Source organism: Scyliorhinus torazame, chromosome 8, assembly GCF_047496885.1.
Source record: "Scyliorhinus torazame isolate Kashiwa2021f chromosome 8, sScyTor2.1, whole genome shotgun sequence".
Taxonomy (NCBI): Eukaryota; Metazoa; Chordata; class Chondrichthyes; order Carcharhiniformes; family Scyliorhinidae; genus Scyliorhinus; species Scyliorhinus torazame.
In genome coordinates, this window is record NC_092714.1 from 59234303 (window position 1) to 59377169 (window position 142867).

The 142867-nt window shown below is 48.6% G+C and overlaps 1 protein-coding gene across 3 annotated transcripts; it reads left to right on the plus strand.

The window, feature by feature from the left end:
- The first annotated feature begins 2330 nt into the window (after positions 1-2330).
- lrrc58b (leucine rich repeat containing 58b) lies at positions 2331-86476 on the plus strand. Of its 3 annotated transcripts, XM_072513689.1 has the most exons (5): positions 2340-3643; positions 75305-75433; positions 75853-76130; positions 82020-84839; positions 85957-86476. In XM_072513689.1, the coding sequence occupies exons 1-4, from the start codon at positions 3168-3170 to the stop codon at positions 82211-82213; spliced, it is 1077 nt and encodes a 358-aa protein (XP_072369790.1). In that variant the 5' UTR covers positions 2340-3167; the 3' UTR covers positions 82214-84839; positions 85957-86476. The 3 variants fall into 3 exon arrangements, with proteins under 3 accessions (XP_072369791.1, XP_072369792.1, XP_072369790.1); XM_072513690.1 differs by lacking the exons at positions 82020-84839; positions 85957-86476 and adding an exon at positions 80243-82009 and having other exon boundaries at positions 2331-3643; XM_072513691.1 differs by lacking the exon at positions 82020-84839 and having other exon boundaries at positions 2335-3643.
- The last annotated feature ends 56391 nt before the right edge of the window (positions 86477-142867 follow it).

The window sequence follows — 142867 nt, forward strand, 5'->3', positions numbered from 1 at the left end:
TCCTGCGCCCACTGCATCTACACTGCCTTGTCTCCACCCGCCGCCATCTTGGTCTTCCTCCCTCGCACCTTATTTTGCTTCACTGCCACTTTTTTGATCGCCCCACTCCTGGTCCAAGCCATACACTATTGGGGGAATGTTGCTATCTCCTTCCCACACCGGGAAACGTCGAGCAAGCGCCGTTACGGGCTCTAAAAAGAGCCCAAAAGTCAGTTTCTAGCGGGAGCTGCCGAACTTGCGACTTAGCTCTGCATAGCCGCAACCGGAAGTCGAGCTTCAAGTTTTTAGGTGTCCAGATCACCAACAACCTGTCCTGGTCCCCCCATGCCGACACTATAGTTAAGAAAGCCCACCAACAACTCTACTTTCTCAGAAGACTAAGGAAATTTGGCATGTCACCTACGACTCTCACCAACTTCGACAGATGCACCATAGAAAGCATTCTTTCTGGTTGTATTACAGCTTGGTATGGATCCTGCTCTGCCCAAGACCGCAGGAAATTACAAAAGGTCATGAATGTAGCCCAATCCATCACGCAAACCAGCCTCCCATCCATCGACTGTCTACAATTCCCGCTGCCTCGGAAAGGCAGCCAGCATAAGTAAGGACCCCATGCACCCCGGACATACTCTCTTCCACCTTCTTCCATCAGGAAAAAGATACCAAAGTTTGAGGTCACGTACCGACTCAGAACAGTTTCTTCCCTACGCCATCAGACTTTTGAATGGAGCTACCTCGTATTAAGTTGATCTTTTCTCTACACCTTGCTATAATTGTAACATTATATTCTGCAGTCTCTCCTTCCTTCCCTATGTACGGTAATGCATTGTTTGTACAGCATGCAAGAAACGATACTTTTCACTGTATACTAATACTTTTCCAGTGAGGGAATGATTGTCAAAAGGTGTAAATGAAAGAATAACCTGAAATCCAGTGTTTAAAGGAGTATTGTTGCAATGATGGATTCTCCTGTCACTTTAATGTATGTGTGTTCAGCAATGAGACAAGTTTTTCAATGTCTAGGTTGTTGTATTATTGCAATGAAGATACTAATTTGACTTCAATATTTCTGCAAGTCTTTGCTATTATTTTAAATTATATTTACAATAAAGTTGTGACTCATAGTGGCTGCGAACTGATTTCCTCCATTTGTAAGACTACATGTCAGGTTAAAACCGTTCACATAGAAACTGGGTATTCAGTCTTTCAAAAAATATTGAGTTTATAGAGATAGGATACCAGCCAGTAAGAAATGCAATAATTGATTTTGACCATTGTGCTGATATCAATTGTAACATTTTGAGCTGCAGTTGTGGAGGTAATGGTAATTAGTTATAGTCAGTCTACAAGGGACCAGATGCATCATTCTCTAAGAAAGGAGGTCATATAGACTCAGGAGGAAGCGAGTGATGACTCTGCATCAAGCCTTGGGTTAAAGGCAAGGAGGCAGCTCTCCATGAACTACCACAGCAGTTATGAGCATAAACATGTGTCTTTGCCATCATTCTGCACCACACTCTAGCCATCTAAGCCCCACGTGGAAAGGAAAAATAAGCAAGGGGACTGCATAATTAATGGTAGGATTCTGATAAGTACAGGAAAACTTTGGGGTGCGTGTCCACAAATCTGTGAAGATAGGACAAGCAGATAGAATATTTCCTTTTTTGAGGCATATCAGAGAGGTTATGCTAGTACGCTATTCAACACTAGTTCGGCCACAGCTGGAGTATTGCATATATAGCTCTGAGTCACTGTATTACAGGAATCATGTAATTGCAGTCGAGAGATTTATGAGGATGTTGCCAGGAATGGAGAATTTCAGTAAGATTGGATCTGATGGGGTTGTTTTCTTTGGTAAATAGAAGGCTGAGGGGAGATTTGAGGGATATAAAAATATGAATGAACTAGGGTAGATAGAAATAACGGAGGCATTGATTTGAAGTAATTAGTGGAAGCTAGGTGGTGAATAATGGATATATTTATGAGGGCAAGTATCCTTGATGCCTTTAAGCTGCAGCCCACATTAAAGTGGTGAACGGGTGAGGAAACTTGTGTCCTGTAACTCTCACTTATAACTCTAAGTAGCTGATTATGCACACCAGCCTCACAACCTGGGATCTCGCCTCGGCAGTTATACAAGAGCCCATCAGCTTCAGCCTGTGGGGCGTGTCACCGCTTTTGACGTGCACAAAGACTGGGAAGAGTTCAAACAAGTTTGTAGGACAATGGCTCAGAAGATGAAGAGCAGCAAATGTGTGTCACATCTAGGCACAGTCGTCACACTTAGTAAGACAAGGGGCCAGTCACCTGTGATTAGTCTGTGATCTCCCACAGTACAAGTGAGTCATGGGATACCAGATCTCTTGGTATAAGCAGCTACAAGCAGCAGTGAAAGTAGAGGGGAGTCGAGGACACAATTTTGAAAGCGACCAATTTCTGTCTCTGCCACCCTTGCCAGGCAGAATTCAAGACTGAAAAACAACTTGGGTTACGAGCTTGAGGTCTGTAGCCGACAAGACCAAGGGCTGGAAAGTGGAATGAGAAATGTTTCGGCTGGCACGGACACAATGGGCGGAATGGCCTTCTAGTGGAGCAATTCCTTCTCCAGGTTCTCATTCAGACTGTTCCTACACATGGGGGACAGTTTTGATCAGCCGTTCCTCGCAAGTATAAGCTTGCAGCCCATATTAACGATTGCCAGTTGTTCTCACAAGCCCTCAATTTCGTTCCTTTTTTGTTTCCCTCCGATTTTACTTCAGTTGCCGCGTAGTGCAGTTCACTTCACTCTCTGGCCTGGTTTATTCACAGTTTGTGCGTCACCGCGCAGAGTGCCCGTCATTGCGACCTTTCCACAGAGTGTGCGCAGCTCCTGTGTGATCGACAGCGCCGCCCCGGAACCTGGGCACTCACGCTCTTAGCCAGCCGCATTCGGGAGGCTGCTGTGAACAATCCAGATTCCGAAGCGGCCCCTCCGCTCCCACTTCCAGTCTGGGAAGTCAATGTTCCATTGAAATCTGGCGAGTTGAGTTGAGCTGTGGATTGCTGTGCTGCATTCGGCAGCAGACTGCATCTGATTCCACCACCGTTATCCCCTCCTTCTTCCCCCTCATCCCCCTTCCTCCCCCACATCCCCCTTCCTCTCCCCCTCCTTCCCAAGCAACTTTAAAATGTTCGCCTTGCCTGGCTCAGCCATGGACGTTTTGGAGAATATGGAAGGAGACAATGTGCTGAACTTGTCCAGAATGGATCTGGACACGGTGCCTCTTGAAGACATCAGCGAAGAAAAGCAGAACGAGACTCAACAGTTACTGTTGACACACAACAGATTTAGTGTTTTCCCTGGAAGTGTCGCCTGCTTCAGGAACCTGCTGTTCCTGGACATCAGCTCCAACAGGCTCACCTTCATCTGCGACGAAATTTTGGAACTGGGCAAGCTGAAGACTTTGATAGCCAAAAATAACAGAATGGACGAGTTCTCGCTGCCCAAAGACTTGGGAAAGATGGGGTTGGAAATTGTCAACTTCAGTGGCAATCGTTTTGAAGAGGTTCCTTCTCAGCTTCTCGAATTGCAAAGACTCAAATCTCTTTCACTTGGGGGAAACCGACTTAAAACGATTCCACCAAAGATAGAACATTTAATCAGGTAAAATATTGCAAGACTCTTTCCACCCCCCACCCCCCTCCCACACACACATTTAATAATAATAATCTTTATTATTGTCACATGTAGGCTTATATTAATACTGCAATGAAGTTACTGTGAAAATCCCCTAGTTGCCACATTCCAGTGCCTGTTCAGGTACACTGAGGAAGAATTCAGAATGTCCAATTCACCTAACAAGCACGTCTTTTGGGACTTGTGGGAGGAAACGGGAGCAACCGGAGGAAACCCACACAGACACGGGGAGAACATGCAGACTCCACACAGACAGTGACCCAAGCGGGAATTGAACCCGGTACTTTGGCGCTTTGAAGCAACGGTGCTAACCACTGTGCTACTGTGCTGCCTTTTGCAGAAATAACGTTAGATAGTTTGTGTCCAATCAACACTTTGAAAGCCATGATCTTTTTGAGAACTAATACACGTTTATACTTTGCTTTACACCCTAGAAGAGTATATAAAATTTGTGTTTTCGATCATTTATTTCACTGATCAAGACAGCTGTGATGAAACTGCAAGGTCACTCACCAGTTATATTTTGAAAGAAATACACTTAACAGTTATGAGGTGTACTGTGAGGTAGTATTAATTATTCTTCAGAAACATACCGTTATCTACAATGTCCAAAATAACAGTGCCTTGGAATAAATAGCATGTATTTTGCTGGCTGCATGTTATTGAGTAACAACTTGGGACAGCTTACAATTCTGTAACTTATCCTGCTTGCCCATTAGTCATGTTTAATACTGGTTACTACTAATTATTCTCTCAATAGTGACTTCATATAGAAATATATTAACCTCTTGTGACCATTGCAATGCTGCTGTGGATACTTATAACAATAAAAAGCTTCCATATAATGTGTGTACAATATGCAATGGAGATGTTGTGGTGCAGTGATGGCGCCCCTACCTCTGGGCCAGAAGTTCTGTGTTCAAGTCCCACCTCAAGACTTGGTGACCATGGAAGGCCCATTCATAACGTGACCAAACAGGTTGAATATTAAACCTGTGAATCTTTTTAATACGCCTCATGGCAGGTGGAAAGACAGGGAGAGTTTCTTGACCTGCCATATTGCAGAAGGCAGCGGCAAATCATTACAAGTACTTTACCAAGCATGATCATGGAGCAGTCCAATGGAAGTCCATGGTCGCCAACACCCTCTTTGGGCATGGTAGCTGAAGAAGGACGATAACTGTTTACATTCTGTAATTTTAATCCTTTAAAATTCAAATGTGTGACAGCTGAGTTAACTGTCTTTAAGCTACCGCCTTTTAACTTATTCCCATGTAGTTGGCATTGATCACATAATGCAAAGTGACCACATGAGACTACATTTCTCACTCCTGCACTCTTATCTCTGGTGCCCCCTTAAGGACATATCCTTAGCCACGTCCTATTTCTCACCTATATGCTGTCCTTGACAACATCATCCAAAACTACAGCATGGTCTTACAAAAGCATCTGCCTCACCCATTGTCCCCCAGTTGTCTGAATGCGTGTCCAACATTCAGTCTTGGATGAGCAGAAATTTCCTTCAACAATTGGAAAGACCAAAGCCATTGCCTTTCTTACTTCCACAAACTCCGGTCCCTAACAACCTATTTCATCTGTAACTGTAAGAGGGACTGGGAAAAAGCAGTCCGTGCAGGGATCCCCTGCGGTCGTTCCCCTGAGAAACAAGTATACCGCTTTGGATACTTGTGGGGGGGACGACTTACTAGGGGTAAGCCATGGGGTACGGGCCTCTGGCACGGAGTCTGTCCCTGTTGCTCAGAAGGGAAGGGGGGAGAGGAGCAGAGCATTAGTAATTGGGGACTCTATAGTCAGGGGCACAGATAGGAGATTTTGTTGGAGCGTGAGAGACTCGCGTTTGGTATGTTGCCTCCCAGGTGCAAGGGTACGTGATGTCTCGGATCGTGTTTTCCGGGTCCTTAGGGGGGAGGGGGAGCAGCCCCAAGTCGTGGTCCACATTGGCACTAACGACATAGGTAGGAAAGGGGACAAGGATATCAGGCAGGCTTTCAGGGAGCTAGGATGGAAGCTCAGAATTAGAACAAACAGAGTTGTTATCTCTGGGTTGTTGCCCGTGCCACGTGATAGTGAGATGAGGAATAGGGAGAGAGAGCATTTAAACACGTGGCTACAGGGATGGTGCAGGCGGGAGGGATTCAGATTTTTGGATAACTGGGGCTCTTTCTGGGGAAGGTGGGACCTCTACAGACAGGATGGTCTACATCTGAACCTGAGGGGCACAAATATCCTGGGGGGGAGATTTGTTAGTGCTCTTTGGGGGGGTTTAAACTAATGCAGCAGGGGCATGGGAACCTGGATTGTAGTTTTAGGGTAAGGGAGAATGAGAGTATAGAGGTCAGGAGCTCAGATTTGACGTCGCAGGAGGGGGCCAGTGTTCAGGTAGGTGGTTTGAAGTGTGTCTACTTCAATGCCAGGAGTATACGAAACAAGGTAGGGGAACTGGCAGCATGGGTTGGTACCTGGGACTTCGATGTTGTGGCCATTTCGGAGACATGGATAGAGCAGGGACAGGAATGGATGTTGCAGGTTCCGGGGTTTAGGTGTTTTAGTAAGCACAGAGAAGGAGGCAAAAGAGGGGGAGGTGTGGCGCTGCTAGTCAAGAGCAGTATTACGGTGGCGGAGAGGATGCTAGATGGGGACTCTTCTTCCGAGGTAGTATGGGCTGAAGTTAGAAACAGGAAAGGAGAGGTCACCCTGTTGGGAGTTTTTTATAGGCCTCCTAATAGTTCTAGGGATGTAGAGGAAAGGATGGCGAAGATGATTCTGGATATGAGCGAAAGTAACAGGGTAGTTATTATGGGAGACTTTAACTTTCCAAATATTGACTGGAAAAGATATAGTTCGAGTACAATAGATGGGTCGTTTTTTGTACAGTGTGTGCAGGAGGGTTTCCTGAAACAATATGTTGACAGGCCAACAAGAGGCGAGGCCACGTTGGATTTGGTTTTGGGTAATGAACCAGGCCAGTTGTTGGATTTGGAGGTAGGAGAGCACTTTGGGGACAGTGACCACAATTCGGTGACGTTTACGTTAATGATGGAAAGGGATAAGTATACACCGCAGGGCAAGAGTTATAGCTGGGGGAAGGGCAATTATGATGCCATTAGACGTGACTTGGGGGGGATAAGGTGGAGAAGTAGGCTGCAAGTGTTGGGCACACTGGATAAGTGGGGCTTGTTCAAGGATCAGCTACTGCGTGTTCTTGATAAGTATGTACCGGTCAGACAGGGAGGAAGGCGTCGAGCGAGGGAACCGTGGTTTACCAAGGAAGTGGAATCTCTTATTAAGAGGAAGAAGGAGGCCTATGTGAAGATGAAGTGTGAAGTTTCGATTGGGGCGATGGATAGTTACAAGGTAGCGAGGAAGGATCTAAAGAGAGAGCTAAGACGAGCAAGGAGGGGACATGAGAAGTATTTGGCAGGAAGGATCAAGGAAAACCCAAAAGCTTTCTATAGGTATGTCAGGAATAAGCGAATGACTAGGGAAAGAGTAGGACCAGTCAAGGACAGGGATGGGAAATTGTGTGTGGAGTCTGAAGAGATAGGCGAGATGCGAAATGAATATTTTTCGTCAGTATTCACTCAGGAAAAAGATAATGTTGTGGAGGAGAATGCTGAGCCCCAGGCTAATAGAATAGATGGCATTGAGGTACGTAGGGAAGAGGTGTTGGCAATTCTGGACAGGCTGAAAATAGATAAGTCCCCGGGACCTGATGGGATTTATCCTAGGATTCTCTGGGAGGCCAGGGAAGAGATTGCTGGACCTTTGGCTTTGATTTTTATGTCATCATTGGCTACAGGAATAGTGCCAGAGGACTGGAGGACAGCAAATGTGGTCCCTTTGTTCAAAAAGGGGAGCAGGGACAACCCCGGCAACTATAGACCGGTGAGCCTCACGTCTGTAGTGGGTAAAGTCTTGGAGGGGATTATAAGAGACAAGATTTATAATCATCTAGATAGGAATAATATGATCAGGGATAGTCAGCATGACTTTGTGAAGGGTAGGTCATGCCTCACAAACCTTATTGAGTTCTTTGAGAAGGTGACTGAACAGGTAGACGAGGGTAGAGCAGTTGATGTGGTGTATATGGATTTCAGCAAAGCGTTTGATAAGGTTCCCCACGGTAGGCTATTGCAAAAAATACGGAGGCTGGGGATTGAGGGTGATTTAGAGATGTGGATCAGAAATTGGCTAGCTGAAAGAAGACAGAGGGTGGTGGTTGATGGGATATGTTCAGAATGGAGTACAGTCACAAGTGGAGTACCACAAGGATCTGTTCTGGGGCCGTTGCTGTTTGTCATTTTTATCTATGACCTAGAGGAAGGCGCAAAAGGGTGGGTGAGTAAATTTGCAGACGATACTAAAGTCGGTGGTGTTGTCGATAGTGTGGAAGGATGTAGCAGGTTACAGAGGGATATAGATAAGCTGCAGAGCTGGGCTGAGAGGTGGCAAATGGAGTTTAATGTAGAGAAGTGTGAGGTGATTCACTTTGGAAGGAATAACAGGAATGCGGAATATTTGGCTAATGGTAAAGTTCTTGAAAGTGTGGATGAGCAGAGTGATCTAGGTGTCCATGTACATAGATCCCTGAAAGTTGCCACCCAGGTTGATAGGGTTGTGAAGAAGGCCTATGGAGTGTTGGCCTTTATTGGTAGAGGGATTGAGTTCCGGAGTCGGGAGGTCATGTTGCAGCTGTACAGAACTCTGGTACGGCCGCATTTGGAGTATTGCGTACAGTTCTGGTCACCGCATTATAGGAAGGACGTGGAGGCTTTGGAGCGGGTGCAGAGGAGATTTACCAGGATGTTGCCTGGTATGGAGGGAAAATCTTATGAGGAAAGGCTGATGGACTTGAGGTTGTTTTCGTTGGAGAGAAGAAGGTTAAGAGGAGACTTAATAGAGGCTTACAAAATGATCAGGGGGTTGGATAGGGTGGACAGTGAGAGCCTTCTCCCGCGGATGGATATGGCTGGCACGAGGGGACATAACTTTAAACTGAGGGGTAATAGATATAGGACAGAGGTCAGAGGTAGGTTCATTACGCAAAGAGTAGTGAGGCCGTGGAATGCCCTACCTGCTACAGTAGTGAACTCGCCAACATTGAGGGCATTTAAAAGTTTATTGGATAAACATATGGATGATAATGGCATAGTGTAGGTTAGATGGCTTTTGTTTCGGTGCAACATCGTGGGCCGAAGGGCCTGTACTGCGCTGTATTGTTCTATGTTCTATGTTCTATCTCTGTTCCTGGCAACTATGTGAAATTGCCAATTTGTTAATGTATTTAGCCGCAAGATGAGCTTCTAACCAGACCATCACTAAGCCACTTATTTCACTTCCATAACATTGCCTAACTCTGCCCCTGCCTCTGCTCAGCTGCTGCTGAAACTCTTATCCAAGCCGTTGTCACCTCTGGACTTGATTTTTCCAATGCTGTTCTGGCCTGTCTCCCATCCCCCACCCTCCATAAAGATACGGTTATCTTAAAACGGTGCTGCCTATATCCTAAATCTCACCTCTGAGCTCACTGTCCTACATTGACTTCTCGTTAAGCAAGGCCTCAATTTTAAAATCCCTTCAAGGTCTGTCTCCCTCTAACCATGTAACCTGCTCTAGTCCTCCAACCTTCCAAGACATCTGTACTTTTCCAATTCTGGCCTCTTCCACATTGCTAATTTTAATCGCTCTACCATTGAAGGCCGTGCTATCAGCTGCCTAGGCCATAAACTCTGGCATTCCCTCCCTGAACCTCTCCAACTCTATCTCCCTTTCCTCCTCCTAGAACACTCTCTGTCTTCACCCCAGCTTTTTGTCACCTTCACGAACAGCTTGCATGACTCGTGTCAAATCATGTTCGGTATAACACTCTTGTGAATTGCCTTGGGGTGTTTTAAAAATGGTATGTTAATGAAAGTTATTGCTATTCTGCATCTTTTGGAGCATATATTTCAAGAGTAACTGGTAACATTCTCCAGTGAAATGTGTGTTTAAAAGATCTTTAATCCAGTAAAGTAGGAGTTTAAAGGTCTTTAGTCTATTTATGAAGATAGTCAGTGTCGGCATTTATAGGTTGATAACGAAAATGCTGACAGGAAAGCCATGTTCAGAGGGGAACCATGTTTTATTTTCTGCTATGAGCCTTCAGTTCTCTATAATATAGCCATAAAATCAGATCAGTAAGTAGGTTACTTGTACCCTGGTTCTTGATAAGGCTTCAGTTTTAAAATTTTAATCAATGGGCGCGATCTTCTCAAAAGGGAACAAAGTCCGTGAGTGAGCGCATTTAGCCGTGTGTTTCCTGGCACCCGCAATGCCAAGAAACATATGGCTATTCAACGCGACTCGCTTTGAATAAGGGGCCTAAACGGGGGACATGCGGCCGAGGCTACACATAGCCCCGTTTTTTAGTTTTGTTGTACAGTTTTTTAAATGGCGTCCTGATTTCTGAGCCCCAAAAAGGATCGCCGACCCGCCCAGCCCGAACGCAACAAGGGAGGGTTCCCCCCACCACCCCTCAGCCCAAATGCAACATGGGAGGGTTCCCCCACCTCTCCCAACACCCAGCAGGTAATCCAATATGCAGATTTGCTAAAAAGTGACCCCGCCCATTGTGGACAGGATTTCCCTTGCAACATCTCGCGAGATTGCGTTGATACCGTTCCGGCACAGCATTTAAACATGATGGCAGATTAAAGCAAACTTATTTTTTAACTGTCACATTTGCTGCCTATCCATGTCAGTTTTGTTTTCAGAAGTAAGTTAAACTCCTATGTTCCATCGCTGATATATTTAAAGTGATGATGTGGAGATGCCGGCGTTGGACTGGGGTGAGCACAGTAAGAAGTCTTACAACACCAGGTTAAAGTCCAACAGGTTTGTTTCGATGTCACTAGCTTTCGGAGCGCTGCTCCTTCCTCAGGTGAATGAAGAGGTCTGTTCCAGAAACACATATATAGACAAATTCAAAGATACCAGACAATGTTTGGAATGCGAGCATTAGCAGGTGATTAAATCTTTACAGATCCAGAGATGGGGTAACCCCAGGTTAAAGAGGTGTGAATTGTCTCAAGCCAGGACAGTTGGTAGGATTTCGCAGGCCAGATGGTGGGGGATGAATGTAATGTGACATGAATCCCAGGTCCCGGTTGAGGCCGCACTCATGTGTGCGGAACTTGGCTATAAGTTTCTGCTCGGCGATTCTACGTTGTCGCGGGTCCTGAAGGCCGCCTTGGAGAACGCTTACCCGGAGATCAGAGGCTGAATACCCTTGACTGCTGAAGTGTTCCCCGACTGGAAGGGAACATTCCTGCCTGGTGATTGTTGCACGATGTCCGTTCATTCGTTGTCGCAGCGTCTGCATGGTCTCGCCAATGTACCACGCTTCGGGACATCCTTTCCTGCAGCGTATGAGGTAGACAACGTTGGCCGAGTCGCACGAGTATGTACCGCGTACCTGGCGGGTGGTGTTCTCACGTGTAATAGTGGTATCCATGTCGATGATCTGGCACGTCTTGCAGAGATTGCCATGACAGGGTTGTGTGGTGTCGTGGTCACTGTTCTGAAGACTGGGTAGTTTGCTGCAAACAATGGTTCGTTTGAGGTTGCGCGGTTGTTTGAAGGCAAGTAGTGGGGATGACCTTGGCAAGATGTTCATCGTCATCAATGACGTGTTGAAGGCTGTGAAGAAGATGACGTAGTTTCTCCGCTCCGGGGAAGTACTGGACGACGAAGGGTATTCTGTCGGTTGTGTCCCATGTTTGTCTTCCGAGGAGGTCGGTCCGGTTTTTCGCTGTGGCACGTTGGAACTGTCGATCGATGAGTCGAGTGCCATATCCCGTTCGTACGAGGGCATCTTTCAACGTCTGTAGATGTCTGTTACGCTCCTCCTCGTCTGAGCAGATCCTGTGTATACGGAGCGCTTGTCCATAGGGGATGGCTTCTTTAATGTGTTTAGGGTGGAAACTGGAGAAGTGGAGCATCATGAGGTTATCCGTGGGTTTGCGGTAAAGCGAAGTGCTGAGGTGACCGTCCTCGATGGAGACGAGTGTGTCCAAGAATGCAACTGATTTTGGAGAGTAGTCCATGGTGAGTCTGATGGTTGGATGGAACTTATTAATGTCATTGTGTAGTCGTTTCAGTGATTCTTCGCCGTGGGTCCAAAGGAACAAAATGTCATTGATGTATCTGGTGTATAACATCGGTTGAAGGTCCTGTGCGGTGAGTAGGTCCTGTTCAAACTTGTGCATGAAGATGTTGGCGTATTGGGGTGCGAATTTGGTCCCCATGGCTGTTCCGTGCGTCTGAATGAAGAACATGTTGTCGAAGGTGAAGACGTTGTGATCCAGAATGAAGAGGATGTGTTGCAGAATTGCGTCTGGAGATTGGCAGTTGTCGGTGTTGAGTACTGAGGCTGTTGCAGCAATGCCGTCGTCATGGGGGATGCTGGTGTAGAGTGCCGAGACGTCCATTGTGACGAGGAATGTTCCTGGTTCAACTGGTCAATGGGTGCTGAGTTTCTGTAGGAAGTCCGTCGTGTCGCGACAGAAGCTGGGTGTACCTTGTACGATGGGTTTCAAGATGCCCTCGATGTAGCCAGAGAGGTTCTCACACAGGGTCCCATTGCCTGAAACGATAGGGCGGCCTGGTTTGTTGGCCTTATGTATTTTTGGGAGGCACCTTCGAGGCGTCTTCACCTTCGACAACAAGTTCTTCATTCAGACGCACGGAACAGCCATGGGGACCAAATTCGCACCCCAATACGCCAACATCTTCATGCACAAGTTTGAACAGGACCTACTCACCGCACAGGACCTTCAACCGATGTTATACACCAGATACATCGATGACATTTTTTTCCTTTGGACCCACGGCGAAGAATCACTGAAACGACTACACAATGACATTAATAAGTTCCATCCAACCATCAGACTCACCATGGACTACTCTCCAAAATCAGTTGCATTCTTGGACACACTCGTCTCCATCAAGGACGGTCACCTCAGCACTTCGCTTTACCGCAAACCCACGGATAACCTCATGATGCTCCACTTCTCCAGCTTCCACCCTAAACACATTAAAGAAGCCATCCCCTATGGACAAGCGCTCCGTATACACAGGATCTGCTCAGACGAGGAGGAGCGTAACAGACATCTACAGACGTTGAAAGATGCCCTCGTACGAACGGGATATGGCACTCGACTCATCGATCGACAGTTCCAACGTGCCACAGCGAAAAACCGGACCGACCTCCTCAGAAGACAAACATGGGACACAACCGACAGAATACCCTTCGTCGTCCAGTACTTCCCCGGAGCGGAGAAACTACGTCATCTTCTTCACAGCCTTCAACACGTCATTGATGACAATGAACATCTTGCCAAGGTCATCCCCACATCCCCACTACTTGCCTTCAAACAACCGCGCAACCTCAAACGAACCATTGTTTGCAGCAAACTACCCAGTCTTCAGAACAGTGACCATGACACCACACAACCCTGTCATGGCAATCTCTGCAAGACGTGCCAGATCATCGACATGGATACCACTATTACACGTGAGAACACCACCCGCCAGGTACGCGGTACATACTCGTGCGACTCGGCCAACGTTGTCTACCTCATACGCTGCAGGAAAGGATGTCCCGAAGCGTGGTACATTGGCGAGGCCATGCAGACGCTGCGACAACGAATGAACGGACATCGCGCAACAATCACCAGGCAGGAATGTTCCCTTCCAGTCGGGGAACACTTCAGCAGTCAAGGGCATTCAGCCTCTGATCTCCGGGTAAGCGTTCTCCAAGGCGGCCTTCAGGACCCGCGACAACGCAGAATCGCCGAGCAGAAACTTATAGCCAAGTTCCGCACACATGAGTGCGGCCTCAACCGGGACCTGGGATTCATGTCACATTACATTCATCCCCCACCATCTGGCCTGCGAAATCCTACCAACTGTCCTGGCTTGAGACAATTCACACCTCTTTAACCTGGGGTTACCCCATCTCTGGATCTGTAAAGATTTAATCACCTGCTAATGCTCGCATTCCAAACATTGTCTGGCATCTTTGAATTTGTCTATATATGTGTTTCTGGAACAGACCTCTTCATTCACCTGAGGAAGGAGCAGCGCTCCGAAAGCTAGTGACATATTTAAAGTGGGCAGCGTATGTGGCATTTGGTATTGTCATTTTCTTCTGATTTGAAGTGAGTTTGTATAAATGATGTACATTTTGGAAAAAGAGGGAATGAGAAAGTTGAATTTCTTGTTGAAGCTGAAAAGCAATATATATTGTCTTCAGAATGATTGTTGTTCAGCATTGCTTGTGACTGTTCATTTGAAAATACAGGGACTATGTAAATAATGTTAATGATGCGAGGATACTAGATTTGCTTATACTAATGACCGCGCACTGAAGTTTTGAGATCTGTTCAGTTAAAGCCCCACAGTAAACCATAACAGAATTGTATTTTAATGAAAGAAAATCAAATTCTGAAATTGGCATTATTTGGATTAAAAGCACTGCCCCCCCCCCTCCCCGCCACTTCCCCTTTTCTTTGTCAAACAGGGCTTTTGTTAGGGTCAAGATGGCTCCAAGATAACATGCCTGTGAACAGTAGTTCAGAACCACGTCAACTCACTGTGACAGGTTCAAAAATCCAATACTTTAGCCGCACAGGGCTGCAATATGGGGAGGCAACCTTCCTGATTGATCAGTCAGCTTGGCACAAATAGATCCATTACTGAGGTTGGAATTCTTCCCACTCAGCCCCAGGTGACCAGCAAGCAAATGTCCTAACTTGTTTGATGGTTTTGGTTGAACAAGCAGCTGGGAACTTACCTGTGCTCTGTGCTGGTAAGTTGCATGGTTTAATGGTTAGATTCCAGCAGCAGTCTTCCGCACACTGGGAGCATTTTCTGAACATTTCGTCATGGTTACCCATCCCTAATTAATTGCACTAGAGAAGGTAGCAGACCACCTTCTTGAACCACTGCAGTCTATGCAGGTAACCTACAGTTGCTGCTAGGAAGGAACTTCCAGCATTTGAAGCAGTGGTGGTGAAGGAACAGTGATATATCCAAGTCAGGATGGTGTGTGACTTGGATGGGAACTTTCAAGTGGTGGTGTCCCTGCACATTGGCTGTCTTTGTTCTCCTAGGTGGAGACCATGGGTTTGGAAAGTGCTATTGATGGATTTCTTGGCCTAGGCTCTGCCAACAGCAAGTATGCTGTCTGGAGTTAAATTGTACATATACTACAAGGATACCATGCATTCAATATCAGACAACTAAAGTGCATTCCTTCAATCTTGTTTCCGAAACTCTTTAAGGATTATGGATTTCTGTCCACACTGACCAAAAAAATGTCAGTTGGCGTGACATGAAACCTAATTTCTCCCAAATTTACTGTGTGTTGTGCATTTGGAGGCAATTAATTGCACCAATTTTTTTTTTTGAAAGAAAGATTTATTTGTCTTGGGAGGAGAGAACAATCATGTAGACTTTTGTCTTATGAAATTCATGTAGTGATTTATGACTGTGTTTGCATGCTTCACCGTTTATTTGTTTGGAAATAATTTTGCAAGAAGACAGTCGTAGGTAAAGCTAAATGCAGGTTCATGAGAATATTGCAGCTAGCCGGCATGCTGACATGGACATCCTGTTTCACATAACTGGTGCAATCTCTGACATAATTCTGTTGTCAATAGATGAATCTACCAAAATTATGATTCAACTTAATTGTTTGACCATAATATATCAATTGCTGTTATTTGAAAGGTACATTTATCATTATTGTTGTTCTGTAGAAAGTGTAGGTCCTGATACTTCATTCACCTCTTGCAAAAAAATTCTTTAATCGTCCGAAGTTAACTATTTTTCTTAATCAGTATCTTTTTTTCCAGAAAGTTGTTTAATTGTAGAACCGGAAATTCAATTAGGGGAAAGTAAAGAGCGCAAGATACATAGTAATTAGTGAGCATGATAGTAACAGACTAACACAGGATTCAGGAAAACACATGGTAGATGGAGTGTATTGTGGATAATTGTGAAGTGATGCTCTTTGGGAGAAACAATATGGGGAGACAATATAATCCAAACATTACCATTTTGAGGGTGGTACAAGAATCCGAGGGGTGGGTGGTCTGTAGTCACAAATCTTTGAAGGTGGCCAAGTTGATAAGGTGTTTGAGAAAGGAATCTGTGGGGGGTACTTAACTTTGTAAATACAACCATTGAATACAAAATTAAGGAAGTCATTCTAATTCTTTATAAATCTCTGTTAAGCCTCAGATGGAATATTTGTATAATTCTGGGAACACACAAGCACACAAACATACAAATGAGGAGCAGGTGTAGGCCACTTGGCCCCTCAAACCTGCTCTGTCATTCAATAAATTCGTGGCCGGTCTGGTTTCTCCACATTTCCGCCAGACCCCTAACCACACTTTATGAAGGGCATCAAGTCTCTGCAGAGAGTACAGAGGAGATTTACTAGTATGATACCAGTGATGAGGAATTCAGTGATGTGGAGTGTTGTGAGAAGCTCTGATTGCTCTTCTTAAAGCAGAGATAGATGAGGGAAGACCGAAAAGAAACAATCAAAATGGGAGTTATTGAGGAATTAGGGAGAAATTATTTTCTCTGGAAAGTGGCCAGTAACCACAGGATTGAAAATAACTGGCAGAAGAAATAGAAGAAAAGTGAGGAGAAATGTTTTCATGCCAAGTGTTATTCAGGATTGGAACATTCTGCCCGAAAGGGTGGTGAAATCGGATTCCATAATAACCTTCAAAAGACAATTGGACATGTACTTGTAGTGGGTTGTGGGGGGCAAATCTGGGATGTGGGACAGTTCTTTCAAAGAGCCATCACTGACATGATGGACCAAATAATCACCTTCTGTGCTGTAAAATTCTGTGATGCATACTACAAAATTGCATCATTTCAAATGCCGCTTCTATTTTGAAGGGTTTTGACTGAGTGACTGGGGATAGACTGTTTCCTTTGGTTGAGAATCTGTGAGAAAGAGATTATCAGTTTAAAGTAGTCATTAAAAAGTGAGACATTAGGAGAAATTTCTTTTTGCGTGGGGTTGTTGGGCTCCTTTGCAGAAGGGAGCAGTTGAGACATCAAAAATTGGATACGTATTTGAAGCAGAGCTATGGAGCGAGAGAGAGAGATAACATGTTTTCCATTGTTGAATCGGAGTTGACAAAATGAGTAAAATGGCTTTGTACTGTGCTTTGTGACTCTGTGATTCTATGACTCTAAGAAGAAATAGATTCGGGAGTAAAGTATGCGTTTCATTTGACTTGTGCATGCAAAATATTCAAACCTACATTGTGAATGGAATAGTACAGGACGCCAGCTACAATACAGCATTGATGGATCAGTAAATAACAAAAGATGTGAACAGCGCCACCTCATTTTGTAGTCAAACACCCCCTTTTGCTTTACAAGAGTGTTAAAAATTGAATTTCACCGAGTAAATAAAGCATGTTAAAATTAGCATACAAGCTGATTGATACTAAAATCTCAGCACTCACTATTAACAAGTGATGTCAAGCAAACCTTCTGAATCTATGTGTTTGTTTTGAGATGATGCAGCCGTGTGATTGGATTGCATCATCCTTGTGGTAGCCCTTGTACTCCGAGCCCGTTCTGAATCCCTTCAAGGTCTGTGTTCATGTGCTGCTCATATTGGATTTGTTCTTCAGTAAAGGTCATAATGATCCTATAGAATGAAAGAAACTGTTCTCCTTGAACCGTGGGCAGCACGGTAGCACAAGTGGATAGCACTGTGGCTTCACAGCGCCAGGGTCCCAGGTTCGATTCCCTGCTGGGTCACTGTCTGTGCGGAGTCTGCACATTCTCCCCGTGTCTGCGTGAGTTTCCTCCGGGTGCTCCGGTTTCCTCCCACAGTCCAAAGACATGCAGGTTAGGTGGATCGGCCATGATAAATTGCCCTTAGTGACCAAAAAGGGTAGGAGGGGTTATTGGGTTACGGGGATAGGGTGGAAGTGAGGGCTTAAGTGTGTCGGTGCAGATCGATGGGCCGAATGACCTTCTTCTGCACTGTGTGTTCTATGTTGTGAAAGGCACATTTTAAAAAAAGCTTGGTGTATTACATGACACAATGTTAGTGAAAGCGTTCACAGTTTTTAGTTCCAGTTCCTTATTGTCAATACCTAGTGAGGCAGTCCATGCTGATTCAAGAGTCATAATTTGTACCCAAACACCTTTCCTGACCTGAACATCTGTATACTGTGTCTTTCACATCCCACCTTTGATGTGTTGGGTGCTCTGGATCCGTGGAACACATACAGGAGGGAGCCATTGGAAGTCTGTCGTCTTCCTGACCACGCTCCCGAGAGCCGTGGTATGAGAGGCGAGGTGAGGGATAAAATTCCCTAAAAAATTGACCATGCCCAGAAATCGGAGGACTGCCTTCTTGTCCTCTGGTGTTTTCATAGCTGTGATGGCAGCTACCTTATCCGCATCCCGCTGCACACCCAATTGGGAGATGTGGTCCCTGAGGAACTTGAGTTCTGTCTGACCAAAAGAGCATTTGGCCCTGTTGAGGCGGAGGCCCTGCTCACGTATACGTCTGAATATGCGCTGGAGGCGACTAACATGCTCCTGTGGGGTGGTGGACCAAATGATTATGTCATCGACATAGACGCGAACACCTTCAATGACTTCCATCATTTGTTCCATAATCCTATGGAACACTTCTGATGCAGATATGATTTTGAATGGCATCCTGTTGCAACAATATCTGCCAAAGGGGGTATTAAATGTGCACAGTTTCCTGCTGGATTTATCGAGCAGGATTTGCCAGAATCCTTTTGAGGTGTCGAGTTTGGTGAAGAGTTTGGCGCGAGCCATCTCACATGTGAGCGCTTCGCGCTTGGGAATTAGATAATGCTCCCTCATGATATTGCGATTTAGATCCTTGGGATCAATGCAAATTCTCAATTCGCCGGAAGGCTTTTTTACACATACCATGGAACTGACCTAGTCGGTTGGTTCTGTGACTTTGGAAATCACTCCTTGGTTCTGGAGGTCCTGCAGCTGCTGCTTGAGGCGGTCCTTAAGGGGTGCTGGGACCCTGCGAGGTGCGTGCACCACAGGCGTGGCATTCGGTTTTAATAAAATCTTGTAGGTGTACGGGAGTGTGCCCATGCTCTCGAAGACATCGTGGTACTGGTTGATAATGGCGTCGAGCTGCGCCCTGAAGTCGGTGTCCTGAAAGGCAGACGCGTCAGCAGGAGAGAGAGAGTGAACTCTCTGAACTAGGTTCAACAGCTTGCATGCCTGCGTGCCAAGCAGGGAGGCTTTCGAGGAGCCCACGATTTCAAAGGGAAGGATGGCTTTGCGTGACCTGTGCGTCACTTCAAGTTGACACGAGCCACTGGCAGCAATGGCATTGCCATTATACTCTAATAGCTGGCAGGCGGAATCGTATTTGGGACCGGTTGACCGTAAGGGTGGCACACCACTCATCGTCCGGATCGATGCTGTAAACCGACAGAGGCTGGATTCTTTGCTTCGGGGACACCCTGTTTTTTGTATCAATACCGACTCGAATAGGTGCCTTCGGGTCCTCGGTGTCAATATCGGGTAGTAGGTCTGACTCGGGCTCAGTGACCGTGGGTTGAATGGCCCGGACATTCCTGCGAGGCTGGCTGGAGCGATACGAATTGGCAGGCTGATCTGATCTGCATAAAGCAGCATAGTGGCCAAGTTTGCCACATTGCAGGCATTGTCGGGATTTGGCAGGGCATTGCCGCTTTAAGTGGTCGGAGCCACAGTTGCCACACGTTGTAGCGTCAATACGTTCGCTGCGCCACCGTGCATGTGTGGTGCAGCCGTACGTGGTGCACGCCTGCACAGTACGTTCGTCGACTTCGCCGTCCCCTAGTTCGGTGCGCACAAGAGCGCGAAATGGCCGCCCTCATCCAGGCGGAGGCCCTGGAGTTGCTCGATTGCTTGGATCCGTTCTGCCTCGTGGGGACCGTTTCAGCCGCTTGGATGTGGGAATACCGACTAGTGGCGTGTTCGTGTAGCACGCAGGTCTCAATGGCAGTTGCTAGGGTGAGCTGCTTCACCTTGAGGAGCTACTGGCGTAGGGGGTCCGACTGAACACCAAAAACGATCTGGTCGCGTATCATGGAGTCGGAGGTGGGCCCGTAATTACAGGACTGCGCAAGGATGCGGAGGTGGGTGAGAAAGGACTGGAAAGGTTCATCCTTACCCTGCAAACGCTGTTGGAATACATAGCGCTCAAAACTTTCACTCACCTCTTTGTTGCAGTGAATGTCAAACTTGCGGAGGACCGTCTTGAATTTTGATTTATCCTCATCATCAGCAAAGGTGAGAGAATTGAAAATGTGGATGGCATGTCCCCGGCCGTGGATAGGAAGAGAGCGATCTTCCTGGTGTCCGAGGCATCTTCCCGGTCTGTGGCTTCAAGGTAGAGCTGGAAGCGTTGTTTGAATATCTTCCAGTTGGCCCCTAGGTTACTGGTGATTCTGAGCAGCGGCGGCGGGCAGACACTGTCCATTTTTCAGGATGACTGTATGCTGGTGGAAGGCAGATCACTTGCAGGTAGGTCTAAGAAGTTCTAATATCCCTCAACCCCTGGTACCATGATGTGTTGGGTGCTCTGGATCCGTGGAACACATAAATGCCACCAACACTTAAAATAGTGCAACACTATTTTATTAAGTTAGAAACTGTTGAACATACTTTCACTGTGGGTTAACACAATGTTAGATTAAACTAAAGACCTATGCCTGTCTGAACCAGTCTATGCACTCAGCACATGGTGAGGATTTGTGCTGTAAGCTTTAAGCTCTGTCCTTGTAGGAGGCTGCATCACGAATGAGCGGGAACTCTGATGCCCCCTGTCTTTATAGTGAGTGTGCTCTAACTGGTGATTGGGTGCGGTGTTGTGTGTGTTGATTGGTCTTGCTGTGTGTCCATCAGTGTGTGTGTATCTGCACCATGATATACTGGTGTATATTATGACAACTTTGGTTCCTAATACCCAGATCTGTTCTTCCTGTCATGTACAAATGCCTTCATCTGTTCTGTCAGTTGGATTTTGTCAGTCACAAAGAAAAGTCACATTCAACTCGAAACGCTAACTCTGATTTTCTCCCACAGATACTGCCAGACCTGCTGAGTATTTCCAGCACGGTGTTTTTATTTCCCCTGTGTCTGCAGTATTTTGCCTTTATTCTTTTGGCATATGACTTTTTTTTGTTTTATAACTTTACCTCAGTAATCTTCCTGCTGATACTCTCACCTGGTGCTGTATCTGTGTACTTTGGTTCATTTTATTAATCTGGATGGTTTTTAGTCATTAATTTTATTGAGATTTCTGATGCAAGACATAATCCGACTGCCATTTAGATACTTTGCACTTTGCACGGTGAATTTAATTAAAGTAAGTGATCGCGAACCACCAGTTCAGTAACTGTTCTGAACTTTTGAAGGCTTAGTTACCAAATGCAAATTATTTGAAGTTTTGAATGTTTAAAAACAATTTGAATTTATAGTCATGCAAGCAACTTGTTTTTGATATTTCTTTACTATTTCTAAAATCTAATTGGTGCCCCAGCCCACCCACTCTTCCTGGTTGCACAGTTTCTGGAGAAGTTGTTTCCAGTAGTTGGTTTGCCGATTGTCTCTGCTTGGATCAAGTGGTTCAGGTAGATCTGAAAACAGTTGGACAAGAGCAACTTGCATTTATGCAATATCTAAATGCCTCAAGCCACTTCACAGAAACCTCCGAGCCACATGAGGGGTGACCAAAAGCAGAGTTAGTTCTGTACTCAACATTATTGATTAATTGTAAGACTTTTTTTGAGTTTTTAATCCATGGCAAAGATTTGGCATGATCCCACTCCATGTCCAGTTTATACCTTGGTACTGTTTCTCTTTGTGCTTGGCAAACATCAGCAACTTTAAACAGCTAGAGTGCCACTGGATAACAAGCCAGCAAATACATTCCAGCACTGACTTATTGCATTGTTTCCCCTGTTGAAAGTTGGGAGCATTTTGCTCGGTTGTAGAAATCACTTCCAATAAAAGCCTGTCTGTATAAATGCATTTCCTGAAGTGCATCTATGCTGACACAAACTAATAATTTTTCAGCTGTTGGCACTGCCTACGGATTAAAACTACGCATTTAAACCTGATTTATGTCAAAAGAAAGTTACAGAATTCAATTCTGTAAGTACAAAAAGGAAAACAAAATACGTTAATAGGGTTTGGTGAAGTTGGGTGAAGAAGGTAGAGCAAAATGACAGCATGAATCTGCTGGTCTCAATGCTCAATGTCTCTTTAAACTTCGGTATAATTGTGTGGAATCAATATTGACTACTGTAGTGTTTTTTATTGCTGATGAGGCTTGCCCAACACTGTTTCTGCAGAATCATTAAACGGCAATGTCACAGTAAGAGGAATGCATAGAGTGATTGTTACGGCCAGATTTATTAGTTGAATCAGTACAACTGATCTTTGCATAATAAAATAATGATCTCATTATCCTGTGAAGTGGCTTGGGGCGTTTAGATATTACCTTAACCCATCTGCAATAGTCCATCTTGTGCTAAATAGAAGGATTCTTCAACATTTTGTCCAATAACCTTGTACAGGACCATCTTCTCCCTGCAGTTTCCTCCCTTTTTCCTTTTGTGGCATGGCTCCCTGTACACTGTCCATTTTAAAAAAAAAAATACCCCACTCCAGTGTCAGCTTTTTATCAAACTGATGATTCCCCTGCTCAACCCCAGAATAGAATCCATCAGCCTCACTTGGCAAAGATCCCTCCTGATTTCAGAGGAATAGGCCTTTGGGCTACGTGAGAGTGTTCTGCCATTCCATTAGATCAGTTGATCGTTACTTCAGTTTTATTTACCCACAGATCCCATGATTGTCTCACCCCACCAAAAACACATCATCATCTGTTTTTAAAACAAAATTGACCCAACATCCCTTGCTTTCCTTTACCATCTGTGTGAAGAAATGCTTTCTGATTGTACTCCTAAATGGCATAGCTCAAATTTAAAGATTGCGACTTCTCTTGTTCTCGATTCCGCATCAGAGGAAATAAAACTATCAAATCCCTTTATCATTTTAATACCTTGACCGTCAAAATCTAAGGAAATACAAGGCAGGTTTATGAAACCTGTTCTCATAATTTAATCCTTTAAGCTTTAGTAATATTCTAATGAATCTGCGCTATCTCCCATACAAGGCCTTTATATGATTCCTGTTATTCAATGGCCAAAACTGACTGAAGTAGAAGTACTCCAGATGGGATCTACCAAGGCTCTGCAGATCTGAATCTTCACTTCCTTACTTTTCTATAATTTTAATCCCCTTGAGACAAAGGCCAAAATTCTATTAAACGTATACCTGTGCACTAACTCTGATTTGTGGACATTAATCAATTAGGTTTGACTACCTTGATTGCATTCTTTGCTGCAGTAATGAAGAGGAAGATGAAAGTAATGCAGTCGATACTTTCAAAACAAGTTTGGTAAAGTACCATATAATAGATGTGTTGGCAAAACTAAAGCCCATTTGCTGAAGGAGCGATGTCTGTGTGGATCCAAATTGCCTAACGAACAGGCTGGAGAGACTGGTGATGCCCAGGGATCAGAGTTGGGATCACTGTTCTTTTTAATGTCAGCTGGGGCCCATTTGGTAGTACTCTCGCTCTGAATCATAAGGTCCTGGGTTCAAATCCCATTCCAGGACTTGAGCTCGAAAATTACGGCTGATGCACCATTACTGAGGGTGTGCTGCACTGTTGAAAGTGCTATCTTTCAGGTGGATGTGAAAGATCCATGCCACTATTTTAAAGAAGAGCAGGGAGTTTATTTCCATTGTCTTGGCCAGTAATTATTCCTCAGTCAACATCATATTAAACAGATCATCACATTGTTGTTTGTGGGAGCTTGTTACGGGCGAATTGGCTGCTGCATTTCCTACATTATAACATTGCCCGTACTTCAAAAGTACTTCATTGGCTGTGGAAAAACTTTGAAACATCCAGTAGTAGTGAGAAGTGAAACATAAGTGCAAGTTTGTCCTTCCTGCCTGCCTGACGTGGACTTGGGCACCATTTCAAATATTGCTTCTGAGATGAAAAAACGTAGTAAACGTTGAAGAAGACAAAGCTAAACCGAGGAAATGGGCAGACATAGTGGGTGCGATTCTAACGGAAACATTTCTAAGTGTGGTAGCAAGCGGGAATTGCCCCGAGCTTCCCGGCGCTCGTCCCAGGAAGGCCGGCAACGCAATTCAATGTTAATTGGTCGAATTAACAGGCTTCTCGCAAAAAATGAAGGCTCACCAGCTGTTTCGCCGGGATCGCGCTCGTCAGCCCCACACTAACTAATAATAATAATCTTTATTGTCACAAGAAGGCTTACATTAACACTGCAATGAAGTTACTGTGAAAAGCCCCTAGTCGCCACATTCCGGCACCTGTTCGGGTTCACGGAGAATGAATTCAAAATGTCCAAATTACCTAACAGCACGTCTTTCGGGATTTGTGGGAGGAAACCGGAGGACCCGGAGGAATCCCACAGAGACACGGAGAACGTGCGGACTCTGCATAGCCAGGGACCCAAACCGGGAATCGAACCTGGGACCCTGGTGCTGTGAAGCAACAGTGCTAATCACTGTGCCACCATGCTACTGTGCTATTGGATCGAGCAGCACTTAAACTGCACTTGGCCAGCCGACCCCTGCCAGCTTGCAACAATGGCGCCCAGCAGACAAGTTCCAAGATTCGGGGATGCTGACCTGGGGAGGCCCCTGGACACTAGTGAAGGTCAGAAGGGATGTCCTCTTCCCCCCCGAGACTCCCGGAGGGTGAGCCACAGGGCAGCCAGTGCTGCCTGGGATCAGGTGGTGGCGGTTATAAGCTCGAATAATAATACAAGAGTACTGGTCAGCAGTGTAGGAAGAAGGTCAATGACCTGGGCAGCATGAGTGGGTAGACATCAACCCCAACCCCCCAACGCTCCATGCCTCCCTCTACCCTCCCCCCTAACCCCGCCTTCACACCCCCTCTCCCACAACTGTGAACCACGAGTGTGGCTAACGATGCCCTCTCTGTGTCTCCTCAGGAAAAATTCTCCCACAATGGGCGGTAAAGGGCCCAGACTGGCTGAGGGGTGCCAGACAAGAATCCTCATCTCCTTCGTAGAGCAGTCCCTGGAGGTGACTGGGTGGCCAGGACAGATCTGTCACTCACACGGAGGCTGACGGACGCCGCAGAAGTGAGGAACCACAGGACACCACACGAGGACCTGTCAAACGCGAGTAGTGATTACCTTACTGGCTGACCCATCCCTCCCACTGACCACATGTCCATTCTCCCGCAGGTCCTCCAGCCGACGTAACCTGCCCATCCCGGGTGGCACCCTCTCCTGACTCTGGGGAGAACGCTTCGGAGGAGAGCTCCGAGGATGCAACTGTTATAGTCCTGGCACAGATGTCATTCCCACCCTCCACCAGCGCAGATACACACACACCTCGGTGGGAAAAGTTAGGGTCAGGCTTCTGGGACACAATCTGGTGAGCACCACACTGCTGCTGATGCACATCAGGTGGAGGCAGGAACCCCCAAGCGAGACAGCAGTCAGAGGTCTGCTATCAAGCAGACCCAGCTGGGTCCCAGCCAGATGCTGAGCTTGTGGAAGTGGATTATCCGGAGCTGATGGAGACAAAAGGAAGCGGCCGGGACGTTCTGAGGGAGATGTCAGCGTCGCTCCAGCAAATGCATAGCAGCTTGGAGGAGGAGCGCAGGAGATGGCACTGGCAACGTGTGGCACCGAGGCCGACACTGCTAGGGTGTGGAGCGCAGTGGAGAGTGAGTGAAGGTGCCAAGGCGTCGCGCAGTCGGTGATGGCCATGGCTGCGAGCTTCGGCAGAATGACTGCCTCGCTGGGGGATGCCACCCAGTACCAGGTCGACCTTGATGAGGTTCTGCGGGACATGCCCCACTCTCAGATGGGCATGGCCGAGGTGCTGCAGAGCATGTCCCAGTCACTGAGGAGTATCGCTGAGGGTGTTGACACAATGCTGTGGACCATGGGGAAACCGCCAGGACGGACAGAGCCAGATGACGCAGGGGCAGCCAGAGCTTGAACCAGCTGTCCCTCTGTCCCAAGGTGGACCCCAGGGCCCTTAGGGCACCGATCGGGAGGAGGGGGCCTGGGTGCCAACCCAAAGCCATCCCATGGAGTGGCAGTAGTGGGCAGCAGCTCCCTGAGTTCCACCCCTCTGATGAAGCCACGTCTCAAGGTCAGCACACCGGGCAGGGCAGCACTGCTATGCATGTGCCTCCAACAAGTGAGCCGGGGCCCTCCAGCCCAAGAGGACAGCCGCCTGGGGCATCGAAGGCAACGGGACGAGGTAAGCAGCTGGCTGCCTCCACCTCTGGTGAGCATCCTGGGAAAACAGCAAGATTTAGTGGTAGAGCTAGGAGGGCCAAGCAATTGATGATCAATGAGGGTACCGGGGGAGGGGGTGGTGAGGTGGGGGGGCTGTTGGGGCAGGGGTGGGAGGGGTGTTGTGGGCGGTGGGGCAACACCGGGAGTAGGGTATTATACAGCCCATTAAACACTTTTTTTTGCACAACCATTACGATGCCTCTGTCACTTTCTTCCTCAATGCGGGCTAATGCTTGGACCCTTTGCCCATCTCTCAGTGCATCCAGCCTCTCTCCCCGTGCCACACACTTCGTCAGTGGACATGTCCCCGGAGCTGTGTCCCATCCCCAGGGAGTTTGGGTGTGTGGTGTTCCCTCCCGCAGTGTTCAGGCACAGTGTCCAGGCATCAAAGTTTGATTGGGATGCTAGGCAATGACTCACACATGGCTCACCCACCCAAGGGAATCCACTTGGGTTGTGTCAAGTGCTCATTTAACCACAATTGCCAATTCCCTATTAGCAATAGCCTTCAGCCGCACAGCCAGAGGCCTCAGCAGTCGGTTGAAGTCATGGTGATAAGTGGGGCAGATGGGCAGGGACAAGTGTTGCCCTCGGAGCAGGTGCACACGATCCAGAGGTTGGCACAGTGATGTTGCGAATGGTTGCCCCCCCCCCCCCAATGCCCCCATGTGGAGGGTCCCCCATCCCTAAACGAGCTTCCCCCCCCCCCCCCCCAACATCCTGCCGAGCACTGGGATGGCAATCCCAGCGCCCCCAGGCTCTTTGCCTGTGAGCAAAGATGGCTACTCAGCTCTCCACAGAAGATCTTCCACCAGGTTCACGTTTTTGAAAAGGAGTACTAATCAGCACCAGCGTGAACACTTACTGGGGAGGCCGCTGAATGACGGGAGGCCGTTGGATATAGGGTGGTTCTCGTTGATTGTTTGAAAATGGCGTTTAAGTGGTGATAATTGGTTTCTCGCCACGCTACAGCGATATCCTGATTTTGCCTATGGGAGCAGGCCAATTGCATCGTAAACTTTTTTTGACCCCTCCAGTCATTCACTGGCTTCACTCATTGCGCTTGAGCGAGAGCGCAACAAGGCTAGAGAATCACACCCATAGAGAAATGCAAAATGATTCATTTTTGTAGGAGCAATGAGAAGAAGCAATATAAACTAAATCATACAATTCTGGGGTGGGTGGGGTGGGGGATGTTCCGAAAGACTCGCTTTAAAACAGGAACACTGAGATCTGGGATGTACGTCAACAGGTTGAGGAGGTTCATGGAATCCAAGACTTTTAAAATTATTTCATGGAATGTGGGTGTCACAGCATTTATTACCCATCCCCTGTTTTTCCCCCCTGAACCACGAAGTCCATGTGGTGTCGGTACACCCACAGCGCTGTAGGCAGGGAGCTCCTGCATTTCAACCCAGCAACAACAAAGGAACGGTGATATAGTTCCAAGTCAGGATGGCCAGTGGCTCGAAGGGGAACTTCCAGCGATGTTCCCATGCATCAACTGCCCTTGTCTTTCTAGGTGATAGAGGTCACAGGTTTGGAAGATGCTGTCGAAGGAACCTTGGTGAATTGCTGTCATGCACGTTGCAGATGGTTCACACTGCTGCCACTGCATTGATGGTGGAGGAAGTGAATGTTGAAGGTGGTGGATGGGGTATCAGTTAAGCGGGCTGCTTTGTCCTGGATAGTGTTGAGCTTCTTGAGTGTTGTTGGAGCTGTACTCATCCAGGCAAGTGGAGAGTATTCCATCATGCTCCTGACGATTGCCTTATCGATGGTGGGAAGTTAGTTAATTGCCACTGAATTTCAAGCCTTTGATCTGTTCTTGTAGCCAAGGTATTTGTATGGCTGGTCCAGTTCAGTTTCTGGTCAATGGTAATGTCCAGGGTGTTGACATTGGGGGAATCAATGATGGTAATGCAATTGAATGTAATGGACAGATGCTGGGTTCTCTCTCATTGGGGGTGCTCATTGCCTGGCACATACATCCACACATCAGCTCAAGCCTAAATGTTGTCCAGGTCATGCTGCATATGGGCAGGGACCGCTTCATTATCTGAAGAGGCATGAATGGTCCTGAACAGTGTTTCTGACCACTTCTGACCTTATGATGGAGGGAATGTCATTGATTTTTAAAAATTAAATTTGTCCAATTACGGGGCAATTTAGCGTTGCCAATCCACCTATCCTACACATCTTTTGGGTGGTGGGATGAGACCCATGCAGACATAGGAAGAATGTGCAAACTCCCCATGGACAGTGACCCGGGGCCGGGATCGAACCCGGATCCTCGGCGCCATGAGGCAGCAGTGCTAACCACTGTGCTAACGTGCCGCCTGGGATGATGAAACTGAAGATGGTTGAGCCTAAGGTACAAACCTGAGGAACTCCTGCAGTGATATCCTGGGACTGAGATGATTGACCTCCAATAATCAAGGCCATCTTTCTTTGTGCTGGATATGACTCCAACCAACGGAGGATTTTCCCACTGATTTCCATTGACTCCAGTTTTCCTAGAGTTCTTTGATGCCACAATCAGTTAAATGCAGCCTTGATGTCACTCTCACCTCACCTCTTTTGTCCATGTTTAGACCAAGGCTGTAATGAGACTAGGAGCTGAGTGGCCCTGGCAGAACCCAAACTGAGTGTGTATTACAAATAGAGGCATAGAGCACAAGAGCTGTGAAGTTATACTAAATCTTTAAAACACTCATTAGGTCCCAGCTGGAGCATTGTGGCCAATTCTGTTTCTGCTCGGGGATTCTGCATTGTCGTGCGTCTTGAAGGCCGTCTTGGAGAACGCTTACCCGAAGATTAGAGGCTAAATGCCCTTGCTAAGCGTTCTCCAAGGTGGCCTTCAGGATGCATGTCAACACAGAGTCGCCGAGCAGAAACTGATAGCCAAGTTCCGCACACATGGGTACAGCCTCAACCGGAATCTTGGATTCATGTCTCCTCACATTCACCCCCCACCATCTGGCCTGGGCTTGCAAAATCCTACCAACTGTCCTAGCTTGAGACAATTCACACCTCTAACCTTGATTATTCCTCAATTCAGTCTTTACCGCCTGGACCTATAAAGACTTAATTACCTGCAAAGACCGCATTCAAAATTTCATCTTGCATCATTGGCTTAGGTTATATATGCTGTGTTTGTATAACCTATCTCTTCACTCACCTGATGAAGGAGCTATGCTCTGAAAGCTCGTGATTCCAAATAAACATGTTGGACTTTAACCTGGTGTTGTAAGACTTCTTATTCAAATATGTAAGATCCTGACAGGGTAGATGGTGAGATGTTTCCACTAGTGGGAGACTGTCAAACAGGAGACATAGCTGCAAAATAAAGGACCAGTCATTTAAAACTGAGATGTGTAGAAATTTCTTCTCGCAGAGGGTGGTGAATCTCTGGAATTCTCTGCCATGGCGGGTGGTGGAAGCTGGATCATTAGAACTATTTAAAATGGAGGTGAATAAATATTTAATGGATCAAGTTATGGGGAAATGGCACAGAAAAGGAATGGAGGCCGGCATAAGACATAGGAGCAGAATTAGGCCACTTGGCCCATCGAATCTGCTCCACCATTCAATCATGGCTGATATTTTCTCATCCCCATTCTCCTGCCTTCTCCCCATAACCCCTGATCCCCTAGATCAGCCATGATCATATTGAATGATGGGGCAGGCTTGAAGGGCCTGGTGGCCTACTCCTATTTTTTGTGTTCTTGCGTATAATAGTTTACTGACATTTTGGTAGCTGGGCTGACACGAGTGGTATTTCCAATGGCTGCTGCTAGCTATAGAATCATGTCCTAACGTATCTTCCGGCCTTTTATACACATGGTAATTGCCCCATAGTTAGCGAAGAGCTCATACTCCTTGGGCCACACGGGGAAAACAATCGAGCCCCATATGCTCTGTACAGGTTATTACAATAATGACAAGGTTCAACTCTGAAACTGTGGCAAGAATGCACGATAGATTAACGAACCACTGATATGATCATCTTGTGCCAAAACAGAATAAGCTGTTTCTGACAAGCATGCTACACCGGTTATAGGATTAAATAAGAATTTGCTTCAGATGTTAATGTAAATTTTATTATTTTCTCTTTGATGTTATCACTCTTCTTTGCCATTTGCATGATTCCAAGTAATAATATAGTTTGAGTAGTAGTCAAATGAGAAAAGGCAACCTCAAGACAAATTATTCATCTTTTAGTGAATGATGAAATACACAATGCAATCCATTAGGTAGTTCTAAAGTAAATTTTGACCTTCTAATGACTTCAAGGTAGGTTTGAAAGAAGCAACTTCTTTTCAGCCCTGGCTCTAATCAGTATGGCACTGTTCCAACAGCCTGGCTTACCAGCCTCTTAAAAGCTGTGTCAGTTCTTTCACTCCCGTGCTCTTTTAGATTCATCAAGGCACCAGTGTTCAGGCAGAAGTGACAAGCAGCACAATAGTGTTCGTGATGCCATCGAGTGGTTAGTTACATTTTGCTACATTGCTATATCTCATTTGCTACCAGCAGGGCTGTGAATTGAGAAATGTTTTCTGATTCTGAGCTGTAAGTTTTTGATGAACTGGTTTATTATTTTAAAAAGGACATTTGAATATGCATTTTGCTACACTTCGATTGCACAGCAAGAAGATTAATCATTGCTTTCTGAATGGAGTGGAATTTGTTAAGCGGAATATTTCACCCGTATTACACCTCTGGAATGTTTGACTCTGTCCCACAAACATAACGATTTCTTAAGTACTTGGTCATGCTAGTATAATGGGTGAAAGAACAATTTATATTTTAGGAAACAATCATCTGTTTGTGGTGCACACAAAGACAACTGTAAGTACTTGGCAAAAGCAATTTCAATGAACTCCGTTCAGGTAATAAAATATATCACCAATAGAGATGAGGGAAGGTTGGACAGACTAGGCTGCTATCCACTGGAGTTTAGAAGCGTAAGAGGCAACTTAAGGAAACAGGTAAGATCTTGAGGGGATTTAACAGGGTGGATGTGAAAAGGATGTCTCTTCTTGTGGGAGAATCTAGAACTACCAGTCACTGTTCAAAATTAAAGGATCTCCCATTTAAGACCGAGATGAGGACCATTTTTGTCTCTCAAAGGCTCCTGAGACATGAAACTCTTCCTAAAATGGCAATGAAGCAGAGCTTTTCAATATTTTTATGGCAGAGGTAAGAAGATTCTTGATTAGCAAGGGGGTGAAAGGTTATCAGGGGTAGGTGGGAATGTGGGGATTACAATCAGATCAGCCATGATCTTATTGAATGGCAGGGCAGGCTTGAAGGACCGAATGGCCTACTCCCACTCCTAATTCATATGTTTGCATATATCTTCTGATTAGACACTTTACAGTCTTCTGGACTCAATATCTTCAGACGATGCACTCTGTCTTCCATTTAGAATTTTTATTTTCTACTAAGTGCCAGTCTGTATCTTGTTCTCAATTTTTTGCTTTCAGACTGCTATTTTTTAAAATAAATTTAAAATGGCCAATTTTTTTTTTCTACTTAAGGGGCGATTTAGCGTGGCCAATTCAGCTACCCTGCACCACTTTGGGATGTGGAGGTGAGACCCACGCGGACACGGGATAATGTGCAAACTCCACACGGAGAGTGACCCAGGGCCGGGATCAAAACCAGATCCTGAGCACTGTGAGACAGCAGTGCTAACCACTGCACCACCGTGCCGCCATTTTCACACTGCTCTTAACACCTACTGTGGACTAATGCTTTGTGTCTTTAATACTATCATTACCAGTCCCTTTGCTTTGTGCTCCATGACATCTCTGTCGTTTAATCTTCCCCACTCTTTAATCTATCCCTGACCTTTTTTGCTCCACCTGCCCCTCCCTGTTTTTCAACAGATAAAACTCATCACATCCCTAAATCTCTTCAGTTCCAAAGAAGTCATATTGGATTCAACATTAACTCTGACCGAGATTCTCCAATCCGCGTTTGCCCTGTCACAGCTGCCAGTGAGAACAGAGAATTTAACGCTCAGCCGAAACTCCAATCGTTGCAACGGGACCGGAGAATCCCGTTGGTGTGAATGGACTTGGAATTCCGTCCTCTGTTTCTCACTTCGCAGATGCCGCCAGACCGGCTGACTTTGACCAGTACTTTCTGTTTTTATTACCAGTTACCCTAACCTGGCAGAGGAATGCATTACGAGGTGAAAATCTCAGTCAGATGCAATGGGATTTGATAAAACACTGAACAGAATCAGAAAACCATTTGCAATAAACAACCTTGGTCACAACCAGGACATATTATTTTATGCAGTGTCAAGGGGTGGAAAGATGGCCTGCGCCTGTTTTTAAATAGGATTAATTTAAATCTAAGCGGGACTGGACAGCCCCCTTAACTATTACTCCATATCACAGTTTCACAGTTGTTCATAATTATCCCATGTGAAGTTTTGTATTTACTCCAATATTTTAAGCATTTATTTTTTGAATTCATGTCTGTTCTTCAGCAATTGGCAGTAGTGTCCTCCAGTTCTTTGCCATTTTCATATCAGGTTCCACTTATTTTCAGTCTGCTCAGTTTGATCATGACTTATTCTGATATCTGCCATACAATTTAACGTTCTGTTTTGTCAAATGCTACTGTGCACTTGAACTTTTTGAATTGGATCCCTAAATAGGGGAAAATGAACAAATATTATTCAGAAATATTTGAATTATTAAATGTCACATTGGCTTTCTTCTTGGTTATTTCAGCAGAGTTCATGGAGTAAGCATGATGTGCAACTTTCCTTTATGCAGTTACTTCCACTAGTCTATTTTAGCTGTTCACTTACACATTTTATTCATTTCAAGTCTGTAATTTCTGAGCTGCTGCTTCCAATTCCACTGTCCATCTACTTCGATTGGGTCATTGATGTAAGTTTGGAGCATGGGATGTTCCCTACACTGATTTCTGGGGCACACCATTCAATGCTCCTCCCCATACCTTGGTTCTTCTAATCTATTAGCTGGTAAACCTTGATCTTTTCCTTGCTGTCGTGCCTGTGAGAGCAGAGGTCTCAGTGCCAAGCATGCGACTTAGAAAGGAAGGGAGGAAAGTCTTGCTGCTAAGGGCTTTTTATTTTGTTCTGCAACCAGCCAAAGCTCTTCACATTCACTGAGCTGTTTTGAAGTACCGTCGCTGTTTCTTATCTAAGCAAATGTGGTGGCCTCTATTTTCATAGAGTAAGATCCCAGAAACAGAAATGAGATGAATGATCTGAACCCAGGAGGGATAGTGTTTTGTTGAAAGTACTTCTCTAGTTTATATTGGGGAAGTATTTTTTAAATGCCAAGAGTTTAGCTCCATAGAGACCTGCCAGATAGATCTCCCACTTCCTGCTAGCCTGCTGTGGGTGTCTCAAAATAACTTTATTGAACACAGTTGGGGTTGCATTTTGGGCAGAGAGCTTGCTACCTGCTCATTAATATGTTTGTGAAGGTGGCATTGTTCATCCCACGTTCTTAGCTTTGTAAGATGTAAATAACTGATACATTAATAGAAGTTCCTTGAAAAAGACTAAATATTTTTTACAAGGATACCGTGTCCTTGTTTTTTTTTAATATGGAGTTGCATCAAAAAAGCTGCATAGAAATAGGCCATTCAGCCAAGCCAGTCCAGGACAGCATTTATGTCTGGGTAGAAAAGTTAATTCTGAATTCCTTGACTTGTAGCACAGTGATTAATTGGTTAATTTCACTTTGGCCGTGGGTGGAAAACTGGCTGCAGTGGAACAGCTGCATGTAATACACTCTGCTCAATTTTCCTTTTCCATGGACTTCATTGTGTAACTTACGCAGTGGATTTCTTGTGTTGCATATACTGTTCAGGCTGGTTGCTGCTCCATAAATGGTAGTTAAGAAAGAAGTTTCTGTACTCCATCAGGCCCGTTTCACCAAAAACCTACAGTCTTTCTTTCATCTTTAATGTCACGATTTCCAGAGTGTTCACGTGCATAGAATCTTTGTTAAGTTCTCAGTGATATTTTTCCCCCAGCTCCTTAAAATCCATACTGTTCGCCCATATCAAGTTTGGGAGAACTCTTCCGCCATGGGTATACATTTCTAAATTTCACTGAATAAAAGCAATAGTCAGTGCCATGTGTTAATAGAATTTACCACAAAGGGCTTGGGTATGCTGCAGGCTGACTCATTGTGCTGACGATTGCACAGATCATTCCAGTCAGCAGACTTGAAGGCCGACTCCTCTGCTGTCTGTTTGAACTGAACTCTTTCCCTGGAGTTTCTTCCCACATGAACTGAAGTGGCTGTGCAGTAACATAACTCTGTACTACCAATTGCCTTCTGAAACTACCTTACCATTTGCTGAATTTGATTTTGTTTGATGTAGCCTGTTGACTTAAGCTTCATATCAGTGGAGATAAAACAATTCTCCTCTTTCTAAAGGTGGGCGAGGACCTTTGACCGAGAAGCAATACAATTCTCTTGGCAACTTTAATAAGGACAAGGGGAATAAAGAACTAGGTTTATTTACAATAACGATATGCACACTACTCCGGTATTGCCCATCGGGTTCCTTCCCTTGGTCGGTTCTTTATTGGGCGACCTATACAATGGTTAATAGAGTTCCCCGCCCCTCAGCAAGGGAGCTCGTACTCCGCGAGGGCCATGGTGAAGATGAATCAGTCCCACCCACTAATCCCGTGTAGGACTAAAAAAAATTTTTTAAGTACCCAATTCTTTCTTTTCCAATTAAGTGGCAATTTAGCGTGACCAATCCACATTGGTCACATCTTTAGGTTGTGGGGGTACCCTGAATTTAGCTACCCTGCACATCTTTAGGTTGTGGGGGTGAGACCCATGCAGACAAGGGGAGAATGTGCAAACTCCATGCGGACAGTGATCCGGGGCTGGTATCAAACCAGAGTCCTCGCGCTGTGAGGCAGCAATGCTAACCACTGCGCCAATGTGCTGCCCCTACCCATGTGGGATATTACAGTAATTTTCATACGGTTCCCCAAAGGGATTGGCACACTTGCCCCTCACTCACTAAGTACTGGGAATGTGTTATAACCTGCCTGCTTACCATTGGCTGGGGACTAATGACAATCCCACAATCCTGTGGGAGTATGAGCTTCCCCAATGAGGGGGGTGGAGAAACCATTAGTAAACTCCATGTATAAATAAAGCTGGCCAGTTTGGAACCAGCAGGAAGGAGTGTGCAGCAAGGGAAGTTGCTGCTGCTGTTATATATATATATGTTATTGTAAATAAATGTTATTACTTCGTATCCTTAAAACTCGTGCTGGATTCTTCGTGGCCCTCACAAAACTGGCGACGAGGGTTAAAGTGAATAGCTGTCTACACTGCTGAAGCCACCTCCCTGGATTTTTGTTGGATACATGTTGGAAGTTGTTTTCTATTATACCATGCCTCTGTACGGTCGTTTGGATGTTTTTGATGCTGCGCTGGAAAGCTGGAACCAGTACGCACAACAGATGCGTTATTATTTCCGGGCAAACAATATTACCGAAAACGAGCCCCAGGTGGTTATATTGCTCACCACCTGTGGCCCGCATACGTTTGGGGTGATTAGGAGCCTTACGTACCCAGCTGCGCCGGACACCAAAACGTTTGATGAACTTGTGAATTTAGTGGGGCAACATTTTAACCCAACCCCGTCCACGATAGTCCAGCGTTACCGGTTTAATATTGCTGAGAGGACCCCAGGAGAATCCCTTGCCGACTTTCTATCCAGGCTACGCAGGATTGCGGAGTACTGTGACTATGGTGAGACCTTGTCAGAAATGTTACGCGACCGTTTGGTTTGCGGTATTAACAATGCGGCCACCCAGAGAAAGTTGTTGCTGAGCCAACATTGACTTTTCAACAGGCCATTCAAATAGTATTGTCCCGAGAGAGCGCAGAGCGAGGAGTACAGGAGCTACAGGGAATGGAAGTGCATGCCTTGGGGCGCAACCCCTTCCGTCCGAAAACGCCCCCCCGCACTCCTGCGGTACCTTGGGCGAGACGACGTCCGGATCGACGCCAGTGACGGTCGGACATTCCTCCCCGACGGGAGCCTTCTCCAGAACCAATGGATGAGGAGCCATGTCCGTGTCAGACTTGTAGGCGCCGACCCCGTCGCGGACGCCGGTCCTGGGGGCGCCAGAGGCGCCGTTGTTCCGACCAAAACTGGGACGAGCCCAGGGGCCGTACCTTCCATGTGGATGAACCTGCGGCAACTACTCCTGAGGACGTGGAGACGGAGGACGACTGCCTGCAGCTGCATTATGTGGCAGCTCCCCCTGTGGCCCCCATTAAGGTGACAGTACGGATCAATGGTCATCCGCTTAAGATGGAGTTGGACACGGGCGCAGCGCTCTCCAGATCGCCCAGAGGACATTCGACCGCATCAAGCAGGGTATACAGACCCTTACATTAACCGATTCACAGGCCAGGTTGGCCACCTACACGGGGGGACCACTGGACATTGCAGGAACTACAATGACCCCTGTTTATGGACGCCAGGAGGGGCGTTTCCCACTTATCGTGGTGCGCGGCCATGGGCCCAGCCTGTTGGGTCGGGGCTGGTTGCGCTATTTGCGGTTGCAATGGCAGCACATCCTCCAAACAGTTTCTGGAGGGTTGACTGAGGTGCTAGGACGATACCCAGATGTATTCCAGCCCGGTTTGGGGAAAATAAAAGGGGCCGTAGCCCGTATCCAATTCGAACCAGGAGCCACGCCGCGCTATCTCCGGGCGCGCCCGGTGCCTTACGCCTTGCTCGAGAAGGTAGAAGGGGAGCTCACTCGTTCGGAGAGCTTGGGTATGATCAGGCCCATCCGTTTTGCTGACTGGGCAGCACCAATTGTACCTGTAATGAAGCCAGATGCCACAGTTCGCTTGTGTGGCGACTATAAACTTACAATGAATACGGCTTCCCGACTCGACCGATATCCAATGCCTCGGATAGAGGATCTCTACGCGAAGCTTGCAGGCAGACTCTCGTTCACAAAATTAGATATGAGTCACGCCTACCTACAGTTGGAGCTGGACCCTGCCTCCCGACCATATGTAACGATTAATACACACCGGGGCCTGTATGAATATACACGGTTGCCCTTTGGAGTATCCTCTGCCTGCGCTATTTTTCAACGTGTTATGGAGGGCATTTTGAGAGGTTTACCGTGTGTCGCTGTCTACTTAGATGACGTTTTGATTACAGGGACGTCGGAGCAGGAACATTTGGAAAATCTGGAGGCTGTCCTTAGACGCTTTTCGGAGGCTGGAGTCCGTTTACGTCGCACAAAGTGCGTCTTTCAGGCGAAGGGAGTAGTCTACCTGGGTTATCGAGTGGACCGCAAAGGTTTGCACCCCGTCGCAGAGAAGGTGCGCGCGATTCAACAGGCCCCCGCCCCCATTGACACTTTGCATCTTCGTTATTTTCTCGGTCTCGTAAACTATTACGGGAAGTTCCTCCCCAATCTGGCAACTACGCTGGCCCCGTTGCACCTTCTGCTAAAGAAAAATCACACCTGGGTTTGGGGTCAGCCGCAAGAAACCACTTTCATGCAGGTAAAACAACAATTGTCGTCGTCTGGGTTACTAACCCACTATGATCCTGGAATGCCTTTGCTCGTCACATGTGATAATCCCCGTATGGTATTGGGGCCGTCCTGTCCCACAAGATGGAGAACGGGGCCGAGCGGCCGACAACTTTCGCCTCCCGCACATTGACTGCAGCGGAGAAAAAGTACGCGCAGATCGAGAAGGAGGGCCTGGCAGTGGTTTTTGCGGTGAAACGCTTCCACCAGTACGTGTATGGCTGCCATTTCACTATCGTGACTGATCATAAGCCTCTGCTGGGACTTTTCAGAGAGGATAAGCCAATACCGCCCATTGCTTCCGCACGGATCCAGCGCTGGGCTTTGTTGCTTCCTGCATACGAGTATTCTCTGGAGCACAAACCAGGTACGCAGATAGCGAATGCTGACGCTCTGAGCCGATTGCCTTTATCGACCGGCCCGATGTCGACCCCCACAACCGGTGAGGTGGTTGCAACCCTACATTTTATGGACACCTTGCCTGTCACGGCATCACAGATCCGTGTGTGGACCCAGACGGAGCCAGTCCTGTCAAAGGTTCGGCACATAGTCCTGTATGGTGGGCAGCATAGACAGCTCCCAGGCGAGTTGCGGGCATTTTCCTCCAAGCTTTCAGAATTCAGCGTGGAAGACGGCATCCTCTTGTGGGGGACGTGTGTGATTGTCCCAGAAAAAGGACAGGAGCTTATACTAAGAGACTTGCACAATGGGCATTCAGGTGTGATCAAAATTAAAATGTTGGCCCGGAGTTATGTCTGGTGGCCAGGCCTCGACACCGACATTGAGAAGGTGGCCCAAAACCGCTCCATTTGCCAGGAGCATCAGAAGCTTCCGCCGGCCGCGCCCCTACATCACTGGGAATGGCCAGGGCGGCCTTGGGCGCGCTTGCATGCGGATTCCGCCAGCCCTTTTCAAGGATCCATGTTCCTTCTATTAATCGACGCCCAGTCTAAATGGCTAGAGGTGCATAAGATGCTAGGCACAACGTCCTGCGCAACATTTGAGAAGATGCGTTTGTCTTTTAGTACGCATGGCCTCCCCGAGGTGCTGGTCACGGATAACGGCATTCCATTCACGAGTGAGGAGTTTGCGAGGTTCATGAAGATGAACGGCATACGCCATATCCGCACTGCCCCTTACCACCCGGCTTCAAATGGGTTGGCGGAGCAGTGCAGACATTCAAACGAGGCCTAAAGAAGCAGTCTTCTGGATCAATGGACACGAGACTGGCTCGCTTTTTGTTTTCGTATAGGACCACCCCCCATGCGGTGACTAGGGTAGCTCACGCAGAACTCCTAATGGGCCTGAGTCTTCGCACCCGCCTTAGTATGGTTTTCCCGGACATTGGTGCAAAAGTACGCCACACACAAGAACGGCAGGGACCGGGCTTTTTTTGGCATCGGCCGATTCGGCAGTTTGTGCCCGGTGACCCAGTGTTCGTTCGGAATTTTGCTGGTGGTGCCCAGTGGGTTCCTGGCGTAATCTTTCGCCAAACAGGCCCTTTATCTTACCAGGTGCAAGCCCAGGGTCGTCTCCAGCGCAAACATGTAGACCACGTTCGGTCCAGAAGACCATCCCCTCAAAAGATTCCCCGCCCCCGGAGCTCATTGCTACAGCCTCAGAGACCAGAGACAATGGAAGGTAGTCCTCACAATCTTCCTCTGGTGCCTCACTCAAAGCCTGCGCAGGTCGTTACAGAACCGTGTGGAGATAGAGACGCCGAGATGACAAGAGGCAGCAGGCTCTGACTCCGAGATGGAGACACGGGACGCATCAGAGGGGGAATCCTTGGGCCCACGGGCTGTGGATGTACAACCGTTACGCCGTTCATCACGGAAGCGCCGGTCTCCCTCCCGTTACACACCGCCTAATCCAGCGCCGCGTGCAAATGGTGTCCGGCCTGCAGCAAAACGAGTCCGAAGCCCTCCTTCGCCAGGGTCTTCGGTGGATTCCTTGGACTTTGGGGGGGGGGAGGGATGTTATAACCTGCCTGCTTACCATTGGCTGGGGACTAATGACAATCCCACAATCCTGTGGGAGTATGAGCTTCCCCAATGAGGGGGGGCGGAGAAACCATTAGTAAACTCCATGTATAAATAAAGCTGGCCAGTTTGGAACCAGCAGGAAGGAGTGTGCAGCAAGGGAAGTTGCTGCTGCTGTTATATATATATATGTTATTGTAAATAAATGCTATTACTTTGTATCCTTAAAACTCGTGCTGGATTCTTCGTGGCCCTCACAAAAGAATGGGATGGTGCATAAATGGGATTCGGCAGGCCTTCAATTCTGGATTGCTGGCTGCCAGACAAAATGTTCATTGTTTCAGTTAAAACGTTCTCCCTTTATTCCTGTGACTACATGCATGAACTTGCCATGCAATAATATTTGTTGAATATGCTAAACTGTCAATGAGTGCATAGAACTAAATACCTAACTGTGCTTGCTGTTGGTATAACCTGCCACTTTTTACGAAACATAATCCACTGAGGTAGGCCAAGTTGAATGGCTTTCAAAGATGGAGGCATTAAGTTGGCTAACTGAAAATCAGCTTGGGAATCAAGGTATGTGATGAACCCACAACTCTTCATTGTGATTCAGGCAGCATGTTAAATTCACACCATGTGCTGCTTTAAATCAATGTGTGTAGACAGTATCACCTGTGCTGTTCATGGTTCCCTTGGCTAACTCTACTGAAAGGCAATCTCCACCTTTTAAAGGGGACGTAGAGAGTGGTGGCAGTTTAAAAAAAAAAAAAAGTGAATCTGTAATTTGCATGCTTTCAGGGCCACGGGATGTGGTCAGCAACCAGCTGCCTCCATCTCTGTGCATCCTGGGGACACACCTAGACGTAGCGGTAGAGCTAGGAGGGCCAAGCCCATGGAGGATCACTGAGGGGAGGGGGAAAGAGGGGCGTTGGGAGAGGGGGGAATTGTAAAACACATTAAACACCCTTGAGCACAACAAGTATGATGACTCACTTTTACCCGCAATGCGGAACAACCTCTGAACCCTTGGCCCACTCTCTAGGCATCTCCCCCCCCCCCCCCCCCCAACCCACCCCCTCCTCCTCCCCCCATCATCCCCAGGCACACCGCGTGCAGGTGATGGGTGTGAGCAATCACTCAGCAGACAGGCAGGGATCTGACTATGGCATAGGTTGAGGAGCACCAGCACTTAATGCTCTGCGGGTTATCATCACCCTCGACAGTGACCCGCTGAAAGTGCCAAAACAGTCCCAGCAACCTGGAGTGATGTGACACAGACCCTGGATGTTCGGGTGTTGGTTGCTACATGTGTGGTTTTGCCTCCCGCAGTGTTCAGGTAGTGATCAGGCATCACGGTCTGTTTGGGATGCTAGGCAATGACTCCCACATGCTACATGGCCCACCCACCCATGGGAATCCACTTGGGATGTGTGATGCGCTCACTTAACCACGATTGCCAATTCCCTATTAGCAATAGCCTTCAGCCACATGGCCAGAGGCCTCGGCAGTCGGTGGGGGTTATGGGTGGTCGGTGGGGCAGACGGGCAGGGACAAAGGTTGCTCCTGGAATGAGCACATACGATCCAGGGATTGGCATGGTGGTGCCGCGAGCGGTTGACCCCCATTGCCGACCCTGCCCCCCTCTCCCACCCTCCCATGGCGGCCCACCTCTGTGGAGGGTCCCCTAACCCCTGCTGAGCACTGGGGCGGCAAGCCCAGCATCCCCGGGCTCTTGCCTGCGAGCAAAGATTGTTACTCACCTCCTCGGCTCCCCGCTGAAGCCCTCCCGCCCGGTTCCTGTTTTTCAAAAGAAGTACTATTTGGCGCCAGCATGACCACTTGCGGGGGAGGCTGATGAATGATGGGAGATCTTTGGGTATGGGTTGGCTCCTGTTAATTGTTTGGAAATAGGGTTTAAGTGGTGATAGTTGGTGTCTCGTCATGCTACAGCGGGATCCCGATTTCGCCTACGGGAGCCGGCCAGTTGCATCGCAGACTGTTATGGTTCATGACACGTTTCTCGTTTACAGCCTCTCCCGCTATTCACCGGCCTTGTTTCGCTCGAGTGAGAGCACAACAAGGTGGAGAATCGCGTCCTAGGTCACTGTTTTGGGCCCTGGGGAGTTTTCCGCCGGTTTAGCTCATACTTAGAATTTTTTCCAGCACTGGGGAGCTGAACTTGGAGATCGGGCCACCACTTTGAAAGCATGCCTCGATCTCTAAGCGAGCTTGTGGGTCACCCCCACCCATGGGAAATGGCGTCTCTCACACTCATGGGCGCTAGCCCATATCCCCCAAGTGAGGACACTTTTTCATTTCACATCCCTAAGAACTGAAGACATTAAAAAGAAAAGACACTGTCACTTGGAGCGAGGGGCTCAGAGGCCAACAAACAATGTGTGTGTTTTAGAGGCTAGGTTAGAGGTGGGGTCAGACCTGAACCCGTGTGCAGGAGAGGGTGTTGGCTCTCCAGAATATGCAGTTGCACATTAATTCTGTTGCAGTGGAGTCAGATGAGGACTTTGATGGACCAGGCTAAAAAAGGAGGCTTATGGATAAAAACAACAAATGCTAACAATATTGTTAGAAGCTAGCAATATCACGAAACACTAGCTTGACATCGGGCTTTGTGCAGACTTTGTGATTCCAGGGCGGGATTCTCCGATGGCGAGTCAGTGTCCGCGCCGTTGCATTTCACGACGGCGCGAACGGGCTGCCGGCAGCATCGATTCAGGCCCCGAAAAGGGGCCAGCAGCGGGGCTGCGAGAAACGCGGTGGGCGTGGTGCCAGAGCGGCGCCGTCATCGTCCGACGCCCGGATGGCGCGGCTCCGCGTCATTTTAAGTGCGCAATCTGTGCACAGACCCCGACACAGAGAGATGGATGCGCCCTGCCGTGCCATTCAGGTACCGGGACACTGACCTGGAGACACTGCTGGATGCAGTGGAAGAGCGGAAGGTGATCCTGTGCCCAAGACGTGGCCACAGGCACCCGGCCAGCACAGTCAGGCGCAGCTGGCGTGATGTGGGCATCGCCGTTAGCGCTGTGCGGCACACCCCATGCTCGGGAGAGCAGTGCCGCAGGAAGCTCCACGACCTCACAAGGTCAGCCAGGGTAAGTACCCCGAGAGTTCCCCCGGGCCACACCCCACCCCTCCCACCCCCTCCACCACGCAGGAGGGGGGGCACCTCATACCACACGATCCACATGGGCACCACACCGCCCTTGCGAGCTGCCATGGTGTGGTGCCCAGTGCCCCACCCCAGTCATAATATTGCCAACATCTGCGCGTCTTGCTGCTGACCGCCTAACTCTGATGGTTTCCCCCCGCAGGATGCGACAGCCCACAACCATTGTGAGTGTGCAAGAACTGGAGGGGGATCACCTGTGCTGCACCCCCTCACTGTCCATGAGCAGAGGGCTCTGGACCTCACTGAGGGAGCCGCCACCCGGGAGGTAGCGCCATGCCAGATCGGAGGCGCAGTACCAAGTGAGACTCCCCTGCCTGGCTACACTCCCTCAGCCCCTCACCTCCTCCCCCCCCCCCTCACACTGCACCCCCTCACACTGCACCCCCTCACACTGCCCCCTCCCCGCCCCAACCCCTCCACACTCCACCCCCTCACACTGCCCCCTTCACCCTCTCACACCCGACTCCGCGTATCTAACGATACATGCTTTATTGTGTATTCCAGGGCCAGCCGCCGATCATCCCGGAACGTTTCAGACAAGCCACCGCCATCCAGGTCCATGTCCATCCACCCACAGGGATGCACGCCAGGGAGGGGAACGAAGACGGACAGGAGGGCCCTCTTCCGAAGCCGGGCCACAGGAGACGGACACACAGAGGACTGACACAAACGGCACTGATGAACACAGGACGGACAGTCAGGACACTGACAGCCATGAGACGGACGAAGAGAGGACAGAGAGCCAGGACAGTGACGCACAGATGATGGACAGACCGGACATGGCCCCTCACATGGGCCGATGACAACGTCCATCGGTCCAAGGCTCGGCCCAGGAGACCTCAGACCTGGGGTCCGTTGAGGACATGGACCTTGCGTCACTGCTGTCAGCCACACCCTCCGCCATCGCAGATACCCTCTCCTCGGTTGGGCACATTAGTGATGAGGCTTCTGGGACACTGACTGGTACGCACCACACAGCCGAACCGGTACAGCAGATGGAGGTAGGAGTAGCCGAGGGGCTGGACGGTCGGAGGGCAGCCCAGGCCCAGCAAACAGCTGCCGGCCAGACGGTTCCCGGGTTCCTGGACTTACCAGACCCACCCACAGACCCGATGCGTTTGGAAACCCAGGGAGTGGACAACGGGATGACAGCCGCCTTCCAGCATCTGCAGACGCAGTTGGAGGAGTCCATCTGCGTCCAGGAGCAGGGAGTGGTGCCGGTCATGGCTGCCACCCAGGCCGACACTGCACGGGTGGCGTCCGTGGTGGAGGCAATGGGGGCAACGGTTTTGGCCATGGGTCAGGTTCTGCAAGGCGTGGGGCTTCATGTGCACGCGTCATCCATGGCCCGGGACGGGGCTGCCCTCTCACAGGCAACCATGTCCCAGAGCCAGCGAGACATTGCCGCCGGGGTCTGGCCGAGTCGCAGCAGGCCATGGCCCAGTCGCAGCAGGCCATCGCTGAGAGCATCGGCGGCCTTGCGCACGTGCTGGATGGTGTCGCACAAGCCCAGAGGGAGGTTGCACAGTCCCTGACAGGGATGCCGCACTCCCTGAGCGCCAACGCTGCGAACGTTCAGACCCTGGTCGATACCAGAGCGGGCCTCCAGGACTGGCAACGTCAGGTGTCGGTGGTGCCACGGCGCTTGTCTCCGCTTGCACCACCGTCCCATAGTGAGGCCCAGGGGCCACCGGGCTCCCCGCGGGAGGAGGAGGTTCTAGGGCCCGTCCCGGTGACTCATGCAAGGGAGGTCCCGGAACACTCGGACTCCCCCTGTTCCGTCCCTGGTGCACCTGGTGGGCAGCGGGCAGAACAGGGTGGCACCACGCCATCCAGCACGCCCGCTGAGCAGCCTGGCCCATCCAAGCCGGGGCGCCCCAGGAAACACGCGCCGATGGGGAACCAAGTCGCAGGGCAGGCGTCTCAGCAGTCTGCCTCCACTCCTGCTGTACCGTCTGGGGAAACACCAAGGCGTAGTGGTAGGGCCCGTAAGGCAAAGAAGTTCGACACGTAGTAAGTTGGCACGGGTGCAGGGCACAGCTTAGTTATAGGGGCTAGGGCACTTGTATGTGAATGTCACGATTAAAGTCACTGTTACACCAATCCTAGATGCCTCTGTGCTATGTCTGGTGCCTGAAGGGACCGAGTGGCGCTGGGGTCGAAGTTCGGTACAACGGTGAGGCCGGGTGTCCCCCCCCCCCAAACCCCCTGTTGTCCTCGGAACACCGCCGCCAGCTACCCCACATGGTCATGTGATGGAGCTCATCGCAGAGCGGGTTGTCATCATTCAACATGGCACTGATCACGCCCGCATACAGGAGCAATTGTGTCAGACCATCCCGTTATGCCGCAGGTTTAAGGTGCAGTGAAAGTGGTGGTGTGGGAGCTAGGGTTGTCGGATGGTGCGGGAGGTGTGTGGGGGAGGGGGGGGGGGGGGTTGCTGGGTGGTGCGTTTGGGTGGAACGGTGGTGCAAGTGCCTTGCTCAGCGATGCCCTCCCCCGTAGTTGGTGAAACGTGCAGCGATAAATGCCTCACATGCTCGCTCGCCAAGCCGGTGGCGTCGAGCAGCCTCCTGGCCATGTCCAGCCCCCATGTCGCGTCTGTGCCACCCCCCCCTCCCCATCCTCCTCCTCCTCCTCCTCCTCATGTACAGATGCGTCGCCCTCGTCGGGCTCCCCCTGTGCCTCCAGGACATCGCCCCTCTGCTGGGCTATGTTGTGCAGGATGCAGCAGACAACAACTATGCGGCCAACCTTCTCTGAACGGTACTGGAGGGCCCCTGCAGAGCGGTCCAGGCACCTGAAGCGCATCTTCAAGAGGCCAAAGCACCTCTCGACAACACCCCTGGTTGCTGCACAGGCCTCATTGTAACGGGTCTCTGCGTTGGACTGTGGCCTCCGTATAGGCGTCATCAGCCACGACCGCAACGGGTAACCACTGTCGCCCAGCAACCAGCCCCTCAGCCGGCGTTGGGGGGGGGGGGTGTCCCTCAAACATGGCAGGGATGAAGGATTGCGCCAGTATAAAGGCATCATATACACTGCCGGGGTACTGGGCACACACGTGCATGATCTTCATGCGGTGGTCACAGACCACCTGAATGTTCATGGAGTAGGTCCCCTTTCTGTTCATGAACACTTCCCTGTTCTCCGATGGTGGACGCATGGCGACGTGCACCCCATCAATCACCCCCTGGACCATTGGTATCCTGGCCACGGAGGCGAATCCCGCTGCCCGGGCATCCTGGTATGCGCGGTCCTCTGGAAACTGGATGTACCGGTCGGCGATGGCATACAGGGCGTCGGTGACTGCTCGGATGCACCGGTGCACTGATGCCTGGGAGATACCGGACAGGTCCCGCTCGGTGCCTGGAATGACCCCGTTGCGTAGAAGTTGAAGGCTACCGTCACCTTGACGGTCACCGGGATAGCATGTCCTCCCCCCGTTCCACGTGGTGCCAGATGTGCCATGAGGTGGCATATATGTGCGACAGTCTCCCTACTCATCCTGAGTCGCCTCCTGCATGCCCCGTCCGGCAGGTCCTCGAAGGACATGCGGTGACAGAACACTCGAGAACTCATGGGGTGCCTCTGGCGCCTTGGCACCGCCACCTGCTCCTCCTCCTCCCCCTGCGGCCCATCAAGATCAGAATCCTCATCCTGTGCACCCCAACGATGTGGTGATCATTGTCCCCCTCCGCCTCCTCCTGCACATGTCGGGCGGGCGGGCCTGCAGCCTGAGCGGGTGGCATGGGGCCCTCTGCAGCCAGTCCCTCTGCTGCAGCCGCCGCTGCCACAGCTGCTCTGAGCCGCCTGCGTCGATGCTGTCAAAGGGCTACCTGCAGGGCAGCAGCTACCTACACGGAGGCAGGGGGGGGGGTGGGCGTGGGGGGCTGGGCGCACCCAAGGTCCAGGCGTGTGGCCAAGCGGGATAGCGGCACCAGTGGCCTTTGCCCATCAGCATGACCTTAACTTGCAAGCGTGGCTTCGCCACCGTCCTGCCATGGCAGGCCGGCTGGCATGTCTCTCCCGCGGAACCCCCCCCCCCCGAACATGGATGCCCCCTGCCCCGACCCTCTCCGAACATGACTGCACCCTCCTCTCCTCCTTCCCCCCCCGCCTCCTTTCCCCCCTCTTCCTCCTTCTCCTCCTCCCTCCCCCCTCCTCCCTCTCTCTCCCCCGCCCTCCCCCCCCGAGCATGGCGGCACCCTTCCCTAAACGCCCCCCCGCCGCCACCACCGGCTGTGGACACCACAACATGCTGCCTCCGAAAACGCCGGCCGCTCACCTCCTCACTCCGCATCCTCAGCCAGCACGACTGGCTGACAAATTTATTTTGCAGGGGTGAACCGCGACGGCGTGACCCCATAGCAGGGGACCCGGAGAATCGCAAGACTTAGCACCTCGGGCGATTCTCCGGGAGACGCGGCGTCGACCTCGATGACGCCGTTCCCGCCGGTTGGGAGAATGGCAGACCGGCGTCGGACCGGCATCGCGCAAAAATCCGGCACGAACGGCGATTTCCCCCAAATGGCGCGGCATGGGAGAATCCCGCCCCCATTCTTTCCACCATGGAATGGGTAGTCACCTCCATCAGCACAGCTCAGGACCTCACCAAGATGCGATATCTGATCTCAGAATTCCCTTGCAGATCAAACAACCTCCAATTCAACATACTATTCAAAATGATCTGAGTGTTGCACAGGAAGCACAGACTGCTGCCATTGTAGCTCTGGATACTGTTGTAAAAAGGGGTATCCAGGGTATCACAGCAGACCATCATTTGTTCTCCAAGGAGTGCTGAAGTGTTGGACTGAGAGAAAGGAGTGGCTCCATGGTAGAGGAACCTGCTGTCCTTTCTTAGATTGACATAATTCCTGCTCTCACTCCTGACACTTATGCCAATGTCCTTGCCTGTCAGCAAGCCAGCCCAGGCTGAGGTGATGCAATCTGAAGGTCTCTAGGTCTAAAGATTGTTTTCCAAAGCCATTTGTGGATTTTTCAGTTGAATGGCAGCAGACGTGCACCAGCCATGCTTCAGCCACTAGGAATCGCCTTATAGAATAATAGAATTTACAGTGCAGAAGGAGACCATTCGGCCCACTGAGTCTGCACTGGCCCTTGGAAAGAGCGGTTACTTAAGCCCATCCTCCACTCTATCCCCGTAACCCAGTAACCCCACCTAACCGTTTGGACACCAATGGGCGATTTAGCACGGTCAGTCCACCTGCATGTTTTTAAACTGTGGGAGGACTTGAATAGATAAAGACAGGTAGAAGATGGGCACCAGAGGAAGGCACAAGGATGGTTAGTTTACTTTGGATATCATATAATAATTATAATTTAGAAATTTAATTGAGATGCTCATTTCTGGTGTTTTCTTTTATTTTTGTGTTGTGAGAAGGATAATCGTAGAATCTTACAGCACAGGAGGCCATTTTGCCTATCACCCCTAGATTGCTGGCTCTCTGGCAATCCAGTCCTGCACCTCAGAATTTTCCCCCATAACCCTGCAAATTAGTCCTTGGAAAGTGTGTTCGGTTTTTAGCCACCCTCTGTGTGAAGAAATTTCCTCTTATTTCCCCTCTGATATTTCTGCCAATTCTAACCCACAATCTCTGGTTGATCTATAATGGAGGAAAGGCAAGGAACATATGACTTTGTGTATGGGATGGGAATGTGTGATTAAGGTTACTAGATGTTTGACTCTGTAGAGCCTGGGCAGAAACAAGCTGTCTACAGTAGCCTCTCTCCCACATCCTGGGCGAAATTCTCCCCCAACGGCGCGATGTCCGCCGACTGGCGCCAAACACGGCGCCAATCAGACGGACATCGCGCCGGCCCAAAGGTGCGGAATGCTCCGCATCTTTGGCGGCCTAGCCCCAACATTGAGGGGCTAGGCCGACGCCGGAGGGATTTCCGCCCCGCCAGCTGGCGGAAATGGCGTTTGTTGCCCCGCCAGCTGGCGCGGAAATGCGGCGCATGCGCGGGAGCGTCAGCGGCTACTGTCAGTTTCCCGCGCATGTGCAGTGGGGAGAGTCTCTTCCACCTCCACCATGGTGGAGGCCGTGGCGGAGGCGGAAGGGAAAGAGTGCCCCCACGGCACAGGCCCGCCCGCGGATCGGTGGGCCCCGATCGCGGGCCAGGCCACTGTGGGGGCACCCCCCGGGGTCAGATCGCCCCGCACCCCCCCCCCCCCCAGGACCCCGGAGCCCGCCCACGCCGCCTGGTCCCGCCGGTAAATACCAGGTTTGATTTACGCCGGCGGGACAGGCAATTTCTGGGCGGGACTTCGGCCCATCCGGTACCGGAGACTTCGGCGGGGGCGGGATTCACGGCGGCCTACGGCCATTCTCCGACCCGGCGGGGGGTCGGAGAATGACGCCCCCTATTCCTTGGCATTGTCCCCCCCACCGTGATTCAGCTCCTCAGCTTCTTGTTGGATAATTGGAGGCAAGGACCCCGATAATAACCAAATTGTGCAGTATACTACCACAAATACCCTCAGCTGTATTCTGGAGGCTCCTCCACAGCAATCCAGGTATTGGAGGCATTGCTTGAGAGTGCTGATTGTGTGCTCTCTAAAGTTCCTATAGCAACATGGCTATCAGGGTAGGCCTGCTCTGCATCTGCGTGAGAGTTTGGGATTGGAGTCATGAGCCATGTCCTCAGTAGAAAATTCTAGTCGCCCAATAGCCTTCCTTTGACTTGTTGTAGTGGGCCAAATACAGATTGCAAAGAAAACTGCTGCAGACTGAAGGATTCGTGATTGCTGCTTGGAGACTAGACATTCACCCTAATGATGCATTGCCTGTGGTCATACACCAGCTTCACATTGAGGGAATGAAATTTCATATTGAGGGTTTATGAAAATGGCTAAGTACTTGTGAGGTATGTGCGTACAGCCAATAGCGTCCTTTACCATGGGGAAACCTACACTGCCTGCTTATCTCTGATAAGAGGGAACAAGATTAATCTGTCTGTTGTACAGAGAGCCTCAGAGTTGCCTCCTTTATACAGCACTGCACTGCAAGCTGTGAGGTGGTTACTTATATTTCCAGCAGCAGCCTGAAAAGAGAGAGTTGCATAAACGTATAGAGCCACGGTCATCTTTTTTATTTTTTTATTCTCCAATGATAAATTACCCTTAATGTCCAAATTGCCCTTGGTGTTGGGTGAAGGTGTTGAGTTTGGGTAGGGTGCTCTTTCCAAGAGCCGGTGCAGACTCGATGGGCCGGATGGCCTCCTTCTGCACTGTAAATTCAATGATAATCTATGATTAATCTAGGACAAAGGTTCGGCACAACATCGTGGGCCGAAGGGCCTGTTCTGTGCTGTATTTTCTATGTTCTATGTTCTATGTTCTATCTACATCCATCAACAATAAACAATAATCAGCAAGATATGTCAGTCCCCATAATAACAACGATCCCATCTACCCACCAACCCCCAAACCTCAACCCGCATGTTTACATAAACAAATGACAAAAAGGAATCAGGGATTACCCGTAGTCACCCTTAATCTTACACAGCTCCCCCCCACCCCCCCACCCCCCTCCCCCGGCAGGTCTCCAGCTCCTCCCGTCCACTGCCTCTTGTAAAACTCCTCCTCCCAACCTCGTTTCCTTCCCCCCCAACTTTCCAACCCAGCTAGACCACTCGGACCCTGTTCTGCCATGCTCCGATGGCCGCAGCCAGCCCCTCCCCCCACCTCACTCCCTAAGCTGGCCAGCGTGGAGGCCCCCGCCCGGGTCCCTTTCCCATTTGCCCGGCCCTAGGAAAGCCCAAAGATCCCCTTTTAGCACACAAACCCCGCATATCCACCTACACCCCAAAGAACTCTCATTTCGAGTGAAAGTCCCGTCCCTTCCCTTGTCCAAATATATACTACATTGGCTCCTTTAATCTCTACACCCGCGCGCAGTGATACAAAAAAGAAAAAAATACAGTCATGAGGTTACATCGGCACATGGCCATTCCTCAATTTGTCAGTTCTGCCACAGTCCTTCTGCTTTCGCAAACTCCTCCGCTGCTTCCGCTCTTCCAAAATAAAAGTCCCTGAGCTTGTAAGTCACCCTCAGCTTCGCTGGATATACAATGCCGCACCGCACCTTGCTAATGTACAGTGCCCTCTTCACCCGGTTGAAGGCAGCCCGCCTCCTTGCCAGCTCCACCGTAAAGTCCTGGTATACACGTATACCAGCTCCAGCCCACTGCACCACCCACTTCTGCTTGGCCCAGCTCAGGACCTTCGCCTTCACACTGTACCTACGGAAGCACAGAGTCACTGCCCTTGGCGGCTCACTCGCCTTTGGTACAGGCCTCCACGACCGATGAGCCCGATCCAGTTCATATCGGGAGGAATCCTCCCCCTCCCCCAATAGTTTTGCCAGCATCGCGGCAAAATACTCTGTCGGCTTCGGTCCATCAACTCCTTCGGGCAGCCCCACAATCCTCAAATTCTGTCGCCTGGATCTGTTTTCCAGGTCTTCCATTTTTCCTCATAGATCCTTGTTAGTATCCATCACCTTCTGCATCTCTTTCCCCATCGAGGCAAGTTGATCACCGTGCTGCAATAACGTCTCCTCCACTTCCTTCAGCGCCTCCCCTTGCTCTCGCACGTCCGCCACTGCGCTCGCCACCGCCGTCATCACCGGGGAAACCTCCTCCTCCACCAGCGCACTCAACACCTCCCTCATCTCCTTCCTCACCGTCTCCATGCATTTCGCAATCTGCGCCAACTGCTTTTCAAATTCCACAGCCATCACCGTAGTTATTTCTTCAGCCGTAAGCAGTGCGGCCTTCCCTGGTGCTCCAGCCTCCATTTTTCCTGGTGACCCCGCAGTGACCTTTCCACTCCCCGACAGACCTCCAGCGGTTTTTTTTTTGGCCGTTTTCTTGCTCACCCTCGACATTTTTCTTTGTTTTTTTTTTCCTCCTGTGTCTTCACTGTGCCTCCTCCGTGCCCTCTCCCTGCTTCTGCCGCCTCCGTGGACCCTGGGACCGGGCTTAAAGCCCCGAAAATGCCGTTGCCGAACAGGAGCCCTCCATTGTGTGGCCGCCTCCCGCCCGCTGTCACCGGAAGTCCCGAGCCACGGTCATCTTGACAAACACAGGCAAAGCTATTCTTGTCCTGCTCTATAGTTGTAGTCGTGGCTGCAGACGTTGTCCCTAAAGTCCCTTGGTAGATATGCCCTCCTGAGAGCCCTTCTCTGCCTCCTCTTCCCTCTTCTAGCAGGTTGTCCTGCTCTGCATGGCCTCTGCTTGTTAGCTCAATCCTGTTCAATTCCCAGACAAAACCTTACCAAGCTGTTTATTTCTGGAAGCCACTCATTTTGAGCCAAATTTAACATGAGCCAGAATTAACATTTTGGGGTGACACAGTGGTTAGGATTCCTGCCCCACAGCTCCAGGGTCCCTGGTTTAATTCCGGCCTCTGGTTCGGTCTGTGTGGAGTTTGCACTTTCTCCGTGTCTACCTGGGTTTCCTCCGGGTGCTCCGGTTCTTCCCACAGTCCAAAGATGTGCAGGTTAAGTGGATTGGCCAGGCTAAATTGCCCCTTAGTGTCCAAAAGGTTAGGTGGGGTTACTGGCTTACGGGGATAAGGTGGAGGCGTGGGCTTAAGTAGGGAGCTCTTTCCAAGGGCCGGTGCAGACTCGATGAGCCAAATAGCCTCCTTCTGCGTTGTACATTCTATGATTCTGTGACTAAAAAAGACGTATTGCCAATACTATCTAGATATTCCCTGTGGACTATTGAAACTATAGCCAACTGTAGTAAAGCTCCAGAAACATACAGAATTGCACCAGTATCTGGCCAAAATGATCCAGCGACTAACAAGTAGATGGTTCTTGATCCCTTTTAAATAGCGCTGCTGGAGGGGTTCTACATTTTGTTTAACATGGTGTTCAGCTGTGTGAGGTTCAGACAGGGTATTGATTGGACGGTGCAGTTTGAAATTGCAGCACAGGCATTAGTTGCACACTGACTGACACCATGATCTGCCTGTTCTGCATGCCACCAGCATTCATTAGGCACATACACACACACCTTCACTAATATGGTGTCCTGGGTCGACCTTTTTGGCAAAAAAGCTGTATTAGAAAAAAGCTCTTTCACACAGCAAGTGGTTAAGGTCTGGAATGAACTGCCCGAGAGTGTAGTGGAGGCAGGTTCAATTGAGGCTATAAAAAATGGCATTAGACTATGATCTGAAAAGGAAGAATGTGCAGGGTTACAGGGATAAGGTAGGAAAATGGCTCATTTGGGGAGCCGGTGCGGTGGGCTGAATTACCTCTTGAATTACTGCGCTGTGACTCTATCGGATGTGTGCATGTGCATCTTGGACCTCATTTCCAATCCTTTTGTGTTCATGTGATGCTTAAAAAAATGGGTGCTACACAACCAAATTAACTCAGTTAAGCATCCATCTCTGAGGCTTTGTCTGCAATGATTTGTGTTGCAAAATTGTTGTGGTTGGAATGGAGTTGAGAATGTCTTGAACAAAACTCAAGGCTGTGTTTGGGGAGAAACCTTGTGATGATGATGATGTTGGGTCATTTGATACAGCAGGGAATGTGCTGTACTGCTTTATACAGCTTGTATATCTCTTAAATAGAACAGATAAGATTCTTGTTGTGTCTTTTGAATATGTTTATGCTTAGTTGAGTATTTCCAGACACTGTCTGCCTTTGGAAAGAGCAGTTAGTGGAATTGGAAAATACAGGAGATAATTGAGCTCATGCCCAGTGCATCTGACGTGTCTGAAGCTGCGAACTCATTTGGCTCCTGGCACCGTGGCAATATTTGCCTTAACAGCTGCTGGTGACCCACTGAATTCAGCCGCCCAATACCTTGAAATGTTAACTGATACTAGGAGGTTCCAAATGCTGAAGTTAAAAATAATCATTTTGTGTTGTTTTTTAAAATAAATTTAGAGTACCCAATTAATTTTTTCCAATTAAGGGGCAATTTAGCATGTTCAATCCACCTACCTTGAACATAGATCATAGAATTTACAGTGCAGAAGGTGGCCATTCGGCCCATCGAGTCTGCACCGGCTCTTGGAAAGAGCACCCTAGCCAAGGTTAACACCTCCACCCTATCCCCATAACCCAGTAACCCCACCCAACACTAAGGGCAATTTTGGACACTAAGGGCAATTTATCATGGCCAGTCCACCTAACCTGCACATCTTTGGACTGTGGGAGGAAACCGGAGCACCCGGAGGAAACCCACGCACACACGGGGAGGATGTGCAGACTCCGCACAGTGACCCAAGCCGGAATCGAACCTGGGACCCTGGAGCTGTGAAGCAATTGTGCTATCCACAATGCTACCGTGCTGTCCCACATCTTTGGGTTGTGGGGGCGAAACCCACGAAACACTGGGAGAATGTGCAAACTCCACACGGACAGTGACCCAGATCCGGCATCGAACCTGGGACCTCGGCGCCGTGAGACTGCAGTGCTACCACTGCGTCACCGTGCTGCCCTATCATTTTATGGTTTTTTTTGTTTTTTTAAAATATATTTTATTCAAGATTTTTTGGCCAAACATAACAGTACGTAGTGTTTCTTTTAAACAACAATAAAGCAATATAAATAACAGTGGCCAGTTTTAAACAAATAAATAAATAATATATGAACAGAAACAAAAACCAAACTAAATGGCAACTGCCTGGTCAAAAATAGTTACTCTCCAAAGATACAATCCAACAGTCCAATATACATTACCTAAAACAAGTGCCTATACATATACAATAACATCCCTGAGAGTCCGTCCGATTCCTCCCCCCCCCCTCCCCCCTGGGTTGCTGCTGTTGTCGTCTTCTTTTCCATTCCCTCTATCTTTCTGTGAGGTAGTCGACGAACGGTTGCCACTGCCTGGTGAACCCTTGAGCCGAACCCCTTAGTACGAACTTAATCCGTTCTAACTTTATAAACCCTGCCATGTCGTTTATCCAGGTCTCCACACCCGGGGGTTTGGCTTCCTTCCACATTAACAATGTCCTGCGCCGGGCTACTAGGGACGCAAAGGCCAAAACATCAGCCTCTCTCGCCTCCTGCACTCCCGGCTCTTCTGCAACCCCAAATATAGCCAACACCCAGCTTGGTTCGACCTGGACCCCCACCACCTTCGAAAGCACCTTAGCCACCCCCACCCAAAACCCCTGTAGTGCCGGGCATGACCAGAACATGTGGGTGTGATTCGCTGGGCTTCTCGAGCATCTCGCACACCTATCCTCTACCCCAAAAAATTTACTGAGCCGTGCTCCAGTCATATGCGCCCTGTGTAACACCTTAAATTGTATCAGGCTTAGCCTGGCACACGAGGACGATGAGTTTACCCTACGTAGGGCATCAGCCTACAGCCCCTCCTCAATCTCCTCCCCCAGCTCTTCTTCCCATTTCCCTTTCAGCTCATCTACCATGATCTCCCCCTCGTCCCTCATTTCCCTATATATGTCCGACACCTTACCATCCCCCACCCATGTCTCTGAGATCACTCTATCCTGCACCTCCTGCGTCGGGAGCTGCGGGAATTCCCTCACCTGTTGCCTCGCAAAAGCCCTCAGTTGCATATACCGAAATGCATTCCCTTGGGGCAACCCATATTTTTCCGTCAGCGCTCCCAGACTCGCAAACGTCCCATCTACGAACAGATCTCTCAATTGTGCTACCCCTGCTCTTTGCCATATCATTTTATGTTGTTAATAGTGAACTTCTTGTCTCTCATTCTGGACCAACTGGAGTGTTTAGCAGTACACTGATTTGCTGCCTTAATTCTATTGGAAAGATTGTTAAAGAATTTCTCTTCCCAGTAATTACCAAGGAACCCTTTGCATGTTTAATGCCATTTTTAAAAAAAGGTTCTTCAGCCAGTGTTAAGTTTTGTGTGTCAGCTGCAGTACGAGGCGTCAACAGCAAACACATTGGCCCTTGTTCCTTTGATTAAAGAGAGACACACTCATTGTAGTATGTGTTTTGTTTAAACATGGAACTTTAAATTGTCTTCCAATGGAAGACAATTCATAAAATATGGGCAATATCACAGAAAAACAGAGAGCAGAATTTAAACTGCATAATATTGGTAAGAATCCCAGTTGTAATGTTTTTATAAAAAGCAAAAATGTAATTTGACTTCTTCAGTTGTTGCAAACCTTTAAATATGGATCTATGTTAAAAGTACTTCTGTACGTTACTTACACTTAGTAATAGTGTAAACTGCCCTTTAACCGCTGGTCAAAGTACTAACGGGTTCTGTTGGCCTCCAGGCAATCAGCAAGGTGAAGGCAAGGACATTTGGCTTCACTCTCGTCTGCAGCCCTGGCGTGTCCAACACCCCGAAAATGGCCACTAAGGGACAAGGTTTCAGCTCAATATTCAGAATCACCGACATGGTGTTGAAGGAGACCCAAAAGCGTACCAATTTAGGGCATGACCAGAACATATGTGTGATTGGCCAGGCCCCAGAACACCCCTCGCACCGATCTTGTACCTCAGGAAAAAAACACTCAACCTAGCTTTAGTCAGGCGCGCCCTGTGCACCACCTTAAGCTGGATCAGACCCACACACATGAAGACATGGAGTTTACCCTGCGAAAGGCCTCACTCCATACCTCCTCATCTACTATAGGCCCAGATCTGTCTCCCACTTCGCCTTCACTCCATCCGCCAAACCCGAGTCCTTAGACACAATTCGCCCACTAATACGAGATGTGCTCCCCTCTTCCGACCCCACCAGCGAAAGTATCCTTTCCAACAGAGGCGCCTGCGGTGCCTCAGGAAATGTTGGGAAGGCCACCCGCACAAAATCCCTTATCTGGAGGCACCTGAACAAATTCATTCCCCCCCCATACACACACACCGCTCAATTGGTCGTCAGTTCCTCCAAGCTGGCAAACGGTCCCTCTATCAACAGATCCCCAAATTTATCCAGCTCCTTCCCTTCCCACAGCCGAACATTGCATCCAAATTCAACAGGCCAAATAAAACTGGCACAGATAGGGGCCAGCCACAATGCGGCTCCTAGGTTAAAATGCTGCCTGAATTGACCCCATATCCTCAGTACGACCACTGGGTGTGGTGAATGTATTATACCAATAATCCACCATTGTATCAGTACCATGCTTTGCCTTTGTATTTGCATCTATGCTATGCTGTTGCCCTTGTGGGCTCCACCTATGGGCCATTGTATGGCATCATGCATAGGGGAACATGTTGGGACACGTATGGGCTCCGCCCATGGCTCCTCCCCTTGAGGGGGGTATAAAGAGCAGTCGACCTGTAGGCGGCGCACAGTATTGTATCAGTCGCAGGCAGGCATTGTTCTAAGTTGATTAAAGCCATGGTTTACTTTTACTCTTGTCTCGAGTGAATTGATGATTGCATCACCGGGTTCTGGAGTACCTAGCCGGAGAAACCGGAATTGAAGCCATCACCAATGTACCCAGGCCAGGCCTCTTACACAGCCTTACCTCTATCTGTCCCCACAGGGATCTGGGTCACTGCACCACCCCAGCATCTTCTCAACATTAGCCGTCCAATAATAATAAAGCAAATTCAGCAATGCTAGATCCCCTGGCTGTCTATCCCTTTAAATAATCACTCTAAGAATCCTTAGAGTTTTGCCCACCCATATAAAAGATGAAATCCACCTATTGACCCTCCCAAAAAAAGCTTTAGGGAGGAAAATAGGAATACATTGAAATAAAAACAGAAACTTTGGAAGAATATTCATTTTGATAGATTGGACTCTGCCCGCCAGGGACAGAGGAAGATTGTCCCATTTTTGTAGATTGGGCTTAACCTTGTCCACCAGACTTGCAAAATTTAATTTATGCAACTGGGCCCTATCGTGGATCAGCTGGACTCCCAAATACATGAAGCCCGAGCTGACCAAATGAAAAGGCAATACCCCCAAGTTGGCACCACTCCCCGGGGCTTAACTGGAAAACATTCACTCTTTTCCAGATTTAACTTGTAGTCCGGAAATGAACCAAACCTCCTCAATAGCTCCGTTAAATCACCTATAGTGGGGACCGGGTCTGTAAAGTAAAGTAGCAGATCGTGAGCATAAAGGGCCAACCCATGCTCCACCCTTCCTCTCTTTATCCACTCGCACTTAGCCAAAGGCCTCAACACTATAGCTAAGCGCTCAATCACTAACACAAAGAAGTGGGGAGACATCGGACATCCCTGTCTGGTCCCCCTTTTCAATTGAAAGTACCCTGAACTCAAGGTATCAGCGCAAACACTTGCCAAGGCGGCCTGTATAACAGCTGTACCCATGCAATCGATTTTGGCCCGAGACCAAACCTCTCCAGGACTTTGAACAGGTATCTCCACTCCATCCTGTCGAATGCAGTCTCGGCATCTAAAGACACTTGCCCCTCCAGTGCTGGCTCCTCAGACAGGGAGGGAACCACATTCAACAGCCTCTGGATATTGGCTGACAATTCCTGCCCCTTGACAAAGCCTGTCTAATCCTCCACAATCACTGCGGGAAGACAGGGCTCCAGCCTGACTGCCAATAGCTTAGCCAATATCTTTCATCCTCATTTAGCAGCGAGTTAGGCTGGTATGACCCACGCTCCATGAGGTACTTATCCCTTTTCAACAATAGTGAAATGGAGGCTTGCGAGTGTGTAGCAGGCAGGGACACCCAGGACAGAGAGTCGTTGATCATGTCTACCAACAATGGAACTAACTGATTTGTAAACTTCTTATATTGCAAACCCATCAGGTCCAGGCGATTAACCTATTTGCATCCGCCCAATACCAGTCAAATTCTTCTCGGGGCCCAACAGAGCCTCCAACTCTTCCTGTATCTCATCCACTAACACCAGAAATTCCAATCTGCCTAAAAAATTCAACATGATTACTCCCCCCACACGGAGGGCTCTGATTTATAAGGATTCTTATACAAAGCCTCAAATGCCGCATTAACTTAATCTGGGGCAGAAACCAAACTCCCACTTGCATCCTGAACCTGAATAATCTCCTGGGATGCTGCCTACCGCCTCAGCTAATGAGCTAACAGACGGCTGGCCTTCTCCCAATACTCATAAAAGATCCCCCTTTATTTAGCACCAGAATTGTCTCACCGCCTTCTCCGTAGACAACAGATAAAACTGTGTCTGCAGCTTTTTCCTGCTCGCCAGGAGCTCCGGGGTCCGGTCACACGAGTACCCGCTGTCCACCTACAAGATCTCATCAACCAACCTCTGCCGTTGCGCCCTATCCTCCCTCTCCATACGCACCTTGTAGGATATAATCTCTCCTCTAATCACCATCTTCAAGGCCTCCCAAAGCATGGAGGGTGAGACCGAATCATTCTTTTTGAATTCCACATACTTACCAATGGCCTTGGACATGCGCTGCCAAAACCCCAAATCCGCCAATCCCAGTACATTAGATCAGTTTGACTAATCGACATGTAGATTAAAATCCCCCTTGATAATTGCATCAGTTATTCATTTGTTTATTGCCGTCCCACCGTGATGTTATTATTTGGTGGCCTGTCGACTATGCCTATCTGTGACCTTTTCTCCTTACTATTTCTAATTTCCAGCAAAATGGATTTAACCTTTTTCTCTATCGAACCTTTCTCATCTCTCACTACTGCCCTGATGTCATCCTTAAATATCAATGCTACCCCACCTCCCTTACCTTCCTGCCTGTTCTTCTGAATAGTTTGAACACCCTGGATATTTAACTCCCATCCTGCAACCATGTCTCTGAAATGGCCACTAAATAGTCATATGCGATGATTTGTGCCGTCAACTCATTTATCTTGTTTCGAATGCTACGAGCATTCAGGTAAAGTGCCTTTATGCTAGTTTTTATACCTTTATTTTGAATCTTAACACCTCCATTGATAACATCTCCTGAGTTCTTCCTCCCTTTATCTTTTTTCATAACTTTTGATGTAGTTGAACCCACCTTCCCATGTGCTAACCTGCTGCTTTGTTTGCCATTAACCATTTTTCTTCCCTTAGTGTTACTCATCCCTTACTAATGATGTACTGATCTCCGCCATATTGCCCGGGGACCGGAACCCACGCGCATGCACAGACTCGCGGCGGCCATGGCACGCATGCGCGGACTCGCGTCTGCCGTGGTGTGTCGGCTTTCGAGCGCCCGAGCAGCGGACACCAATCCGGCGCCATACTAGTCCCCTAGGAAAGGGTGAATACCTGGGCCTGGAGGCCCGTTGACGCCGGAGTGGCTCGCGCCGCTTTTGACACCGATGTCAGAACTTGGCCACGGGATCGGGGATAAGAGAAATATTGCCTGAAACAATATCCTACAAAACAGTTATCCTCACATCTCCCATCACACAACTGTTACAAAACAACCCCATCCCAACCCACAATAAAACAAAATAACAACAAATACCTACACAGTGCAGAGTACCAAATACCTCAAACACCTTCCCGTAAACAACCATAACAAGGCCACACAGAGCCCGTTTAATTCGACCCCAGCCTCTGCTCTGTAGCAAACGCTTCAGCTTTCTCTGAAGTAATGGTCCTTTGACCCGAAGGTAAAATGTAGCCTCGCAGGGTACACCACTCCAAACCTCACTCCACTCTTGTATAATGCCACTTTGGCCTTCTTCGCCAGCTCCGCACCTAGAACCTGATATATTCTAGCATGGCTTCCTTCCCAACTCAGGTAATGATTCTCCTTGGCCCGCATCAGGACCTGCGCCTTCTCCTGGAAGCTGTGAAATCTGGTTATCAACGCTCTTGGTGGCTCATTTGCCCGAGGCTTCTACCGGAGTGCTCGATGGGCCCTATCCAGTTCTGGAGGGGATGCCAGTATCCTTTCCCCCACCATCTTACCCAACACCTGACAAATGCACAAAGTTGATTTCAGGCCCTCCATCTCCTCTGACACCCCAAAGACCCTGAGGTTTTGTCTCCTCGACCGATTCTCCAGGTCTCATTGACCTTCACCCTCAGATTCTTGTTCTTTTTCACACCTGTGAGACCTTGGCCTCCAACAAGGCGATTTGGTCCTGTGCCTTGACAAAGCCTCCTCCACCCCTTTCAACACCTCACCATGTTTCTTTACAGCCTCTGAAATCCGCTCCAATTTCTCACGAGCAGGACTCAGCACCTCTTCAATCGACTTACGCAGAGTTTCGAGCATCACCCTGCATTGTCTCTCGAAATGCTTCCCAAACTGTATTTTGAACTCGATGGCCAATGCCCCATTAGCATATCTGCCGTGATCAGGGTGGCTACGGCTGCCTGACCTTCTTCCCCGCCGCCATCTTCCCCACTGAGGCTCGCGCAAAACTTCCAAACCGGCGAAGGATTTCCAGCCGCAGATTTCTTAGTTGGGAACTTTTTTGAGATACATCTCCTCTAGGACCCCTCTACTTTCTTATAGAAACAGATTTTCCACCAAGACCCCCGGGAACCAGGCAAAAAGGGGCCAAAAGAACAAGTACCCTGGCAGGAGTTAACTAATGCACTACCTCCTCGTACATGTCGCCACTGAAAATCTGTTGTGATTTTCTTTACTCAGTGTTTCTGAGAACATTTGAATTTACATTATGTCATGTTTTACATCAAACTAACTGTCTAATGTGAATGAAAAGGTACTTGTGGACTGGCCGGATGTGCTGTCATAATTTTGCTTCGCATTCTACAGTTAATCGTTGTTTTCATTGTTTTGTATCTGTTAAGTCTCAACGGTTGTGTTTAATTATCCAAAGGTTAGGATTTTGGAGTTGTGTGTCCAGGCGTATGTGTATTTTGGCACATAGGTGCTACATTCCATTACTGGATCTCAAATTTTATTTTCTGTTGTGAAATCTTACCATCTCATTTCCATGCCGTTTGTGGATTTGCCCGTTTGTGTTTTGGTTTGTTGGTCAGTTGTGTATCAGTTTTCATTCAGCTTTAAAGCTGTTATTGCTTTCCCTGTCACCTTTTGTTCAATGCTACTATGCAAAGTATCACAAAAGAACACAAACCTGGGGCGAAATTCTCCGGAAACAGCGCGATGTCCGCCGACTGGCGCCCAAAACGGCGCAAATCAGACTGGCATCGCGCCGCCCCAAAGGTGCGGAATGCTCCGCATCTTTGGGGGCCGAGCCCCAACATTGAGGGGCTAGGTCGGCGCCGGACGAATGTCCGCCCCGCCAGCTGGCGGGAAAGGCCTTTGGTGCCCCGCCAGCTGGCGCGGAAATGACATCTCCGGGCGGCGCATGCGCGGGAGCGTCGGCGGCGCATGCGCGGGAGCGTCAGCAGCCGCTGACAACTTCCCACGCATGCGCAGTGGAGGGAGTCTCTTCTGCCTCCGCCATGGTGGAGACCGTGGTGGAGGCGGAAGGGAAAGAGTGCCCCCACGGCACAGGCCCGCCCGCGGATCAGTGGGCCCCGATCGCGGGCCAGGCCACCGTGGGGGCACCCCCTGGGGCCAGATCACCCCCAGGACCCCGGAGCCCGCCCGCGCCGCCTTGTCCCGCCGGTAAGGTAGGTGGTTTAATTTACGCCGGCGGGACAGGCATTTTAGCGGCGGGACTTCGGCCCATCTGGGCCGGAGAATCGAGCGGGGGGGCCCGCCAACGGGCACGGCGCGATTCCCGCCCCCGCCGAATCTCTGGTGCCGGAGACTTCGGCAAGCGGCAGGGGTGGGATTCACGCCAGCCCCCGGCGATTCTCCGACCTGGCAGGGGGTTGGAGAATCTCTCCCCTGGTTCTTCACCATATTATGTAAATTACCGCTTGTGGTTGATGTCCAAGCCATATCTTCTGTATGGTTTACTGCAACGTCAGCTGTAGTATTTGTTGCTTATTTTCCCCACTTATTTGGGTTTCATTACGGGGACGGTTTTGCTGTCACTTTGTCAGCGAAAAGCACACCCTCTAATTCTAGAGTTAGGTCCAGACACAACTCAAAAAGGGTCTGAGACGTCTTTGAGGCAGCCCATTAAATCCTAGTGTAATGTCAAACCTAGCACTAAAAGGCCACATTGAGTGTGTTTCAGTTCCATTGGTCAAATGGGAGTAGACCTTTGTACATCCACGTAGCGTGTCTCATCATGTCGGAAGTAGGCTGCGAAACTAGGCAATACATAAACAAAGTGCGACTGACAGCAAGTCAGTGTGACCTTCATGTTCAGTGTACATTGTCAACTGAGATCCAAAGTCTGTTCCTAATCTATAAAAAGTATTTGATTGTACTTTTTTGCATAAATTGTTGTGATTATTTTGCAAGGCCAGGCTCCCTGTGTGATTCTTTAGAGGTAGGGCTCGATATCTCTATTTCTATGTTGCGCTCCCCATTGGAAGTGTGCCACAGCATAATCAGCCCTTTACAGGACTGATGCTTCAATATGACAATACAGCTTACATTTCAATCATCTGTAATAAAAATATTAGCTTGGTTCACATTTCTTCCACATACTTCCGTCCGCTTTTTCCATTCTGAATTTCCCTAAATGCTGAGCACCTCCATTCTTACTGACAACTTCTTAACGCGCTCTGCGGAGAAACTCTAATGCTCCAAAAACAAATTTCTGCTTTCCATATTGCTCTGTTCTTTTAAACTGTGTAACAACAATAAAACATGTATGTAGAGAGCACCTTTTAACGTTGATTAAATGGCTCTATGCACTTTGCAGCAATTTAATTTGACAAAATAGAGGATATTAATCAGGGCACTTTTGATGGTTTCATAGGAACCAACACTGGGATTGTGATACATTATTAGCCCATGCCTGTTACTTCTAATGCAGGTATCATGCAAACTCCATGCTGCGTGTTAATGATAGTGGCTTGCAGCCCATAAATGTGTTGTTGAATGGCTGCACACACCCAGTGTGGGGTCCAATTTGATGCGAGACGATTGCTACTTAATTAGACTAAAGTCATTGGCACAGACGCGACTGAGGCTATGGCCATAAGCAGGCCAAAATATCGAAGATGCTTATACCAAATTCTCCATCTCTCATCCCACTTCTCCCTCATCTGACAACTTTTTCTGATTTGCAATTAGCACGATGTAAGCATGCATCTATCACAGTAGTTCACTCTCACATTCACAGTCACCAGCTTGGATACAGATGCTGTAGAGGATAACACATGGGTGGGATCAACATGTGTTGAAACACAGGACATGCGTGGTCTGTGGCCAGGTTAGACCATGCAGGTGCTAGCTCGCTTGAAGCCGTGGTCACACAGGTTCTACTGCAGAGAACTCAGATGAGCACAGTGGGACAGCTTACAGATGGCAGATGGGAACACACAATGAAATTCTTGGTGCATTGGGAACATTGCTGGAATGCCTGCAGTCAATGTCAGGGAGAATGGAAGATTCCGGCAACAACTTGATATTTGGCTGCTGTATCCTAATAGTACTGTGGGTGTACCTGTAGCAATTCAAGAAGACAGGGCTATGTGCAGAGCTTGGAGCCGGTCCTCTTCAGCATGGTTATCAAGAACTAGTCTATGATGCAGCATCTGATAGCTGATGTCATGGGTCCATTGCAGTACGAGCAGAAGGCACCCGGCATTTTGGTGCTGTATCCCACCCAACATTTGGGTGCCGTATCTCACCTGGCATTTGGGTGCCGTATCTCACCTGACATTTGGGTGCTGTATCCCACCCGACGGCCTGGGAAAGGAAGGACAGTGGATAGGCAATGGCAGGCATTCAAAGAACGAACAGGTGAATTCCAAAAGTTGTTTATTCCTATTTGCGCAAGCGTAAAAAGGGAACTGGGTTTACAAGGGAAATTAGAGATAGTATTAGATTCAAAGAATAGGCATACAAATTAGCAAGAAAAAGCAATAGACCTGAGGATTGGGAGCAGTTTAAAATTCAGCAAAGGCAAACCAAGGGATTAATTAAGAAAGGGAAATTATAATATGAAAGTAAGCTAGCGGGGAACATAAAAACTGACTGTAAAAGTTTCTATAGGTATATAAAGAGAAAAAGATTGATTAAAAACTAATGTAGGCCCCTTACAGTCATAAAAGGGGGGAATTCATAACAGGGAATAAAGAAATGGCTGAGGAACTAAATTCATACCTTGCTTCTGTGTTCGCAAAAGAAGACATGAATAATGTACCGAAGGTTCTGAGAAACACCAGTTTCAGTGAGGAGCTGAAGAAAATTAATATTAGTAAAGAAATGGTTTGGGGGAAATTCATGAGATTGAAGGCGGCCAAACCTCCAGGGTCTGATAATCTTCACCGTAGAGTACTTAAGGAAATGGCCCTAGAAATCGTAGATCCAGGCGGCACAGTGGTGGAGTGGTTAGCACTTCTGCCTCATGGCACTGAGGACCCAGTTCGATCCCAGCACCGGGTTACTGTCCATGTGGAGTTTGCACATTCTCCCTGTGGCTGTGTGGGTCTCACCCCCACAACTAAAAGATATGCAGGGTAGGTGGATTAGCCACGCTAAATTGCCCCTTAATTGGAAAAAAAATGAATTGTGTCTTTAAAATGTAAAATAAATAGTAGATCCACTGGTGGTCATTTTCCAAAGTATTTGGACTCTGGAATAGGTCCCACAGATGGGAGGGTAGCTAATATAACTCTGTTATTCAAAAAGGGAGGTAGAGAGAATACAGGAAACTATAGACCATTAAGCTTAACGTCAGTGGTAGGGAAGTTGCTAGAGTCCATTATCAAGGATTGTAGTGCACAAAGACTCCGTGAGACGAATAGAGTGAAGTCGATGAGGCTTTATTAAGCGTGTCTGTTCCCCCACAGCTCAATAGTAGGCTGGCCTGCGGGGGAGGACTCCGGCTTCTTATACTCCGCCTTCAGGGCGGAGCTAGAGGTCAACGGCCAACCAGGACCCGGGATCTGTCAGCCAATGATATTAGGGCTTCCAGTCCCACATGACCCCCAATACATACTACCACATTCACCCCTTGTCAAAAATGAACCCGGCGGGGTGATGCTTCGTATGGTGGTAAGGGTTTACATGGCTGGTCCTGGGAGGAAAAAAAACATTCACATGGCAATACAGTATTGTACAATTTTGTCCTGTTTCAACTATTTACAGAGGGTATAGAGAGAAAAGCAAAATGTTCTTGTGAAAAGTCCATATTTTGATTTAGATCGACGCCACGAGTCGGTCGGGCGGTCTGGTCGTCCGTGTCGATCGCCTCGGTCCCGGTGGTGGTGGTGGTGCTTGTATCGGTGTTGTCGTCTCCGGGAGCCTTACGGTTTCAGCTTGGGCTTTATTCTAGGTCGGGCCTGAGGGGAGGGGAACCGATCCTCCTGGGAAGGGGGTGGTCGCGGGGTGCGGCGGTGGCAGGAAGGGGGGGGGTGAATGGTGTCGGGGGTGTGTGTGTGTTGCCGGCGGGCGCCAGATCCCGCAGGGAGACCGTGTCCTGTCGGCCGTCGGGGTACTCCACGTAAGCATACTGCGGGTTCGCGTGGAGGAGGCGAACCCTTTCGACCAACGGGTCCGCCTTATGTGCCCGCACATGCTTTCGGAGCAAGATGGGTCCTGGGGCCGCCAGCCAGGTCGGCAGTGACGTTCCAGAGGAGGACCTCCTAGGGAAGGCAAGGAGACGCTCATGAGGCGTTTGATTAGTGCTCGTACATAATAACGACTGGATGGAGTGGAGAGCGTCCGGGAGGACCTCCTGCCACCGTGAAACTGGGAGGTCCCGGGCCCGTAGGGCCAGTAGGACGGCCTTCCAGACCGTGCCGTTCTCCCTCTCTACTTGCCCGTTCCCCCGGGGATTGTAGCTGGTCGTCCTGCTTGAGGCTATGCCCTTACTGAGCAGGACCTGGCGCAGCTCGTCACTCATGAAAGAGGACCCCCTGTCGCTGTGGACGTATGCGGGGTAACCGAACAGTGTGAAGATGCTGTTCAGGGCTTTAATGACTGTGGCCGCGGTCATGTCAGAGCAGGGAATGGCAAAAGGGAAGCGGGAGTATTCGTCCACCACATTAAGAAAATATGCGTTGCGGTCGGTGGAGGGGAGGGGCCCTTTGAAATCGAGACTGAGGCGTTCAAAGGGGCGGGAAGCCTTAATCAGGTGCGCTCCATCTGGCCTGAAAAAATGCGGTTTGCATTCCGCGCAGATGTGGCAGTCCCTTGTGACTGTACGGACCTCCTCTAAAGAGTATGGGAGATTGCGGGACTTGATGAAGTGGAAAGACCGAGTGACCCCCGGGTGGCAGAGGTCCTCGTGGAGGGTTTGGAGGCGGTTAATTTGTGCGTTGGCACATGTGCCGCGTGATAGGGCATCGGACGGCTCGTTCAGCTTTCCGGGACGATACAAAATCTCATAGTTGAAGGTGGAGAGCTCGATCCTCCACCTTAAGATTTTGTCGTTTTTGATTTTGCCCCGCTGTGCATTATCGAACATGAAGGCTACCGACCGTTGGTCCGTGAGGAGAGTGAATCTCCTGCCGGCCAGGTAATGCCTCCAATGTCGCACAGCTTCCACTATGGCTTGGGCTTCCTTTTCCACTGAGGAGTGGCGGATTTCTGAGGCGTGGAGGGTCCGGGAGAAGAAGGCCACGGGTCTGCCCGCTTGGTTAAGGGTGGCCGCTAGAGCTACGTCGGAGGCGTCGCTCTCGACCTGGAAGGGGAGGGACTCGTCGATGGCGCGCATCGTGGCCTTTGCGATATCCGCTTTGATACGGCTGAAGGCCTGGCAAGCCTCTGTCGACAGAGGGAAGGTCGTGGTCTGTATTAGGGGGCGGGCCTTGTCTGCGTACTGGGGGACCCACTGGGCGTAGTATGAAAAGAACCCCAGGCAGCGTTTCAGGGCTTTTGAGCAGTGCGGGAGGGGAAATTCCATGAGGGCGCGCATACGTTCGGGGTCGGGGCCTATTATCCCATTGCGCACTACGTAGCCCAGAATGGTTAGCCGATTGGTGCTAAAAACGCACTTGTACGTGAGGTTCAAGGCTTTGGCGGTCTGGAGGAATTTTTGGAGGTTGGCGTCGTGGTCCTGCTGGTCGTGGCCGCAGATGGTTACATTGTCGAGATACGGGAACGTGGCCCGCAACCCATGTTGATCAACCATTCGGTCCATCTCCCGTTGGAAGACCGAGACCCCGTTTGTGACGCCAAAAGGGACCCTTAGGAAATGGTATAATCGCCCGTCTGCCTCGAAGGCTGTGTACTTGCGGTCACTTGGGCGGATGGGTAGCTGATGGTAGGCGGACTTGAGGTCCACGGTGGAGAAGACTTTATATTGGGCAATCCGATTGACCATGTCGGATATGCGGGGGAGAGGGTACGCGTCTAGTTGTGTGTACCTGTTGATGGTCTGGCTATAGTCTATGACCATCCTTTGTTTCTCCCCTGTCTTCACTACTACCACCTGCGCTCTCCAGGGACTATTGCTGGCCTGGATTATGCCCTCCTTTAGTAGCCGCTGGACTTCGGACCGAATGAAGGTCCGGTCCTGGGCGCTGTACCGTCTGCTCCTAGTGGCGACGGGTTTGCAATCCGGGGTGAGGTTCGCAAACAAGGACTGGGGTTGCACCTTGAGGGTTGCGAGGCCGCAGATAGTGAGTGGGGGTATTGGGCCGCCGAATTTGAACGTAAGGCTCTGTAGGTTGCATTGAAAATCTAATCCCAGCAAGGTGGGGGCACAGAGTTGGGGAAGGACGTTTAGTTTGTAGTTTTTGAACTCCCTCCCCTGCACCGTTAGGGTAACTATGCAGAATCCTTGGATCTGTACGGAGTGGGATCCTGCAGCTAGGGAAATCTTATGTGCGCTGGGATAGGTGGTCAAGGAACAGCGTCTTACCGTGTCGGGGTGGATAAAGCTCTCCGTGCTCCCGGAGTCGACTAGGCATGGCGTCTCGTGGCCGTTTATTAGCACCGTTGTCGTCGTCGTCTGGAGTGTCCGGGGCCGAGCTTGATCGAGCGTAATTGAAGCGAGACGTGGTTGTAGTAGTGGAGTGGGATCCGTTGTTGCCGTCCAAGATGGCGTCGGGGATGGACAAAATGGCCGCCCCCATACATCGCACGTGGCTGGTGGGTCACAAGATGGCGACGGGGGTGGACAAAATGGCCGCCACCACGCGTCGTACAGGTCTGGTGCGGTCCAAGATGGCGGCGCCCTTCCTCCCCTCGTGGTGGCCGGGACCCAAAATGGCGGCATCTGCGGGTCGCACATGGGGCGCTGAGGGGGCTGGGGAGCGCTAGGACCGCGCGGAGCTCCCTCACCGGGGACAGCGGTGGTCGGGACCCAAGTTGGTAGCGCCGGCGGGTCAGACGTGGGGCGTGGGGGGGGGGGTTAGGGACGTGCAAAACTCCCTCTTCTCCGTGGAGAGTGGTGGCCGGGACCCAAAGCGGTAGCGCCGGCGGGTCATACATGGGGTACGGGGAGGGGGGTTGGGGAGCGTAAGCGGCGTGCAGGGCTCCCTGTTCTCCCGGGACCGCGGTGGTCGGGACCCAGAGCGGCTGCGCCTGCGGGTCGTACATGGCGTGTTGGGGCGCGTAAATGGCTTGCAGAGCTCCCTGTTCTCCCGGGACAGCGGCAACCTCGCGGGACCGGCACACAACCGCGTAATGGCCCTTTTTCCCGCAGCTCTTGCAGATAGCTGCGCGGGCCGGGCAGCGCTGCCGGGGGTGTTTCGCCTGGCCACAGAAATAACAGCGGGCGCCCCCGGTGCGACTCGGCGTTTGGACCGCGCAAGCCTGTGGGGTGTCCGGGGGGGGTGGGTTTGTCGCGACGGGCACGTACGGAGCCCAATGGGCTGCCGCGCGGTCGGGGCCGTAGGCCCGGGTATTACGCGCGGCCACGTCTAGGGAGGCTGCTAGGGCCCGGGCCTCTGAGAGTCCTAGCGACTCTCTTTCTAGAAGTCTTTGGCGGATTTGGGAGGAATTCATACCTGCCACAAAAGCATCGCGCATTAACATGTCCGTGTGTTCATTTGCGTTCACCGAAGGGCAGCTGCAGGCTCGTCCCAAAATCAGCAGCGCGGCGTAGAATTCGTCCATCGATTCTCCGGGACCATGCCGTCTCGTCGCGAGCTGGTAGCGAGCGTAGATTTGGTTAACTGGGCGGACATAGAGACTTTTCAGTGCTGCGAACGCCGTCTGGAAATCCTCCGAGTCTTCGATGAGGGAGAAGATCTCCGTGCTCACCCTCGAGTGCAGGACCTATAGTTTTTGGTCTTCTGTGACCCGGCCGGTGGCCGTTCTGAGGTAGGCCTCGAAACAAGTCTGCCAGTGCTTGAAGGCTGCTGCCGCGTTCACTGCGTGGGGGCTGATCCTCAGGCATTCCGGAATGATCCTGAGCTCCATAGTCCTTTTTAGGCACGCTTAATAAATTGTAGTGCACAAAGACTCCGTGAGACGAATAGAGTGAAGTCGATGAGGCTTTATTAAGCGTGTCTGTTCCCCCACAGCTCAATAGTAGACTGGCCTGCGGGGGAGGACTCCGGCTTCTTATACTCCGCCTTCATGGCGGAGCTGGAGGTCAACGGCCAACCAGGACCCGGGATCTGTCAGCCAATGACATTAGGGCTTCCAGTCCCACATGACCCCCAATACATACTACCACAAGGATTTCATTGCGCAACATTTGGAAAGCAGTGGTATAATTACACAAAGTCAGCATGGATTTACAAAAGGGAAATCATGCTTGACAAATTTACTGAAATTATTTGAAGATGTAACTCGCAGAGTTGACCAGGGAGAACCAGTGGATGTGATTTATTTAGACTTTCAGAAGGTTTTCGACAAGGTCTCAAAGCAGATTACTATGTAAACGTAAAGTGCATGGGATTGCTGGTAGTGTCTTGAGATGGATAGAAAGATGGTTTGCAGACAGGAACAAAAATTTGGAATAAATAGGTCTTTTTCAGATTGGTAGACAGTGACTAGTAGGATACCACAGGGATCTGTGCTGGGACCCCAATTGTTTATTTTATATATTAATGACTTGGACAAGGGAACTAAATATTATCTCCATATTTGCAGATGCTACAAAGTTGGGTGGGAGGGTGAGCTATGCGGAGAGATGCTTCAGGGGGAATTTAGATACGCTGAGTTAGTGGGCATATGCATGGCAGATGCAGTATAATGTGGATAAATGTGAGGTTATTCGCTTTGGTAGTAAAAATAGGAAGACCACTGATGAACGAGGACCTTGGTGTCCTCGGGCATCAGTCACTGAAAGTTGTCACCCAGGTTGAGAGGGTTGTTAAGAAGGCATACGGTGTGTTAGCTTTTATTGGTGGAGAGATTGAGTTTCGGAGCCATGAGGTCATGTTACAGCTGTACAAAACTCTGGTGCGGCCGCATTTGGTGTATTACGTGCAGTTCTGGTCGCCGCATTATAGAAAGGATGTGGACGCATTGGAAAGGGTGCAGAGGAGATTTACCAGGATGTTGCCTGGTATTGAGGGAAGATCTTATGAGGGAAGGCTGAGGTACATGAGGCTGTTTTCGTTAGAGAGAAGAAGGTTAAGAGGTGACTTAATAGAGGCATACAAGATGATCAGAGGATTAGATAGGGTGGACAGTGAGAGCCTTTTTCCTCGGATGGTGATGGCTAGCACGAGGGGACATAGCTTTAAATTGAGGGGAGATAGATATAGGACAGATGTCAGAGGTAGGTTCTTTACTCAGAGTGTAGTAGGGGCGTGAAATGCCCTGCTGCAACAGTAGTGGACTCGCCACCATTAAGGGCATTTAAACGGTCATTGGATAAACATATGGTGATAATGGAATAGTGTAGATGGGCTTTAGATTGGTTTCACAGGTCGGCGCAACATCGAGGGCCGAAGGTCCTGTACTGCGCTGTAATGTTCTATTTATCATAGAATTTACAGTGCAGAAGGAGGCCATTCAGCCCATCGAGTCTGCACCAGCTCTTGGAAAGAGCACCCAAGGTCAACACCTCCACCCTATCCCCATAACCCAGTAACCCCACCCAACCCTAAGGGCAATTTTGGACACTAAGGGCAATTTATCATGGCCAATCCACTTAACCTGCACATCTTTGGACTGTGGGAGGAAACCGGAGCACCTGGAGGAAACCCCGCACACACGGGGAGAATGTGCAGACTCCGCACAGACAGTGACCCAAGCCGGAATCGAACCTGGGACCCTGGAGCTGTGAAGCAATTGTGCTATCCACAATGCTACCGTGCTGTCTCAAGCCAGGACAGTTCTATTGAAAGTAAGCGCGCAGGTACAGCAGGCAGTAAAGAAGGCAAATGGTATGTTGATCTTCATAGCGAGAGGATTTGAGTATAGGAATAGGGATGTTTTGCTGCAATTGTATATGGCATTGATGAGACCACACTTGGAGTATTTTGTGTAGTTTTGCTGTCCTTATCTGAAGAAGGATATTCTTGCTATGGAGAGAGTGCAGCGAAGGTTAACCAGGTTGATTCCTGGGATGGCAGTACTGTCATATGAAGAGAGACCAAGTCAATTAGCATTATATTCATTGGAGTTTAAAAGAGTGGGAGGGGATCTCCTAGAAACTTATAAAATTCTAAGGGGATTAGACATGCTGCATGCTGCAGACCAAGGAGGATGTAAACTTCTGCAACCGTGTGTTGGAGCAAGTGAATCCTTGAAGTCTCACTGAGGCTTTCAGCACCTACCACACCACTCCTCTTGGACTATGGCAACTGAAGTCCAAACTTCCAAACTTAAAACTCAGTAATAGCCAGTGGAAACCAATCAACAGCTAACCAGAAAACAGTTGTTGAGTTCTTTTAATAGTAAGAAGTCTTATAACACCAGGTTAAAGTCTAACAGGTTTATTTGGAATCACGAGCTTTCGGAATGTAGCTCCTTCATCAGGTGAGTGAAGAGGTAGGTTACACATCATATATCGACAAAGCCAATGATGCAAGATGATACTTTGAATTTGATTCTTTGCAGGGAATTAAGTCTTTACAGGTCCAGATGGTGCGACTGGAGAGAGGGATAATCACAGTTTAAAGAGGTGTGAATTGTCTCAAGCCAGGACAGTTGGTAGAATTTTGCAAGCCCAGGCCAGATGATGGGGGGTTAAATGTAGTGAGACATGAATCTAAGATCCCGGTTGAGGCCGTACTTTTAATAGTGTTGATGGTGGGAGGACGGTTCCTTCCTGCACAGAATGCCTGTTCAGCTGTGCAGTATGAGGCATGTGTGCTGGAGTTTTGAGAAATAGCACCACTGGAACACACTGATTTCCCGATCTGTTTATTCTACATTAACCTGGACAGGAGTGTGTGCCAGAAGTAAAGCCTTAGCAGGATGGTATCTGGCGCAGGCTCCACCACAAGAGTGCACTCCAGGTGCAAACGCCATTTCAGGAGAATGGCACCAGTACCTTAAAAGCATTAACTATGCAACTGAACTAGGAGCGGTTACTAAACACTTGGGGTTTTAAAGCCATGACCAAAATATTTATAAATACTTTGTACCTGTCTTTGTGGGATAAGGGTGTTTGCCAGAGTACGGGTTAATGTGGGACTGAGAACAGTAATGCCCACGTAGAGAGTCACATGATGGTAAACTGTCTGTGGAGTAGAGTCTGGAAGGAGCTGGCATGGAGACAGCAACCATGCACAGCAATACCTTGAAAATGTGCATAGTTAAAGATTACCAATAAATGGTTTATGTTTAACCATACAAGTCTCCAGATCTCTCCCTAAAACGCCAAACTAGTCTTCACTGTGGAAGACACAAATATCAGGAAATAATGAGGAACCAACAGTCTAGCAAGAGTATAAAAAATGTATATAAATAACAAAATAGTTCTGGAGAATTTAATAGGACTAGGTGGCATTAATAAATCCCCTGGACCTAATGAGCTACATCAGAGAGGTTTTAAAAAATATGCAACCCAATCCCATGAGTCCTAATTTTATGTGTAAGATGGATAAAGGGAACCAGTGGATGTACTGTATTTGGATTTTCAAAAAGCATATGCTACGGTGACAATCAAGTTTTTATTTCATAAAATTAGGACTCATGGGATTGGGTTGCATATTAAAATGGATTGTGGATTGGTTAATGGAGAGAAAAGAGAATAGGAATGATCAGGACATTTCCAGGTTAACCAGCTGTATCTCCTGGGGTACCACATGGATCAGTTCTTGAACTTCAGCTAGCTACAATTTATATGAATGACTTTAATGAGGAGACTGCATGTAAAGTATCCACGTTTGCTGGTCATACAAAGTTAAGGCAGAAAGTAAGAATGCAGAGATATCGGGTTGGGTGGGTGGGTGGGGAAAAACCTGGCAGATGAAGTACAACATGACAGTGGGAGGTTATCAGCTTTGGTAGGAAAAATGAAAAAACATTTTGAATGAGGAGCGATGGGGACATTTTTTCATTCAGAGGGATCTGAGTGCCCTTCTTTATAAATCAGAGAGTTAACAGACAGGTTTAGCAAGCAATTAGGGAGGCAAATTATATGTCAGCTTTTGTTACAAAGGGATTTGAGTGAAAGAGTAAAGAAGTCTTAGTACAATTATACAGAGAATTGGTGAGATCACATCAAGACTACCATGTGCAGTTTTGGTCTCCTTACATAGGGGAGACATACTTGCCCACGAGGTATACCACAGGGGTTTAGTAGACTAGTTCTTGGGTTGAGTCATCTGATCAATGAGAAGGGATTTAATTGTCTAGACTTATATTACCTGGAGTTTTGAAGAACGAAAGATGACCTATTGAAACATTTATAGTTCTTTAAGGGCTTAACAGGGTAAATGCTGAGAAAATGTTTCTCCTAGCTGGGGGCTCCAGAATGCCCTGGGTCACAGTCTTAATTAAGGTCAAACATTTAGGACTGAGGTGAAGAGAAATTCGGGTGAGGAGAAATTCCTTCATTCACAGGGTTGTGAATCTTTGGAATTCTCTACCCCAGGGGGCTGTGTCAGCTTAGTTGTTGAATGTATTCAAGACAGACGTTGATAGAGTTTTGATTGCTAAGGGAATTAAGGGATATGGGGATAATGCAGGAATGTGGAGTTCAGGTAGGAAATCAGCTATGATCTTGTTGACTGGTGGAGCAGGCTCAAAATGGCAAATGGCCTACTCCAGCTCCAGCTTCTGATATTCTTATGGACACTTCATGTATAATCTGGACACTATTACAAACATCAGATCGATCCATAAAAAAATGCAATGACTCTTCAACCAGTCCGCTACCAAGGACCAGGTGCCTCTGGGAACATTTTTACCATTCCGTTTCAATTGCTTTGGGGCGAGAAAGCATTCTTAGAAAAGTGGAAAAACAATGATATTTTGCAAAGTGTCTCCATTAATCCTACTGTAATTCTCCACTGGTTAATGCAAATTAAAACTTTTTAAATTGTTCATATAGCTGTAATAATTGTTAACCTTGTTTCTTTCTTCCTCTCCACAGCTTAGAGTTGTTGTATCTAGGTGGGAATGGAATTATATCCATCCCTCCAGAACTCGCTAACCTGCCGTACCTCAGCTATCTGGGACTGTGTGACAACCGAATCCAGGGACTCCCACCACAGCTTGCACAGTAAGTTAACAAAGGCACCATATAAAAATAAAAACGTTGCTGTTTTAGCTGGGCAGAATGTGTGTAATTTGTGTTTCATTTAATTCATTCATATATGTTCTGCCTGAAGGGGGTCCGTGGCTCATTGTCTTACTGGTGCTTCATCGTGAGCCATTCATGTGGCAGCTTTTGTCAGTGGTGTTTGCCAATGTCTGCCACCTTCGGGGGCAGATTTCCAGTTTTTCCGCATCTGGAATGGGGATTGAATCCACACTGTTGCCGTTGTTCTCAACTCCATGTCAGCCAACTGAGCTAACGGGCCCCATTTTCACTTAATAACTACAATAAAAGTTTCCCCTTCAGTTTATTCCATTGGGAAAGTTTTTTTTTTAACCACTGGCCTTTATAAATCACTCAATGCACTGTTATTTCTGTTTCAGGTTGAACTCACTACGGTCACTCAGTCTCCACAATAACCTACTTACATACCTTCCTCGAGAGATCCTCAACCTGGTTCATCTGCAGGAACTCAGTCTACGTGGCAACCCACTTGTTGTGCGATTTGTGAAAGACCTAATCTACAATCCGCCATCGCTACTTGAGCTGGCTGGCCGCATCGTGAAATCCCGTAACTTATGCTATACACTGAAAGACATGCCTGGGAACTTGGTTAGCTACTTGGATTCAGCCAGCAAATGCCCAAATCCCAAGTGCGCAGGTAAGAAAGTGGTACATTAGATTTTTGTTCGATTTTTTAACCCACAATTTGTTCCCTGCAAGCACTTCTTCGCACAATAGATAGTGAAAATTTCTTCCCACCTCACCGAAATAAATCATTGAGGTTAGGTTAATGGAAACTTTGAAAACTGAGATTGATAGATTTTTGAAAGGCAAGGCTATTAAGGGTAATAGAACCAAGCTTGGTAGACGGAGATAAGACACTAATCAGCTACGATCTAATTTGGTGTCGGAACAGGTTTGGGAAGTTGAATGGCCTACCTGTTCTGCTTAATGCTACAGGCTCATCTGGCCTCGAGCATGAGAGAAGGAGTCACATGTTGAATTTATTAAAATATTTCCGTACTTATCTATGCTTTCCTGTTGGGATGAGAATGGTCAGCGTACAAATGGAATCATTATTCAGGCTCTGTTCACAGTACTCCAGCATAGAGAGCATTATTTAGAATATAGTATAGGTTTCTTTATTATCATCTTGACAACATGTGCAAATCTCAAAATTCAGCCCATCATATCGATGCCAGCTGGAAAAAGAGCTGTCCTACCTTGGATCGCACACCCTTTAGGTTTCAACACGTCAAATACATGATTTTAAAAATCCATTCATGGGATCTGGCCAGCATTGATTGCCCATGCCTAATTGCCCATGAGAAGGTGGTGGTGAGCTGCCTTCTTAAATGGCTGCAGTGCATGTGGTGTAGGTACACCCACTGTGCTGTTAGGGAGAGAGTTCAGGATTTTGACCCAGCAACAGTGAAAGAACAATGATATATTTCCAAATCAGGATGGTGAGTGGTTTGGAGGGGGATTCCAGGTGGTGATGTTCCCAGGTATATGCTGCCCTTGTCCTTCTAGATGGTCGTTAGTTTGGAAGGGGCTGACTGGAGAGGCTTGGTGAGTTCCTGAAGTTCATCTAGTAGATGGTACACACTGCTGCTACTCTGCATAGGCGGTGGAGGGAGTGACGGTTCGTGGATGGGGTACCAGTCAAGCAGACTATTTTGTTCTGGATGGTGTCAAATTTTGTTGAGTGTTGTTAGAGCTGCACTCATCCAGGCAAGTGGAGAGTATTCCATCACACTCCTCCTGACTTGTGCCTTGTAGATGGTGGGCAGACTTTGGGGAGTCAGGAGTATGTTACTCGCCATAGGACTCCAGCCTCTGACCTCCAATGCTAGCCTTATATTAATATGGCTAGTCCAGTTCAGTTTCTGATCAATGGTAACCCCCAGGATATTGATAGTTGGGGATTCAGCGATGGTAATTTGATTCAATGTCAAGGAGCAATGATTAGATTCTCTCTTGTTGGAGATGTTCATTGCTTGGCACTTGTGTGGCACAAATGTTACTTACCATTGCCAGCCCAAGCCTGGATATTGTCCATGGACTGCTTCTGTATCTGAGGAGTCGCGAATGGTGCTGAACTTTTGTAGTCATCTGCAAACATCCCCACTTCGATTTTGTGATGGAAGGGAGGTTATTGATGAAGCAACTGAAGATAGGCTTGGGACATTATCCTGAGGAACACCTGCAGTGATGTCCTGTAGCTGAGATGACCTCCAATAACCACAACCACCTTCATTTGCGTGAGAGTTTTTCTTCTGATCCTCATTGACCCAGTTTTGCCAGGGCTCCTTGATGCCACACTCAGTCAAATGCAGCTTTGATGTCAAGAGCAGTCACTCTCACCTCATTTCTGGAGTTCAGCTCTTTTATCCCTCCCTGTTCGGATCAAGGCTGTGATGAGGTCAGGAGCAGAGTGACCCTGGGGGAACCCAAACTGAGCATCACTGAGCAGGTTGTTGCTAAGCAAGTGCCACTTGATAGCTCTGTTGATAACCCTTTCCATCACTTTACAGATGATCAAGAGTACACTCATGGGGCAGTAATTGGCCGGTTTGATTTGAACAGCTTTTTGTGCACAGGACATACTTGGACAATTTTCCACATTGCTGGGTAGATGCTAGTGTTGTAGCTATTGTGGAACAGCTTGGCTAGGGCTGGAGCACAAGTCTTCAGTACATTTGCCAGAATATTGTCAGGACCTATAACCTCTGCAGTATCCAGTCTTCAGACATTTTTTTGATATCGGGTGACGTGAATCAAATTGGCTGAAGACTGACATCTGTGATGCTGGGGACCTCCGAAGGAGGCTGGGATAGATCATTGACTTGGCACTTCTGGCTGATGAAGGCTGAAAATGCTTCAGCCTTGTTTTATGCACTAATGTGCTGGACTCCTCCATCTTTGGGGATGGGGAATATTTGTGGAGCCTCCTCCTCCAGTGAGTTATTAAATAGTCTACCACCATTCACGACTGGATGTGGCAGGACTGCAGGAACTTTGGTTGCAGGATTGGTTCTCTCTGTCTATCACTTGCTGCACATGCTGTTTGGCATGCAAGTAGTCCTAAAATTGGAGTTACAAGGAGAGATTAAATAATTTAGGATGTTCTTCCTGAAGTTTTGAAAGTGTGACTTGATTGAAGTTTTCAGGATTATTAAAGGAACAAATAAGATGGATAAGGGGAAACTATTTCTGCTGGTTTGGGAAATCTGAAACCAGGAGGTATTGACTAAAAATTAGAGGCAGACCTTTCAGGAGCAAAACAGTTCTGTAAGAAAGACTTTTACACACAGGGGTGGGAGAAGGTTGGAACTCTCTTCCACACATATAGAATCCTTACAGTGCAGAAGGACACCATTCGGCCATTGAGTCTGCGCAGACTAGGGCAGCACAGTGGCACAGTGATTAGCATTGCTGCCTACGGCGCTGAGGACCCAGGTTTGAATCCCGGGCTCTGGCTCACTCTCCATGTGGAGTTTGCATATTCTCCCCGTGTCTGCATGCGTTTCACCCCCACAACCCAAAGATGTGCAGGATAGGTGGATTGGCCATGCTAAATTGCCCCTTGATTGGAAAAGATAATTGGGCACTTTAAATTTTAAAAAAAAGAGTCTGCGCAGACTATCTGAAAGAACACCGCCCAAGCTTTGTCCCCCGCCTTATCCAAATAACCCCTTGACCTAACCTACACATCTTTTTTGGACACAAAGGAGCAATTTATCATGGCCAATCCTCCTAACCTGTACATCTTTGGACACATCAATTGATGCTCAATGAATTGTTCTATTTAAATCCAAGACAAATACATTTTGTTCACCAAAGGTAGGGAGGGGCAAAGGCGGTTAAAATTGGTTATGGGTAAATCAACTTTTGGATAATGGAACAACCCTGAGGAGCGAAATGACCTATTCCTGTTTTATGTTTCCTATGACTCCTAGCAGTATGCATTGATTTCTCTAGTTTTTCAAGTACCATAGAAAATTTAGAGGTTCGTTTTAACTACCTATGGCTGCCTAAAACAGCAACCTGAGAGCCAACACATCACATTCTGTCTGTCTTGGGCAGCTGGAACTTAAAGAACACTTGCAAATGATATTGTGAGCAGCATTGCTGACTAAAATGCATTACCACCAGTATTTTCTTATTGAAATATTTTTATTAGAATTTTTGCACATATCAAAACTTTGCAGAATAATATAAAAACAATAATAGTAGCCAAAACAATAACAACACCAACACAAGTATCACAACTTGTGACAATGGTCCCAGTAATATAATTTCCTTACATTATTTCATTAGTGTGTATCAGACATTTTTTTAAAGTGTTCTTATTGGAATTTTAAACTTTTATTAATAAGAATTCTACACCACTTTCATATTTAGAATTATGCCAGAACTCTTTACATTGTTTATAATTATATTTGTTTTGCTGGGGGGGGGGGTCATGTTCTCTCCACCCCCCCCCCTGAGTTCTCGAGAGACGTTAGGATGGTCCGCCTTCCCAGTTTGACATGTGTGGGATGGATCCACGTTTCCTCCTGCAAATGGCCTTCCTCCCCGTTTCACCTCTGCTATACACGATCCCCATTCCAACCCCCCTTCCTACTACCCTCTTTCTTATCTGCCCCCTCCTCCACACACTTAGTTGCTAGTTGAGAACAGGTCGGCAAAGAGGTTTGTGAACTTCTTCCACGTGTCGTGGAATCTCTCCTTGAACTCCTGTATCGCAAATTTTATCTTTTCTAGTTTCAGAAACATGGCCAGCTCTGAGAGCCACTCTGAGGCCCTGGGTGGCTCTGCCAACTTCCAACTTAACAGAAATTAACTGCCGATCGGTGAGGCGAAGGCCAGGGCACCCGCCCCCATCCCTGTCCGGAGCTCTGGATGCTCTGATACCCTGAAGACCGCCACAGATGGGCACGGCTCCATCTCGACTCTCTCAACCCTGGACATGGCCTCGAAAATGGCCATCCAGAACTCCGAGTCTGGGCAGGACCATAACATGTGGGTATAGTTGGCTGGCGCCCCCCTTACCTCGCTCGCACTTATCCTCTACCTCCGGGAAGAACCCGCTCATACGTGTCTTAGTAAGGCGCGCTCTGTGCATCACCATGAGCTGTTTAGACAGAGGTGCAAGAGGAGATGGAATTGATCCTGTGCAGTGCTTCGATCCAGAGTCCTTCCCCTATCTCCATGTCCAGCTCCTCCCATTTCCATCTGGTCTCCTCCACCAGTATTACCACAGCACAGATATAATGTATTTCATGGATCATCAGGCAGAGCTTCAGAAATATTTGTTTATTTCTGCGAGCTAATTTAGTATTAATCAGAGTCCCTGGATACAAGGCTGCATGCTGACATACCTGCCTGGCAGGTAATAATTTCTATTAATTGTCATCATAAATGTCAGGGTCAATATCGGGCAGCACGGTAGCATTGTGGTTAGTACAATTGCTTCACAGCTCCAGGGTCCCAGGTTCGATTCCCGGCTTGGGTCACTGTCTGTGCGGAGTCTGTACGTTCTCCCCGTGTGTGCATGGGTTTCCTCCAGGTGCTCCGGTTTCCTCCCACAGTCCAAAGATGTGCAGGTTAGGTGGATTGGCCATTCTAAATTGCCCTTAGTGTCCAAAATTGCCCTTAGTGTTGGGTGGGATTGCTGGGTTATGGGGATAGGGTGGAGGTGTGGAGCTTGGGTAGGGTGCTCTTTCCAAGAGCCGGTGCAGACTCGATTGGCCAAATGGCCTCCTTCTGCACTGTAAATTCTGTAAATATCAGCTTTTTAACAGACAATATAATGGCTATCATAGGGTCATAATCGTAGAATCATTTCAGTGAAGTAGGAAGCCATTCTGCCCATCAAGTCTGCACCAACCCTCCTTATCCCCGTAACCCCACCTAACTGTTGGATACCAAGGGGCAATTGAACATGGCCAATCCACCTCTTTGGCCTGCGGGAGGAAACCGCAGCACCCGGTGGAATCCACGCAGAAGGGAGAGAACATGCAAACTTCACACAATCACTCAAGGTCGGAATCGAACCTGGGTCCCTGGAGCTGTGAGGCAGCAGTGCTAACCACTGTGCCACCGTGTCACCCTATGGGCAACATGTTTAAGCACGGTCTTCAAATGTAGGTTCTGACAAAAGATTTGTGTGCTTGGAAGGTGACTTCCAATCCAGGGTATCCAGTGATGTGGACCAGAGTCTTACAGATAGTGTATTGTTTAAACCACAGAAAGCTCTAGCATTAGATTCTCATGTAGATTGTCTGTCACACTGAATCTTCAGCTCACTTGCTTTATTTAATATCTACTGCACCTCAAGTGATGAAGAAGATAAGACTAATGTAATGAGTCTTGAGTCAGTCAGTTTCAGGGTCGAATTCCTAGTGGGCATATAGAAGTTTACAAATCTTATAGCTTTCACCAGCTATAGAAGAAAGTGAGATCTCTGTGAGTGGGTGAGTGGCAGAAATAAACATTGTTTGACTTCAATGATACTGTGCTTTTTATTCCTACTTCTTAGGAGTTTACTTTGACTCTTGTGTTCGTCATATCAAGTTTGTCGACTTCTGTGGCAAGTACCGCCTCCCGCTCATGCACTACCTGTGCTCCCCACAGTGTTTCTCACCGTGCAGCTCAAATTCACAGAGTGACTGTGATTCTGAAGATGAATTCAACGTTCCACGGCACCGGATGCAAAAAGTGCTCCTTGGTTAAATGCTTGGGGAAATAAACAAATCCACTGTAAAGACTGGATCACTGTAGTCCTGGAACACTTGAATTTACCTAATCCAACAAACCAGGGTCTTGTTGACTACAATCCTTATTGCTATTACAGTAATGTTCAGACCTTCATATCAGCTTTTGTGTATAATGGATTGTACAGTGTTCATAATCTTTGAGTATTATCACGGACTCTTAAATATTTGTACTAAAGCACTATATTTTTATGCCAGTAACTGAAGTATTCTGGTATTTAATAATATTGGATGTGCAAAAAGCTATTTTGAATAACCATACTTTTAAAATACCATACCAAGTACTGCTTTAATGTGTAGTAATTACCAAACCTGTAATGTTCCATTTGAAAGGCTAATATTTGCATTTGATGAGACGAGTTTTTTTTAAGGGGATCCTGGATGTAAAGTTAAAAAAACACCAAGTAGAAAGGCACTTGACAGCTGGGTTAAATGTTGGGAGTCTTGTTCTCTGCTCGAATTGTTAGACCATGTTGATTATGAGAATTCTAGTTAACAACTGCTTTCTGACTTGAGTAGCAGATTATAAGTGAGAAGAGGTCCTATATTTGGAGTGATGCCCCTACACCGAACCCCCTCCTTTCAATCCCACATTACTATTCAGGTTGCTGTTCAGAGCTGTGATACTTGAGCACAGCTAATGAAATTAAAGGGAATGAAACCAAGTTAGAAATGGAACCAGAGGGAATGTGATAAAGTAGATAATCACCTACAGTGAAGACATTGGAGCTAAGGATCTGGTTACACAGCTACAAACTACTTAAGAGGAATTGGACAGTGGTCACCTTTCCAATTTTTAAATTCTAGTCACAAGATGTATTATTCATACTTGGGGTTTGAAAGGATTTGGGATTCTTCAGAGTTTAGGTAAGTTTGGGATGGCAGGAATGCTTCACAGATTCATAGAATTACATTGATGTTTTTAACAGGCCTATCAGCCACCTGAAACAAACAGTTATTGAGATTAGAGGCACACTCCCCATCACTTGAATACCATTATGTGGAGATGCCAGCGTTGGACTGAGGTGGGCACAGTAAGAAGTCTTACAACACCAGGTTAAAGTCCAACAGGTTTGTTTCAAATCACCAGCTTTCGGAGATTAGCTCCTTCCACCTGAGGGCAGCTGATTCACCTGATGAAGGAGCTGCGCTCCGAAAGCTGGTGATTCCAAACATACCTGTTGGACTTTAACCTGGTGTTGAATACCATTGGAAGAGTGCCCTTTGCTGTGAAATAAATAATTATCTTGTAGAAATTCTGGTAAATTACAAAAATGTGTTTGGTGTGTTCTGAGTTTTATAGTTCGTTTTTAAATTTAATCCAGTGCTGTTAAAATGAATGGGTTGGGGTGGGAGGGGTGGGGGCTGCCTTCTAGTCTATAGCTGGGCTGGTGTTTCATTTTCTAATGCCAGAATTTAGCTTCTTATAAGAATGAATGGGATTGTGTGAGGGAATTCCTCCAAACAGGATACAAATGAGTTTAAAGAACAGCTCATTCTAATGGATAGTGAATTTGTTGATACTTGTGCAAAGCTAACAATAGGATGGGAATTTTAGGAGATTGAATACTGAAGGCAATGTTGTTCGGGATTCAGAGCTTTTTTTGTGTTGTCAGAAACTCATTTGTTCTGTTTGGTTCAAAATACACACCAATAAACAAAGTAACTAACTGAACGGATATATTCATAGCGTGGGTGATTTTCATTTTTGAACAGAGTTAAACCAGGATTTTTCCATCCGGCCTCTGAACCCCGCTGTCAGGTTCACATGGGTCAGAAGAGTTCACACTGCGTGGGAAACAGTCACTCAATGTGATTTTCCCTGGAAAAACCAATAGAGTGAGAGAGAAAGAGAGAGATTCTACATGGATAAGTCTTTTCTCCATATTTTTGAAAAATAAATTTTAAAATTGGCTTTTGCAGCCACTCCACCACTTTTATGGGGGGTTGAGATTCCTCTCTACAGGGTGGCCTGCAGTTGTTGCTGCACCCAGTCAGGCACAGAGGGCCTATTAGCCTGCCTGGAGTGCTGCCATCTGGAGACGATCTCTGGGCTGCTAAACTGGCCCCTGACACCTTTAGGAACCTGGAGACTGATAGAAATTCAAATTTGTCTCCTTTAAATAGCCATAAACAGGCATGATCTGCTTTCTGCCATGTATAGTTGGTTAGTCCGGCTTCCCAGTGCACCACCTCTGAAGGGGGACATAATCACCGACTGAAACTTAGTATTAGTGCCCACACGCATCTGCTCTCAGCCCCAGAGAGGGCTAAAGGTTATTATTATTAGATCTGGCCTTTAGACTCGGACTGAAACACTGGTAATATTTAATCCAGGTGAGGCAGGCCTCGTCTGCCAGTTTGCGAGCCGGCAAGAACCTTGCACCTCGTCCTCAGGGGAAGGCTCACCACATAAAGTGCCAATCAGGATCAAGGACCCTGGGGTGGAAATCCCAACCCCCGAGAACTGCAAGCTAATCCGAGGCTGGCCATTTCCATTGCAGACAGTGCGAGTAAGAGCAATGGGAGCTGCTGTCAATGCACCCACCGGAGGCCCAGGAACAGCACGGGCCCTCAAGCCACAGGTGAGTGAAGGCAGGATGGGGTTGCGGGGTGGGAAATGCCAGGGAGGGAAGTCGGAAGCAGGAGCAGGGGTGGCTCTCAGTCCGCAAATCCCCCATTCCCTCCTTACTGATTCCGGGTCACTTCGAGTGCTTTTGTATGAGGGACCATGGAAGCCGCCAATAGCCTGCCCACCCAGAAGGAAAAAACAGTTAAATGGGGAAATAAGAATACTGGTCTCAGCTGGTCTTGTATACTTTAAAGCTGAACAACAGTAAAGCGGGGAAGTGAGAATACTGGTCCGAACTGCTTTTTCCATCTGGGTACCCTGGACTTAATCGAGTCAGAGGTGGGAAGATGATGGAGTTCCCATCTGGCACCCTCCCACCCAATTGAATGCCTCACTTCCAGTGGAGGGAATTGAATTCTGCCCACTAAGGTTGTTTTTCAGCTACTAATAGTTAAGCAGCAGAAAACAGTCTTGTGACGTTATTAAACAGGAATCAATTTGTCTACAAATTCTGTCAGGTGTTTGGAGCCATAATAAATGGTTTTGATGGTGCTCACTGCAGGGCTGAATAAAAGTTACGAATTATGCTTTGAAATATTCTGGAAACGTTTGAAAAACTAAAAAGGAGTCATTCCATGATCCTCTGTTCCAAGCCGGGGCCCCTCTCTTTTGAAGTTGTGGTTGGCGAGAAGGCTTCAACCCTCTTGTAAGGCGTAACCCACCCATCCGGGAGTGCAGGATCACGGAATTAACCAATCAACATTTTGTTATCCTGATGTTCAGATTACTGATGAAACCATTATTTGTGATGGTGAGTTAAGTTATTATCTTCTCCCAACAACACACAGGCCTGTGGCCTAATAAAGTCAATGGCCTGTAGGAAGCTGCTGAGTTGCTGCCTTTTTTCTGCACTAGGACAATATGGTCACTTTGTTAAACACCAAGGTTGAATCATTCTGCCCCCAGTCATGGTTAGATTATAGTGTGGTGGTTAAACCAATTTTATTGCTGTGTATTCACTGACTTCAGCAGAAAATGGGGCACCTTTACACTGATGCTTTTGGAAAAAGTCGGTCAAAACGTGAAAACAAAAATCCTCTTGTTAACCAATTGCTCCTTTATCTTTTCAGGTTTTCTTCTTGATCTGGCTGACGGAGCTGGAGTAGGCCATTCAACATGCCGAGCCTGTTCTGCCATTCAATACGATCATAGCTAATTGGACACTTCAATGTCGTTTACCCAGACTGTCCCCATAACCTTTTACATTATTGTTAATCAGAAATCGATTAATCTCTACCTTAAATATACTCAATGACTGAACTTCCACTGTGCTCTGAGGTAGAGAACTCCAAGGATTCACAACCTTCTGTGTATAGAAATTTCTCCTGAACCCGGGTTCAATTCCTAACTTGGGCCACTGTCTATGCAGAGTCTGCACATTCGCCCCCTGTCTGTGGGTTTCATCCCGGCGTTCCGGTTTCCTCATACAAGTCCCAAAAGATGTGCTTGTTAGGTGAATTGGACATTCTGAATTCTCCCTCAGTGTACCCGAACAGGTGCCATAGTGTGGCGACTCGGGGATTTTCACGTAACTTCATTGCAGTGTTAATGTAAGCCTACTTGTGACACTAATAAAGATTATTATTATAAGTGGCTTCCTCCTTATTTTGAAATTGTGCATCTTGGCTGTAGCCTTCCCAACCAAGGGAAACATCTTACCTGCATCTACCCTGTCTATTCATTTAAGTATTTTGTAGGTTTCAATGAGATCACCTCTCATTCTTCAAATTTCTAGACTTTACAGTGTGCCCAAACGACAGTCCCAACGTCCCGGGACAAGTCTGGTGAACTTTTACTGCACTCCCTTTATGGCAATTATATTCTCTCTGAGGTAAGGGGATCAAAACTGCACACAGTATTCCAGGTGGGGTCTAACCAAGCTCCTATACGATTGAAGCAAGATCTCACTACTCCGGTGCAGCATCGAAGGTCCTCTTCTGTGCTGTATTATTCTGTGACTTTGTGAACTATGTCAAGAGTTTTGAAGAGCCCTGGCTTTATCAAGGTTACTCTGACCATCTTTTTACATACTAACCCATTTTCAAAAATTTGAGAATCTGTGAATGAAATCAAATGACACATGAAAGTGACTCGCAGCGAAGAAAAAATCCAATTATATTTAAATATAGATTGTGTTTGAAGCACAGACTTTGTGTCACTGTTAGCCCCCCCCCCTACTTGCTCATTTTTTAATAGATCATCTTTTGCCTCCCAGGTTGCACCATAATGTGGTACACATATTGCTAAAGTGAAGCTGTCAAAATGCATATCTGCGTAATTGGACGGAATTTGTCATGGCGGCGAGACGCTCAAAAGCCCATTGACTTTGGCAGGACCGGAAAATGCCAGTGGTGCGAGGGGCCAGAAACTCTGTCGTGTGTAATAGATGATACTTTGAGAGTTCTTACTAATTTCACATTGACAATAACAGAGATCAGCAATGTTCACCTGAAAAAGATACATTTTTCGGGGAGTTTTCGAAATAGATCTCTTTGTGAAAGTTATTTTAAAATGTGCTTTAATTTACTTTCTCAAACCATCATCAGATGTAACAATATAGATCAGTGTTTGCCACACTTATTCTCCTGGGACCCATTTTTGCCAACTGGCTGACCTTCGGGACCTATGCCAGCCAACCTTAGCGACACACTCAACGTTTGCTTACCTTTAATGCAAAAGCCATCACAATCTCACTCCAATCAAGTTCACAGGAGGGGAGGGCAATGCGCATATCAGACGCAGAATTCAGCCAGTTTCTTTGTGCCGTCTTCATCTTTGTGAGAATGGAAGATCCAACCTTGCACATGTAAGTTGTTGAGCAATAGCAAAAAAATGTTTACTTTACTCAACACTATATGGTCCTGGTAGATGCCACTGCAGAATGCTGACAGCTTCATGGACTTTTGGTGTGTTTTTAATGTGCTGTCACAGGTCAGGTACAACAGAACAGTCTTTTTCATTTGGAGTCAGCTATAAGTTAATAACTGACTTTGGAGTCTCAAACTCAAAAGGAATTTTGCACTCACCACTTCTCTTTCAAAATCAGAAGCACAAAGGGACTTGGGAGTCCTTGTTCACAATTCTCTTCAGGTTAACGTGCAGCTTCAGTCGGCAGTTAGGAAGGCAAATGCAATGTTCGCATTCATGTCGAGAGGGCTAGAATACAGGAGCAGGGATTTACTTCTGAGGCTGTATAAGGCTCTGGTCAGACCCCCCTTTGGAGTATTGTGAGCATTTTTGGGCCCCGTATCTAAGGAAGGATGTGCTGGCATTGGAAAGGATCCAGAGGAGGTTCATAAAAATTATCCCTGGAATTAAGAACTTGTCGTATGAGGAACGGTTGAGGACTCTGGGTCTGTACTCGTTGGAGTTTAGAAGGATGATGGGGGATCTTATTGAAACTTACTGGATACTGTGAGGCCTGGATAGAGTGGACATGGAGAGGATGTTTCCACTTGTAAGAAAAACTGAAACAAGAGGGCACAATCTCAAACTAAAAGGACGATCCTTTAAAACAGAGATGAGGAGGAATTTCTACAGCCAGAGGGTGGTGAATCTGTGGAACTCTTTGCTGCAGAATGCTGTGGAGGCCAAATGACTGTGTCTTTAAGATAGAGATAGATAGGTTCTTGATTAATAAGGGGATCAGGGGTTATGGGGAGAAGATATGAGAATGGGGATGAGAAAAGTATCAGTCATGGGCCGAGTGCCTAATTCTGCTCCTATGTCTTGTGGTCTTATGGGTGAGAGTGCCACCGTGGGGAGGGCTTGGAGGTCGGCCCTGTACAGAAACTTTCCTCCATCCTCACCCATTCCATTTCCGGTTCTTCCATCCATCCACTCACTCTTTCTGCTGTGGCTGTCCCAGTGGTAGTATTGTAGGGTTGGTAGGGCCAAGCCTCCCATCTTCTTTTTCTTTGTAGGACCTTTTTTGGGGATCCCTGGGTTCTTCCCCACACACAAACGGCATAATAATTTTGTTGGCTGCGTTAAAGAAGGCCTTGGGGATATAGATGGGTATCGATCTGAACAGGAAGACTGGGCAGCACGTTCATCTTGATTTTCTGTACCCTCCTCTAGGGAGAGTGAGAGTGTGTCCTATCTCTGTCGGTCCTTTTTGACTTCCTCCACCAAACTGGTCAGGTTGCATTTGTGCATCCGTGTCCAGGCATGGGCAATCTGGATCACCAGATAATGGAATTTGCACTGGGCTTGCTTGAATGATAATCCCCCCCCAGCTTTGTCCCTCCTTCTTTCGAGTTTACAGGGAAGACTTCACTCTTGCTCAAGTTGAGCATTGTGGGTCTGAGATGTAACAGAGCGGGTTACTCGCATAAAGTGAGACTCTGTACTCTCTGGCTCCTCTTCGGATTCCCTTCCATTTTTTTGCCACTTTCTGAGGGCGATCGCCAACTGCTCCATTGTCAGGGCGAATAGTAGCAGGGACAGCAAGCATCCCTGACTTGTGCTTCTGTATAGCTGGAAGTATTCAGAGCTGGTAGTGTTGGTCCTTATGCTTGTCATGAGGGCATTGTACAGGAGTTTCATCCATGAGGTGAACCCGGTCCCCAGCCCAAACGACTCTAGTTCCTGTTATGGGCCAGGGTTTAGAGAACCCCAAAGTGTATCATGGAGTTCACCTGACCCACAACTTTTAATAGATTGTGGTATGGGAGCACACGGCTCACTCTACAGGTATGGTACAGCAGAAATGGACCAGTATTTTTTTAAAAACAAAACAATGTTTATTCTATGAACTCAAGTTAACCTTTTTAAAACATACAGTGAACATCTTAGCAACCATCAATTCAAATATAACCCCCAAAGAATACAACACTACTTAACATCCATAAGACTTTAAAAAAACTTTTAACAGAAGCACATCAGGTTAAAGTCACTACTGAGAGCAGTTACTAGTTTTAAATCACCAAAGGATCGATTTACAGTCTTTAAATTACAGAGAGAGAGACTAATACACCTTCTGGCTGTGACTGCAGCTATCCAGCTCTGAAAACGAAACTAAAACACACCCTGCAGCAAACAGCCTAAAACAAAAGTAAAACGCTGACAGACAGCCCAACTCCACCCACTCTCTGATATCACTGCAGTAGTAAACACCCATTTCTTAAAGGTACTCTCACTACAGATACTTATATTCACACCCACTTATAAACACCCATTTCTTAAAGGTACTCCCACATGACATACCTCAATGAGCTACTTGCACTCGACTATGTCAAAGGCTTTTTCTGCGTCCAGGGAGATGATCACCACTGGTGCTCTCTTCTCAGATGGGGTCATTATCACGTTTAGCAGTCGTCTGATGTTTGCTGTTAGTTGTCTATCCTTAACAAAGCCCGTCTGGTCTTCTCTGACCATCTCTGGTACGCAATTGCCTGGCCAGGATTTTTGCAAGTATTTTCGCATCCACATTGAGCAGCGAAATGGGTCTGTAGGATCCGCATTCAGTTGGGTCTTTGTCTTTCTTGGGTATCAACAATAAAGTTGCTTGTGCCAACATTGGAGGCAGGGTGCTCCTTGCTAGTGAGTCCGCAAACATCTCCCACAAGTGCGGGGCCAGGGCTGCCGCAAATTATTTATAGAAGTCGCCAGGAACCCATCTAGTTAAGCGCCTTCCCCACCTGCATGGAGCTGATGCTCTCCATGACTTCTCCAAGTTCTAGTGGTGCTTCCAGCCCCCTCCTTCTATCATCCCTCATGACTGGCATGTCCGGTCTATCGAGGAACTGTTTAATCCCCGAGTACCCATTGGGGAGGGGGTTCAGAGGTGTATAGCTCTCGGTAAAAGTCCTCGAACGCTTCAGTGACCTGTTTTGGTTTGAATACCAGTCCGCCCTTACTACCCTTCACCTGTGTTATCTCCCTCATGAGCAAGATAGGTTTCTGAAGCAGTATGTTGAAGAGCCAACAAGGGATCAAGCCAATTTAGATTTAGTATTATAAAATGAGAAAACGCTAATTAATAGCCTTGATGTAATGGGGTCTTTAGGAAATAGTGACCATAATAGGATAGAATTTTCTAATAAGTTTGAAAGTGATATAGTTCGCTTTGAAACTAGAATCTTACATTGAACAAAATAAACTATGAAGGTATGAGGGGAAATTTGGCTATGGTAGATTAAGAAGATATATTCAGAGATATGATGATTAGACAAGCAATGGCTCGTATTAAAACAAGTATTACATGGTCTGTAACATAAATACATTCCTTCAAGACCCAAAAGTCCAACAGGGAAGGTAAATCAACCATGGCTCACAAATAAAGTTAAATAGTGAATCAGATCAAAAGAAGTGGCTTATAAGGTTGTCAAAAAGTGGTATGTCCGAGGATTGGAAGCAAGTTAGAATCTAGCAAAAGATGACCAAAAAAGTGATTAAGGAAGGGAAAAGAGAATATCATGACAAGCTAGCAAGAAACATAAAGGTGAATTTTAAAATCTTCTTTTGATATATATGAAAAGGAAAAGATTAGCAAGGACAAATGTGGATCCATTACATACAGAGACAGGAGAATACATATGGAGAAATGGAAAATGACAGAGAAACTAAACAATTATTTTGGGCGCGATCTTCCCAAAAGGGAATAAAGTCCTCGAACGAGCGTGTTTAGCTGCGTGTTTCCTGACACTCGCAGTGCCGAGAAACACATGGCTATTCAACGCGACTCTTTTTGAATAGGAATGCGGGGCCGAGGCAGCACTTGGCTCCGCTCGCCGGAATTCCCCATTGTAGCGGGAGATCGGGGTGCCACTTTTAAATGCCGTCCCAATCCCTGACCTCCACCCCCCCCCCCCCACCCCCAGCCCCAATGCAACATGGGAGGGTCCCCGTCTGGTCCCCGTTTGTGGGGGCCAGTACAAACAGCGCTCCCCCAAAGGAATTGAATTCCAAAGCCTCAGGTACCTCAGGAATCTATGCATTAGAGTAAGGCATTAGAGACTTCCGGGTGCGGCTATGCAGAGCTAGGTCGCATATTCGGCAGCTCCTGCTTGGAACGGACTTTTGGGCTCTTTTACAGGGCCCCCACAGCATTTGTTTGACAGTTCCCGGTGTGGGAAGAAGGCTGCAATATTCCCCCGACAGTGTCCCCCAGGAAGGCTATGTCTCTGGGTTGCCAGACACGGCAGAAACAGTAAAGGATTTGGCTGCAACTGCAGGATAAACAGGGCCTCTTCCAGTATGCAGGCGGGGGATGGGCAAGCTTAAAGCTGCAAGCTGACCTGAGGGCCTGTATCAAAGGTGAATTCTAGCAGCAGAGGGAACAACTGTGAAAAGACCTCATCAAGGCCACTGAAGGGACTTCCGGTTGCGGTGATGCCTAGCTAGCCGCACGCTTCGGCGGCTCCAGCTCCGACGGACCTTTGGGCTCTTTTAAGAGCCCCAACGGGGAATTTTTCGACGACGCAACCCGGTGTGGGGTGTGTGAGAAGGGAGTCCCCTCCCAAACGAAGGAGGAAAAAAACGGCGGCGGCGGCTGCAGCGCGAGGAATCGTCGACCAAAGGGTCAGAAAGAGAGAAGTACAAGATGGCGGCGGAGAAAGCGCAGGCGACATGGGGGCCTGAGCAGGATGAAATTGTGAGACGGTGCGTGGAGCTGCTGAAGAGGGAGGTGCTGACCCCGTTGCTACAGGCAATTGAGGGGCTCAAGGAGACATTAAAGACCCAGGAGACAGAGCTCCGCGTGGTGGAGCAGAAGGTGACAGATATTGAGGACGAGATCCTGGGCCTGGCAGTTAAGACACAGACGCACGAGGCACTTCATAAAAAGTGTATTGAAAGGATCGAAGCCCTAGAAAATGGAGCGCGAAGGAAGAACCTTCGGATACTGGGTCTCCCTGAGGGTGTGGAAGGAGTGGACTGTGGAGCGTACGCAAGTACGATGCTGAGCTCACTGATGGGTGCTGAGGCCCCTACGGGCTTCTTGGAGGTGGAGTGGGCAAATCGGATTCCGGCGAGAAGACCAAAAGCGGGAGAACCACCCAGGGCGATAATCGTGCGATTTTACCGCCTTAAGGATAGAGAAGAGGTCCTGAGATGGGCTAAAAAGGTGCGGAGTAGCAGATGGGAGAATGCAGTGGTACGGGTATACCAGGATTGGAGTGCGGAGGTGGCGAGAAGGATGGCGAGCTTCAACCGAGCCAAAGAGGTGTTGCATAAAAGGAAGGTGAAGTTCGGGATGCTGCAGCCGGCAAGACTATGGGTCACGTATCAGGAGAGACACCATTATTTCGAGACGGCGGAGGAAGCATGGACCTTCATCAAAGAAGAGAAATTGGATCGGAACTGAGGGACTGATGCTGCAGGAAATGTTATTGTTAATGTTATGGTTGAAGTTAATTGAGAAGTAAATTGGGAAGGGGAGAGACATTGGGGAAATGTGGGCGCCGGTGAGGGGGGAAAGACGGGACATAGTTGGAGAATGGGGGAGGGGGAGGGGAAAGGGAGCTGCGCCATAAGAGGCGGGTCAGGTAAAGGGATGTTCCCGCGCCAGAAAGAATAAGGCGGGAAGACAGGCGCAAGGCGGATGGGAGTTCCCCACACGGGGGGGGTCGAGGAGTGAGCAGGAGTAGCCGGGGTCAGTTGAAGTCAGCTGACTTACGGAAGTAATATGGGGGGAGCAATCATGCTAGAAAGAGATCTAGCGGGGAGGGGGTGAGGGAAGGGGAGGGGGGGGACAACTGGGTTGCTGCTGCGGAAATCCAAAAGGAAATGGCTAAAGAGTGGGTGGGCGGGGATGGTGTGCGACGCTGGGGGAGCGAGCGGGAGCGCAGAGGCGGGATATGGGACTGGCCTAGAGAAGGTAATGGCTAGTCGACACGGGAGGGGGGCAGGTAGCCCCCTAGTGAGGCTGATCACGTGGAACGTGAGAGGCCTGAACGGACCGATAAAAAGGGCCCGAGTGCTCGCGCATTTGAAAGGACTAAGGGCAGACGTGGTTATGCTCCAAGAGACGCACCTAAAGGGGGCGGACCAAGTTAGGCTAAGGAAAGGATGGGTGGGACAGGTGTTCCACTCAGGACTGGACGCAAAGAATAGAGGGGTGGCCATTTTGGTGGGGAAACGGGTAGCATTTGAAGCAAAGAACATTGTAGCAGATAGCTGAGGTAGATATGTAATGGTGAGTGGCAGGCTGGAGGGAATGGAGGTCGTGTTGGTTAATGTGTATGCCCCAAACTGGGACGATGCGGGATTTATGAGACGGATGCTGGGGCGTATACCGGACCTGGAGGTAGGAAACTTGATTTTAGGAGGGGACTTTAATACGGTGCTGGACCCGGGGCTAGATAGATCCAGCTCAAGGACCGGAAGAAGGCCGGCAGCGGCCAAGGTACTTAAGGGGTTTATGGACCAAATGGGGGGAGTGGATCCATGGCGATTTCTTAGACCTAGGGCTAGGGAGTTTTCCTTCTTCTCCCATGTCCATAAAGTGTACTCCCGGATAGATTTTTTTGTTTTGGGATGGTCGTTGATCTCTAGGGTGGAAGAAGCTGAGTACTCAGCCATAGCGGTTTCGGATCATGCCCCACATTGGGTGGACCTGGAATTAGGAGAGGAAAGGGAGCAGAGAACACTCTGGCGATTAGATGTGGGACTGATGGCGGATGAGGGAGTTTGTGAAAGAGTGCGGGGGTGTATTGAGAGATACCTGGAGGTCAATGACGACGGCGAGGTCCCTGTGGGAGTGGTATAGGAAGCACTAAAAGCGGTGGTCAGAGGAGAGCTGATCTCCATTAGGGCCCACAAAAGGAAAATAGAGGCCAAGGAAAGGGAAAGATTACTGGGGGAGATTTTAAGGGTGGATAGGGAATTTGCAGAGACCCCGGAGGAGGAATTGTACAGGGAGAGGAGACGACTCCAGACGGAATTTGACCTTCTGGCCACCAGAAAGGCGGAGGTACTGTGGAGGAAGGCACAGGGGAGGAGATATGAATATGGGGAAAAGGCTAGTCGCCTGTTGGCTCATCAATTGTGAAAGTAGGCAGCAGCGAGGGAGATAGGAGGAATTAGAGACAAAATGGGAGACACGGTGCGAAGGGCAGGAAAGATAAATGAGGTGTTCAAGACCTTCTATGAGGAACTGTATAGGTCTCAACCCCCAGAGGGAGAAGAGGGGATGCGGCAGTTCCTGGACCAATTGAGGTTCCCGAAAGTGGAGGAGCGGGGGCTGGTAGGCCTGGGGGCACCGATTGGGGTGGACGAGATTATTAAGGGACTGGGAAGCATGCAAGCAGGGAAGGCCCCGCGACCAGACGGGTTCCCGGTGGAGTATTACAGAAAATATGTGGACTTGTTGGCCCCGTTGATGGTGAGGACGTTCAATGAGGCCAGGAAAGGGGGGACTCTACCCCCGACGATGTCGGAGGCGACGATATCGTTAATTTTGAAGAGGGATAAAGATCCGTTGCAGTGCGGGTCCTATAGACCCATTTCATTATTGAACGTGGACGCCAAATTGTTGGCAAAGGTACTGGCATCGAGGATAGAGGACTGTGTCCCGGGGGTGGTGCACGAAGACCAGACAGGGTTCGTAAAAGGGAGACAACTGAATGTTAACGTGCGACGACTATTAGGGGTGATAATGATGCCCCCAGTGGAGGGGGAGGCAGAGATAGTGGCAGCAATGGACGCAGAGAAGGCATTTGATAGGGTGGAGTGGGAGTATTTATGGGAAGTGTTAAGGAGGTTTGGGTTTGGGAACGGGTTTATTAGCTGGGTTAGACTTCTTTATGGGGCTCCAACGGCAAGCGTAGTTACAGGTCGACATAGATCGGAGTATTTCCGACAATATAGGGGAACAAGACAGGGATGCCCGCTGTCTCCATTGTTGTTCGCGTTGGCAATTGAACCTTTGGCCATGGCGTTGAGAGACTCCAGGAAATGGAGAGGGGTGATTAGAGGGGGAGAAGAACACTGAGTCTCGTTATACGCGGATGACCTATTGTTATACGTGTCGGACCCAGCGGGGGGGGGGGGGATGATAGAGGTTATGCAAATTTTGAGGGGGTTTGGGGATTTCTCGGGGTATAGGCTAAACATGGGGAAGAGTGAATTATTTGTGATACATCCAGGGGACCAGAGTCGAGAGATAGAAGGCTTGCCTCTAAGGAAAGTGGAAAGAAACCTCCGATACCTGGGGATTCAGATCGCTAGGAGCTGGGGAACCTTGCACAGACTTAATCTGACACGGTTGGTAGAACAAATGGAGGAGGACTTCAAGAGGTGGGACATGCAGCCTCTATCGCTGGCGGGCAGGGTGCAAGCAATTAAGATGATGGTCCTCCCGAGGTTCTTATTTGTATTTCAATGTCTCCCTATACTAATCACCAAGACCTTTTTTAATAAAATAGATAGGAGCATCACGAGCTTCGTGTGGGCAGGGAAAGTTCCGAGAGTAAGGAGGGGGTTCCTTCAGCGTAGTAGGGACAGAGGAGGATTGGCACTACCGAACTTGGGCGATTACTATTGGGCCGCCAATGTGGCAATGATACGTAAATGGATGATGGAGGCTGAGGGAGCGGCGTGGAAAAGACTGGAGAGAAAGTCCTGTAAAGGGACGGGTTTAGAGGCGCTGGTGACGGCGCCGCTACCGATCTCACCTAAAACGTTTACCACGAACCCGGTGGTGGCGGCAACATTGAATATCTGGGGACAGTGGAGGCGACAGAGAGGGGTGCGGGGAGCCCTGGTGGGGTCCCCAATCAGGAACAACCATAGGTTCACCCCAGGAAGAATGGATGGAGGATTTCAGAGCTGGTAACAGTTGGGAATTAGGAGGGTGGGAGATTTATTTATAGATGGGACTTTTGCGAGCTTGGGAGCATTGGAGGAAAAGTATAAGTTGCCCCGGGGAACTTTCTTGAGATATATGCAGGTGAGGGCGTTTACTAGACAACAGGTGAGGGAATTTCCGTTGCTCCCGACGCAGGGGATACAGGACAGGGTGCTTTCAGGGGTGTGGGTCGGAGAGGGCAAGGTGTCAGAGATTTACCGAGAGATGAGGGAAGAGGGGGAGGAGTCGGTGGGCGAACTAAAAGGAAAGTGGGAAGAAGAACTAGGGGAGGAGATAGAGGAGGGTATGTGGGCTGATGCCCTAAGCAGGGTAAATTCCTCTTCCTCATGCGCCAGGCTTAGCCTGATTCAATTTAAGGTGCTACATAGAGCACACATAACGGGAACAAGATTGAGCAGGTTCTTTGGAGTGGAGAACAAATGTGGGAGATGTGGCGGGAGCCCGGCAAACCACGCACATATGTTTTGGGCGTGCCCGGCACTGGAAGGATATTGGAAGGGAGTGACGGGAGTGATCTCGCAGGTGGTGAAGGCCCGGGTCAAACCAAGCTGGGGGTTAGCCCTATTTGGAGTTGCGGAAGAGCCGGGAGTGCAGGAGGCGAAAGAGGCCGATGTCGTGGCCTTTGCGTCCCTAGTAGCCCGGCGCAGGATCCTACTCATGTGGAAGGAGGCGAAACCCCCCGGACTGGAGGCCTGAGTAAATGATATGGCGGGATTCATTAAACTGGAGCAGATAAAGTTTGCCCTGAGAGGATCGGCTCAAGGGTTCACCAGGCGGTGGCAGCCATTTCTCGACTACCTAGGGGAACGTTAGAGGGAAGACAGATGACCAGCAGCAGCAACCCAGGGGGAAGGGGGGGAGGGGGGGGGGGGTGTTTAGTTTAGTTTAGGTCAAAGATAAAGGGGTTTTGTTACTTGTGTATTGTTAAAAATTTCTGTATTGTTATTGTTGCGTTTGCTTTGTAAGGGGGAAAAATTGTTGTTTGGGAAAAAAATTTCAATAAAACATTTTTTTTTAAAAAAAAGAGTAAGGCATTAGAGTAATTGCCTCGCTCCAATATGCAGATTTGTGAAAAAATGATTCCCCTTGCAACATCTCACGAGATTGCGTTGAATCTCGCGAAGCGTTGCAAGCCGGTAAGTCCCGGGAGCGGGCATCCCGGCTTCCAACGGCCATACTGCGCTGTGGCGAGCTGCTTTTCAGGCGCAGCGTGGCCAATGGATCTCGCCCATTGTGTCTGTCTTCATGGAGGAATACACAGAAAATCCTTTGGAGATACCAGGGAACCAAGGGGCTTGTAAAAATGAGGAACTGAAAGAAATTAGTACTAATAAAGAGGTATTACTCAAAAGTTATTGGATAGATGATTGATAAATACCCTGGACCAGATGAGTTATATCGCTGAGTGTTGAAGGAGATGACTATAAAGATAATGGATGTAGGGCTGCATGGGTTTCCTGTGGAATATTATAAAAAATTCAAGGATAAGCTGGCACCCCTGATGGTGGGGATGTTTGAAGAGGCGATAGGGAAGGGGGTGTTGCCACAAACTTTGGGGCAGGCATCGATTTTCCTGTTGCTAGGAAAAGATAAGGATCCGACGGAGTGTGGGTCGTATAGGCCCATATCACTTCTGAATGTGGACGTAAAAGTATTGGCGAAGGTACTGGCGGGCAGGCCGGAGGAGTGCCTTCCGAAGGTGATAGGTGAAGATCAGACGGGGTTTGTGAGAGGGAGGCGGCTCTTTTCAAACATTAGAAAGGTATTGAACATCGTTATGGCACCGGCAGAGGGGAAGGAAACAGAGGTGGTTGTTGCATTGGACGCTGAGAAAGCGTTTAACCGGATAGAATGGGGGTACTTGATGGCAGTCCTGGAGCAGTTTGGGATTGGACCAAGATTTGTGAACTGGGTAAAGCTATTATATAAGGAGCCGAGGGCGAGTGTCCGCACAAACACTTTTCTCTCCACCGTGGGACTAGGCAGAGATGTCCTATGTCCCCACTGCTGTTTGCTCTCGCGATTGAGCTGTTGGACATCGCATTAAGAAGTTCGGGGGTATGGAAACGAATAGTGCCGGGGGGGGGGGGGGGGAATAGAGCATAGGGTGTCCTTGTATGCCGATGACTTGCTGTTATACGTGTCGGAACCGAGTGTGTCGATAGGGGGAATATTGGAGCTGCTTCGAGTGTTTGGGTCTTTCTTGAGATACAAACTAAATCTCGACAAGAGTGAGTATTTTCTGGTGTCTCGGCCAAGGGTGGGGGCAGGGTGGGGGGGCTGCCATTCCGTAGGGCAGGGACTCACTTTAGGTACCTGGGGGTGCAGGTTGCCCGGGAGTGGGGGGGGCGGCTCCGCAGGTACAACATTTCTAGTTTGGTGGGGAGATTGAAAGCTGATCTGGCAAGGTGGGATGGCCTACCTCTGTCACTGGCAGTTCGGGTACAGGCGGTTAAAATGAACGTGTTGCCGCGATTTCTGTTTATTTTTCAATGCCTGCCGATTTTCCTGCCAAAGGCTTTTTTCAGAGAGATTGAGGGAAGGATTACGTCGTTCACATGGGGAGGGAAGGTGGCCAGAGTTAGAAAGGTGCTGCTACGGAGGGGAAGGCAGGCAGGGGGTTTGGGTCTTCCGAACCTGATGTATTACTACTGGGCGGCGAATGTGGAGAAGGTGCGGAGCTGGATCAGAGGGGTTGATTCCCAGTGGGTCAGAATGGAGGAGAGTTTGTGCAGGGGGTCGGGATTGAAAGCACTAGCAACAGCGCCGCTCCCGATAGCCCCAGGTAAGTACTCAGGGAGTCCGGTAATAATAGCTTCATTGAGAATTTAGAGGCAGTTTCGCCAACACTTCGGGTTGGGGGCAGGGTCAAGGGAAATGCTGATTCGGGGGAACCACAGATTTGAGCCAGGGAGGTGGGATGCAAATTTTCGGAAATGGGAGGAGAAGGGGATTAAGACGCTGAAAGATTTGTTTCTTAGGGGTCGGTTTGCAGGATTGAAGGAGCTGGAAGCGAAGTATGGGCTGGGGCAGGGGGAAATGTTTAGATACATGCAGGTTCGAGATTTTGTCAGAAAGGAGATACAGAACTTCCCAGAGGAGCCGACCTCCACATTGCTGGAGGAGGTGCTGACGACAGGGGGACTGGAGAAGGGGGCAGTGTCGCCGGTTTACGGAGCTGTTTTGGAAGAGGAGAAGGCACCACTGGAAGGGATCAAAGCAAAGTGGGAGGAAGAGCTGAGAGAGGATATGGAGGAGGGGTTCTGGTGTGAGGTGCTCCGGAGAGTGAATGCCTCCACCTCGTGCGCGAGGTTGGGGCTGATCCAGCTGAAGGTGGTATACAGAGCACACCTCACGAGGGCGAAGATGAGCCGATTCTTTGAAGGAGTAGAGGGTGTGTGTGAACGTTGCGGGGGGGGGGGGGGCTGCTAATCACGTTCATATGTTTTGGTCCTGTCCAAAGCTAGAGGATTACTGGAAGGAGGTTTTTAGGGTAATTTCTAAAGTGGTGCATGTGAAACTGGACCCGGGCCCCCGGGAGGCCATATGCGGGGTGTCGGACCAGCCAGGGTTGGAAACGGGTGCGGAGGCAGATGTTGTAGCCTTCGCCTCGTTGATTGCCCGAAGGCGGATCCTGATGGGATGGAGAGCAGCCTCTCCACCCTGTGCCCTGGCGTGGCGGGGGGACTTGTTGGAATTCTTGACTCTTGAGAAGGTTAAGTTTGAACTGAGGGGAAGGATGGAGGGGTTCTACAATTCATGGGCATTATTCATTATGCACTTTCAAGAACTGGATAACATCGAACATTAGGGGGGTTGGGTGCTGGGAGGGTTGGGGGGAGGGGGGCTGTGTGCGTTGATGGTGACTATGGGTGATTCCTGATTCCTTTTTGTCATTTGTTTGTGTGAACATGCGGGCTGATGTTTGGGGTTTGGTGGGAGGATGGGATCGTTGTTATTGATATGGGGATTGACATATTTGTTACTGAATATTATTCATTGTTGGTGGGTGTAAACTTGGGAGAAAATGTGAAAAAGGAGGAGAATAAAGAAATATTTTTTAAAAAGATAATGGATGCATTGGTGGTTATCTTTCAGAATTCTATATCGTCAGGAAATGTTCCTGCAGACTGGAAAGTAGCAAACGCAACCCCACTATTTAAGAACGGAGGGAGGGATGGAGAAAACAGAACTACAGACATGTTTGGCACCACTTTGTTTTACTTGTTCATGAAGCATGGATAGCACTAGCTTATTGCCCATCCTGAATTGCCTTTAAAAAGGTGGTGGTGAGCTGCTTTCTTGCGGTCCATGTGGTGCAGTCCATCCCCCGACTGCACTTTGGGAAATCAGACCATAAATCCGTCATACCAGCAGAATCTCAAGCGGGAGCACCCAGCTAAGAAGGTGCTGGTCCAAGGAAACAGAAGAGCTCCTACGAGAAAGCTTAGAGACTGTGGACTGGTCCACATTTAAGAACTCAGCGACCAACTTAAATGAGTATGCCACCACCGTCACAGACTTCATCAGCAAATGTGTGGACGACTGCGTGCCAAAGAAAGCAGTACCTGCATTCCCCAACCGGAAACCATGGCTCAATCGCGAGATTGACTCCCTACTGAAGGACAGATCTGAGGCATTCAAGTCAGGCCACCCTGACCTAAACAAGAAATCCACGTATGACCTCCGCAAAGCCATCTGAGATGCCAAGAGAGAATATCAGACCAAGCTAGAATCACAGACTAGTGTTACAGACTCTCGGCGGTTGTGGCAAGTCTTAAACAACATAACGGGCTACAAAGTGAAGCCGAGCAGTATCTCCAGCAGCAGCGCACCCCTCCCCGATGAACTCAATGCATTCTATGCTCTGTTCAAGCAGGAAACCAACGATCTGCTGTCGAGTGCCCCAGCAGCCCATAACACATCCATACCCACCATCACAGCTTCCGAAGTCAGATCGGCCTTCCAGAAAGTGAACCCTCGGAGGCGACGGGTCCAGATGGGATCCCTGGTCGTGCACTCAGAGCCTGCGCGGACCGGCTGGCAGATGTTTTCATGGACATCTTTAACCTGTCCCTACTCCGCTCCAAGATCCCCACCTGCTTCAAGAAGACCACCATCATACCAGTGCCAAAGAAGAACCAGACAACATGCCTCAATGACTACCGTCCGGTGGCCCTGACTTCAGTCGTAATGAAGTGCTTCGAGAGGTTGGTCATGAAGCGCATCACCTCCATACTCCCAGAACGCCTTGATCCACTGCAATTTGCATACCGCCACAACCGGTCCACAGCAGACGCCACCTCCCTGGCCCTACACTCATCCCTAGAGCATCTCGACAACAAGGACTCCTACATCAGACTCTTATTTATTGACTACAGCTCCGCCTTCAACACTATAATCCCAGTCAAGCTCATAACAAAGCTCCAAAACCTAGGACTTGGCTCCTCACTCTGCAACTGGATCCTCGACTTTCTGACTCACTGACCACAATCAATAAGAATAAACAACAACACCTCCTCCACAATAGTCCTCATTACCGGGATCCCGCAAGGCTGCGTACTTAGCCCCCTACTATACTTCCTGTACACACACGACTACATGGCAAAATTTGGTTCCAACTCCATCTACATCTTTGCTGACGATACGACCATAGTGGGCTGGATCTCGAATAACGACGAGACAGAATACAGGAGGGAGATAGAGAACCTAGTGGAGTGGTGCAGCGACAACAATCTATCCCTCAATGCCAGCAAAACTAAAGAGCTGGTCATTGACTTCAGGAAACAAAGTACTGTTGTCATGTGAGAGTACCTTTAAGACATGGATATTAAGCAATGTACCTTTAAGAAAACAGTGATGTCAGAGAGTGGGTGGAGCTGAGGTCAGGTCAGCCATTTTGCAGTTTAGTTTTGCAGGTTTTTGAAAAGAGCGGGTGTGTGTCTGTGTTTGCAGTGAGCTGGATCTCTGCCATAAAAGACCATCTCTGGATCATTTGGGTGATTTAAACTCATAATAGTAAAACCTTTAACCTGATGTGATTTTGTTGAAAGGTGTTAAGTCTTTTGGAAGTTTGAAGGAACATTTTAAGGAATTATTTACTGTTGCAATATTTTCTGAGTTATCTTTGAAGCAAAGGGTGTTAAGAGATCCAATGTTTATTTAAGATGTTAAGTTGAGTTCATGGAATAAACAGTGTTTTGTGTTTAAAAACCCACGTGTCCATAATTGTAATCCCAACCCTAGGGAAAAAGCCGCGTGCTCGGAAAAGCAACACATCCATTAAAGAGGGAGGTTGGTTGAACTCCATGATACATTTTGGGGTTCTGAAAACGCCTCGCCCATAACAATTGGGGGCTCGTCCGGGATAAAAGTCTATCTACTGGATTTGCTTTTGTGAACTTAAAGACAGTGAAGGATTGTTGCTTTTCCGGTGTGGTATTTTAGTTAAAGTGGGGAGAGTGTTGTGAACAATGGTTCTTTCAGAGGCTCAGAAGTCTTTGGGGGTGAAGAATGTCACACGTAGTACTTTATGGACAGAAACAAAAAGCAGACTATTAGATTTGGCAAGAACATAGAACATAGAACATTACAGCGCAGTACAGGCCCTTCGGCTCTCGATGTTGCGCCGACCTGTGAAACCACTCTAAAACCCATCTACACTATTCCCTTATTGTCCATATGTCTATCCAATGACCATTTGAATGTCCTTAGTGTTGGCGAGTCCACTACTGTTGCAGGCAGGGCATTCCACGCCCTTACTACTCTCTGAGTAAACAACGTACCTCTGACATCTGGCTTATATCTATCTCCCCTCAATTTAAAGGTATGTCCCCTCGTGCTAGAAATCACCATCCGAGGAAAAAGGCTCTCACTGTCCACCCTATCCAATCCTCTGATCATCTTGTATGCCTCAATTAAGTCACCTCTTAACCTTCTTCTCTCTAACGAAAACAGCCTCAAGTCCCTCAGCCTTTCCTCATAAGATCTTCCCTCCATACCAGGCAACATTCTGGTAAATCTCCTCTGCACCCTTTCCAATGCTTCCACATCCTTCCTATAATGCGGCGACCAGAATTGCACGCAATACTCCAAATGCGGCTGCACCAGAGTGTTGTATAGCTGCAACATGACCTCATGGCTCCTAAACTCAATCCCTCTACCAATAAAAGCTAACACACCGTACACATTCGTAACAACCCTCTCAACCTGGGTGGCACACAGGAAAAAGACAATGTTGTCGGGGAGAATACTGAGATTCAGGCTACTAGACTAGAAGGGCTTGAGGTTCATAAGGAGGAGGTGTTAGCAATTCTGGAAAGTGTGAAAATAGATACGTCACCTGGGCCGGATGGGATTTATGCTAGGATTCTCTGGGAAATCTGCGCGGAGTGCAAACCGCACGTCTAACGGCCAGAGAGAGTGCACCTGATAAAGGCTTCCCGTCCCTTTGAACGTCTCAGCATGGACTTCAAAGGCCCCCTCCCCTCCACCAACCGCAACACGTACTTCCTGAACGTGATTGACAAGTACTCCCGGTTCCCATTCGCCATCCCCTGCCCCGACATGACCACCACCACCGTCATCAAGGCCCCCCATAGCATCTTTGCACTGTTCGGGTTCGCTGCTTACATTCACAGTAATAGGGGGTCCTCCTTTATGAGCGATGAACTGCGTCAATTCCTGCTCAGCAAGGGCATCGCCTCGAGCAGGCCGACCAGTTACAACCCCCGGGGTAACGGACAGGTAGAGAGGGAGAACGGAACGGTCTGGAAGACCGTCCTACTGGCCCTACGGTCCAGGAACCTCCCAGTCTCCCGCTGGCAAGAAGTCCTCCCGGATGCCCTCCACTCCATCCGGTCACTACTCTGTACGACCACTCCCAACCTGGCTGGCAGCTCCCGGACCCATCCTGCTCCGAAAACACGTGCGGGCGCACAAGTCGGACCCGTTAGTCGAGAGGGTCCATCTGCTCCATGCTAACCCCCAGTACGCCTACGTGGCATACCCCGACGGCTGACAAGATATGGTCTCCCTACGGGACCTGGCGCCCGCCGGAGCTCCACGCACATTCCAGCCACCAGTTCCACCCTCCCCTCCACCGCAGCACCTTACAGGAGGATCGGTCCTTCCGCCGCCCCCGTCTATGCCCCCCCACACACCGATGCCCCCCGCAGGCGCTCCCTTTCCAGGTCAGCCGTTTCCCCCACCAGCGCCATCTAGAGGTGACAAAGCTGCCATGGAGATCGAAGCCACGCTCCCGGAGTCACAGACGCCCGAGCCTCCACTAGAGTCACCGCCGAGGCTCCGACGATCTCAGAGGACGACCAGGGCCCCCGATCGACTGATTGCTTCATTTTAACTGTAATCTGTAAATATAAACCATCAAATGTACATAGCTACCAGACTTGTAAATAGTTACTAAACACTGTACGGAGGTATTATGGTACCTCCATAACTAATTATACCATGTTGTTATGTTTTGTAGTTTCTGGCCACCACCCCCGCCGGATTTTTTTTAACAGGGGGCGAATGTGGTATTATAGGTATTACGGTACCTGATAGGCTAAAGCACCATTGGTGGAAACTGTATGCTTTCTATTGGCTAGAGTGTATAGTAGCTCCGCCCTGATAGGCGGGGTATAAGAACCCATGCCGCCCCAGCAGCCCTCATTCTGTACCTGAGCTGCTGGGGGAAACATCTAGCTTATTAAAGCCTTCAGTTAGACTACAACCTCGTTTTAGTGGTCATTGATCGTGCATCAATTTAAGAAGCTAGAATTTTAAGAAGAAAGGATGGAGCTCCGAATCAAGCCTGAGTGTCTGCAAATTAGCCCTCACGCGGCGAACTCAGCGGTAATCTTTAAGCACTGGCTGGCGCGTTTTAAAGAGTATCTCGAGACGATTGAAAACGCACCCACGGGAGAGCAGAAACTGCACGTCCTGCACTCAAGGGTGAGCCTGGAGATTTACACCCTCATCGAGGAAGCGGAAGACTTCGATGCAGCAATAGAGCTGCTAAAAGGACACTATATTCGCCCGGTAAACCAGGTCTACGCCCGGCACCTGCTTGCAACAAGGCGACAAACCCCTGGGGAATCGCTGGAGGAATTCTACCGTGCACACCTGGTACTGGGAAGAAGCTGCGGTTGCCCACAAGTTTCGGCGAGCGAACACACGGAACTCTTAGTCCGGGACGCTTTCGTGGCTGGTATGCTTTAGTCACAAATCCGCCAGCGCTTGTTAGAGAAGGACACCCTGGGTCTCAGGGAGGCACGGGCCCTTGCAGGCTCCCTGGACGTGGCCTCCAGGAACGCCCGCGCCTACGTTCCCGACCGCGCGGCAGCCCCCTGGGCAGCGTGGAACCCCGCCGCAGCCGACACTGAGACTTCCCCTGTTCCCCCACAGGCCTGCACTGCAAGGTGGCCTGGCAACCCCGAGGGGCCCTGCTGCTACTTTTGCGGGCAGGCCAAGCACCCCCGCCAGCGCTGCACGGCCCGCGCATCCACCTGCAAGGGATGCGGCAAAAAGGTCAATTTCGTGGGGGTATGTCAGGCCCGTGCGGTGCCTGCGGTCTCCAGCGGCGAATACGGACCGCAACCACAGACGTCTCTATGGGCCCCGTGCGGCCAGCGGTCGCCCCCACCTCCATATCCCAGGGCCACGTGCGGACCCTGGGCGCCACCATCTTGTTCCACGGATGCCACGTTGGAGGGATGGGCGCCGCCATTTTGTGCACCCCCGACAATGTGCGACCAATGGGAGACGCCATCTTGGATGAACCCTCAGGACCCCAGCTCAGCCGACCACACACTGCCCGAACAGAACTCTCAACTGCTGCGATTGGCCTCAGTGACTCTGGATCAGTCTCGACCTCGAACGCTCTCAACCGCTACGACGATCGTTTTCATCAACGGGCACAAGACGTCCTGTCTAATCGACTCTGGGAGCACGGAGAGCTTCATACACCCCGACACGGTAAGGCGCTGTTCCCTCCTCATCCACCCTGTTAATCTAAAAATCTCACTGGCCTCCGATTCCCACTCAGTGGAGATAAAGGGGTTTTGTGTAGCAAACCTCACAGTCCAGGGAAGGGAGTTCAACAATTTCCATCTCTACGTCCTTCCCCACCTCTGCACAGCTACACTCCTGGGTTTAGACTTCCAGTGTAACCTTCAAAGTCTGACCTTCCAATTTGGCAGCCCTATACCCCCCCTTACTGTCTGCGGCCTCACGACCCTTAAGGTCGACCCGCCTTCCCTGTTTGCGAACCTCACCCCGGATTACAAACCCGTCGCCACCAGGAGCAGGCGGTACAGTGCCCAGGATCGGATCTTTATTAGGTCAGAGGTCCAAAGGCTACTGAGGGAAGGGGTCATCGAAGCAAGCAACAGTCCCTGGAGAGCTCAGGTAGTGGTGGTAAAGACCAGGGAGAAACATAGGATGGTCATTGACGACAGTCAGACCATCAACAGGTTTACGCAGCTGGACGCGTACCCTCTCCCCCGCATATCCGACCTGGTAAACAGGATCGCGCATTATAAGGTCTTCTCCACGGTGGATCTCAGGTCCGCCTACCACCAGCTCCCCATCCGCACTAGTGACCGCAAATACACTGCCTTTGAGGCAGACGGGCGGCTCTATCACTTCTTAAGGGTTCCCTTTGGTGTCACCAACGGGGTCTCGGTCTTCCAGCGCGAGATGGACCGAATAGTTGACCGGTACGGTTTACGGGCAACATTCCCGTATCTCGATAATGTCACCATCTGCGGCCACGACCAGCAGGACCACGACACCAACCTCCGAAAATTTCTCCAGACCGCTAAAATCCTCAACCTAACAACAATAAGGATAAATGCGTGTTTAGCACTGACCGTCTAGCCATTCTAGGCTACATAGTGCGAAGTGGAGTCATAGGCCCCGACCCTGAGCGCATGCGCCCCCTCATGGAGTTCCCACTCCCTCACTGCCCCAAGGCCCTGAAGCGCTGCCTCGGGTTCTTCAGCTCTTTTGCACAGTGGGTCCCCAATTACGCAGACAAAGCCCGACCCCTGATCCAGTCCACAACCTTCCTCCTGTCGACGGAGGCCCGCCAGGCCTTCAGCCACATCAAAGCAGACATTGCAAAAGCCACGATGCGCGCCATCGACGAGTCCCTCCCCTTCCAGGTCGAGAGCGATGCGTCCGACGTAGCTCTGGCGGCCACACTCAACCAAGCGGGCAGGCCTGTGGCTTTCTTCTCCCGTACTCTCCATGCTTCCGAAATTCGCCATTCCTTGGTCGAAAAGGAGGTCCAGGCCATAGTAGAAGCTGTGCGACACTGGAGGCATTACCTGGCCGGCAGGAGATTCACTCTCCTCATGGACCAACGGTCGGTTGCCTTCATGTTCGATAATGCACAGCGGGGCAAGATTAAGAACGACAAGATCTTGCGGTGGAGGATAGAACTCTCCACCTACAATTATGAGATCTTGTACCGTCCGGGGAAGCTGAACGAGCCTCCTGATGCCCAGTCCCGCGGCACTTGTGCCGCCGCACAAGTGGACCGCCTCCGATCCCTCCACGAGGACCTCTGCCACCCGGGGGTCACTCGTTTTTTTCATTTTATCAAGACCCGCAACCTGCCCTACTCCATCGAGGATGTCAGGACAGTCACCAGGGACTGCCAAATCTGCGTGGAGTGCAAACCACACTACTACCACGCAGCACGGTCGCATTGTGCATTGCACAATTGCTTCACAGCTCCAGGGTCCCAAGTTCGATTCCGGCTTGGGTCACTGTCATTCTGTGGGTCCCCGCATACATTCTGGTCTGGAAGACCGTCCTGCTGGCCCTACGGGCCAGGAATCTCCCAGTCTCCCGCTGGCAGGAAGTCCTCCCGGTGGCCCTCCACTCCATCCGGTCACTACTCTGTACGACCACCAATCAGACACCTCACGAACGTCTCCTTGTCTTCCCTAGGAAGTGCTCCTCTGGGACCTCGCTCCCAACCTGGCTGGCAGCACCCGGAACCATCCTGCTCCGCAAACACGTGCGGGCGCACAAGTCGGACCCGTTGGTCGAGAGGGTCCATCTGCTCCATGCTAACCCCCAGTACGCCTACGTGCCGTACCCCGACGGCTGACAAGATACAGTCTCCCTACGGGACCTGGCACCCGCCGGAACTCCACGCACATTCCAGCCACCAGTGCCACCCTCCCCTCCACCGCAGCACCTTACAGGAGGATCGGTCCTTCCGCCGTCCCCGTCTACGCCCCCCCAACCACCGACGCCCCCGCAGGCGTTCCCTTTCCAGGTCAGCCGTTTTCCCCACCAGCGCCATCTAGAGGTGACAAAGCTGCCATGGAGATCGAAGCCACGCTCCCGGAGTCACAGACGCCCGAGCCTCCACCGGAGTCACCGCCGAGGCTCCGACGATCTCAGAGGATGACCAGAGCCCCCGATTGACTGATTGCTTCATTTTAACTGTAATCTGTAAATATAAACCATCAAATGTACATAGCTACCAGACTTGTAAATAGTTACTAAACACTGTACGGAGGTATTACGGTACCTCCATAACTAATTATACCATGTTGTTATGTTTTGTAGTTTCTGGCCACCACCCCCGCTGGACTTTTTTTTAACAGGGGGTGAATGTGGTTTTATAGGTATTACGGTACCTGATAGGCTAAAGCACCATTGGTGGAAACTGTATGCTTTCTATTGGCTAGAGTGTATAGTAGCTCCGCCCTGATAGGCGGGGTATAAGAACCCATGCCGCCCCAGCAGTCCTCATTCTGTACCTGAGCTGCTGGGGGAAACATCTAGCTTATTAAAGCCTTCAGTTGGACTACAACCTCGCTTTAGTGGTCATTGATCGTGCATCACACGCTTCTGGGGAAATTAATAAGAAAGCCATAGAAATTGTTTTGGGTGATATCTGCCATTTGGTTTCAGAGTGTGGGGTGTCTAGTCACATGTCACCTGTTGGTTTACATGGACTGTGTACTTACTGTGATCATTCGACTATGACATAGATTGTGTGTTTTTTTCTTTATTCTTTCATGGGATGTGGGCGTCTCAGGCAAGACCAGCATTTGTTTCCCATCCCTCATTGCCCTCAAACTGAGTGGCATATTTTAAGAGTCAACCACTTGTTATGGGCCAGGGTTTAGAGAACACCAAAGTATATAATGGAGTTCACCTGACCCACAACCTTTAATAGATTTTGGTTATGGGGAGCACAAGGGCCCACTTTACAGGTGTAATGCAACAGAGATCTAAAGTATTTTTAAAACAAAAAAATGTTTATTCTATGAATCCAGTTAACTTTTTATAAACCCACAGTAAACATCTTAACAACTACCAACACTGATAACCCCCCAAAAAGATACAGTACTCTATAGGTAACTCTTAGTAACTTTCCTAACATCCGGAAGCCAAAACACTTTTTAACAAAGACAGTAGGTTTGAATTTTCTACAGAGAACAGCTATCACTTTTAAATTATCAAGTGATCTAAACACCTTGTTTAACATACAGAGAGAGACCAGTATACATCTGCTTGGTTTGAATGCAGCTCTCCAACTAAAAGCAAAACTAAAACACAGAGCCAAAAAGATCTTCCAGCTCAAAACGAAAGTAAAAAGCAGAAACACATTCCAGCTCCACCCACACAATGATATCACTGCAGCCATTTGATAACACACACTTTTCTTAAAGGGACTCCACATGAAAACAAATTGCAGTGGATCTGGAGTCACATGTGGGCCAGACCAGGTAAGGACGGCATTAGCAAATCAGATGGGTTTTCACAACAATCGACAATGGTTTCATGGTATCATTAGACTTTGAATTCTAGATTTCTTTTTTTTTTAATTCAAATTTCATCATCTGCCATGGCAGGATTTGAACCCAGGTCCCAGAGCATTACTCCGGGTGTTTGGATTACTAGTCCAGTGACAATACCACTACACCACCATCTCCCCTATTCAACTATATAACTTGTGTTATCCTCACATATCTGTATATATCTGTGAAGGTATAGTTGGGGTGAAGGGGTAGTGTATTATAGTTCATCTTATGTTTAATAAATGTTTTATTTTTTTGTTAAAAGTTTATCGGCAGTCCATGACTGTTCTTCAATGTACCTAAACAAAATATATAAGTTAGGATCTATCAAGCCAGGTTCCACCTGGGATCTGACTAATCCAGTAGTAACATCAACTGGGATCAAAACAACAGCCTATCTTCAAAGAAAGCTATACAAAGGTCATCTGCATTTAATAACCAAGGCTGGTCAGAAGGAGATGGATAGTCTGATAAGACAAAAGCTCCAGAAATCTTGCTGTTAATTCCTAATGGCTGAGACTTGTAACAGGCTTTGGACTCCAGGTGATAGATATAAATCCTTTGTCAAAGACCTGGTGGTGGGGTAGGAGTCATTTGACGTGGGCATCTGACTTATGGAGCAAGTAATGTTGCCTTGCTAAACTGCATAAATAAGTCTGCTGTTTTACAGCTGACTAGCAGGCCACCCTTGCCCAGGTTGGACACCTTGCCTTATCTACCCAGCTTCTGCTGGAGGTTCTGTACCATCACCTACAAGACTCATGCACTAGCACACCCAGGTATTTCTGCACAGTGGTATGTTTTAATATTTTATCATTTAAATAAGAATCCCTTTTGCTATTATTCCTACCAAAATGGATAACCTCACATTTGTCAACATTGTATTCCATCTGCCAGACCCTAGCCCATTCACTTAACCTATCCAAATCCCTCTGCAGACTTCCGGTATCCTCTGCACTTTTTGCTTTACCACTTATCTTAGTGTCGTCTGCACACTTGGACACATTGCACTTGGTCCCCAACTCCAAATCATCTATGTAAATTGTGAACAATTGTGGGCCCAACACTGATCCCTGAGGGACACCACTAGCTACTGATTGCCAACCAGAGAAACACCCATTAATCCCCACTCTTTGCTTTCTATTAATTAACCAATCCTCTATCCATGCTACTACTTTACCCTTAATGCCATGCATCTTTATCTTATGCAGCTTTCTGGAAATCCAGATATACCACATCTATTGGTTCCCCGTTATCTACCGCACTGGTAATGTCCTCAAAGAATTCCACTAAATTAGTTAGGCACGACCTGCCCTTTATGAACCCATGCTGCATCTGCCCAATGGGACAATTTCCATCCAGATGCCTCGCTATTTTTTTCCACTTGCAACGGATAAGTGAGTAAAGTAATTTTTTTTCCTCTTGTCGGTTGTCTCACCACCTGCTACAGACCCAGTCTAGCACCTATGTCCTTTAAGACTCAGCCAGTTTGGTCAGTATTAAGCCACTTGGAGATGGACATGGAAGCCCTCCACCGGAGTACATTCAGTGCCTTTTCCACTCTCAGTGCTTCTTCCTATTGGTGTTTGAAGAGGGCTATTTGGGCAGCATTAGATGATAGATATTACACTGAAGCCAGTTTAAAACCTGTCGTTCCATTACACTGGGAGAAGGTACAGAGTTACACAGTTAGAAACAAACTGCTAAGTTAGGGCAGCACGGTAGCATTGTGGATAGCACAATTGCTTCACAGCTCCAGGGTCCCAGGTTCGATTCCGGCTTGGGTCACTGTCTGTGTGGAGTCTGCATATTCTCCCCGTGTCTGCGTGGGTTTCCTCCGGGTACTCCGGTTTCCTCCCACAGTCCAAAGATGTGCAGGGTAGGTGGATTGGCCTTGCTAAATTGCCCTTAGTGTCCAAAATTTCCCTTAGTGTTGGGTGGGGCTATTGTGTTATGGGGATAGGATGGAGTTGTGGACCTTGGAAGGGTGCTCTTTCCAAGAGCCGGTGCAGACTCGACGGGCCGAACGGGCTCCTTCTGCACTGTAATTTCTATGATAAGTGTAATAATACAAGGGCACAATTTGTCTCTGAACAGGCCAGTTTTGGAGGATGGAATTTGAAGGTCTCAAAGTTTGTTGTTCAATGTGGGCAATGTACCATTTGCTGTGGCTCTAATCTGCTGAAAACAGCGGGGAGGATAGATGGATAGGATACAGGAACCATTAAAAGGGCAGGGGTGAGGTGATCGACAGCTACACCCTTGATATGAAATGAAAATTGCTTATTGTCACAAATAGGCTTCAAATGAAGTTACTGTGAAAAGCCCCTAGTCGCCACATTCCGGCGCCTGTTCAGGGAGGCTGTTACGGGAATTGAACCGTGCTGCTGGCCTGCCTTGGTCTGCTTTACAAAGCCAACGATTTAGCCCTGTGCTAAACAGCCCCTAGTATCAGACCACCGATACCACTAATTGCAAAAATATACATGCGTCTGTAATGATTGGATAGCATGAATGTGATTGGTTAATTATTCCCATATACCATGCATGATGTAACCTTAATCATTAATCTTGATTGGACATAGATACCTAGTAACAAATGATTGGTATATGCTAATTTCTTGTAATCAAATCTTGAAGTATAACTGTCGGTACTATCATTAAATTTAGGCTTCCCTGGTGTGCCACTTGGAATGCCAGAGGCCCTAGTTACAGGTTGAATAAACTGAACCCTTTACTCCAAGAGTCTCCGTCTGGTTTCTCATGAGTGAAGTACACAAAGGCCGAACAGCTGTACTTTTCTCCACAACAGTTCCAACATGGAGCAGTACTGATTCCTCAACGGAGAAAGTTGTGGGGGTGCGGGAGCTGGGGAGGGGGGCAGTGGAGGCAGTAGGTAGTAATTGGCAAGAGGAATCGCCACTGTGCAGCCACCTCTGTTGGGTCTGTCTGCCAGTGGAACAAGACTTTCCCAGGGTTGGTGGTGTCTGGGACATTGTTTCGTATCATTCAGTGAGTATGACAATGTCAGGCTGTTATTTGACAGCTTTCCCAACTTTTGCACCAATCCCCAGATATTAGTCAGGAGGACTTTGCAGGATCGAAAGGGCTGGGTTTCCATTGTAATTTCTGGTGCCTAGGTTGATGCCAAGTGCTCTATCCAGTTTCATTCCTTTTTTGTGACTTTGCAGCTGTTTGATACAACTGAGTGACTTGCCATGCCATTTCAGAGGGCGATTAAGGGTCAACATCATTGCTGTGGGTCACATGTAGGCTCGACCAAGTAAAGATGGCAGACTTTCTTCTCTAAAGATTTTTTTTAATGGTTTCCACGGTCACCATTACTGAGGTTGGTTAGCTTTTAATTCCAGATCTATTAATTTAATTTAAATTCTACCAGCTGCCATGGTAGGATTTGAACCCATGTCCCCAGAGCATTCACTTTGGCCTTTGGGCCGCTAGCACACATATATTACCACTATCCCACATATATTACCACTATCCCACATATATTACCACTACCCCACATATATTACCACTATCCCACATATATTAGCACTACCCCACATATCTTACCACTATCCCACATATATTACCACTATCCCACATATATTACCAATATCCCTCATATATTACCACTATCCCACATATATTACCACTACCCCACATATATTACAACTACCCCACATATATTACCACTATCCCACATATATTAGCACTACCCCACATATATTACCATTATCCCACATATATTACCACTACCCCACATATATTACCAATATCCCTCATATATTACCACTACCCCACATATATTACCAATATCCCTCATATTTTACCACTATCGCACATATTTTATCACTACCCCACATATATTACCAATATCCCTCATATATTACCACTACCCCACATATATTACCACTATCCCACATATATTACCACGACCCAACATATATTACCACTACCCCACATATATTACCACTACCCCACATATATTACCACTACCCCACATATATTACCACTATCCCACATATTTCACCACTATCCCACATATATTACCACTATCCCACATATATTGCCACTATCCCACTTCCTTCCTCCATTGAGGCAGATCAGGCATGTTCAAACTGAAAGACAGAATGAACTCATGAAGCTGTATGGTCTAGTCTCCTCCTATTTCTTATATGAAGGCAAAGTATTTACATGGCTTATCCAGTCGTGTTTCTGATCAATGGTGACTCATAGGATGTTGATGGTTGGGAATTGACAAAAATCATGTAATTCAACTGCAAGAAATGAATGATCTTACATCACATTTTTAAAAATCTGACAGCTGCAAGATTCCTAATTAAAGCATAATGTTAACTCGTGAATGTATCTCATTTGTCTCACATGAGCTGGTCCATTATTGAGATGTGAAGGGATGATGTGAGAAACATAGCTAAACATATAATGCAAGTGGACCATTCTGTTGAAAACGAAGAGCAATGGGATTACAAAACAAAATGTGCATTTTTGAAAATAAATTTAGAGCACCCAATTATTTGTTTTTCCAATTAAGGGGTAATTTAGCGTGGTCAATCCACCTATCCTGCATATCTTTTTGTGTTGTGAGGATGAGACCCACGGGGAGAATATGCAAACTCCACACGGACAGTGACCTAGGGCCGGGATTTGGCGCCGGGAGGCAGCAGTGTTAACCATTGTGCCAAGGTTCTGCCCCCTAAAATATGCATTTTAATTTTTTTTTATAATTCATTGTCAGAATTAATTTTTTTACTAACAACCACTGAATAAACAATCTGAATTTGTAATAATTCCTACATTCACATCAAATTTCTGAAAAAATATAATTTGGAAAGCAGAATATTGGTGGCTACCAAGAAGTGAGGTAGATTTCTGTGTGCGACACCCAGAAGCCAATTAAGCAAGTCAAAAGATTATGATCACATCTCAATTGAACCAATTGATTTTGACTTCCGGGTGCAGTGACCCATGACGTGCACCCACATAATGTGAACTCAGCTTAGTAGGACGATGTCCAATTGGGAACTGGAGGTGTTCACAATAGACATTATTGATGGGTGCCTTCAGCAAAAGAAGGGACATATTTATCACCAGCAATGGGAGGAAGAAACCTATGGCTCTCACCAAGCAGATGCGATTGAAGGTAATTGAGCAAGTAAGCAACAGGAACAAGGGTGTCCAGGTCTTAGAAACAATGCAGAAAGTGGTTTAATGATCCAACCTGGTAAGGAAAAGTGAGTATATTTGCTGAGTGACCTACATCCCTTGGTTTAAGCCTCACCCTCTTCAACAGATTTCAGGTAAGGGGCAGGAAATTTAGAGGGGATTTAAGGAAAAGCCTTTTCACGCAGGGAATGATGGGCATCAGGAACTCACTGACTGTGGGATTGGTAGAGGTGGGAACCCTTACGACACTTAAAAAGCATTTAGATAAGCACTTGAAACGCCATAGCATACCAGGCTATGGATCAAATGCTGGAAAATGGGATTAGAGTAGGTGGATGTTTGATGGCCAGTGCAGATGCAAATGGGCTGAAGGGCTTTTTTCTGTGCTGTATGACCCTATGACTCTATCTTACTAAGAGTTCTCCATCATGTTCACAGTCGCCCAAATTTCAGAAGCACCCAACCTTAATTTTCCGAGTGCTTCATCGCCTCCATATTTTTCAATCCATTGTTGTCACTCACCTCCAATCCTTATGCAATATGATACATCTGTCTCCTTGTCACCCTCACCAAGTGCACTTCATCCATCATGTGAATATTTGACCTTCATTCACTCATATCTATTTATTCAGCCCTCATAGAAGAACAGAGTGCAAAATGCAAGAGTGCAGGAAAGAACCAGAGTGGCCTACCACAAATAGTCCAACTGCAGAGAAGACAGCTTTGGAGTTAAGTGAAACATCTGTGTCCCCCGCGGTCTAAGAACAAGAAACAGGAAATCACATAGATGGTGACAGAAGGCAAGGTGGCGCAATAGTTAGCACTGTTGCCTCACAGCACCAGGGACCTGGGTTTGATTCTGGTCTTGGGTGACTGTGTGGAGCTTACACATTCTCCCCATGCCTGCATGGGTTTCTTCCCACAGATGTGCAGGTTAGGTGTATTGGTTATGCTAAATTGCCACTTAGTGTCCAAATGTGTGCAGGTCAGGTGGGGTTATGGGGATAGGGCGGGGAGTGGGTCTCGGTGGGGTGCTTTCAGTAGAATTGGTGCAGACACAATGGGCTGCGTGGCCGCCCTCTGAACCGTAGGGATTCTAGGGAAGTGCCTCTGAACAATGAGATGATGGAGGGGGATTTTCAAGATTGAGACTTTACAAGGACTAAATCATATACCTTGCTTTTGTCTTTCAGGGCCTTTATACGTTCAGCAAATGTTACAGGATATGCATGATGACAATTCCTCAGCGAGAACCTCATTCCTTCTAAAAGTGCAACATCACAAGATGAACAGCCATATACCATAGCAAACAATCCAGGACAACAGTCACCAGGAGAAATGTGGATTAATTAGAGATTGTCAAATGTTGATGAGGGTAATATGGTTGATTAAGAATAATACAGTGGTCTACATGGGCCTGAAAAAGGCATTTGTTAAAATGGAACATAAGCTTATCTGGAAATTGGAGCCTATGGAATTAAAGGGACAATGACAACATGGAACCGATACAGGAAACTGAAAGTAATGGGACGGAATTCTCCTCCCCACGCCGGGTGGGAGAATCGCCGGTGCGCCAGCGTGTCCCGCCACGCCGCCGTTTGCAACGGGCGAGCGGCAATCTCCAGCCCAGCGGCCTGCCCAACACGACTGGTTCCTGCCGGCGCCGTCCACACCTGGTCTCTGCCAGCGGGAACAGCACGGGAACGCTGGGGGGGGGGGCGGCCTGTTTGGGGGGGGGGGGGAGAGGGGGGGTTCCTGCACCGGGGGTGGTGGCCTCAAATGGGTCTGACCCGCGATCAGTGCCCACCGATCGGCGGGCCGGCCTCTCTGAAGGACAAATGCCCTGCAAGATCCATTCGACATCTTCTTGCGGGGCGGCCTTGGGGAGGACGGCAACCGCGCATGCGCAGATGACGTCATTTACGCAGTCACGCGGCGCCGCTTTTACGCGGCGCCAAGGCCCAGCGCGCGGAAATGACGCGACGCCGCTCCTAGCCCCCCGGGGGCGGGAGAATAGGGGGCTGGGAGCGGGCTCCGACGCCGGAGTGAAACACTCCGGTTTTCACTCCAGCGTCGGCACTTAGACTCCCGATGGGAGAATTGCGCCCATGGTTATTGGTGGTTTTTCAGACTGGATGAAGGCATAGAGTAGGGACTCCTCAGGGTTGAATAGGACAATTACCTTCCTTGATTTATATTAATGTTTTAGATTTGGATGCACAGGGGACAAGTGGAAATGTGCAGGTGACACCAAACCTGAGTGTACTAATCGTTAAAAGTGGCAGGACAGGTTGAGAAAGTGATTAAACAGGCACATGGGATCCTGAGCTTTATTAATAGATTCATTAAACACATAAAACATTGAAGTTATGATGATCCTTTATAAAATATTGTTTTGGCCTCAACTAGCTTACTTTGTTCAATTCTAGGCTCCACAGTTTAGGGGTGATGTGAATGCTTTAGAGGGGTGCATAAGAGATTTACAAGAATGGCTTTATAGTTGAGGAACATCAGTTATGTTGTTAGATTGGAGTAGCTGGGATTAGGACATAGAACATACAGTGCAGAAGGAGGCCATTCGGCCCATCGGGTCTGCACCGACCCACTTAAGCCCTCACTTCCACCCTATCCCCGTAACCTAATAATCCCTCCTAACCTTTTTGGTCACTAAGGGCTATTTATCATGGCCAATCCACCCAACCTGCACGTCTTTGGACTGTGGGAGAAAACCCACGCAGACACGGGGAGAATGTGCAGACTCCGCACAGACAGTGACCCAACGGGGAATCGAATCTGGGACCCTGGCGCTATGAAGCCACAGTGCTACTTGTGCTACCGTGCTACCCTTTGTTGTTCTCAGAGAAGTTTGAGAGGAGATTTGATGGAAATGCTGAAGATCATTAGGTGTCTAAACAGAATAAATAGCAAGAAACTGTTCCTGTTAGCAGATCTTGAGTCACATGTAGGTCAGACCAGGGAAGGTGGCAGATTTCCTTCATTTCGAGTCCAATATGACTGCTTTTCTTCTTCTGAGTTCCAGAGATGAGTCATATTGGACTCTCAACGTTAGCTCTATGTGTCTCTCTCTCCACAGGTGTGAGTTTTTCCAGCACTTTCTGTTTTTAGGCAAAGCTTATGTTTGAGGACTGGCACAATTCTGTTATTTCTGAGACTTCAACCTTGAAATACAATATTGTTGTATTTGTGGTCAACTCCAAACAAACAATGTAGAAACTAGGCTAAATGTCACAATAGCATGCTTAAGTGTTTTGCCTTCAAAAAACAGCATGTGTCCGAGTGAGTCTGGAGATGACTCCAAGATAGCAGCAAGAGTGCATCCATGGAATGTTCTCACTTGGGGTGCAAGCAACTGGTCCAGAATATTTCAATAAGATCTGCAACCTTCAACTGGTATTTTGAAAGGGGAAGTCTATTGCTGAAAATTTCACCTTTGAAGTTGGGGTATAACTGTTCTAAATCAGACCCTCCATTTGTAAGGGGACAAAGGCTGGGGTTGATAAGCTGAAGCTGGTGTACAGGGCGCGCCTGACAAAGTCAAGGAAGAGCCAGCTGTTTGAGGGGATGGAGGATGTCTGTGAGCGATGTGGGAGAGACCCTGTGAACCATGTGCATATGTTTTGGTCCTGCCTGAAGCTAGAAAGATTTTGGAGGGTGGTTTTCGGCACCATTTCAGGGGTTTCGCATGTTAATGTACAGCCCGGGCCCTGGAAGCCATATTCAGGGTGTCAGACCAGCCGGAGTTGCAGATGGGTGCGGGGCAGATGTTTTAGCCTTCGCCTCGCTGATTGCTCTCAGGCAGGTCTTGTTGGAGTGGAGGTCAGCTTCTCCGCCCTGTGCCTCAGCGTGGCCGGGGGATCTGCTGGAGTACTTAGCCCTGGAGAAGGTGAAATTTGCTCCACGGGTGGATGAGTGACGGGTTCCACAAAAGTTGGGGTTTGTTCATTCTGTATTTTGGAGAGTTGGTTATCATCGACTGTTGAAGGAGGGGTGGGGGAGGAGGGAGGGAGAGGTGGGGGAGGAGGGAGGGAGGAGTAGTTATGGGTGGGTGGGGGGGGGGGGGGTTAATGAGTTGGGTGGGTTGCTATTGTTGTAAAATGTAAAAATGTTGAAACTTTGGAATATAAATACTTTTTTAAAAAATGTATAAGGAGACTATAGCTGAAAATTAAAATTGATTACAGACAATCATTTTTAAATGGACTATAATAAAATGTAAAAAGATGGTACAGGATGAGAAATACAGGATATTCCCCAGGGTTGTTTTACAGCAGGAATTGAGAAAGGGCAGGCTTCCTGCTGGCTGCCCCAATGTGCTGTGACTCCAACCCAGTGTTTTGAGTCCTGGCTCATTAAAAAATGTAGAGGTTTGCCTTCTCTAGCACAGGAATAGGACGAAGCACAATTAAAGCTGTGGGGGAAGAACTTAAAAGAAAATGCGAGGAAAACTTTTGACTTAGTCATGGCCCCCTCTACAGCAGATATGTTTGCAAGATATGATCAACAGCTGACAACTAGCCATTACGCATTGGTTGCCTTACCCCTTTTTGCCAGTTACTTGGGTTGGCAGTACTTCAGCTGGAGGTTGTTTAACCTGTTGTGGTAGTATGTATTAGGGGTCATGTGGGACTGGAAGCCCTAATGTCATTGGCTGACAGATCCCGGGTCCTGGTTGGCCGTTGACCTCTAGCTCCGCCCTGAAGGCGGAGTATAAGAAGCCGGAGTCCTCCCCCGCAGACCATTCTACTATCGAGCTGCGGGGGAACAGACACGCTTAATAAAGCCTCATCGACTTCACTCTATTCGTCTCACGGAGTCTTTGTGCGCTACAATTTATTAAGCGTGCCTAAAAAGGACTATGGAGCTCAGGATCATCCCGGAATGCCTGAGGATCAGCCCCCACGCAGTGAACGCGGCAGCAGCCTTCAAGCACTGGCAGACTTGTTTCGAGGCCTACCTCAGAACGGCCACCGGCCGGGTCACAGAAGACCAAAAACTACAGGTCCTGCACTCGAGGTTAAGCACGGAGATTTTCTCCCTCATCGAAGACGCGGAGGATTTCCAGACGGCGTTCGCAGCACTGAAAAGTCTCTATGTCCGCCCAGTTAACCAAATCTACGCTCGCTACCAGCTCGCGACGAGGCGGCAAAGTCCCGGAGAATCGATGGACGAATTCTACGCCGCGCTGCTGATTTTGGGACGAGCCTGCAGCTGCCCTTCGGTGAACGCAAATGAACACACGGACATGTTAATGCGCGATGCTTTTGTGGCAGGTATTAATTCCTCCCAAATCCGCCAAAGACTTCGAGAAAAAGAGTCGCTAGGACTCTCAGAGGCACGGGCCCTAGCAGCCTCTCTAGATGTGGCCGCGCGTAATACCCACGCCTACGGCCCCGACCGCGCGGAAGCCCATTGGGCTCCGTAAGTACCCGTCGTGACAAACCCACCCCCCCCCGGACACCCCACAGGCTTGCGCGGTCCAAACGCCAAGTCGCACCGGGGGCGCCCGCTGCTATTTCTGCGGCCAGGCGAAACACCCCCGGCAGCGCTGCCCGGCCCGCGCAGCAATCTGCAAGAGCTGCGGGAAAAAGGGCCATTTCGCGGTTGTGTGCCGGTCCCGCGAGGTCGCCGCTGTCCCGGGAGAACAGGGAGCCCTGCAAGCCGCTTACGCTCCCCAACCCCCCCAGCGCCCCATGTACGACCCGCAGGCGTAGCCGCTCTGGGTCCCGACCACCGCGGTCCAGGCAGAACAGGGAGCTCTGCACGCCGCTTACACTCCCCAACCTCCCCAGCGCCCCGTGTACGACCCGCAGGCGCAGCCACTCTGGGTCCCGACCACCGCTGTCCCGGGAGAACAGGGAGCCCTGCACGCCGCTTACGCTCCCCAACCCCCCCCCCCCCCCCGTCCCCACGTATGACCCGCCGGTGCTACCAATTTGGGTCCCGACCACCGCTGTCCCCAGAGATGAGGGAGTCCCGCGCGGTCCTAACGCTCCCCAACCCCCCCAGCGCCCCATGTGCGACCCGCAGACGCCGCCATTTTGGGTCCCGGCCACCACGAGGGGAGGAAGGGCGCCGCCATCTTGGACCACCCCAGACCTGTACGACGCGTGGGGGCGGCCATTTTGTCCACCCCCGCCGCCATCTTGTGACCCCCCAGCCATGTGCGATGTATGGGGCAGCCATTTTGTTCATCCCCGACGCCATCTTGGACAGCAACAACGGACCCCAGTGTCGACGGCTCCACGGGGTTCGAGGAAGACGCTCCACTACTACAACCACGTCTCGCTTCAATTACGCTCGATCAAGCTCGGCCCTGGACACTCCAGACGACGACGACAACGGTGCTAATAAACGGCCACGAGACACCATGCCTAGTCGACTCCGGGAGCACGGAGAGCTTTATCCACCCCGACACGGTAAGACGCTGTTCCTTGACCACCTATCCCAGCGCACAAAAGATTTCCCTAGCTGCAGGATCCCACTCCGTACAGATCCAAGGTTTCTGCATAGTTACCCTAACGGTGCAGGGGAGGGAGTTCAAAAACTACAAACTACACGTCCTTCCCCAACTCTGCGCCCCCACATTACTGGGATTAGATTTCCAGTGCAATCTACAGAGCCTTACGTTCAAATTCGGCGGCCCAATACCCCCACTCACTATCTGCGGCCTCGCAACCCTCAAGGTGCAACCCCCATCCTTGTTTGCGAACCTCACCCCGGATTGCAAACCCGTCGCCACTAGGAGCAGACGGTACAGCGCCCAGGACCGGACCTTCATTCGGTCCGAAGTCCAGCGGCTACTAAAGGAAGGCATAATCCAGGCCAGCAATAGTCCCTGGAGAGCACATGTGGTAGTAGTGAAGACAGGGTAGAAACAAAGGATGATCATAGACTATAGCCAGACCATCAACAGGTACACACAACTAGACGCGTACCCTCTCCCCCGCATATCCGACATGGTCAATCGGATTGCCCAATATAAAGTCTTCGCCACCGTGGACCTCAAGTCCGCCTACCATCAGCTCCCCATCCGCCCAAGTGACCGCAAGTACACAGCCTTCGAGGCAGACGGGTGATTATACCATTTCCTAAGGGTCCCATTTGGCGTCACAAACGGGGTCTCGGTCTTCCAACGGGAGATGGACCGAATGGTTGATCAGCATGGGTTGCGGGCCACGTTCCCGTATCTCGACAATGTAACCATCTGCGGCCACGACCAGCAGGACCACGATGCCAACCTCCAAAAATTCCTCCAGACCGCCAAAGCCTTGAACCTCACGTACAACGAGGACAAGTGCGTTTTTAGCACCAACCGGCTAGCCATTCTGGGCTACGTAGTGCGCAATGGGATAATAGGCCCTGACCCCGAACGTATGCGCGCCCTCATGGAATTTCCCCTCCCGCACTGCTCAAAAGCCCTGAAACGCTGCCTGGGGTTCTTTTCATACTACGCCCAGTGTGTCCCCCAGTACGCAGACAAGGCCCGCCCCCTAATACAGACCACGACCTTCCCTCTGTCGACAGAGGCTTGCCAGGCCTTCAGCCGCATCAAAGCGGATATCGCAAAGGCCACGATGCGCGCCATCGACGAGTCCCTCCCCTTCCAGGTCGAGAGCGACGCCTCCGACGTAGCTCTAGCGGCCACCCTTAATCAAGCGGGCAGACCCGTGGCCTTTTTCTCCCGAACCCTCCGCGCTTCAGAAATCCGCCACTCCTCAGTGGAAAAGGAAGCCCAAGCCATAGTGGAAGCTGTGCGACATTGGAGGCATTACCTGGTCGGCAGGAGATTCACTCTCCTCACCGACCAACGGTCGGTAGCCTTCATGTTCGATAATGCACTGCGGGGCAAAATCAAAGACGACAAGATCTTAAGGTGGAGGATCGAGCTCTCCACCTTCAACTACGAGATCTTGTATCGTCCCGGAAAGCTGAATGAACCGTCCGATGCCCTATCCCGCGGCACAAATTAACCGCCTCCAAACCCTCCACGAGGACCTCTGCCACCCGGGGGTCACTCGGTTTTTCCACTTTATCAAGTCCCGCAATCTCCCATACTCTTTAGAGGAGGTCCGTACAGTCACAAGGGACTGCCACATCTGCGCGGAATGCAAACCGCATTTTTTCAGGCCGGATGGTGCGCACCTGATTAAAGCTTCCCGCCCCTTTGAACGCCTTAGTCTGGATTTCAAAGGGCCCCTCCCCTCCACCGACCGCAACACATACTTCCTTAATGTGGTGGACGAATACTCCCGCTTCCCATTCGCCATTCCCTGCTCTGACATGACCGCGGCCACAGTCATTAAAGCCCTGAACACCATCTTCACACTGTTCGGTTGCCCCGCATACGTCCACAGCGACAGGGGGTCCTCTTTCATGAGTGACGAGCTGCGCCAGTTCCTGCTCAGCAAGGGCATAGCCTCAAGCAGGACGACCAGCTACAACCCCCGGGGGAACTGGCAAGTAGAGAGGGAGAACGGCACGGTCTGGAAGACCGTCCTACTGGCCCTACGGTCCAGGGACCTCCCAGTTTCACGGTGGCAGGAGGTCCTCCCAGACGCTCTCCACTCCATCCGGTCGCTCTTATGTACGAGCACTAATCAAACGCCTCATGAGCGTCTCCTTGTCTTCCCTAGGAGGTCCTCCTCTGGAACGTCGCTGCCGACCTGGCTGGCGGCCCCAGGACCCATCTTGCTCCGAAAGCATGTGCGGGCACACAAGGCGGACCCGTTGGTCGAAAGGGTTCACCTCCTCCACGCGAACCCGCAGTACGCTTACGTGGAGTACCCCGACGGCCGACAGGACACGGTCTCCCTGCGAGATCTGACGCCCGCCGGCAACACACACACCCCCCCCGACACCATTCACCCAACCCCCCCCCCTTCCTGCCTCCGCCGCACCCCGCGACCGCCCCCTTCCTAGGAGGATCGGTTCCCCTCCCCTCAGGCCCGACCAAGAATAAAGCCCAAGCTGAAACCGTAAGGCTCCCGGAGACGACAACACCGGTACAAGCACCACCACTACCACCGGGGCCGAGGCGATCGACACGGACGACCAGACCGCCCGACCGACTCGTGGCGTCAATCTAAATCAATATATGGACTTTTCACAAGAACATTTTGCTTTTCTCTCCTGTTCATGGGATGGGCGCGTCGCTGGCAAGACCAGCATTCATTTGTTTGCTAAGTGGTTTGCTCAGCCATTTCAGAGGGCAGTTAAGAGTCAACCACATTGCTGCGGATATGGAGTGACAAGTAGGCCAGACCAGGCAAGGATGGCAGATTTCCTTCCCTAAAGGATGTTAGTGAACCAGGTGGGTTGATACGACAATCCATGATGGTTTCATGGTCACCATTCTGGCTTTTCAATTCCAGATTTATTTCTGAATCCAAAGCCCGCCAGCTGCCGTGGTGAGACTTGCACCCCTGTCTCCAGAGGAGTCACCTGAACCTCTGGATTACTATTCCAGTAACATTACCACTACTACCTCCCCATCCCCCCCCCCCCCCCCCCCACCCCCTCCGGCAGCTTTTACCTTCAGGGTTCAGCAGACTTGATCAGTAAAAGTAAGCTAGACGCTTTGTGATGGTGAACATTAAAGCCTCTCACCCCGACTGCATCACATTTCCTGTCTCAGAACTTCCTTCAAGTGAAGTTTAACTTTGAAGAAGAGTATTTGATAACCTAATGAAATGACATAAAATATTTCCCATTATTTGCATTAGTTGCAAATGAATGAAATGTACCCCTTCAGCTGCAACAGGTGTTCTGGAGTTTTCTTCACGAGAGATGAAAGTTAAGTGAGGCAGAAAGGAACAGAAATCACCAATTATGTTGGTTGAATCCTACTCAAATGTATAACCTGTGTAGATTCTTTTGATCCTACATGTGTGGAATTGAGATTGAGTGGGTGGATGAAAGGCAGTGCAGAATTATTAGAGACTGGAAGAAGGGAGAAATCTATAAAAGTGTTTTGTTTATATAAAAAATAAACTTAAATTAACTTCTGAAACAAGATGTTCTTTTAATGACTGTTACAATCGTTAAAACATATATTTTGTTTGAGGGTATAGTTTTTTAGCAATTGCTTTACTGCATTAAACTCTCTTGTCGATGTCGTGTTGGGTGTTCCGATACACAAACGAACCAACACTGTTGTAGATGGTACAACTCTGTTTTATTGTTCTGTACAATAATAACTATTAACTTCTGGCTGTGGTTCGTACTTCACCAGCTAACCTGTGGACCCAGCCCTAGCGCTATCTTAGTGAGGCACTCAGCACATGGTGTATGTCTGAGTGGCACGCTGTGAGCTCTGTGCTCTGAGCTATCTCCTGTTAGAATGAGCGGGAACTGTGGTGTTCCCTGGTTTATAGTGCGTGTGCTCTCACTGGTGATTGGCTGTGATGTTGCGTGTGTGTTGGTTGGTCCATCTACCTGTCCATCAGTGTGTGTGTGTGATTGCACCATGATATGTTAATGTGGATATCATGGCATCCCCCCTTTTCACAAAGATATGTGCCTACATGGTAATAAATATTGGTGTGTACTGAGTGCGACTGAGTATGTGTGTGCAATATTTACAACATGTACATGAGGCTAAACTATATACATAGGAAGGTGTCAGGTGCAACATAGCAACGAGGTTGTACCACAAACAAAACAAGTGCAATCATCAAATATCGAAAGAGAACTCCTGGAACGACAACAAAGAAACACGTTAACATTATTGCACAACAAATCAGTTAGTCCAATGTGCAAACAGGCTCATAAGTCCAGTCTATTAGGTGGGCGACGAATTCGGGTTGACCGCCTCAAGGGTGGGTCAGGATCCACCGACTGAGGAATGGGCCTGGCCATGGGCGATAGAGGAATGGGCAGAGTGGCAGGAAGCTCCACGAAGTCGACATCAGGGACAACAGGAGGGAGTGGCACCAGCGCATGATCACGTAGCGAGCGCGGAAGCAACCGAAAGGCCCACCGATTACGCCAGCGAATGGAGCCATCAGGCACGAGCGGGGAGCCACGCGGCGGAGAACCTCGGCAGTTGCCGACCAGCCACCCTCCGGTAGGTGTATGCGGACGTTGTCTCCAGGCTCCAGGGCAGGAAGATCAGTTGCCCGAGCGTCATGTGCCACCTTCTGCTGAGCACGCTGCTGTCGCATCCTTTGCAGCACTGGAGCATGGTCGGCTTTAGGAACATTAATGGACGGCACAGTGGTCCTGAGGGCGCGACCCATCAACAGCTGGGCTGGTGAGAGGCCCGTAGACAGTGGGGTCGAGCGATAGGCCAGCAGGGCTAAACAGAAGTCAGATCCGGCATCAGCAGCCTTGCAGAGGAGCCGCTTCACGATATGGACGCCCTTTTCCGCCTTGTCATTCGACTGGGGATGCAAAGGGCTGGACGTCACGTATGTGACGCCGTATGAAGCGGCAAAAGAAGACCATTCTTGGCTCGCAAAACAAGGTCCGTTGTCAGACATGACGGTGAGCGGAATGCCATGGCAAGTGAATGTTTCTTTGCATGCTCTGATGACAGCTGATGATGTCAAGTCGTGCAGGCGTTTGACCTCCAGATAATTGGAAAAATAGTCAATTATAATGACGTAGTCCCTGCCAAGCGCATGAAAGAGGTCCACACCCACCTTTGCCGAGGGGGACGTTACTAACTCATGGGGCTGAAGTGTCTCAGGGGGTTGCGCCGGCTGAAACCTTTGGCAGGTGGGGCAGTTGAACACCATGTTGGCAATGTCGTCGCTGATGCCCGGCCAGTATACAGCTTCTCGGGCCCTCCGCCTGCACTTTTCAACCCCGAGATGTCCTTCGTGCAATTGTTCGAGGACAAGCCGGTGCATGCTGTGTGGGATCACAATCCGGTCCAACTTTAGGAGGACACCATCAATGACGGCCAAGTCGTCCCGGACATTGTAGAATTGTGGGCACTGCCCCTTGAGCCACCCTTCTGTCATGTGGCGCATCACACGTTGTAGAAGAGGGTCAGCCGCAGTCTCACGGCGAATATGGGCCAGACGTGCATCAGTAGCTAGCAGATTGGCCGATGTGAAGGCTACTTGTGCGTCGACCTGACAAACAAACCCCTCCGATTCGGGCGGTGTGCTCACTGCTCTGGATAGGGCATCCGCGATGATGAGGTCCTTTCCCGGGGTGTAGACAAGTTGAAAGTCGTACCTCCAGAGCTTGAGCAGAATGCGCTGGAGGCAAGGGGTCATCTCGTTGAGGTCATTCTGAATGATGCCGACCAGGGGGCGATGGTCGGTCTCCACAGTGAACTGAGGGAGACCATACACATAGTCGTGGAATTTGTCGATGCCGGTTAACAAACCCAGGCACTCCTTTTCAATCTGCGCATAGCACTGTTCTGTGGGGGTCATGGTCCGCGAGGCATAGGCGACCGGGGCCCATGATGCAGTGTTGTCCCGTTGCAGGAGTACCGCCCCAATGCCGGACTGGCTGGCATCAGTCGAGATCTTTGTGTCCCGAGTAGTGTCGAAGAACGCCAATACCGGGGCGGTGGTGAGCTTGATCTTGAGCTCCTCCCATTCCTTCTGGTGTGTGGGCAACCACTGGAATTCCGTTGTCTTCTTGACCAGGTGGCGAAGAGCTGTTGTGTGCGAGGCCAGGTTGGGAATGAACTTCCCCAGGAAGTTGACCATCCCGTGAAAGCATAGCACTGCCTTCTTGTCTGCCGGCTGCGGCATGGCTGTAATAGCTGCCACTTTGTCGGCATCCGGACACACCCCTGACCGGGATATGTGGTCCCCCAGAAACATTAGCTCAGTTTGACCAAAAGAACACTTGGCTCGGTTGAGGCGCAGGCCGTGATCTCGTATCCGAGCAAAGGCACGCTGGAGACGACTGATGTGCTCGTGTGGTGTGGTGGACCAGATGATGACGTCGTCAACATAGACGCGCACCCCTTCGATGCCCTCCATCACCTGGTCGATGATGCGATGAAACACCTCGGATGCCGAGATGATGCCAAACGGCATCCTATTGTCGCAGTATCTGCCAAAGGGAGTGTTGAAAGTGCACAGCTTCCTGCTGGACTGACCCAGTTGAATCTGCCAAAAACCCTTTGAGGCATCAAGCTTGGTGAAAATTTTAGCCCGGGCCATTTTGCTCGTGATTTCTTTCCGTGTGGGTATGGGGTAGTGTTCCCTCATGATGTTATTGTTCAGGTCTTTCGGGTCGATGCAGATCCGGAGCTCGCCAGAGGGCTTTTTTTACGCACACCATGGAGCTGACCCATGGCGTTGGCTCCGTGACCCGGGAAAGCACTCCTTGGTTCGGCAGATCCTGCAACTGCTGCTTGAGGCGGTCCTTGAGTGGTGCTGGGACTCTACGAGGTGCGTGAATGACCGGGGTGGCGTCCGGTTTGAGCCGTATGCTGTAAGTGTAGGGCAGTGTGCCCATGCCCTCGAGGAGCGAGTGGAGCTGCGCCCTAAAGTCTGCATCCAGGGAATCGGACATGCCTTCTGGAGACAGAGTGTGTACCCGCTGAACGAGGTGGAGGATCTTGCACGCCTGTGCACCTAACAGAGAGTCCTTCGAGGATCCAACTATCGCAAAAGACAGTGTGGGTGTGTATGAATTGTGTGCAACTTCGAGCTGGCAGGACCCCATGGCTGGGATAACGTTCCCGTTGTAATCATCCAGCTGACAGCGGGATGGCCGAATCGGTAGTTTAACCTTCAAGGTGTGGAAGGCTGACCATGCAATGAGATTGGCAGAGGCACCAATGTCTAAGCAGAATGTGATTGGTGATCGGTTGACTGTTAGGGTGGCACACCATTCATCGCCCGGATTAATGCTGTGCACTGGCATCGACTGGTGGGTCCTACTTGGGGACATCCGGTTCCTGTCTATTACCGCAACGCGGAAGGCTCCCCGGTCGTCAGTATCACCGGTCTGCACGTTGTCAGGGTATGACTCGGTGTATGTGGGCTGAATGGCCCGCACGTCCCTGCGAGGCTGGCGGAATTACGGAGGGTTGGCAGGTTGAGCTGCTCGACAGCAGGCAGCGTAGTGGCCCATCCTGCCACAGCGGAGGCATTGTCGCGTTTTGGCTGGACATTGCCGCTTTAAGTGTGCGGATCCACAGTTGCCGCACATCGTGAATTCATGGCGTTCGTTGCACCACCGCGCATGCGCGGTGCGGTCCTGCATAGAGCGCGCCTGCACATCACGTCCCTCTGCGTCGACGTCCCCTCTTTTGGTGCGTACAAGCGTGGGAGGCCTCGGAAAGCACGCGGAATTGCCACCCTCGTCCGGGCCGCGGGCCAGGAGGAACTCGATCGACTGGACCCGCTCGGCCTCGTAGGACCCCTGCCGTGCCGATTCGGCCGCCTGGAATTGGGAGTACCGGATGGTCGTGTTTTCGTGGAGGACGCAGGTTTCGATGGCGGTGGCTAGGGTGAGGCGCTTTATTTTGAGGAGCTGCTGGCGTAGGGTGTCCGAGGTGACCCCAAAAACTATCTGATCCCGAATCATGGAGTCGGAGGTGACCTCATAGCCGCAGGACTGCGTGAGGATACGGAGGTGTGTCAGATAAGTTTGAAAAGGCTCATCCTTACCCTCCAGGCGCTGCTGGAAGAGGTACCTCTCGAAGCTCTCATTAACTTCCACGCTGAAATGTTCCTCAAATTTTAGAAGGACCGTCTTGTACTTCGTCTTCTCCTCGCCTTCCGCGAATGCCAGGGAGTTATAGATGTGGATGGCATGTTGCCCCGCCGTGGAGAGGAGGAGGGCGATCTTCCTGGTGTCCGATGCATTCTCCCTGTCTGTGGCTTCTAGGAAGAGCTGGAACCGCTGTTTAAACAGCTTCCAGTTGACGCCGAGATTTCCAGCTATTTGAACTGGCTGCGGCGGTCTGATGGTGTCCATGGCGCAGGATGGCGGATCTCTGAAGACGTGCAGGTAGGTCTCACAGTCGCTGGCGAGTTTCCAGACCTGGTATCATGTCGTGTTGGGTGTTCCGATACACAAACGAACCAACACGGTTGTAGATGGTACAACTCTGTTTTATTATTCTGTACAATAATAACTATTAACTTCTGGCTGTGGTTCGTACTTCACCAGCTAACCTGTGGACCCAGCCCTAGCACTATCTTAGTGAGACACTCAACACATAGTGTATGTCTGAGTGGCACGCTGTGAGCTCTGTGCTCTGAGCTACCTCCTGTTAGAATGAGCGGGAACTGTGGTGTTCCCTGTTTTACAGTGCGTGTGCTCTCACTGGTGATTGGCTGTGATGTTGTGTGTGTGTTGGTTGGTCCATCTACCTGTCCATCAGTGTGTGTGTGATTGCACCATGATATGCTGATGTGGATATCATGACAGTCGATATTAACCTTTTTATCTCTGGAACCCAGGTTTAGTTCTTGTTCCAATGAAGGAAAGTGTGAAAAAGCCAGGGGAGTCCAACAAGCTTCTTAAAAGTCCTTTATTTCAGCAATATACAGCACCATACATTCACAGGGCCCGGTTAGCTTTCACCAGGTCCTCATTCCTCTTTAGCTGACTCTACAGCTGCCTGCCTTTTATGCTAGTGCTGGGTTAACTCAGTCCAATTGAGCACAGGGAACAATCATCCCCAGCTAGATGAATCCTGTGCAGGTTACTACAGGTTATTACAGGAAGTTTGCCATGTCTTAAGACCATAAGATATAAGAGCAGAATCAGGCCATTCAGCCCATCGCGTTTGCTCCACCATGATATGTTCCTCATCCCCATTCTCCTGACTTTTCCCCATAACCCCTGATCCCCTTATTAATCAAGAACACCAGGGGCGAAATTCTCCGGAAACGGCGCGATGTCTGCCGACTGGCGCCCAAAACGGCACAAATCAGACGGGCATTGCGCCGCACCAAAGGTGCAGAATGATCCGCATCTTTGGGGGCCGAGCCCCAACCTTAAGGGGCTAGGTCGGCGCCGGATGAATTTCCGCCCCGCCAGCTGGCGGAAAAGGCCTTTGGTGCCCCGCCAGCTGGCGCGGAAATGACATCTCCGGGCGGCGCATGCGCGGGAGCGTCAGCGGCCGCTGACAGCTTCCCATGCATGCGCATTGGAGGGAGTCTCCAATGGAAGGGAAAGAGTGCCCCCACGGCACAGGCCCACCCGCGGATCGGTGGGCCCCGATCGCGGGCCAGGCCACCGTGGGGACACCCCCCAGGGCCAGGTCGCCCCGCGCCCCCCCCCCCCCTCAGGACCCCGGAGCCCGCCCGCGCCGCCTTGTCCCGCCGGTAAGATAGGTGGTTTAATTTACGCCGGCGGGACAGGCATTTTAGCGGCGGGACTTCTGCCCATCCGGGCCGGAGAATTGAGCGGGGGGGCCCGCCAACCGGCACGGCGCGATTCCCGCCCCCGCCAAATCTCCAGTGCGGAGACTTGGCAACCGGCGGGGGCGGGATTCACGCCAGCCCCCGGCGATTCTCCGACCCGGCGGGGGGTCGGAGAATCTTGCCCCAGATTTGTCCTTGGCATGCTGTTACCCACAGGGCTACAGGCCAAGAGTTGCAAGGTGGAATTAGACAGACTAGTTCTTTCTTAGAACATAAGAACTAGGAGCGGAGCAGGCAACTTAGCCTCTCGAGCCTGCTCCACCGTTCAACACGATCATGGTTGATCTCATCAAGGTGTCATCTCCACCGTTCTGCCTGCACTCCGTAACCCTTCAACCCGTTACTAATTAAAAATCTGTCTAACTCCTCAAATTTGCTCACTGTCCCAGCATCCACCACACTCTGAGGTAGAAAATTCCACAGATTTACGAACCTTTTGGAGAAATAGTTTCCCCTCATCTCTGATTTAAATTTACTGCCCTTTGTCCTGAGATGGTGTCCTCTCGTTCCAGAATTCCCCACAAGGGGAAGTATCCGCTCCACGTCTACTTTATCCATACCTTTTATCATCTTATATGCCTCAATTTGATCTCCCCTCATTCTTCTAAACTTAAGAGAGTGTAGGCCTCAACTACCCAATCACGCTTCATAAGACAAACCCCTCATCTCTGGAATCAATCTAGTGAACCTCCTCTGAACTGCCTCCAATGCCTCTACATATTTTCTCAAATAAGGGGACCAAAACTGTGCACAATGCTCCAGGTGTGGTCTCACCAATGCCTTATACAGCTGCAACAAAACTTCCATACTTTTATAAATGCCAACATTCCATTACCTTCTATTCTTGCATGCTAGTTTTCTGTGACTCATGCACGAGGAAACCCAGATCCCTCAGCATCGGAGCACCCCGAAGTCTCTCCCAATTTAGATAATTTATCTGACCAAAATGGATGCCCTCACACTTATCCACATTAAACTCCATCTGCCACATTTTGACCCACTCATCTAACCTATCAATATCCCTTTGTAAGGTTCTTATTTCCTCATTACAACTTACTGCCCCACCTATTTTTGTGTCTTCTGCAAATTTAGCAATAGAACCTTCTATCCCTGTATCCAAGTCATTAATATAGAATGTAAATAGTTGGGGCCCAAGGACCAAACCCCGTGACACCCCACTAGTTACATCTTGCCATCCAGAAAAGACCAATTTATCCCAGTTTTCTGTCTTCTGTCCGTCAGCCAGTCTATTCAAGCCAAAAAATTACCTCTAATCCCATGTGATCTAATATTGTGTATTAATCTTCTGTGCAGCACCTCATCAAACGCCTTCTGGAAGTCCAGATATCCTACATCTACAGGATTCCCATTATACACTTTGGGACATCTTCGAAGAACTCTAGCAAATTAGATAATTTACCTATCGTGAAACCATGCTGACTCTGAGGGATAGCGGGCGGTATTCTCCCCATCCCCCACCCCGGGTGGGAGAATCGCCGGGGCGCCACGTGAGTCCCGCCACGCCGCCCCAGCACCCGCACGCGATTCTCCCACCCCCCCCCCCCCCCCCCACCGGTGCGACGAGAATCACGGCTAGCCGCTGGGTTTGCAACGGGCAAGCGCAGATTCCCTGGCCCGGATGGGCCGAGCAGCCTGCCCAACACGATGGGTTCCCACCGGCGCCGTCCACACCTGGTCGCTGCTGGCGGGAACAGCGCAGGAACGCTGGGCGGGGGGTGGGGGGGGGTGGCAGACTGTGGGGGGGGGGGTTTCTGCACCGGGGGGGGCTCAAAAGGGGTCTGGCCCGCGATCGGTGCCCACCGATCGGCGGGCCGGTCTCTCTGAAGAAGGACCTCCTTTCCTCCGCCGTCCCGCAAGATCCATCCAACATCTTCTTGCGGGGTGGCCTCGGGGAGGATGGCAACCGCGCATACGTGGGTGATGTCATTTACGCGGTGCCGGCCGCATCATTTAGGCGGTGCCGCTTTTACGCGGCGGCAAGGCCCGGCGCGTGTAAATGTCGCAACGCCGCTCCTAGCCCCCCCCCCCGGGGGCGGGAGTATAGGGGGCTGGGAGAATTTTGGAAAATTATTACTAATGCATCCACTATCTCTGCTGCCACTTCCTTTAACACCCTAGGATGTGGGCCATCAGGCCCTGTGGACTTGTCTGCCTTCAATCCCAATAGTTTGTTGAATATTGTTTCCCTATTGATGCAGATGGTTCTAAGTTACACCCTTTTCATTACCTCTGAATTACCAATTCCTATAGGGATGGTACTAGTGTCCTCCACCATGAAAACCGAGACAAAATATTAATTTAGCATCTCCGCCATTTCTGTATCCCCCACTGCTAACACTACAGTTTCATCTTCCAAGGGACCAACATTCATTTTAGCGACTCTTTCCTTTTATGTACTTATAGAAGCCTTTGCTATCCTTTTTGATATTTTGCGCTAACTTTCTTTTGTAATTTACCTTAGCTCTTTTTATTCGTTTTTTTACTAACCCTTTGTTTATGTTTGAAAGTTCCCCAATCTTCCAGCCTACCATTGGCCTTTGCAACATGTTATACCTTAGTTTTTGTCTTTATAGGAACATTGGAACATATGAATTAGGAGCAGCAGTAGGCAATTCAGCCCTTCGAGCTGCTCCGACATTTAATCATATCATGACTGATCTCTTCCTGGTCTCTAATCCACCTGCCCATATTCCTTTAACCAGTTTTTATCAGAAATATATCTATCTGCTTCTTGAAACCATTTAATAACTCAGATTCAACCACACTATGGGGCAGCAAGTTCCACAAATTTACCACTCTCTACAAGAAGTAGTTGCTCCTCATCTCAGTTTTAAATCTACCGCCTCTCAACCTATATCTATGACCTCTCGTTCTAGATTGCCCCACAAGGGGGAACATTTGGTCTACGTTTACTTTATCAATCCCTTTTAGTATTTTATACACCTCAATCAAATCTCCTCGCATCTCTCTAAACTCCAGCAAGTAGAAGCCCAAACTGTTCAATCTCTCCTCGTATGTCAACTCTTTCATCCCCGGAATCAATCTAGTGAACCTTCTCTGAACTGCCTCCAATGCCACCACATCCTTCCTCAAATAAGGAGACCAAAAATGGACACAATACTCCAGATGTGGTCTCACCAACACCCTCGACAACTGCAACAACTTCTCTACTTTTATACTTCAATCCTTTTGCAATAAACGCTAACATTCCATTTACCTTTTTATATTGTCCTTAACCTGCTTGCTTAGCCATGGATTTTTTTTACCTCTCTTACCATCCTTCTTCCTCTCTAGGGTATATTTTGGTTGTGAGGAATTGAGTAGCTCCTTAAACAACTGCCACTGCTCATCAGCTGTCCTACTTTTTAGCCTTCCTGCCCACTCTACTCGGGCCAAATCTGTCCTCAATGCCTATGTAATTACCTTTTTTTAATTCCAGAATGCTAGTGTGGGACTCCACCTTCTTGTCCCCAAACTGAATTTTGAATTCTACCATAATCAGATCACTGTTCCCTAGAGCAGTGTTTTTCAAACTTTTTTTCCGGGGATCCATTTTTACCAACCGGCCAACCTTCGGGACCCAACCCGGCCGACCTTCGTGACCCACGCCGGCCGACCTTCACGGCCCACGCCGGCTGACCTGCGCGACCCACCATTTTCTCTTACCTTGTTTGCTGCTGACAAAAATGGAGGAAATGGTTTTGGGTCCCTTTGGCCCTCGTACACGCTCCTCCAATGGAACCTGTTGGATGAAGGTGAAGCCTTCCGGTGTCGGAAAGTATGGAGTCTCCAACTGTCCAAAGTTCTGCATTTTTTTCCTGTAAAATCTTATCAAATAAAAGCCCCCGAACTTGTGAAAAAAAGTAAAAATAAAATGAATAAAATAAATGAAAAAAATAAAAATAAAATGGATAAAATAAATGAATAAAATAAAATGAATAAAACTCCCCCGAACTTGTAAAAAAACAACTGCGACCATTTTTTTAAAAAAGCACCGCACTGCGCATGCATGCCCGATCATCGGCACGCATTCGCATAGTTTTTGCGCAACGGACGGCTCCGCGGCCCTCCCGACACCCGCCCGCAATCCACCCGCGGGTCCACCCCCGAGTTTGACAATGCCTGCCCTAGAGGATACATAACGATGACGTCATCAATTAATCCTTCCTCATTACACAATACCAAATCCAGAGTAGCCTGCTCCCTGGCTGGTTCCACAACAAATTGTTCCAAGAAACAATTTCTAATACATTCAATAAACTCTCCCTCGAGAGAGTCTTGTCTTTTATCTGAAATGTGTTTGGATAGTCTTCACCCACTCCCCAGTTAACCTTTAACCCACTACAAAAATTCATCTCTCGTTTACTTTAATTTGGCATGTCGATCAATGAAGCCAAACAAATATGCGAAAATTGTAAATGGAAATTCCAGGCTGTGAAAATTGATAAATGTTTAAAAGGTTAGGACTGAGATAAACTGAATCTGACAGCAAAGACTTGATGACACCCCTCGTGATAGATATAGTCATCTTCCAGCACTTCCATCACTCACATTCAGAAACACAAATGTTCAAACATTTTCTATCATTGCTAAAATTATGGAAGACTTTGATAGAAGAAATCGGAAAAAAATATTTCCGTGGGTGACACTTAGCATAGTCCCTGCTGCTTCACAGCACCAGGATCGGGTTCAATTCCGGCCTTGGGTGAGTGTCTGTGAGGAGTTTGTACGTTCTCCCTGTGTCTGCGTGGATTTCCTCCCACAATCCAAAGATGTGCAGGTTAGACTGTTTGGCCATATTAAATTGTCTCTTAGCGTCCAAGGTTGTGCGGGTTAGGTGGGGTTACAGGATTGCAGCGATAGGGCGGAATTAGGGTGCTCTTTCAGAGCATCAATGCCGACTAGATGGGCCGAATGGCATCCTTCTACACTGTAGGGATTCTGTGATCTTGATTGGGGAGCCAGTGATGAGAGTCATAAATTTAAAACTGTCACTTGAAAAATGTGGAGGTTCAGAGAAAGTGCTTTAACCAGAAAGTTGTTCAAGCTTGGAATGCTTTGCCACAGTAACTGAAATAGATACCACTGCAGTTTATTAAAAATGTATATAGATTTGAAACAAAATAAATGAGTGCTGTAGAGAGCAGGGCAATAGGGTTAGTTTTTAATTGTTTGATGAAAGTGTCAACACAGCCAGAAGGTGCCAAATATCTTATCCATAATATGTTGAATGACACATTGCTAAAAACATATTCAGAACTCGCGTGCTTTGCAAGTGTACCTAATGGTAGCCACCTAGGCAGAACAAATAGTATTCCCTTAGGCAACTGTAAACATCCAGGAAGCCCCTCAACTACAAGCAAAGACTGATGATTGTCGGCTGAATGTAATAACTTAAAAAGAGAACTAAGTAATATATTGGAATTTGATACTTGGATCAGAATCAAAACAACCTGCAAGCCTAAAATAACATGAAATAGGGCAATTCTGATTAATTCATGGTCGTCAGACTTTGCCCAGTTTAGAACATTTGCAGTTAAGCTTAACCACTGCATTTTAGAAAATAATACCAATACAAGCTGATCTTCTGTGCATTCATACTGACATCTTTCTCAACCTATGTGGCTTAGTTGCAGGTATTTATCATTTATATCTAAAGTTCTTACATGAGCTCCTCAGTCTGGGCAATAAAAAGTAATGTCACCATAGTCCCCTTTCCCCTTTGAGGGGGAGAGCAGACTGGTGGTGATTTAACCTGAGGATCACCACACCTCAGGCGAGGAGCAAGATTGAGAAGGCGAGTCTTCATGAATAACCTTAGCCGGTACGGGGAATTGAACCCGTACTGTCGGCCTTGCTCTGCATCACAAACCAGCTGTCCAGTCAACTGAGCTAATCTGGCAGTAATGGCAATATTGCATCCAAACTTTTAGAAATGTTTCTAATAATGCAAAGGTGTGTCCTATTCCCTTAAAGAAACTTTACTGGTTAAAGAACATTTATATTACATACGGTTACCGACAACCTTTTGAGAGGATAAGTCATTCTAAATTTAAATGATCCAAATTGAATGCATTGAGAATTGTTTTGACTTTGGGGGAATAGTGTAAAATGGGCAATATTGATTCAGCTGTCTATTATATATCTCTCCTGATTTTCATTACACATTGCAGTCAATAGAAATTAAGTTCAAATGAAATATACAGTGGCGGCTGAATCAATATCACAATTTGTTACTAATGCCCAAAGTCAAAATTACTCTCAGATTAGGCTTCATTCTCAATTCTGATCCAAACATCAACTTAGACTCGACAAGGTTAACTCTGAAATTAGATATGGACAGGTAATGTGAAAAATAACTTGCATAGATCATGTTTGGAGCTTGACTTGTGGTATTTTCCATGAAATGTGACTGGTTAAATAGATTGTTCTTCTTTATAATATTAAACTGACAAAATTGCTGTAATTTATCTGCTTAGCCTATGCATTCTATTAGAATCTGCCACTGTGGGAGGTTTAAGTAAGCCATTGTCCTCACTGGGGATAAGTGCCTCATTAAATGACAGGTGTACAGGGTACGTAACACAAAATAGCAGGTTGCAGTTGTTGCCAAAGAAACCACAAGAGCTTAACTTAAAAGGTGGAGTCAAAAATTAATATGATAATGACAATAACATTTTGATTCAGTTAAGAGACAGGATCAGATGAATAGGATAACACTGGATATTACTTTTTTTATAAAAGAGGTTATTAGACAACTTGCTTTGTACTGTGGGTGTTCAAGTACCAAGTCTGTGGTGGGGCTGGTTACTAAAATGCTGTAAATTGCCTCAATAGCTCAAAGAATGGGGAGCTCAATATAGAGGGAGAAGACATTCTGTTACAGTGAGAAGAATACCACTGGACCCTTCCCTAAAAGGTCAGTCATGTGAAGGAATGAGGGTTATTTTGTGATATTGTATGTTTATAAAAATAATTATTACAGCGAATGTGAATTCAGTTTCCAGTGGTACTCTTGGGTTAGTTTCGAACTTTAAATTTCAATTAATTGTCTAAAAGTTCAAATTTCAAATATGTACTTATCCTGTAGTCCCAGTCACTTTTGAAGCCAGCCCAGCAGTACGTTAAATTGTGCCATAATAAATGTGATTAATTTTCTTCAAGTAAAGGCGAGGCGTAAATTCAAATTTGCCAAATGACTTTAAAGGTTTTTAAGAATCTTTGTATGTGCATTTCTAACTTTATATCTGCGTAAAGAGAACAATGGTTCACATTGACTTGCAACTTTTAATTAACCCCGACTTGTATAAGGTAACACTGATGGGAATTTTAAATTTTGTAGCAGTAATTTGTAGGCCTGAATTTTCCATCTGTCGGATGTGCACACTTGGTGGACCTGGAAGTTGGCTCAAAATACACTTCTGGCCACAGTTAGCCCCAGAACGTGATTTCATGCTGGCCGGCCAATTGATAGCAGCCAGCGTCAAACACACATTGGGAAAGGCTTGGTGCTAGCGTAGAGGCCGACAAGAGGGTGGGCGCAGAGAAAAGTCCGGGTGCGGGCTGGCACTTCTAATGTGCTCCCTCGGGGGACAGCCGCTGTGGAGCTGTGTCGGGGAGCTGCAGACCTTTTTTTAAAAATAAATTTAGAATACTCAATCAATTTTTTCCAATTAAGGGGCAATTTAGCATGGCCTATCCACCTAGCCTGCAGATTTTTGGGTTGTGGGGGCGAAACCCACACAAGCACGGGGAGAATGTGCAAACTCCACACGGACGGTGACCCAGAGCCAGGATCGAACCTGGGACCTCGGCACCGTGAGGCTGCAGGGCTAACCCACTGCGCACTGCCCAGGAGTTGCAGACCTGATTAACAAAAATGAATTGCAAACAAAAAATTATGCAAAGAGTGTTTAGTTAGTACATTCAAACACAACGGGCTAAATTCTTGATTTCCCGAGGAATTAAGGGCTATGGAGAGAGAGCGGGTAAATGGAGTTGAAATCAGCCATGATTGAATGGTGGAGTGGACTCAATGGGCCGAATGGCCTTACTTCCGATCCTATGTCTTATGGTCTTATGATTCTCCGTCTCACCACGGCCACATTGCTGGTTCAGCGTGCCGGGATGCTCCGTTACGCCAGCCGGTCAATCGGGTTTTCCATTGTGGGGCAGCTCCACGCCGTCGGGAAACCCCTGGGCTGCCGGCAGAAAGAGCGTCCCGCCGTCGGACAATCCAGCCCAACGTCTTTTTTAAAAATGTTATTCGCCTGGACAATTCATCCTGCCCGGGATTGAGGTTAGAAGCCAAAACGAAGGTTGCCAATTGACCCGCCCACCAAACGTAAAAACAGCCAGGCAAAATTGCCTGCATGATTGTTGGCGGGGGTGCTTCTAACTCTCTCACTTGCTGTCGACCGAAATATTGCGCGAGTGTGCGATGACGTTGAGACATATACCCTCTGTCTTTTCACATGATTTCATACACTTCTGGATCTGAGATATATGATTATATTAAACTGAGACATTGTCTACTTGCTCGGTGCAATTCTGCAATTGTCACTTGCCTCCAGCACTTCACTCTAATGCCTATTTTTCATATATAAGATTCGACAGTGACTGGGGCTGGGGAAGCATCAAGGCAATTTTGATCTTGTTCCCATCTGTTGTCCATACTTATGCATTTCCATGAGGATTTACAAGATAGAAGCCATGAGCATCTTTTTCTCCTTTACTCAGGGCCTCAAGGCCCTTTCTTGAGCATTTACCATTGAACTGACAGGGACCAGTTAATTCAGCACAGGCTGAGAATTTTGTTTCAGTCCACTCCTAGGGATCATCTTGGGATGTTTGATTACGTTAAAGGCACTATATAAATGCAAGTTTTTTTGTTATGAGTGAACCTGGGGCCTTCCTGGTTAACATGGCTCAGCTCAGTGGATAAATTTTCTGACTGTTGCGAGAGAATTTAATCAATACCTGCAAGATCGGTGCATGGGCTGTTACTATGCTGTTAAGAGAGAGGGCAGCTTTTGGAAAGAATGAAATCAAGAATACTGCAGAAAATCAGGACATTGTATAATGATCGCAGAGAACAAGGTTGTGCTCAAGTTAGTGGGAAAGACGGTTCTTGGGACAGGTGTGTGCTCGAAATGTTCCCAGGACCTCATCCATTCCACGACCGTACCTTTTGGTGAAATTTCAGCAGAAACCCCATTTCTGTACACAAGAGAGGTTTACTGTGGTGGAACAGAAACAGCCCCAGATAAATTCCTGCAGCAAAAGCTTTCTTAGTAGGTGAAGAAAAAAGTAATCTATATAGACTATAAAGAGAATTATCTTTTGAACAGACTGGAGAGCAATAGATTTTATAAAATTGTGCTGAGTGACACCATCACAACAATGTGAAATGATGCAATGCTGCGTAGCACTGACGTATGAAAGTTTGTGTTAGTTCTACTGAAACAAGCTATATTCCTGTTCATTGCAACATGCTGAGCAAATGAGGTGTATTCACGGGATGGAACTAAGTCCACATTTCCTCATTTATATAAACAACCCTATCATTATCACTAGATTGCTGCAAGGTTTCCTTTGGAAACAAAGATCCAGGTGAGATCTAATTTGAAGGGACAGAATAACTTTAACCCCTCCAGTTCGAAAGAGAATTTGAACACCACCCTACAAGATTTGAAATAAGCAGTTGTATTAACCTGGATTTTGGATCATTTACATTCACTTGAGTGGGATTGCACCCCGAGTTGTCTTAAAGGCTATGGCTAACCTATTCAATAGGTAACTTCAGAGAGCCATCACTGAAATTCACAGGATTTATTATTTTTAACAAATCCACAAACTAGGCTACTCAGAAAGCACAAGGAAAGCTTAAAATTTGATTCTAAGCAATTTTAATCTTCTGTAAATTAGAAATTCCCTTTCTAACACAGCAATGACACTGAATTAGTTGATCATTTCTTAAAATCTTCTGATATAGTTTATTCGAATAACGTTATGCATTAAAAAGACATCCATTAAGCAATGTGACAATAGAAATTCACAGAGTATCTTGCTAGATAACACGTGAAAGAAATATATCTGCATGTTGTGCAAATTGAAACGATTTTGTTCCCCCTAGTATGCATTGTTCATTTGAATACTTTGGTTGTTGGATAGCCAGAGGCACAAGTGTTACAGACATAACACAATGGCACCTCCTACAGGTCATCTTCAATATGTCACATACTGGCAGTAATTCACGGCTCGACTAATGCAATACCAAGCAGGGCTGTAATATGACATTAGCTTGTGAGGAAAGTCTTGCTCTAAAACTTCACAGAATCACAAAGTCCCTACAGTACAGAAAGAGGCTACCTGGTCCATCAAGTCTGCACCAACCCTTTGAAAGACTACCCCATCTATGTCCCATCCCTTCCCCTGTAACCTCAACTCGCATTTCCAATCGACCTAACCTACACACGTTTGGACTGTGGGAGGAAACCCGAGCACCCGGAGGAAACCCACGCAGACATGGGGAGATTGTGCAAACTCCACACAGTCAGCTAAGGTCGGAGTTGAACCCAGATCCCTGTCACTGAGGCAGCAGTGCTAACCACTGCCCTCAGAAAATGAACAATAACTCCTGTTTGGTAGTTTGATCAGGTACAGGACTATCTTTTGCCTCTGTAACAATGGATTTAAAGTGGTAGAGCCTCACAATTGATCAAGTTTAAAAATTCAGGCATGAAAA

Coding starts and splice junctions, on each gene's coding strand:
- lrrc58b (XM_072513689.1), top strand. CDS start 3,168: ATGTTCGCCTTGCCTGGCTCAGCCATGGACGTTTTGGAGAATATGGAA. Junction 75,434..75,852: donor CTCCCACCACAGCTTGCACA/GTAAGTTAACAA, acceptor TTTCTGTTTCAG/GTTGAACTCACTACGGTCAC. Junction 76,131..82,019: donor CCCAAATCCCAAGTGCGCAG/GTAAGAAAGTGG, acceptor CCTACTTCTTAG/GAGTTTACTTTGACTCTTGT.